General features: G+C 38.2%; 5 protein-coding genes and 2 long non-coding RNA genes across 8 annotated transcripts; 1 reads left to right on the top strand and 6 right to left on the bottom strand.

Moving 5' to 3' along the window:
* Window positions 1-3,953: 3,953 nt before the first annotated feature.
* LOC137745243 (uncharacterized) lies at window positions 3,954-13,728 on the top strand. The gene is made up of 15 exons (XM_068485160.1): window positions 3,954-4,370; window positions 4,946-5,176; window positions 5,643-5,957; window positions 6,925-7,032; window positions 7,120-7,309; window positions 8,114-8,376; window positions 8,951-9,080; window positions 9,739-9,815; window positions 10,699-10,947; window positions 11,028-11,104; window positions 11,426-11,517; window positions 11,951-12,033; window positions 12,480-12,548; window positions 12,852-12,977; window positions 13,333-13,728. Exons 1-15 carry the CDS (start codon window positions 4,236-4,238, stop codon window positions 13,381-13,383), a joined length of 2,196 nt encoding a protein of 731 aa, XP_068341261.1. The 5' UTR covers window positions 3,954-4,235; the 3' UTR covers window positions 13,384-13,728.
* A 30,290-nt stretch (window positions 13,729-44,018) lies between these two features.
* LOC137746285 (uncharacterized) lies at window positions 44,019-44,749 on the bottom strand. Its single transcript, XR_011069798.1, has 2 exons — window positions 44,497-44,749; window positions 44,019-44,322 (listed from the first exon to the last, which is right to left on the bottom strand). It is a non-coding gene; the product is annotated as an uncharacterized lncRNA (long non-coding RNA).
* Window positions 44,750-48,068: 3,319 nt separating this feature from the next.
* LOC137745319 (protein HASTY 1-like) lies at window positions 48,069-56,109 on the bottom strand. The gene is made up of 22 exons (XM_068485261.1): window positions 55,757-56,109; window positions 55,337-55,438; window positions 54,482-54,625; window positions 54,316-54,396; window positions 54,165-54,234; window positions 53,952-54,022; window positions 53,713-53,876; window positions 53,533-53,604; window positions 53,174-53,414; window positions 53,001-53,063; window positions 52,637-52,900; window positions 52,155-52,268; window positions 51,918-52,044; window positions 51,664-51,833; window positions 51,483-51,584; window positions 50,836-50,939; window positions 50,460-50,754; window positions 50,058-50,302; window positions 49,451-49,954; window positions 49,014-49,308; window positions 48,717-48,900; window positions 48,069-48,483 (listed from the first exon to the last, which is right to left on the bottom strand). Exons 1-22 carry the CDS (start codon window positions 55,868-55,870, stop codon window positions 48,404-48,406), a joined length of 3,606 nt encoding a protein of 1,201 aa, XP_068341362.1. The 5' UTR covers window positions 55,871-56,109; the 3' UTR covers window positions 48,069-48,403.
* Window positions 56,110-74,306: 18,197 nt separating this feature from the next.
* Window positions 74,307-76,638, bottom strand: LOC137744625 (uncharacterized). The gene is made up of 2 exons (XR_011069609.1): window positions 76,467-76,638; window positions 74,307-74,599 (listed from the first exon to the last, which is right to left on the bottom strand). It is a non-coding gene; the product is annotated as an uncharacterized lncRNA (long non-coding RNA).
* A 6,208-nt stretch (window positions 76,639-82,846) lies between these two features.
* Window positions 82,847-87,832, bottom strand: LOC137744795 (probable serine/threonine-protein kinase At1g54610). Of its 2 annotated transcripts, XM_068484594.1 has the most exons (8): window positions 87,680-87,832; window positions 86,813-87,248; window positions 86,164-86,448; window positions 85,734-86,051; window positions 85,180-85,407; window positions 84,617-84,717; window positions 83,921-84,038; window positions 82,847-83,565 (listed from the first exon to the last, which is right to left on the bottom strand). In XM_068484594.1, exons 2-8 carry the CDS (start codon window positions 87,182-87,184, stop codon window positions 83,227-83,229), a joined length of 1,761 nt encoding a protein of 586 aa, XP_068340695.1. In that variant the 5' UTR covers window positions 87,185-87,248; window positions 87,680-87,832; the 3' UTR covers window positions 82,847-83,226. The 2 variants fall into 2 exon arrangements, with proteins under 2 accessions (XP_068340695.1, XP_068340694.1); XM_068484593.1 differs by lacking the exon at window positions 87,680-87,832 and having other exon boundaries at window positions 86,813-87,594.
* A 742-nt stretch (window positions 87,833-88,574) lies between these two features.
* On the bottom strand, window positions 88,575-92,375 carry LOC137744894 (probable nucleolar protein 5-2). The gene is made up of 9 exons (XM_068484707.1): window positions 92,298-92,375; window positions 91,874-91,974; window positions 91,652-91,693; window positions 91,260-91,439; window positions 90,981-91,145; window positions 90,204-90,404; window positions 89,444-89,941; window positions 89,238-89,372; window positions 88,575-89,157 (listed from the first exon to the last, which is right to left on the bottom strand). Exons 2-9 carry the CDS (start codon window positions 91,949-91,951, stop codon window positions 88,798-88,800), a joined length of 1,659 nt encoding a protein of 552 aa, XP_068340808.1. The 5' UTR covers window positions 91,952-91,974; window positions 92,298-92,375; the 3' UTR covers window positions 88,575-88,797.
* A 1,206-nt stretch (window positions 92,376-93,581) lies between these two features.
* LOC137745743 (double-stranded RNA-binding protein 3-like) lies at window positions 93,582-97,615 on the bottom strand. Its single transcript, XM_068485746.1, has 4 exons — window positions 97,369-97,615; window positions 96,161-96,408; window positions 95,227-95,446; window positions 93,582-95,020 (listed from the first exon to the last, which is right to left on the bottom strand). Exons 2-4 carry the CDS (start codon window positions 96,404-96,406, stop codon window positions 93,837-93,839), a joined length of 1,650 nt encoding a protein of 549 aa, XP_068341847.1. The 5' UTR covers window positions 96,407-96,408; window positions 97,369-97,615; the 3' UTR covers window positions 93,582-93,836.
* Between the last annotated feature and the right edge of the window lie 7,850 nt (window positions 97,616-105,465).

The raw sequence follows: 105,465 nt of genomic DNA, 5'->3' as shown, positions 1-105,465 counted from the left end.
CAATATATACTTATCCAGTCGACCATAAAATGTAAAAAAGAAAAAGAATATGTTTAGACTCGTCTAAAATTTGATGCAACTTTAATTTGAGATCATAATATATCGTCTCTTATATAAAAAAAAAATTATATATATATATATGCATATCATAGTATTTTTAAACACTTATTAACTATAACTTTCTATTTATTCTGAGAAAAAATATATATTTGTTAATCATCCTGCTTTAATGGACAAATGACAAGGACTAAGAACCAGTTTATCTTCTGAAATCAAATTAATGGATAATAATGAAATGTTTTTATGTAAATTATAAAATGCAAATGTTAAATTAAATTATTATTATATTTTTCCTCACCTTAACCATCATATTCGCAAGTCACGAACAAGAAGACAGCAAAGCAATTGTCTGAAAAGTCTCACGAGCAGCCTGAGGTGACTTCCCCATCGTATTATAATGCGAATAAAGAAGCATTGAATCTCCAAGGAAAGTTCAATTAAAAATAAAAAGTTGTTAATTAACAAGTTAATTTGGATGGGAAACATTTAGTAAAATGAATTGACATTTACTAGCCAACGACTTGAAGGAAACAAAATTATGAAAGACGGGAAAACTAAAATTTTATAATTAGGCTAAATTTTTTTCGTGATTTTTGTGTTGATACCCTACTTTTAAATAGACCCTTATGGTGAAAAAGTTATTAATTGTAATCATATGGTGAAATTTGTTAACAATCATAGTCCAAATTGGATTTTTCCTCATTCTTCTTCATTTGTAGCTGTAAAATTGGTATTTTTGTTTTTATTGATTCCATCAACCAATCATAAAGCACCAATGGACATAATTTTTTTTAATTTCTTTAACTTTTAGAGCTACAATGAAAGAATAAATAAACAATAAAATTACAAAATTCATATTATCAGACTTTCTCATTTCAAGAGAGCCAAGAGTCCAAATTCAAGATTTAAAAAATCACAAAGTACATCGCTGCATTTAGGTTAGAATATAAGTTATTACACAAACATTGAATATAGTTTCATTTTAAGAAGAATAGTGGTGGACGGGATGGCTAGGGTTATGTGAGAGAGAGGGGGAAGGTGGTGGGTGGTCATTGTGGCTATGGTTGACAAGGGTAGGGATTGGGGAGGGATTTCTTCTATTTTTTTTTCCTTCTATTTTTGTTGAGTATAAAAAAGTGGAATTACCAAAAAGAAAAGAAAAGAAAAATAATGGAATGACCTTTTTACCCCTAAAAGTGGATGGTATTTTGACAGAAATTTCAATTTGGACTACGATTGATAACGAACTTCACCACAGAATTAAGATTAACATTTTTTTCACCACAAGGATTGATTTAAAAGTAGCGTCTTACCACAGGGATCAAGAAAAAAAATTAGTCTTTATAATTAAGTGCTAATAAGAAAGGATTGCGATTCTTCCTTCTTTAAAGTCACATTTTTTCGATTTTCTCTTATTTGAACGATCACGATTAAGTCACATCAATATTTGATATTGACGTCTTATATAGAGAGAAAAAAAGGACAACAAGAGGAAAAGGAATGGAGGTGAGAGTTTGTAGGGAAGAGAATTTGACTCCAATAAAAAAGGGGTGAATCTCAATTTACTACCCTCAAGTTTCGTGGTTTTCAACATATGGTACATGAAGTTTTTTTTGTCCGAGAGTCATACCTAAAGTGTTAATTTTGGGACAATCTCATATATCTGTTAGTCTGGATGTTACTTCTCTAGTTAACTGATGACGTGGCGTCCATATGAACAATTATTGGACGCCACATGTCAATAAGGGTCCCACGTGGATATTAAAAATTAAAAATAAAATATTGAACACCACATGTCAATAAGGATCCCATGTGGATATTAAAAATTAAAAATAAAATATTGGACACCACATGTCAATAAGGGTCCCAACCTCTGCACCTTTGACGACTCTCCTTCGTCCCTTCTTCCCCTCCCTTTAACTCGGCCATCGATTCCCTCAACTCGCCCAAGTTCCCCTTCTCAGACTCCATACCCACCGGTTCTTTCGCCATCGAATTGGAACTTCCGTTGCACGAATCCTCCACCGCTGAATTACTCGACTGCTCGGCCGACCCGATCTGCCCACCGGCTGGTTCAACTGGTTTATTCGGGTTTGAATCATTACCCGTACCGGCATATCAGGTTCCAGGTTCCTCAGGTTTCCAATCTGTCGTGTTCGACTCATCAAACAACTAGCCGTCGTGCACCAAGAAATCGCAAGAGATATCTTTTTTCTTTGGCAAGATGTCATCCGATTTAATATATTCCTCTCCGGTTCCAATTTTTCAACAAATTTTGGGTGGGGGTGCTCTCAGAGAGAAGGGAGGGAGAAGGGAAGGTCGGGGGTTTGAGGAAGAAGACAGCTTTTTTATTATTATTATTATATTTTTTGTTTTTGTAATTTTGTAATTTTTTTTAATGTTTAATTTTTAATATCCACGTGGGACCCTTATTGACATGTGGCTCTCAATTATTGTCTATGTGGGCGAGACGTCATCAGTTAAGGGGAGAAGTAACAGCCAGACTAACAGATGTATGAGAATGTTCCAAAATTAATACTATGAGTATGACTCTGGAACAAAAAAAAACTTAATGTACCAAATGTTGAAAATCACGAAATTTAAGGATAGTAAACTGAGATTTACCTTAATGTTTCGATTTTTTTTCTTAATTTTAGTGGTGTTTTAGACGGACCATCTTCATGGAATAAGTAAATATTGAGTTTACATCTCGTTGATCATGATTCATGCATATGCAAGGTCGTCTTTTTTGGGGTCTGCCTTTTCTGAGGCATGCATTTTTCTTGTTCATACTTTTACGCCCAATCAACAGTAAAAATATTCACTACAAAAATGTTATAATATTACAAGTGTTATGCATCCTCCTTTGGGGGAAAAAAATCATCATCCCCAAACATAAATAAGTAAACTTGAACATGATTGATTGTCATCTTAATCGAACTTGAAACATTTTGGATTAACTACTTAACTTACTTTGTAAAGCCATGTTTTGGGATGAGTTCTTGTGCCTCATACAAGCACGCGACCATAGACAAAATTATTGTGTGGAACTATAATACTAGGGCTGAGTTTGGTCCTTGCGAGTGTGGTCACATAGGCGGACCTTAGAATTTCTCTATGTTTTGTGCTTACTCTTTCAATGTCTATCCAATTTTCTAATTAGTGTTGTAAACATTATTACTTATGTGACTATCTATTTGGACCATTGTATAATATATCATTATTATGATTAGTTAAGTTTTTTAATGATGTAAAGTAGAAGAAAAACTTGGAGTAGCATCCAGGTAACCTTAACATTGTATCAAGGACTCTAATAGGATACATTAGCACACCTACTATATCAAAATTCTCATAAATTATCAAAACTCTCTTTTATTATATGGTTTACTTTTGTAAAATTTATTTTCGTTTGAGCTAAGAGTTTCATATTTTGCTCAACCATTGAACTTCATGATTCTATCCATTGTTTTTCGTTGCTCACACATATTGTCTTTATGTTAAAACCTTACTCGACGTTTAAGTTTGCTTCTTATATTATAGATGACCTAAGAGTGGTTGGTCTAGCGATTAGGTCCTTGATTTTTCTCCCAAGTGGTTTGAGATTCGACTCTCTCCCATGGTACCCACCTAACAAATGCTAGAGTTTTATCTCTCTCCCAAATGTTGTGGGGTCAGGCGAGGGGCTTAGTGTATAGTCGGGTCAAAGACTCGAATACACTAGTTTCAAAATAAATAAATAAATATTGAAGATGACATTATACCTCAATACTGAGCAATTATGCATGTACATATTAGTGCCGATTCAATCTTCACCGACTCCCTTTCCTTTAATGTTTAACAAAGTAACGCTATCGCTCACTCTACAACGACTAAAAAGGTTTTGCTTTTTATATCATGTGAGCCCGTGAATGGTTCTCTCAATAACGAGCTGATCCTGTTAACCAAAGCCCAATTGGACAATTTATTTCCGTATACAATTTCGACCACGTGGCCACTCTTTATTGGCCAGGCAGTCTCACGGCGAACGCCGTTACCGCAGAGGAAATGACTCCCAGAACTACGCTCGGAGTATTGCTTCTCTCTGGTGGCACTGTGGGTTTTTGATTAGGGTTTTTCTAAATTGACAGCGCCAATTCTCCGTTCTTCGATTAATTCATCGGAAGTAGACGACGACAATGGGCGCACTGAAAAAAGGTGCACCTGGGGTTTCAGAGGACCCTGAGGAACTGGCACGTGTCCCCTTGCAGGCCATCCTCTTAGCTGATAGTTTCACCACCAAATTCCGACCCATCACTCTCGAGCGCCCCAAAGTATGGATCTTTATTTCTCAGTATATCTTTATGCATGCATTATATATATATATATATATATGTATGTATGTATGTATCATATTTTATGTATGTATATACCTAAATATATGTATGTGTGTATAGTAATATATACATAAATGTATATATGTAAATGATTCAAATAATTTATAATGCAGTTTTAGTGGAATGGAAACAAGGGCTTTCGGAAAATTTGCGAAATTTCGATCATTTTTTTGGTTGGGTTTCTATGATAGTTTCGAAAATTAGCAAGTAAACAGATGTTAGTGTTGCTAATTGGGTTAATACGATAGATAATTGATTTAATTGAGATTAGTGGATGTTGATGACTAAATTTCTACTACTAGGCTACTGGATTAAAACTTTTAACATGTTTTCGACTGCTCTTGTTAAAAGCTAACACTTGATGGTGAAGCTGGAAAACGAAGAAGGGTTTAAGATTTTTTGTTTTTTCCTTGGATTTTTGGTGTAGTGATGAACTTATAGGTAGTGCCATTGATATGCATGACAAAAAACTATGAATTTTATTTATTTATTTATTTTTTTTCCTGATGAAGGTGCTGTTGCCATTGGTAAATGTCCCGATGATCAATTACACGCTAGCATGGCTTGAGTCCGCTGGTGTTGAGGAGGTTTTTGTTTTTTGTTGTGCTCATTCGAAGCAAGTGATCGATTATTTGGAGAGTTCAGAGTGGTTTGCTCAACCAAACTTCACAGTCACGACGATTGAATCACATAATTCTGTTAGTGCTGGAGATGCTCTGCGCTTGATATATGAGCGCAATGTGGTATGCTCATATCTGAACCTTCTTGTGTTTTGTTTTCTCTTTGTTTCCAAGCATACTCAGAATCAGGCAGGTCTATATTTTCTATTTTGACGTAAGATCAATATTGGCATGACGTTGTGCGTTTGAAAAGCAGACTAGATCGATGGCATATGACATGATTGAAGACCCTGCCTCTATACTCAGGACATTTTGTTTCATCTCAAATAGAAAAATTTCCCCCTAATCCAAATGACATTATCGCATCTGGTCACTAATTCTTAATATGGTTAACTTGTACTAGAGTTACTCTACTTTCTCCGAATTTTTTAGATAATGCAATGGAATCTGAGATTTTGTAGGGTGTTAGTTTCCTGTTTTGCTGCTACTTCTGTAATAGTGAGGTTAATTTAAACATTTTCTGAAACTTTACAGTTGCTACATTTTTCATGCACCATAATTTTTATTATTTTCCCTCTTTCCTCTACAGATACATGGAGATTTTGTTCTAATTAGTGGGGACACTCTGAGCAACATGTCGCTTACTCAGGTACTTCAAGAACATAAAGAGAGAAGAAAAAAAGATAGTAATGCTGTGATGACAATAGTTATAAAACGGTCAAAGCCTTCTCAGATCACTCATCAATCTCGACTGGGCAATGATGAGCTGTTTATGGCAACAGATCCTAATACAAAGCAGCTTTTATATTATGAGGACAAGGAAGACCATACAAAAGGATCCATCTATCTCGACAAGTTGTTGATAGCTGATAACCCTTCAATTACTTTACATAATGACAAACAGGTAACATCTCAATCGTGCCCTTAAAGGTCTGTGGTTGCTTATTAATCTCTGTAGAAAGTCCACTAGATCTTTTGTAGTGAGCCTCAGTAAGTCTTCATTGTTTGTTTTAGTGTCATCTGGTGGGGTCTTTTATTGTAATGTGCTTGTGGATGTTCAACTACTCCTTGAGGTCTACATTTGTACTTACCCAGTAAAAGAGATATTCAGACGAAAAAGGTGACATCCGACATGGACTTTGTGAGAATATCAAAACAAAGGAGATTTGAAAAAACTCCTAATTCAGAAATTTAAAACCTTTAATTTGCGGAATCTCTTTGCTAATTTTGTTCCAAGTATCACCATGTGAAATGAAAGCAAAGTAGCCTTACTTATGATTCAGGCTAAATCTCTTATTATAAGAGTTGGTATGGATTGACCCTGATTGCTTCTGTAACTAACAAAACTGAATGATGAAGCATCCCTTTAGGTTTATTTGATTCATCAGTTCACCTATATTAAGATATTATGTTTAGCATAACGCCAATTGGAAGGTGTAGTGGTTTTAGTTTTTGCCTCACATGTTTACACTACTTTTGGAATACCAATTGTAACTTGAAGTTAAGGTGTCCTTCCTGTTATGTAGAAGTTTAGAACTTATCGGTGATAAATTTTTGAATTCTCTGGGGGTATAAAGGGGTTTAGGCCATGTGTCTCATATTATTAAAAGGCTGTTTTATCTTCTTGGGGCAATGTGGTTTATAGTCTCTCTGTGTGTGGCAAGCGCATGAACCCTAAGAAAGAATTGGATCAATATTATGAAATAAATTGTGATCAAGATGCTTCAGTTTCTTCTGTGTAGATAATATTCTTTCTTGCACAATTACTATTCACATTTTTATTGCGTTTTCCCCTGAATTAATTGTATGGTGTGTTCTATTCTAAGTTTCTAACAACTGTTCTACCAACTTGTTATTGATAAAATCTGCAGGATTGCTATATTGATATATGCTCTCCTGAAGTCCTTAGCCTTTTCACGGACAATTTTGATTATCAACATCTACGTCGTCATTTTGTGAAGGGATTGCTTGTTGATGATGTATGTCTCGTACTGGAGATCTTTTTGTTTGTTCTGTGTTTATAATTAACCTTGCAATTCTTCTAAGGGAACCATCTATCCGTTCAGATTATGGGTTACAAAATATTCACACATGAAATTCACTCGAGTTATGCGGCTAGGATTGACAACTTCCGAAGCTATGATACAGTTAGTAAGGACATAATTCAGAGATGGACATACCCATTGGTGCCAGATGTAAAGTATTTTGGGAATTCTTTGATAAAACTGGAAAGACAGGGAATGTATCGAGCATCAGGTAATGTTCAGTATATTGACATGTGAGTCATGACATAAATTGCATATACTTTACGTATGTCTTTATTTTAGTTTTTTTTTTTTTCTGCGGAGGGGGTTGCTATTAACAGTGAACGTCTTAATGCATGTTCTTTCTGATGTTGTATGATTAGTCCCCCGTCCCTTTCAAAAAAAAAAATATGATATCTGTCACATCTGATCTAACCTACACTCTTAAACATGGTTTAGTTTTCAGTAATTGTTCTCTATTATATTTGGCTGTCTTAATAAAATCATTATTTATTTTTTTTGGGTAGTTAAAAATTTGTTGCGCCAGTTCTTCTAATTTGCATCTATAATGACCATAAATGTTCTCTGTCATCCTCTCCTACCTTTACAATCTGCCCTTCCCTAGTGAAAGTAAGATTTGACTACCAAGTATTAGGTATAATAAAACCATTAAGAGGCATTACAAAGATATCCAATGCTATTAATAAGTTGACTTTATTTCCTAATCCTTGCCTAATTAAACAAATATGTGTCTTTTAATCATGAGCGGTGAACTTTGAAAAAAAAAAAAAAAAAAAAAATTCCTTGCTCAACTGCTGTAATAACATGACCTTTACATACTAAAGTTGCATACTCTTTCCCGTTTGACCAATAATTAGTAGCATTGCTATAAATTTTTATATATCGCAGGTGATCTGTTCTATAAACGTAGTAATAGCATTGTTGCTTCTGCAATGATTGTCTTCTAATTGTGAACTTAACTGGTTAGCTATTTTTATCTCATTATGTGTGATTTGATAAATTAGCTACTCTTCAGACATAGGGCAATCGCGCTCTGCACAGATTGGGCCTTTTACAGTCATTGGGAGTGGCACCAAGATTGGGAACAACACCAAAATTTCAAATTCTGTTATTGGGGAAGGGTGCTCTATTGGATCAAGTGTGTCAATAGAAGGCTCCTATGTATGGGATAATGCCACTATTGAAGATGGCTGCAAGCTGAGGCATGCTATTGTATGTGATGGAGTGATCATGAAGTCTGGAGCAGTTTTGGAACCTGGTGTAGTTTTGTCTTTCAAGGTACGAGCCATTAATCATGTTATAGCACTATTTTGAACTGCCAAATGTGTCCATTATAATGCTCCAAAAAAAAAAAAAAACCTGAAAAAAATTGTACAAAACAATTACTAAGCAGTTTACTGGCCCACATATATAACCAGAATCTTTTTACAATGTTATAAATTCATTTGGACATGTATACTAGTACTGATAAGATCTTTAAAATATGTTGAAGTTAAAATTAAGTTCTGAAATCAAAAGATTTATAACTTATGTACCCTTGATATTAAAATTGTGCCTTGTTATCTTTTGCAAACTCCATGTTTAAATCACATTTTCAGTTTGCAGTGTATTTTGCCTTTCATTCTGAGAATACCTGCATTTCTCTCGTTTACTGTTATTTTGATGTCATGCTCGATATTTTCTTAGAAGGGAATGTGAACCTTTACCTGCTAAATTTAGTTTTTCTTTGCGAATTGATCTTTCCTCCTTTTTTTTTCTTTCTAAATTTGTATGAGCCAGATACATATGTTTTGCTTGTGGTTTTCTGATGTCTTTTCGATCTTAATGTGCTTCTACACTGTTTACCCTTCAGGTTGTTATAGGACAAAAAATTAATGTCCCTTCATACTCAAAGGTATCTCTACTTCAGCAGCCAACTAAGCTAGATAGTGACGACGAGCTGGAGTATGCTGACAATAGCAGCGGGATTGCAGAAAAGTCATGTAATTCTTTCAAATTTTGCCCCTAAGCTTCATGTTTGGTCCTGTTGAGTTCTGTTAAGTGCAAAAGAATGGCCTTAGCCATGTGTGACTTGTAAGGCATCTGCTTCTTATTAGTCATATTGCTGCTCTTTAGATACTACATATAATTAGGCAGTAAATTTGTTGGAGTAGGATGGTTTCTATGAGGTGAACATGGAAATTTCTGTCACATGTACCAATCTAATGAAAAGAAATTGTAACAGAATGATTTACTGGATTCTTTGTTCTATTTTGTGGATGACCATGGTTATTGATTTCCATAACTTACTAAGAAACGTCTCCTAAGTTTCTGGGTCATGTCATCCAGAATGCAGAACTGTAAATGAATTGCTATTTGCTTTTATGGAAATTGTGTTTCAAATTAAGGAACTTGAGGTGGGGGCATAAGCTTTATAACATCTTTGGTGGGAAAATTACTATAATGTATTTATACTTGTTAGTTGTCTATTTGATGAACTTTGTATTGATTTTCAGCTTTGTTTGTCTGGATTTAGTAGTGGATATTGCATAATTTGTTTGGGACAGCCGTTCAGTACTTTTAACCTCATTTAATTCCTTTTGTTTAAACTAGTTATTAATAGTAAGAGATGTTTTAACCTTATTGTGTGGTTACCTGCAGCTATCACACCTGTGGATAAAGTAAATGAGGAAAGAACGAACCAACGAATGGAGGCTAACTGTTGGCCCACATCTGAGGTTAGCTCAATACTATGGAGCTTGATTCTGTGTTGTCCGTAGGGTGTCAAGTAAACTTTGAAGTATTTTTTCAGTCACATATTTTATTAATTTTTGTTCCAGCAACATCAGACAATCTATTAAAGATATCTTGTACTTTCTGTACCAGTAAATGCATAAATTGTACCACAAGTGCAGTCAAACTTTGGTGAAGAGCTAAGCTCGTTAGGGGATACTTAGGTTTTGAAGATTTAAGACAAATAATTAAAAGAAAAAAATGGGCTTAGATTTGGCATTAATATTATGGGTGTTTGATTATTATACTTTCACTCAGACATGGCATCGGATGACACAATCCCTTGAAATCTAGACCGAAATACGACTACATGTGTGGATCCATGTGTACAAATTAGTTACGAACTTACGATTTAGCTTGCTCACAGCATGGTCCCTCCAATTTATAGGTAAATGTTTTTGTTTTTTTTTTTTGGGGGGGGGGGGGGGGGGAAGGGTGTACATTTTTTCTCCTCATCAGTGTTTGAATGACCCTGAGAGATGGATGCCCTCAAGGGTGAGTATAGTTTGAATTCAAACACTAACAGGGGGGGGAGTCTTGAAAATGATCGTTGACTTGAAAGAACATTTGAAAGTAAATTAATGACCACTGTTTGTTTTGACTTTGAACAAAACCCATTCCATTTTTTGCTACATAAAGAAACTTGTACATTTCTCTATATAGTGGTCATGTTTTTGCAATGATGAGCTACAACATTGTTTTAGTTCCTTATTTCCCTCTTGTAAATAATGAGAATATTGCGTCTCACTTGCAATTTTTCATATATTGTTGACTGTACTGTTGCATATATCTTGACATTCTCTGATACCAGTTGCTATTGTTGATCAGCTTGGTACTGGTGGGGCTGGTTATGTTTGGTCAATTTGTGAAGGAGGCCACGATGAGGAGTGGAGGCATTCAGTTGCTCCCATTCCTGCTGACAAACTTTTGGAGGCAATACATGCTGCAGATGATGATTTGGAACATGTTCAAGATGGCAGCTCCCTCCCACCTTCAGGAGAGTTAAAGCCTGATTCTAATGATTCTGAAGGCGACGATGTAGTGTCTATAGAGGATTCTGCCGACTTTGAGAGAGAGGTGAACAATGTCAATTAGAATGCTGATGGTAAATGCATGTATACAAAGTCGATCCTCAACAGTTTCAGCATTATCTGCAGGTTGAAGCAACCTTTCTAAGAGCTGTGCATGAAAACATACAAGTAGACCATGTCATATTAGAAGTGAATTCACTGAGGTACTTCTTCGGTTTTCCCTTACAACTCTATCAATTACTCTTTTCCTTGTTATTCCATCTTTTATTTTAACTTTTCTGAAGGTATGCAAAATGGTCATTCTCTGTTAATATTTCAAGTTGTAGGCACAAACATGTATCTGATGAAATGGTGCTAATGTATATTGAATTTTTTAATTAAACCACACATGATTACTTGCTTTTGTTTAATTTCTTCAATTCTTGCACAATCTTATATCCATATTTTGTATACTTTTTATCAAGATAATGCTTTAGTATGTAGACTTTTATGATTGATGCTTGCCACTTTTTTGTCCGTTGCAGGTTGTCATACAACAAGGTAGCTGCAGACTGTGCTGGAGCTTTATTTTATTCAATGATGAAATTGGCATTAGAAACTCCACATGGTTCACCAGGTAAATTTTCCTCAGCTTGCTATTCTCATCCCAATTTTTATATAATTTTCATTTAAAGCAATTTTTTTATGATTGGAAACTTGCGTTAATAACCTTTGAGAAATATGCTTCTATTCCCTTGTTTAACAATCGGCTTTCTCTTGGAATAGTAAAAAGTAATAATTCATTGAGGTGCCAAAGAAAAGAGGGTGGTTTGGGTTTTGGAAGGTTTTTCTCTATTATACAAGTTAAGATCACATTTGGGGGAAGATGTGCATGCACGAATTAGTCAAAGGTTTCATAAGTCTGTTTTACAGCATCCATATCTTACTTTTACAATTACACTGTAATTTTTGCTCCGCTGCAGTGTGGGAGCTACTTTCGTATTGCTAATGTTGTTTGTCTTGCTTCTTGACATATGGTCTCAACTAATCTTGTTCAATTCCTTTCTTAGGTGATTTGGTTCAAGCTACTGTTAACATATTTACAAAATGGAAAAAAGTGCTGAAGTCTTACCTAGCAGAAATAGACGAGGAGGTTTGTACTTGAATCCTTTTCTTTCATTCTTGTATTCACTTCTTCAATCATTAAACTCTACAATGGAGTTACGTGTGAAATGTCCTCTCCCTTATAAACTTCTGCAGATGTGATGATTTGATTTTTATATCTGCATTATTCATTTACTTTCGCATGACGGTATAGTGTGTGTGTTCCCTTTGCAGTCATATTAACCTTTGTTTCCATTTGACTTGAACCCCGAGTATGTCGAATATCATATTCTATTTAATGCATCTTAAGTCCAATCAGTAAATATTATGTTCATTTTTCGCGTTAACATGCTGAACACTGTGATCCCTTAGTTTTGACAGTTGCTAATGCGATGCTGATTATTCCAGTAGAAACTGTGATCTAATTTTATCTTCACAGAATTGCGATACTTATTTTGGTTAGTGTTTTGTCCCGAGTATTTTTTCAATTTCCAGATTGAAGTGATACTTAGATTTGAAGAAATGTGCGAGTCCTTTAAGGAATTCTCTCCTGTGTTTGACAAGGTACGTCTTCCTACATAGTTTATGATCATATGAATGACTTGATACAACAATTCTACTTTCATATTAAGTATGTCAAAGATCATAGAAATGGTGGATGTTTCTGCCGAGTGCTTTTGCCAGGCTGGCTTTCTTAAACAATGAAAACCTACGGATAAAGCCATAGCAGAAACAATTTTGAATAAACGCGTTACAAAAGTTTAATGAGTCTTTTGTTGTAACGTAGCCCTTTTTATTATCCTTAATTTCGTTTGCAATTTTGATGAGTTTAATTTATCTTCTGACCGTTATAATTTTCTTTTACAGATTTTGCATCAACTGTACGAACTAGAAATTATACGAGAAGAAGCCATTATGAGGTGGGATGCCGAAAAGAAAAATGCTGAGGAAGCCGATAGAGTTTATGTCAAGCAATCAGCAGCCTTTATTCAAGTAAGTACTATTATTTGATTTCAGTTCTATTACCTTACGCGATGATTAATGATCATTATGTAATATAATGCACGCATGCTGCCATTGCACGAGTGCAATTATCTGTTCTTGCCATTTCTCAAATTCAGCTGAAATACATCGAAATTTGACATAGAAGTCGGTTGTGACCATATGCATTCGACATAAGAGAACATTTCACAATTCGGGTTAATTTATTGACCGAAATAGACAAAGTTGATTTCTGGCAACCAAAAATTGATGGCATGGACTTAAATAGTGTATCTTTTCTAGTTAAATTTCGTATGATGTTCGCGTTGCTTCACAGCAGTTACGTCTTGCGTGTCTTATGTCTCAGTGGTTGAGAGAAGCCGAAGAAGAAGACGAAGATGAAGAAGATGAAGAATAGGAAGCAGTTGATACGTAGAACCAATTTCGCAGCGGATGCTTTCAACGAAGCGGGGTATAATGTTGAACAAGTGTTCTGTGATAATGTTGTATGGATTGGTAGAAAGGGAGAGGCTTTGTCCATAGGCCGGGAAATGGGTTTTACAAACTATCATGCACTTCACATGTGTGTAATTTTTTATAGAAAAATCAATAGTAACATTTTGTGTATTTTTAGTATTGTCCGAAGATATTTCTGAGGCAATGAGAAATGTCAAATGATTCTTCATCAACCAACAGGATCCTCTCCGGATTCTTTTTGTGAGGATCCTATGGATTCGTAAATTGTGTCTGTTTTTTGTACATTGTGCGGTCAGTTTTTGTCAGATACTATTTGTATTTAATTTTAAATAAAAATATTTAAAATGATTTCTGATCGCATGATGTACGATAAATGGATATGATTCACGAATTCCCAAGATCCTCACAAAGAGGATCCGGCGAGGATCTGGATTCCTTCATTAATAGTGTTTAAGGTAAATTTATGTTATTTTTATATATACTTTAATCCACTCTCTAATACGAAATTTTTAAGTGTTCTGGGAACACAACTCGGGACAACACATAGCACAAAATAATTAGCTGGATACTTGAAAAAAAAAAAAGAAAGTTTTCAACCAATTGTTTTGTGACACTTGGTGTATCGGACTATGTTAGTGGTACATTGGAAAAGTTTCTCCTCCAAGACCATCTCCAACCCTTGAGTTAAAATTTAAAATTTTTAACTCAGAAACAATTTTTTTGCTCAAACCTTCTGATTAAATTTTTGGCCCGACATTAAAAAATAAATTTAGAGAGTTTTAATGAAAAGCCCACGGTATTGTTCACTTTAACGAAAAACCATAATTTTACACTAAAAAGTCAATCGTGGTACTATTCACTTTACCCTTTATTTTGTGCTTACCATTAAAACTCAAAGTTTTCAAGCCATTTTCATTAGTTTTCCTATAAATTTAAGCTAATATTTGTCTTTAAAGTAACTATTTAAAAAAAAATTTATTTAAACTATCATAATTTAATTTTATGAACATTTTAGCCTAAAAATATTTAGATTCTGATAAATATTAAAAAAAGTCATTAAATCGATAGATTTTTTTTTAATTATTTTAACCATTGGATTTAATTTTGGACTATTAGATTTTTTTATTTTTTATTGTTTTTTAACCATTACATTTGATCGTACTAGATCTCAACTGTTGGATTCCAATGATTGAAGATGTCTAATACAAACCTCTGTCATAAATACAAACATCAGCAGATAAAAAAAAGTACCGAGGATGATAATTCAGATTTCCATAAACAATACAAATTTCCATAAACGGATCCGACAATACGAAGTTACAAGAACAATATTTAAGGCGTCAACCTTTGACAAAAAAAAAAAAAGCGTTAACCAGTTAGTAAGTTAAAAACGACGCTAACCACCTATATGGTCCTGCTTTACAATATCATCTCAAAAGATCATTTATTTTTAGATTATCTTCAGACTAATATCACCTCAAAAGATTAACCAAACATATTGGATCTGTTTTCATCGTTTGATTGTTATCGTGAAAATTTTCGTTGTCTGTAGGAAATGTTGCGTTCGTGTATTTGTTTTAGTATGGTTAGACGGTTGAAATGATGCAGCAGCAGCATAAGAGCAATTATGTCTGCCCAAAAGTGTAAGAAACATGAAGGAAATTTGCAAACAAATTAAAATAAACACACAATGTGGCTACATATCAAAGAAAGAATACTGAGGTGCAAGTTGCAACAGACATAGCAGTTGCAACATGCCAACATATATATTCAAACTAAACAGAAACAGTTACAGACAGGTTACAAGCACATCATGACCCAGAAGCCTTGAACATCATGAACTGATGATGTTCACCATCGACCACCACCGCCACCGCCAGGCCCACCACCGCCGCCGCCAGGCCCACCACCACCGCCGCCGCCACGTCCACCACCACCGCCGCCCCCAGGTCCACCGCCACCCCATCCACCGCCGCCACCAGGTCCGCCCCCAGGTCCACCGCCGCCCCATCCACCACCGCCACCAGGTCCACCGCCGCCACCAGGTCCTCCGCGGAACATTGGCCCACAGCAGTTCTCAAGCAGGCAGCAGCAGCACAGGAAATAAGCACTGCAGTAGTAGTACACACCAAGATGATATAAGTTAGAAAAAATTGAAAACAATGATATAAGCAGCTAGCTGATGAAGCTACATTTTGGATAATTTCACGGATATACTTATATTATCCTGACTAGTTAGACATGAGTTTACTCGTAAATAAACAATTTCTGAGTTTTGCTAAACTCACCAAGATGATATAAGGTTGCCTAGACCGCCACATAGGAAACCAAAGCAATCAAGGCACGGTGGACCTCCTCCCGGTCCTCCTCCTCCCGGCCCTCCTGGTGGCATGTCTCTCTGATGATGATGATGATCTGATCAATCTCTCTCACTCTCTCTTGATCAAAAAAAGCCCTAAGGATATTTCTGCAGCTTCCTTTCTTAATGAACTTGCAATGCAGCTATTGAAGTTTGTGCCCTATATATACATGAAACTCTTGTAGAGAGAGAGCGAGAGAGAGCACGCTTAATGGCTAAGTATACATGCATGAAACTCATGTCGGCTGTATAGTTTCATGTCGGCTAATTAAGTTAACACTTATAGAGAGAGAAAACGAGCGACCTTAATGGCCGCGAGAGAGAGAGAGAGAGAGCGAGCTTAATGGCCAAGTATTGTATTCAATATCCTTGATATTTCTCCATCTTTTTACTGGTAGGTTGTTAGATTGAAAAAGCAATGGGATCTTTGTTGTTTCATCTACTTCTCGGGCAAGTAACAAACCAAATGTTCATGCATAAACCTAACGTTCAAACCTCCCCTTTTGTCCCCAACAACATAAAAATAAGGGTAATGTTAGGGAGACTAAAATTTTAAATTAAATTTTGTAAACCAAATAATTTGGACGCTAATGATTGGATGATTACTCAAGTGTTGATTAACGTGTTTATTTTCTATTGGTAACACGTCATTTGATTTGTAAATTTAGTTTAAAATTTGATCACCCTAACATTATTCTAAAAATAAATGTAAATGGAAAAGGGTTTACCGATAGCAAAAAGTTCATAATATATATGTATTGACTTTTTAACTTTTTTAACACAGACGTCCTACGCGTGGACCGACCATTTTTTATATATATTGTTGCAGTTTTGAAAAAAAAAAAAAAAAAAAAAAAAAAAAAAAAAAAACACTAGATTAAGCTAGTTCCTAAGTTTTTTTAGTCGGTGTTATGATATGCACACCATCATCGATATAGCGTGACACGTACCTACACGATTTAAACTTAATAATTAGTACTAATCTCTAGCACTAGCCACTAGAGTTATGTAAATAGCGTATGTATTATATTTCACTGTTTGAGGTGGGATTGAATATAGTATGCACAACTAGAATTGAAGGGTCATATATCAAATGATATGATTCTCATTCAAATTGCAGTATTTTTAGGTTGAGATCAAACAACAGAGATTTTTCAGTATGCATTGATGTATAATATACATAGATTTTTTTTATCATTAACTCTTGAATTGTTGATCATTGATCGCACATCCAACGCTTTATTCATTCGTTGTGTGTCATACATGAGATCATAGTATAATTTTCGTAAGAGCGAAATGAATTAAAGCAACTTTATCACAATGAACAAGGACGGCCGACGTGCATGGTGCAATCTCAGGGTTTAGGGTTAGGGTTAGGGTTAGAACCCCAAACTAACGGACGCGTGCCACCTTTTTATAAGAGTCGGTGGCACGACAGTGTGTTAAGGGTACAACGGTACCAAATGACTTGAAACAAGAAGAAAGAGATGGAAGATGAAATAAGAATTAGAAAAGAACTATAAGATATTAATGCAGATCCATTCTGTAGCTTTTACCCAATTATACGAACATTTTGCTTCAATTTTAAAGAAATGTACTGTATTGAACACTTAGTATTACGGTATAGTGATATTTACTTTCATTTGTGAGTGAGAGGTTTAAAGTTTGACTCTCGTCAAATACTAATTTGAATCAAATTATTGTTAGCCCATTGTGAGGCTAAGCCCAATGACACGAAAATATAACTCACATTTTTCAATTAATTTTCTTAACTTTTAAAAATCCATCATATAACCTCTCTTCTTCATTTTCTTCATAGCGTAACCTTTTAAAATTTTCATGCGCGGCATGGGACGGAACTCCGTTACAGCTATGTTTCGAGCACAACTATTTCTTTTTTTAATTGAAATTTCATTTTTTCCAACTTAAATATTAAGTAAAGAAAATTAACTCTATGGCTTAATATATACAAGGGGTAAAATTGCTTCCAAATAGTTTATAATAACTTTTTTAATGCTTATGGAAAAAATTTTGCGAGAACACAAAAATCGCACTTTTCACAAAAAATTGTAGACCAACACTGGTTTTTAATCATAAACCTTATTTTTGTGACATTTTCTGTTGATACAAGTTTCTCTGTGACAAGTGATTGGTAGGGGTTTCAAGGGAGAAACATTTCAGTGTGTCGAAAACATGACCCGATATACCAATTGTTATAATATAATTAGTTAAAAATTTCAACCAATTATTTTATTTCATTTGGTGTACTGAACAGTGTTTTGGACACACAAAATCTCTCGTTACAAAGAGGAGAGGCAGGAAACAACATTGATGACAAGCACATGAAAGTTCTTGTTTGAGCTCCAACCTAGGCAAAGTTAAGTGGCAACTGCCGTGTGTGGTTTTAAATTTCAAACTGCCAAACATCGATATTTTTCCTCTTTCGGTTTTCTGATTAGTGCTGTACGAAGAAATTTCAGTTTTGAAACCCTAAACGTTGGAGAACAATTTAGAAACAATAAAATAATAAAAATACAGAATCGAAATACTTATACTTTATTATTTAAAAATACCTGCAATACAGAATGCAATTACACAATAATTACAAAAAATTAAAATAATACCAACTTGAATGAATTGAAGGTAAATGCTAGCAAAAAAACTATGTCCTTTGAACAGTATTTTTGTCCCACTCTTTTGTTTGTGGTTCTAAAGCGTCTGCTCGACTAGGATACAACTACCTAATTCTACAACCTACACTGGATTATAGAACTCTAGCGAATTGTTTTGTGTGTTTACTCTCTGGAAATTTTGTACGGAAGATAAGGAGGAAGAAAATATGATTTTTGATAGACCTGAGGACTCCAGTTATATATGCTCTTTCATATCTCTTTAAACACCTTTTAGATGTATCTGAAGCTATACAACTCTTATTAATCAAAACGTTTTTAATTAATTTAATTAAAAACTTAATTTGAAATTAAAACTAATTGATCAAATTAATTTTAATTCTTTGCCCCCAACCTCAATCCTCATTCCAAATAATCCAACACCTAATCACTAATAAAAAGGACTTGACCTATATAAAGGCCTTGACAAATTGTTGTTTCCTGATGTGGGACAATGGGAGCTCAAAACTCCATCACTAATTTCCATGGCAATACAATACGATATAATAGTCTCATGGAACACTTCTAAACGATCAATCTTCGATTCAAGGTAGCTTCCGGGAGTGAACCACCCGTACAAAAGTTTCCGAAGACCTCTGGCCGAAAAAAGGAAACAGCTTTTGTACCTCGTCGTATTCCCTAAAAAAACATGTTTTCCTTCGAGTTGATTAATTTCTGTACAACTGATCACACATGCATCACAATATGGCCGCCAGTCCAACAGTCTCTCCATCATCCGCTCTGGTTTCTGTGGTGTTGGCTGTTCTGCGAGGCCTCGCTGAAATTATGATTGCAGCAGGTTAGTAAAAATATACCCAGTTGACTGACTAGCTATTGCATAATTATACAGTTTTTTTTTTTTTACACGAAAATATATCTTCAAATAGGAAAGGAAAAGATAAACTCGAACCTTAACCTAAATGTGAAATGCAGATTAAGAAGGATGCATAAAAGCTGGGAAAAGAGACAGAATGCATGAGATGATTGTGAAGTCAGTTAAGTGGGCTTACTTGATACATTTGTTATGATATTTACGCTTTTCTGAACAGCAAGCGCTTTTAACTAGTTACCAGTAGCTAATACGAGCAAGGTTTTCATATGTTGCTTTTGTTATCTGGGATGTCTTCGTCAAAGCTTCTTCAAAAGCAAGCAAATCATGCTGTTTGATAAAGGGCAGCGAGAGCAGAATCCAGGCAACCCAATAAGCACGTCAATCAAGTTTCTTACGATAATCAATAATTAGAGTATAACCACTACCATCATAACCCAAAATATTAGGTACCGTAACTAACCTGCCTAGTAGGGATGGGCAAAATACCCATGAGTTTGGGTAACTGCAGTTACCCGCCCATTTAAAGTTCAGGATTACGGTTATGGGTAACCGTTTAGACGAACAAACGGTTATGGATATAACCGTTTATCCGTGAAATTTAAATAGGCGGTTATGAGGCGGTTATAACGGATATCCATCGGTTATGAGTATTATCCGTGGTTATAACGAGTATCCATTTACCTATTTAATTTAATATATGTAAAATTTAAAAAACTAATCTTTAGTTTTGTTTTTTTACTTTTGTAACGAAAGACATCTTTGTTTATATATTGTAATTTTCAATATATATCGGTTATAACCGGTTACAACGGGTACTATATCTGCCACATACTATTTTCCATTGCCGCGGTATGTGCTTACCAGTGACTTCAATTCATCTATGTTTATATATTTTGTATTGAGATCATAGAGCCTTCCCGGCATGTATCCAGACAGGAAAGTGTTTGGGCCCGAAATATTATTGCTGGGCCGAGCAGCAGGATGTGCTCGGCCCAAGGAGATGATAAATACTATGGGCCGAATAATAAGGCCCGGGCCAGCTGGCAGGGTCGGCCAAATCCCATCAGAAGTAATCCGGATAAATAGAAAGGTCGAGGAAATCCTGGTACAATTAGGATTCTCGACCATCAAGGAATGAAGTCCCGAAAAGAAGGAAAATTCAGAATCCCAGTAGGAGTAGGTTTGTTCGAGGAAGAAGCGAAATGGGACAAGGACTCCCAATCCAAATCGGAGTCAGTTTCAAGGAATGGGGCACTATAAATACAAGAAATCATGCAAACAGAAAAGGACCTTCACAATCAGCATACAATTGCCCTGCGCAAAACCTCTCAAACACCTTGAGATTTTTCCTTTTCTTTTCCTGCCGACACACCTTCAGTTTGGATAAACAGCACTGTGGAAGCGCCCGGCGAGCACCTTCAGTTTGGATAAACAGCACTGCGTCGAGGTCGACCGATTATCTATCCAAGTCTCGGTCGAGAAAGGTTTTCGAACCTTTGTTGGCAGAGGTCACCTTGCTAAGCTTTCTCGGCATAGTTAGGTGTTACGAATCGCATTGCTCGGCGTACAGGACGCCGAGTGGTTTTATGATTGGATACTCGCAAGTAGGTTTCAGGGTTCGGCATTCCGACGGCCGAACTACGTTTACCATCAAGACATACATCACGTTCGAGTACCTGTGCCCATACACCTTGGTCTCGATTCGACGTGCTTATACTCTCACGAATATAATCACGGTGACCGAATCGGGCTCCGACGATTATTGAACTCCGCAGAATTAGCAGCCTTGTCTTCAGGCTGTAGAACTCAGGGACCGAGAGCGTTCCTTCCTCGGTCGCAATCGCAAGATAAAGAAGTCAACGACGCGCTCAAAGCGACATCAACAAATTTTACTCCTCGGCCGAGCTCGGCCGACGAGTTGGCACGCCCCGCATTCAACCGAAGGACGTAGTTAGCTTACTAGTTACTCGGCCTGCGCGCCACGTAGGTTTTGTAATTTTTAGGGTCAACATTTTGGCACGCCCAGTGGGACCATTTGTGCTAAACCTTCGGAGTTCATGACCATTGAGACACGGTCTACGAAGCAGAAAACAACCATGGGAAAGTCAACGACTGACTTACCAGTGCAAGGCCTTGGGCAGGATTTGCACTCTACAAAAAATCCGATCATAATTGCGCCGCCCGAGGCCACAAGTGTAACACGCCGAGAGAATGAGGTCTGTTTCGGCGGGCAACTTCACAACCCCGCAATCCCGAATCAAACAGCTGGAATGTTCATGGAAGGGATTGTGGAAGATTGTGATGACGATGGCGGGGAAGGTTCCGATCCACCAACTAGGACTTTCCTTCGAAGACGACTGGATGAACAATATCGTCAGGTCGAGCAGTCGATTGGTCAGAAGATGAATGATTTGCTAGACGCAATACGTAGTAACAGCGATACACAGACCAGAATGCTTGAACTACTAGTCAGTAAAGCTTTCGAAGATGGACAGGTCGGCCAACCGCGGCAGCTCCCGACAAATGTGCCCATACCAGCCGAGAGAAGGTCCGCTCGGCCGCAACCAGTCCCCTTAGAGAGAAGAGGACCAGGAAATAGATCCGAGGGACCAAGCCAGGGAGATGAAGACGCTTCCATAAACGTGACAGAAATCCAGAGAATGATTGATTCGGCCCTAAAGAAAGGGCCGAAGTTTCCAAAATTCATTCACCCATACCCGGCTTATGTGGAAAGGTTTGAATACCCACGAGGATTTAAGATCCCCGATTTCAGCCTCTTCGCCGGGGAATCATCTTTATCCTCACTAGAACATGTGGCTCGGTTCACAGCGCAGTGTGGGGACGTCAATAGTGATTTCTACAAACTACGGCTGTTTAACTTTTCACTGACAGGCTCAGCTTTCGCCTGGTACATTAATCTTCCACCCAACTCCGTGAAGAGTTGGGAAGAGTTGATCGAAAAGTTCCATGAACAATTCTATCGGCCAGGGATGGAGATGTCCGTATCATCCTTGGCCAGGATGGCTCAAGCATCTGATGAATCTCCAATGGAATACCTAACAAGGTTTAAATCGGCCAGGAATTGGTGCCGAGTGCCACTCCCCGAAGTGGAATTCGTCAGGATCGCCCTCAACGGATTGGACGTGGAGTACAAAAAGAAGTTTCTGGGGGCAAATATTCGAGATATGTACGAACTTGCTCAACACGTCGAACAATATGAGTATCTGCTCCGAGAAGAAAAGATATCAAAGTCACCATCCCGGGGGACGTTGTATAAGAACCCCACGGTGAGCTATGCATCGGCCGAAAGTGAAGACCCTCAGTATGCTAGTGTGGATGCGGCCGAGATCATAATAGACAAACCCTATGTTTGCAAGGCTTTGGCGCAAGTAAATACCAAAGACGCCAAAACCCGTTTGACCGCCGAGGAAACGGGTAAGTCATCAAAAGTATACACTTTTGATATCACCAAAGCTGACGCAATTTTCGATCAGTTATTGGCAGCAAAAATCATCAAGCTTCGGCCGGGGCATACTATCCCTAAGGCCGATGAATTAAAAGGAAAGATATACTGCAAGTATCATAATTCTAATAAGCACGCAACCAATAATTGTGTTGTGTTCCGGGACACAATTCAAAGCTGGATCGAAAAAGGAAAGTTGAAATTTCCGGAAAAAATGGCGGTCGACGTTAATCCTTTCCCTTCGACAACGATTGGTATGGTGGATGCCCACCTTCCCAAGAACAAAGGGAAGGCCGAATATGTCTCGGTGCAGCATATCCGTAAACGGAATGGTCAAACAAGACTAAAGCTCGACATATTTTCAAATGCACCACCAACGGAACAATCGGTGCGACCCGCCGATGAGCCGATGACGGGGTCAAATTCTGACAAAACTTGTGGATCGAAGGTTTTATGTGACCATTGTAAAACACCAGTTGAACCTGGGAAGAAATCTTCAACACCACCAACGACCCCTACGGCGTCGTCAAAGGGATTAGGTCCACGACGTCAAGTGTTCGACCGACTCGGCCCACAAGTACAGCCGAAAGACCAGACCTCGGTCAGGCGGCGTCCTGATTTCGACGCACCTTTCTATAATGAGGATTATTACTCGCGCAATGCCAACAGTTCAGGATTACCAGCCGATCGCAAAACTTTCAAACCACCAAGGACATCGGATCAACGCTGGTACAGTTACAACTCTCCAACTGGCTTGTATACGGCGCTATCTAAATCTCAAAAACGTCGCCGCCAACGGATAGATTGCATGGCTCGGCGACAAGAAGCGCAAGCTAGCCCGGCCAACCAATGGCAACCAAAAAAGGCCGTGGAAGATATTGGCGAACGGCCAACCCCGACTATCATGACCGAGTTAGTCGAAGGGAAGAAAGTAGCGGATGCTGATTTCGAAACCACTATTGAGGAGGCTGAGAAACGTATTAAGATCCTTCTCCGGCCTGGGGAAACGAGAGCTCGTCTAGAGTACTTTACACAAGAGGCCGAAAGGAAACTTTCTCCGTTACCAACGCGCGAGCCGTTTATCAAAATACGGCGCAACTTACACCCTCCATTCCTCGGTGCATCCATGGAATACATGCGAGAATTTCATAAGAAATACTCCGCAAATGATTTGTACGGACTCCCCAAGGCATGTCAGGAAGCCCTCGACTTAGCGCTAACTTGTCCTGATGCCGAGCAGATTATCCAGAAAACTTCTGATCCAGCCATTAAAGCTAGGTTCCAACATATACGGGAGGCTCGGGTCCTTGGTTTTGAGGTCGATCCTTATACAGATATCGACGCCGCCGAATTACCCTTTTCGCTCGAAGACCTTCAGCATTTACGCTATCATTTCGAAGTCTTCTCAGCTGTATCGCTCTTCGGCCTCACGACCGACGAGGAAAAACGGATAGCACGGTTGGATACCTATCTAGACACGAGGAACGCCCGTATTGCATATGAAGAACGAGCCCGTGCAACAAAGGACCAACGTAAATCTTCGGCAGTCCACATCGTCGAAGGAAATGGCTCACCCACACTCGATTTGGTTCCCACGTCTCGGATACCGGCTCTTACCGAGGAACTCAAAAGTCTGATCGAGGATTTTCCGACGACTGCTACAGAGGATAGTTCTCCGGAAGACGACGACCATGACCCAATGGGCCCCTCGGTCCTCGAACATATGGAGATTAGTATGGTACACGTTCTACCCGCTGAATTCCAACCGAGTACCCACCAGTCGAGTTTCTTGGACGGGGACGTAGTTACCGAGGAAGCCACACAAGTAGACTTTGTCGCAAACGACGACGACCGAGAAAACCAAAGCGGAGATAACCTTAAGGCAGCTTTGGCCGAGCTATTTCCCCGCTCCTCCTCGGTTAATCTCCAACACCTGAAGCCGTTGTACGTCACGGCTCACATCGAAGGATTTCCCATTTCTAAAGTATTTGTCGACTGTGGAGCCACGGTCAACATTATGCCAATATCCGTCATGAAGGCTTTACGCCGTTCTGATAATGAACTCATTCCGTCAGGGATCACTATGAGCAGCTTTGTTGGTGACAAATCTCATACCAAAGGGGTGCTCCCGCTGGAAGTTAGCATTGCCGGTCGTCAACACATGACGACATTCTTTGTCATTGATTCCAAGACGGATTATAACGCATTACTTGGCCGCGACTGGATCCACCAAACCAGTTGCATTCCTTCATCATTATACCAAGTCCTCATCTTTTGGGATGGCAAATCGGTCGTAGTTCACCCGGCCGATAACCAACCATTTGAAACCAACATGATTCAGGCTCGCTATTATGATGATCACGTCGGCTACATCACCCTCCAAGGCCTTAACGAGGATGGACGGCCGACGAGAATTTCAGTACAAAAAGTGATTGAGGTCGGCGCCGAGACTGTCCAACAGGATTCGGCGAGACTTGGCTTGGCGAACTTGGTTATCCATGCCGATGATTGAGCACACCACACAAGAACGGCGTCAGGCCGCGGTTTCATCTACAATGGAACGTTTGCTGGCCCATTGGTACGCCATTACCAAGCAACCACATTCTGGCGTCAATTTAATCGAATTTCTGGCCGAATCAGATAACGGCCCCGTTCTATCTTTCGATAAAGTTCAGGCTGCGCCGGCCGAACTCGAAGACCATCGACCTCAAGTCAAGGACCCGTTAGAGGAAGTGAACGTCGGCACGGCCGAGGATCCTCGAACATTGTTTATTAGTGCGTTACTCCCATCGTCCATGAAGGTCGAACTCCGTAAATTACTCCACGAATTTAAAGATTGCTTTGCGTGGAGTTATCATGAAATGCCAGGCCTCGACCGAAACCTTGTGGAGCATGAACTACGCATCAAGGAGGGGTGTAAGCCTTTTCGACAGCCTCCTCGCCGATTTTCAAACGAAGTACAACTCGGCATTAAGGAAGAATTAGTTCGGCTTCTAAAAGCCGGGTTTATTAGGACCGCTCGGTATGTCGAATGGTTGGCCAATATCGTCCCCGTATTAAAGAAAAACGGTGCCCTTCGCATTTGCATCGATTTCCGTAATCTAAATCTGGCTACTCCTAAGGATGAATATACGATGCCGATCTCAGATTTATTAATTGATGCCGCGGCTAATCATGAACTGCTCTCTTTTATGGACGGTCATGCGGGTTATAACCAGATTTTCATCGCCGAAGCTGACGTCCACAAGACGGCTTTCCGTTGCCCGGGGGCACTTGGTACTTACGAATGGGTAGTCATGCCTTTCGGCCTCAAGAATGCTGGCGCCACATACCAAAGAGCCATGAATATGATCTTCCACGACTTAATCGGTACAATCGTCGAAGTTTATATCGATGATGTGGTCGTAAAATCCAAACGTCGTCAAACACACCTGGACGACCTGAGGCAAGCGTTCCTTCGCATGCGCAAAAACAACCTCAAGATGAACCCGGCCAAGTGTGCTTTCGGTGTTTCGGCCGGTAATTTCTTAGGATTTTTGGTGCACCATCGCGGCATCGAGGTCGACGAAAATAAAGCCCGCGCCATCATTAGCGCACCACCGCCGACGACAAAGAAGCAGCTCCAGTCGTTACTCGGGCAGATAAATTTCCTCCGTCGCTTCATCGCCAATTCGGCGGGTAAGATGAAGGCATTCTCTACGCTCTTAAAACTTAAGGATACCGACAAATTTGAATGGCGCGAAGAGCATCAAATGGCATTTACGCAAATCAAGGTGGCCCTTTCAACCCCACCCGTGCTCGTTCCACCATGTCGCAACAAACCCCTTAAATTATACATTTCGGCAGCTACTGAATCCATTGGTTGTCTCCTCGCTCAAGACAACAATGGAGGGCGTGAACAAGCGATCTTTTATCTTAGCCGAAATCTGAATGAACCAGAGCTCAATTACTCCCCTGTCGAAAAACTGTGCTTAGCTTTGTTTTTTGCTGCATCCAAGCTTCGGCATTACATGCTCCCATCAGTAACGCAGGTCATCGCCCAAACAGACGTAATTCGATACATGCTCACTCGGCCTATTGTCAAAGGCCGAATCGGGAAATGGACGCTCGCGTTATCCGAGTTCAGCCTTCAGTATGTACCCCAAAAAGCCGTCAAGGGGCAAGCTCTCGCCGATTTCTTGGCCCAACACCCTTCCCCTTATGGTTCTGAGGGAGACAACGTCGATATCGGTTTAATCACCACGCGCGATGGTCATTGGACTATGCATTTTGATGGTTCCAGCACTTCGACCTCGGCGGGTGTGGGCATTGCAATTCAATCGCCTGACCACTGCCGATGGTATTTTTCTCTCAAGTTAGATTTCAGCTGCACCAATAATCAGGCCGAATATGAAGCCCTCATTATCGGCCTCCACGTTTTACACGATCTACGGGCCTCCCGCGTTCTCGTCCTCGGTGATTCCGAACTTGTAATTAACCAGATAAACGGCCTGTTTCGTTGCATGAGTTGTACTTTAGCGCCCTATCACATGGTTGCCACCTACCTGGCCGAGTCGTTCGAACGGATCACATTTGAACACATTTCACGCATCCACAACACAGACGCCGACGAACTCGCCCAGATCGCCTCCGGAGCACAACTCATGGGGGGCAAGCTAGGCCGAATTGCAGTAACAAGTCTGCGCTCGTACCCAGCCTTGATCAATCGGCAAACTCTCCAGCGCGCACACGTAATACGCACAAGGGTAATGTCTCTCCCATCCCTACTAGAACGAGGAGATCCCGTGGAAATATGTGCCGTCGAAGTAGAACCAGATGATTGGAGAAGGACGATGTTACGATACCTCGATAACCCCAATGGGAAACATGACCGAAGAACGAAGGTCCACGCCACGAATTACGTGTCGTACCAAAATGAGTTATACCGCAAGGGCGAGGACGGGTTACTACTATTGTGCCTCGGCCCACAAGAGGCCACCCAAGTAATGGCCGAGGTACATGAAGGAATTTGTGGGGCACATCAGTCCGGACGAAAGATGCGTTGGTTGCTCCGACGACACGGTTATTTTTGGCCCAATATATTAAAAGATTGCATCGAATATGCACGGAGGTGCGTACCATGCCAAATTCATGGACCTGTACAGAGAGCCCCGACCGAATTACTACACTCGGTCACTAAACCTTGGCCATTCAGGGGTTGGGCAATGGACGTAATTGGCAAAATCACGCCATCATCAGGGGCAGCGAAACACGCGTGGATAATGGTAGCGACTGACTATTTCACTAAGTGGGTCGAGGCAAGGTCATACGCCGAATTAACTGCTAAAGAGGTATGCAACTTCGTAGAGGAGAATATTGTGACCAGATTCGGTGTGCCAGAAACGATCATAACTGATAATGGTACGATATTTACGGCCGATAGGTTTAGGGAATACGCGGCAAGTTTGAATATCCGACTGGAGCAATCTACGTCGTATTACCCACAGGCAAACGGGCAGGCCGAGGCAAGCAATAAAGTGTTGATCGGCATCCTTGAAAAAATGGTAAAAGAGAAACCGGGGTTGTGGCATTTGAAGTTAAATGAAGCATTATGGGCATACCGAACTTCACCCCGGTCGGCCACTGGAACCACTCCCTACGCATTGACTTATGGACACGACGCTATGTTACCAGTCGAATTGAGTATAAGCTCGTTGCGAGTAATTGAGCAGAATGATTTGTGCAGTATTGAATATAGTCAAGCGATGCGACAAGAGTTAGAAGACTTGGAAGAAAGTCGAATCGACGCGGGTAACTTGTTGATAGCACAAAAGAAAATTGCCGAGCGAGCATATAATCAGCGTGTAAGACAAAAAACGTTCGGCGAGGGAGAACTGGTTTGGCAAACTGTGTTGCCTGTTGGAATTAAAGACCCCAGATTTGGCAAGTGGTCGCCAAATTGGGAAGGGCCATTCATCGTTCACAAAGTCCTCGGCAAGGGGGCATATCATCTAAGAGATCGGACGGGTTCAGTTCACAAATTGCCGATTAATGGAAAGTTTTTAAAGAAGTACTATCCAATTACATGGGAAATGCAAGAATAAGACCATTGTATTGAGAGCAAGGCGACCATTGTATAGCAAAACGACCATTGTATTGATAACAAAAAATCATTACAAGTACAAATACAATGGTGAACTCCTAAGGGGTCGAGGGGAGGTAAGTCTCAAGGGCAGCTTTCAGCTCCAGCCACTTCGCCTCGCTCAAAATTATCTCAGCCTGCCGCGTCTTCTTGTTGCACTGCAGTTGCTGGATACGCCGTGCGCCGGCAGCGAAGGCCGTCAGCCGAGCCTTGTTAGCCTCAAAATCCTTCTCAAGCTCGGAAGCAGCAGCCGACCTTTGACGTTGAAGGTCAGAAATCTGACGCTGGAGGTCAGAGATTTGGAGATCAAACTCAGTCAGCTTTGCTTTCTTTGCCTTGAAAGCCTCCATCTCTACTCGGCCAGCCTCATGCGCAACCTTGGCCACCTTCAAATCGTCCTCGGCCTGTAGGGCACACTCAAAGATAAGAAAGTGTTGCCGAGTCCGCTCCAGGAGGTCGGTTAGGAAAGAGATGCCCTCCGGGCTCAGGTGACCACCGCTGGCGAGGTCATTAAGACACTCCCCAACAGAATCAAGGCCCTTGCACCGGAGAGCTTGGGAAGCAGTCAGAGATAGGACTTCGTGCAGCTTCACGAAGACTTCGGCGGGCGTGGCTCCTGCCGATTTGGCCGGAGCTGCGGAGGAGCCGACCTCACTGGTCGTGCTTTGAAGCAGAGCGTCAAGTTCCACTTCCCACGATGGTTGTGCACATAAAAGGAAAACTGTGAGGGAAAGTAAGACGTGATATAGTGCATAAAGAAAAAGGGGATTGTTTTAGACCTGCTGAGAGGAGACTTCGGCCATGCCCTTTGGGTCATTGCTCGAACCCAGGGAGCTTAATGGCCGAGCCCAGTGCCTTAGACCGCTACGCAATTCACGCGGCCGATGGAGGTTATCCACATTTGATGGCCACGACGGCGGCCAGGAAATATAGATAACGCCCCTCGGCGCGTAAAATTGCCGGTGAAATGAATGTTCAGGCACCTGACATTTAATATCTTTTCAAAAACATGTGTCACAAAAAACTCAAAACACAAAAGAAACAATACTTACAAAGGTCGAAGAGACTTCCTGTGGAGGAATGGGAGGGTCTTCGTCCTGCGGGTGGATCGGTGACTCAGCCGTGGCCTCAGGATCGACCATGGGTCTCTTGCCACGTTCCGCCGCAGTAGGACGTGGTCGAGCGGTCACCTCGACTACAGGAGGAGGATGGACGGGAGGAGAGTTGACTGGTCGACGACGGCGTTGCAGCGGGACTTCGTCACTCTCGCTCTCGACATCCTGAACAAAAAGAGAGAACAGTTAGCATTACGATCAAAAACCTAAGGAAGCAAGTGAAAGCAGAATTATACCTCCAAAACGACCGTTGGAGACAAGGGTGCTTCAGGTGCCACGACCGGCTCCGAAGCTGGAGCGGGTGCGGCGTTTGGGTCCGCCGGGGAAACGGCTGGAGGATTCGAGGTTGGGGAGGCCGCGGCAGCTGGCACAGATGGAGAGCCGGCGGGAGCGGGCGTCCCAGTAGTGTCACTGGGAACGACATGAATTTCCCGGTCGCCCTTCTTCGCCAATTTCTTGACACGTTTAGAAGGGCGAGGGGTCTCCTCCGCAGGCTCGGCCTCTCGGTGGGGGCGCTTGGAAGGCACCGTTCGCTCGGTGACAAGGGTTGTTTTCTTGGGCACCAGCTTCTTCGCCTTTGCCACCGCAGCGACTACTTCGACCGCCTTCGACCCACGACCCCCTGGAGCAAAGTAATTAATAACAGGGACGAGAAATAAAACAAAAGGAGGAAAGAAGCGGAAATACTACCTTGGGCCGACTCCTTAGGGTGAGTCGAGGATGCTGATCTGGGCCGATCGCCGAAGATTTTCTTCACCAGATCTTCGGCCGGGGCGCCGAAGAAGTCTCCGGTATATTCCTCCCACCAGTCCCCGAAGGTGTCGGTTCCCAAAGATTCAGGAACCGTCGGCCGAAGCCGAAATTTCCTGCACTTCTCCTGGAACTCCTGGTCCGACGTCTTGCATTCCCTTTCAGAGGAACCAGTAAGACGTCCCCGACTTAGGAGCGACCGAGAGGCGAGCAGGGGGACTGGACAGCCTTGAAGATAGCCGAGCTGCCGGGCGAGAAAATGAGGGTGATAAACCTCCCAGCTGGCTCGGCGAGCATCGCATTCAAGAGGAAGGTCGCGAGCCAAGACAAACGACCCCCAGCGCTGGCGGATGCCCGCATCCTCAGACTCGGCCCATGCTGCCGTAGGGAGCCTAAGCGAGGATGGGTACTCCTGGCGCCGGCACACCAGGAACTCGTCATCCGAGAGGACGTCGAGGCTGAGGAAGTGTTTGAAAACCTCGGCTGCTCGGTGAGGTGGCGCTGGTCGAGAGGCCAGTTGAAGGCCGAGGGCGGCCGTTCGCTGGAAGGCAGGAACCTCCGGTCGAAGGGTGGAGAAGTAGACCTGCAACCAGAGTTGGAACACCCAGAGGGGCCGTTCTGGTGCGGGTCAATCTTGCCAATGGTCGCCTCGGCCAGGCAGCGGTAGAGGTTGGCGAGTATGGCTGGACTGAGCGCCAGCGAGCGACCATTAGCCAGTGCCTGGGCCATCGGCATATTCTCCACCAGGCATTTATTTGACCTGGTACAACAGATGAATTTGTTGTACCAGTAGAAGAGGAAGGCCTCGTGCTCTCCCTTCCTAAGACCTTCTTCGCCTCGGCCGGCGAAGTGAAGAATGAGAGTGTTGTAGTTGAAGAAGTTCTTGTGCAGCTTCTGAACTTCTTCCCTTGAGGGCTCCCGGTCGTCCCGGCTTAGCGTCTCGACGGCCCTTTCGTCGAATAGTGCCTTCAGGTCGAGAGGAGAAGGGTATCCGGAAAGGGCGGCGTCAATAGGAAGGCCGGTCGGGGAAGTCCCAAGGATGGCCGAGACGTCAAGGATTGTGGGGCCGAGTGGGCCGAAAGGCAGGACCATGGTGTTGGTGGCTGAACACCATAGACTCAGGGCTGCCATAAGCAGCTCCTTATCCATGGCGACCTCCATGGTCGACAGGATGATGGCATCATAGATACCTAAAGCCTTCCATTCCTTGGAGAAGAATGTGCTCATCCGGTCGACCCAGGCAGCCCAAGCCGCGGTGGTCGAGGGCCAGGCTCCCTAAGGCCGCGCCAGAGTCCACTTTGACCAGTCGAACCCCTGCAGCAGGGGTTTCAAGCACTGCTCCTTGAGCAGGTTAGTGACAGACGACGACACTGCGTCTCTGAAGAGGGGACCCAGAATTTGGTGGGTCGTGGCCATGTCTTCGTCAAATTGTAGCGTCTTGACGGCGCTCCGATCGATGAAATCCTTGCACTTGTTGATCTCATCAGAAAGTTTTGAAATGAAGGAGGCCATTTGTGGAGAAAAGATGTTTCTGGAAAAAGAAGGTATTACAGAAGGCAGAACTGGAAGGTTTGGAACGAACAAGGATGAGGAATTTGAGATTTTAGAATTTCTGAAAGCGTAAAAGGCAAATGGCAGAAATATGGGTATTTATAGGCCTTTCAGGATGAATATCAAACGTCCGGGATTCAAAAAGCACTGGTTCAAATTGGGGGGAAATTTAACCGGGAAAGGCTCAATCATTTCGGATATTTTGGGAACCTGCGAAGAGGGGATCGAGGAGTCGAAAATCCAGGACGCACGATTGCGTGCGACGACAGTTTTAAGGCATTAATGAGGATGAGACGTTCCAGTTAGCGCACGGTTTCGAGGTCCACGATTGAAAGTTTTAAGAGCGACGGAGAATCGACACGTGGCCACGCTTTGGGGGCAGCGAGGAAAGTGCAATCATGCCTCATAAATGCGCAGGAATAACGGTCATTAAGTAAAGTTCAAAAAAGCAATAAACGTTTTCGCTTCTTCAAGGTCGAGGCCCGACCAAGAGCTAACAGTCGGCGACCTCAGAAGCGAGGGGGCAATGTTTGGGCCCGAAATATTATTGCTGGGCCGAGCAGCAGGATGTGCTCGGCCCAAGGAGATGATAAATACTATGGGCCGAATAATAAGGCCCGGGCCAGCTGGCAGGGTCGGCCAAATCCCATCAGAAGTAATCCGGATAAATAGAAAGGTCGAGGAAATCCTGGTACAATTAGGATTCTCGACCATCAAGGAATGAAGTCCCGAAAAGAAGGAAAATTCAGAATCCCAGTAGGAGTAGGTTTGTTCGAGGAAGAAGCGAAATGGGACAAGGACTCCCAATCCAAATCGGAGTCAGTTTCAAGGAATGGGGCACTATAAATACAAGAAATCATGCAAACAGAAAAGGACCTTCACAATCAGCATACAATTGCCCTGCGCAAAACCTCTCAAACACCTTGAGATTTTTCCTTTTCTTTTCCTGCCGACACACCTTCAGTTTGGATAAACAGCACTGTGGAAGCGCCCGGCGAGCACCTTCAGTTTGGATAAACAGCACTGCGTCGAGGTCGACCGATTATCTATCCAAGTCTCGGTCGAGAAAGGTTTTCGAACCTTTGTTGGCAGAGGTCACCTTGCTAAGCTTTCTCGGCATAGTTAGGTGTTACGAATCGCATTGCTCGGCGTACAGGACGCCGAGTGGTTTTATGATTGGATACTCGCAAGTAGGTTTCAGGGTTCGGCATTCCGACGGCCGAACTACGTTTACCATCAAGACATACATCACGTTCGAGTACCTGTGCCCATACACCTTGGTCTCGATTCGACGTGCTTATACTCTCACGAATATAATCACGGTGACCGAATCGGGCTCCGACGATTATTGAACTCCGCAGAATTAGCAGCCTTGTCTTCAGGCTGTAGAACTCAGAGACCGAGAGTGTTCCTTCCTCGGTCGCAATCGCAAGATAAAGAAGTCAACGACGCGCTCAAAGCGACATCAACAAATTTTACTCCTCGGCCGAGCTCGGCCGACGAGTTGGCACGCCCCGCATTCAACCGAAGGACGTAGTTAGCTTACTAGTTACTCGGCCTGCGCGCCACGTAGGTTTTGTAATTTTTAGGGTCAACAGAAAGATATGAGGTGAAGCCTCAGTACAGGAATTGTCATATAACACAAAAACTTAAAACAAAATCTAGTCTGGACTAATGACAAGGTTTGAAAGAGAGTTTAGAACAGATACATACCATCATCTGAAATAGCATGAGAGGGTGGAGAAAGCCTAGCATTTGTGATTCCAGAACTAGCTAGGTCTTGTACAGACTGCTTTAAATTGATATACTGGTAAGCACATACCGCGGTTATAACGGTTATAACGAAAATTATGACAAATTTTACTTTTGTAATTTTCAAGTTGTTAAAAAAAACATGTAGACGGGTGGAAAAAGGGGTAGACGGGTGAAAAAAGTGGTAAATAGGTAAAAAAAAGGATAAATGGGTAAATGATTATGGTTAAATGGGTAAACGATTATGGTTAAATGGGTAAACGGTTACTTTTGTAATTTTCAAGTTGTTAAAATAAACGGTTATGGTTAAATGGGTACATGGTTATGGGTATAGTTAAATTTTCTATCTTCCGATCACAAATCTGATAGATCTAGTAGAGGGAACTCAAATTTACTTGAATTTGTGATTGAAATATGTGTTTGGTATTGGAAGTAGAAGTTAAAAAGAAAAAAAATATATATATCTATAGAAACCGGCGTAAACCGTAGATCGACATAAATCGAATCGAAACCGGACCGAACAATGCAGTTTCAATAATAAATTTAAGTGGAAATGTACTGAACTGAACCATTTATATTTTTCAATTCTAATTTTGATTTGACAGTGAAACCGGACCAAACCGGACCGTGACCACCGTACCTCCATCAATTCACATCTAGATATTTTACCATTTAAACAATAAAAAAAATGTAAAATTTAACATAAAATAATATTTTCTCTTTCTTCGTCAACCTTTCTCACTCTCTTCTTTTTCCTGATGGGCGGAAAACAAAAATACCATGAATTGAGAGGATTTGTGCCGAATGATGGACGAATTGAAAGGAATTTCTGCAGGTTGATGGACTCTTATTCCCATATTTTTCTACTATGTAGTTTTATCAGTTCTATAGTAACAAATAGGTGCTGTGTGGCCCATTCTTGAACATATTTACATTCTGGAGAAATTGCAGACTTGTAACTTGTATTACCATTCCAATATCCCAGAGTATGAATTTCCATAATTAGAATTGCCATTTTGAGACTGTTTGCCATTACTCGAGAAATGTGCACTGTTGTTGCCATCCATTTTTCCATTTCTGTTGCCAAAATTGCCATTACCAGAATACTGTCTTGAATTTGTATTCCCATTATTGAACCTCCTATTGTTACCAAAGAAATTTCCTCTTTGTTGATAAAACCTATTTCCATTGTCAACATATCCATTTCCTCCCTGTAAACCAAATTGATCTCCATTATAATCTTGCTGGCTTCTCTGAGTATTAGAACTTTTTTCTTGTTCATATTCCCCTTGAAATCTCTGAGAACTAGATCATTCTCCTTGTACCACCATTGTAGACATGGATGTACTTAGTGAATGCATTCTTGATTCAATACTTATTTCAGCCCCAATCAGTTGTGCTCGAAAATCTATCAAAGACATAGTTGTTTCTCTAGCAAGAATCGCTTTCTTGATCATCTCAAAATTAAAAGGTAGTCTTGATAGCATAACGATCATGTAGTCATTATCAAATACCTTTTCACCAGCAGAAATTAGTTAATCCCTTATAACCTTCAATTTTAACATAAACTTCTTAACATATTCTCCACTCTTTTGTAAAGAATAAAACTCAATCTTCAATTGATTAATTTGAACCACAAACATAGATGCAAACCTTTCCTGCAGGCATGTCCGTGCTTCTTGGGAAGTCTTACACCCAATGGCATACTCCATGGCATCATCAGACGGAGTTGCAATCAATAAACTAAGCAATGCCAAATCCTTCTTTACACAATTCTTATATGCTGTTGTGACCTCTTTTGTAACACCAGTTTCTGTATTGATTACAAACCTTACAAACCTTGGAGGATGAGGTGATTCCCCTGTAAAGTAATCAAACAGATCATATTCCCTTAGCACCGATTGGAATTGATAACTCCACTTAACAAAATTGTCATCTTGGAGTTTCACCGTAAGCATACCCAATAATCCTTCAATCTTCACCGACTGAGATATTGTTGAACACCAAGAAAGTGTTTTACAAACCAAGCACAAGAAATTCCCAGAAAATTCCTTCAAACAAACTTTTGAATAACACTACACTTCGGCTTCGGCTTCGGCCTTATGAAATGCAGAAAAACCCAGAAAAACTATAGAAAACTTTTGAATGTTCCTTGCAACTTCGGCTTCAGCCTTTGAAGTGCAGAAAATCAACAAATCTTCAATCTTTGATACAGAAAGAATGGCTTTGGCTTTATATTCTTTCAGTCTTTAACACTTTCAATCTTTACTACTCATACTTTCAATCTTTACTACTCACATAAGGCATAGGCCTTTAATTCATCAAGGAAATATATGCGAAACTCAGAAATCTTCTCACTTAGACATTTAATCGAACATCTGATAGACTTAAAAACTAGAAAACAAGAACTAATGAATCTGAGAAAATCTGCAACCTTGAATTTCGAAAAACACTAAAATCTTGAACGCATGAGATGAATGCTGTTGTGCCTTGGCTGATTATCTTCACCAACATACAAACCCACAGTTGAATAGTTTAAAATACAAGAAATAAAGACACCGAGAAATTTACGAGGTTCGGCAAAAACCTGCCTACATCCTTGGAGAGATATTGCTCTTCACTATGAGAAAAACAGTACAAGTTACACATGAGTTAAATCGACATAACCCAATCCCATATCCCTTGTACACCCTCTCACAGAATTTTCCCAAGAGCCTCACTCTACCCCAAGAGTTCTTTCACAAGAGATTTTTCACTCTAGCTCTCTAGATTTTTTCTCACCCTTGCCCCCTTGTTTAGCCAAATGCTCTTACCATCTCTTTTTATGCTTTTCTTCATCCTAGCCAAATAATTATGGCTTTGAAAAAGCCACAAAACAAGGAGCAAATTAAGCCACAAAATAAGCCACAAAACAAGCCACAAAACAAGGAGCAAATTAAGCCACAAAATAAGCCACAAAACAAGCCACAAAACAAGGAAACATAATCCTCATCATGATGTTCCCTCATCAATTTTGTTTTGTTTCCTAGCCTAATTTGGCCACTATCCAACAATCTCCACCTTGGCCAAATTGTACCAAAGTCCATTGGCCTTACGTACCAGCATGCACACTCTGAATCAACCTTGTTGGTCCTGTTCCGATTCAGTCACTGCCAATGCATGTGCAGCTGCTGCAAGCAAAAAAAAAAATTTAGCTTCAGACAGGATCTCGACACATCCTCGTCTCCTCCAGCAGGTTTTCCTCCTCTTCATTGTCTGCAACTTGGAAACTTGTCAGTGCACCCATTTCCAGCAACACCCGTCGAGCCAGACAAACATTCCTCACACTTCTCATTCTTCAGGACCATCTCATCACCTGTGAATTCCATAGCTCCACCTGCTGCAAAACCCCTGCAACACTTGAGACTATACATCACCAGGAGATGTGTTGCTTCGAGTACCTAGAGGGCATACTCGAAGTCTTCCGCCACAAAATTTCTGCTACCTGGACCAAGATCATCCTTTCTTTTTCTCAAAGGACAATTTATCCTTTTATGCCCGAATTCTTTGCAGTCATAGCATTGTGGTACCTTGCCTTTGGAGCTTGATTTGAACCTGCTGTCTCTCTCAAATCCTCCTCCCAATTTTCTTCCATGATTCCAACCTTGAACAGCTAAAGCAGTCTCGTGCCCACCATCAACAATGGTCTTCCTCTTTTGTGTATCATAAGACACCAAAGAAGCCTGCACCTGCTCCAAACTTACTGTATCTTTTCCATGCAATAAGGTTGTCACAAGATTCTCATATGAATCTGGAAGTGAGGTAAGAAGTAAGAGGGCTTTATCTTCTTCCTCAACCTTAACATCAACTTTCCTCAATTGATCCAAGTATCCGTTGAACACATTCATGTGGTCCATGAGATTCCCGCCTTCATCCATCTTCAGCTTGTACAGCTTCCTCTTCAGATGTAACTTGTTGGTCAAACTCTTAGCAATATAGAGTTTTTCCAACTTCTCCCACAGTGCAGGCGCAGAATCTTCATCCATAACATTGTTGATAATGTTATCAGCTATGCAGTGTCGAATCGTGCTAACACAACGCGACTCCAGCTCCTCCCACTGGTCATCTGTCATTTCTTTAGGCTTCCCATCTTTTCCCTTCAAAGCTCTAACCAAGCCTTGTTGAGTCAAGACATCCTTTACTCTCATCTGCCAGAGAGTAAAACTGCCCTTCCTATTAAACTTCTCAACTGAAAACGACATGTTTGTAGTCATCATGGTGAATAATAAATCTGAACCTTCAATGAACCAAAGCTTCCAACAAAGCTCTGATACCAATTGTTGTGCCTTGGCTGATTATCTTCACCAACATACAAACCCACAGTTGAATAGTTTAAAATACAAGAAATAAAGACACCGAGAAATTTACGAGGTTCGGCAAAAACCTGCCTACGTCCTTGGAGAGATATTGCTCTTCACTATGAGAAAAACAGTACAAGTTACACATGAGTTAAATCGACATAACCCAATCCCATATCCCTTGTACACCCTCTCACAGAATTTTCCCAAGAGCCTCACTCTACCCCAAGAGTTCTTTCACAAGAGATTTTTCACTCTAGCTCTCTAGATTTTTTCTCACCCTTGCCCCCTTGTTTAGCCAAATGCTCTCACCATCTCTTTTTATGCTTTTCTTCATCCTAGCCAAATAATTATGGCTTTGAAAAAGCCACAAAACAAGGAGCAAATTAAGCCACAAAATAAGCCACAAAACAAGCCACAAAACAAGGAGCAAATTAAGCCACAAAATAAGCCACAAAACAAGCCACAAAACAAGGAAACATAATCCTCATCATGATGTTCCCTCATCAATTTTGTTTTGTTTCCTAGCCTAATTTGGCCACTATCCAACAAATGCATCCCGAAATCCTTCCATGAAGCACAACGGAAAGCAGTCCTAGGATCAAACCTGGGCAAGTGATACCCTCATAACATAACTAAAGAAATCACAAATGAAGAAATCACTGGAAGCAATAAAGGCTCGAAAGCTTAGAGAGAGAAAGAGAAATGAGAGTTTGTTATTTTCTGAAATGATTTTCCACACTTCTTACATTGTTATCTCACCATATATATAGCTTGAGAATACTAACAGATTATCCTAAACATTCTAGCTACCTTAACAGAGCAGTTATAACAGTAATAACCACAGCTGCCATGTCATCGATCTTTAACTAAAAATCTGCCATGTCATCTGTGAGCTGCCAAATCATCACGTCATCTGCTATAGTCAACATGGGTTGTGCTGCGAGGCCTCGCTGGAATTATAAATGCAGCAGGTTAGTAAAAATATACCCAGTTGACTAGCTATTGCATAATTACCCTGTTTTTTTTTTTTTTTTTTTTTTTTTTTTTTTTTTTTTTTTTTTTTTTGGCACGAAAATTTATCTTCAAATAGGAAAGGAACAGATCAACTCGAACCTCCACCTAATTATGAACTGCACAAAAGAAGAATGCATAAAACTGGGGAAAGAAACAGAATGCATGAGATGATTGCGAAGTCAGTTAAGTGGGCTTACTTGGTACATTTGTTAATTATGACATTACGCTTTTCTGAACAGCAAGCGCTTTTAACTTGTTACCAGTAGCTAATACGAGCAAGCTTTTCATATATATGTTGCTTTTGTTCTTTGGGACTAGATGTCTTCGTCAAAGCTTCTTCAAAAGCAAGCAAATCATGCTGTTTGATACAAGGCAGCGAGAGCAGAATCTGGGCAACCCAACAAGCAAGTCAATCAAGTTTCTTACGACAATCAATAATTAGATTATAATCACTACCATCATAACAAAATAGTAGATAGCACAAGGTACCGTAAGTAACCTGCTTAGGAGTTGGATCTCTATCGCAAAGATGTATGTAAATTCACTTAAGGCGAACATTAGGCTCTTACGGGTTGCATGATTTTTCAAAGTGTTTTCACATAACTTAATGAGTTTTGCATATGAGGATTGTTATTGGCACTCTAAAAATCTTATTCTACACTCCAAACTTTCTATATTTGGAAAGAAAAATACACTTGTGAGGAGTGTAGAATGAGATTTTTGGAATGCCAATAACACTTTCCTTGAATATTTATATTTGATTTAAACATCACAGATGGATGTATATATGTTTAGATATACGTTTTAACACTAGAAAGGTCACTAGTTAGGCGAAGAAAAATAAACACTCCTTCAACTGAGACGTGGAAATTCACGTGTAGGCAAGTCCATTAGAATCTTGCTAGCTAGCATCTCCATTCCATTCCTCTCACAATCATATTCATGGAAAGATATGCTGACATTTACATGCATATACAGACGTAATTGTCCATGAATGTGTGAAAGACTGCATTCATGGACGGATATGCTGACATTACATATTTGTTTTGGCTGTTTGTAATTCAAGCAAGATTAGAGTCTTTCATACTAGTACGTGGCATATACTGAATGCGTGAAAGTTATGTATACGTAGAAGAAGCTCCAGATAAAGCCAAAACAAATAAATGAAAGATAACTTTCCAAATGCTTTATCATACAGCTCACATGGGACATAAACGGAATCTTAGGACGTCTCGTTTACGCCTTCCTTCGTATTTGATGGACATGTGTCCACTACTTATCCCAGAAACTAAGACCGTTAACTTTCATAGGGACCATAGAACTTAGGATGCAATTCATGATAGGCATGTGTGGCTAATGATTGAAGCTGACGAGGAATCAACCTTAAGTGTACCAAATCTCCCACTGCAGACTTCCATTCACTTTCATTTAAGAAAAATTAATAAAAAATATTTGAAAACTTTGAGTTTTAATGATAAGGACAAAATAAATGATAAAGTAAATAGTACTAGGATTGATTTTTTAGTGTAAAAATATGATTTTTCGTTAAAGTGAACAATACCGTGGACTTTTCGTTAAAACTCCTTTTAATTTATGATAGGCATTCGGCCTTCGTAGGGTATACCGAACCGAACCGAGCTGAAACATATTATATAATAATATAATATATATATATATATATATATATATGGGATATGATCAAGGAACAAAGATTTTGACAAACACTTTTACACTCCTTTGTAGCCCTTGGATCCTATAACATTCAACGATCTAGATTAAGAATGATGTGGAGATTGTTAAACATTAAATGACTTGGATGATTTTGTGGATTATAATTAAATTAGGAAAACACAAATTTAAATTAAATAGAATTATCTAATAAAATAAAATATAAAAAAATAATCAAAATTTGAACTGGTAAAGAAAGAATGTAAAACCCACCGTGAAGAACACCCAAGAAAGGTAAGGAGATAGATCGATGTTCTCGCGCCTCACTACCTGTGATACTTTAATTCGATTGATATGAAATTTTAATGCACACTACAACAAATCAAGCTATCAGTCTCTTGAATCTTCTCATAACAAAACCCTACATTGTAAATCCTCAATCTTGACTCCTGGATTTCACTTTTTTTTTTTAAATATGGTGCAAATGAATGGTTGATGATTTTGTGGCTATAGAAATCTCAAACATGCTTGACTCGATACGGTTTTGCTATGGAGGTGGCAAAGTGATTGAATTGCTAGCCTAGGATTATGATGCTTAATTCAAAACAAATTATTGTCAAAGCAAAACTCTTTCTGCCTAGTATCAAGTTTTTGTTTTTCTGTAATTAGGGTTTTTTGTTTGAAGGAAAGAAAGACTTTTTTATCAAGATGTTGTAGACCTCTTCAGCAGAGATGGAAATGGAATTTTATGTTTTTTTTTTTTTTTTAATAATTTTATACCCTGGATATTTCAAAGTTTGATTATTTCTTTTTCAAATTTCGTATTATTTGATATTCTTTTTATTTAAATTAGTGTTTTCCTTATTAGTTATATTCTACATAATCATCCAAGTCATTTATTTTTAAAAGCCTCCAAATCACTCTTAATCAAGACCTTGGATCTTATAAGATGTAAAGGCTATAAAGGAGTGTAAAAATATTTGTCAAAATATTTGTCTCTTGATCCTATCCCTATATATATGTGTATATATATGTGTGTGTTTTAAAAATCGACTTAGACGCTCGGTCGCGAGTTTGCGTGGCGATTTTGGGCAAAACGTCTATAAAATTGGGGATGATTTAGGCGGCACAAGGCGACGCTAGGTGGTGCTAGGGGGAATGATAGAGGCAAAACCTATAAACTCTGCAAACCAAGAAACCCAGAAACTGAGAAGCTGTAAGCTCTCAGACTTGAAACCCAGAAGCTCTGTGCATCCTACAAACCCAAAAGCTTTGTGCAAACCCAAAAGCTTCGTACACCCATTCATTGACCGCCATATCAAAAGAGAGACCCAACAATTTATGAAGCAGAAACAGAGAGTCCCAACAATTTATGAAGCCAAAACAGAGAGACCCAGATAAAAAGATTCAAAACCCAACAATCAAAAGCTCGGATAACGATTGTTTCCAACTCAATTTTACAAATTTATAAAGAAGAAAAAGGGAATTTTATGAATTTTCCTGAGAAAATACTGTTTTTTCTCAAAACCCAGATCTCATAATTTCACAATTACCATTTAAGAGGATTGAGTTACCTATTGCTCAGGAAGGCCTTCCTACACTGGAAGTGCTCTTATGCTTTGCATGCAATCTATGTGTCTTTTTACTCATGAAATTTCCACCGTGAGAAGAATCCCCTAGGGGATAGCTAATTTATCCCCTTCCCCCTTTAAAACCCTTTCAGCCACTAATAAAAAATTATAAAAAAATTTAATTTAAAATACAAAAAATTATATAAAAAAAAAATTAACAATACAAAAATACTTAAAAATATATAATTTATTTTTAATAAATATCTAACCATTTTCTTTCACTTTACACCACATTTCAATACTTTCAACCAATCTTTTATTATTATTCAAAATTAAAAATAAAAATAATTTTCATTATTTTATAAAAAGTAATATTATTTTAATACGAATTGCCTAGGCTATCTGATTTAAAGATGGAGATGCACTTAGTAGTTATTGGTCATTAAAGGCACTTATTTTTCACTTGGGAGGATTGAATTGCCTATTGCCCGGGAGCTTTTTAGGGGTAGAAGTGCTCTAAACTCAATAGGGTCTCTACACTTTATTTACATTTTTACAAATTCTCAGTACAATACAAGTATATGGTTTTTTGAAGTGTAAATAGACACTTGTTTATAAAATATTTTATAAATTTACTTAAATCCGTCTAGTCTCCTGGACTGTTGAATTGGTTGAAATTTAATCTCGACCATCAAATCTAAGTCAATGACCTCTCTCTGTTCTGTCATTTTGAACTCCGCCTCCTACCCCAATCCCTCTCCTTTCGACGAAAGCCCTCATCTCTCTCGACGCCACCTAGCTTCCTACTCAGCGGCAGATCTAGAATTGTAAGATTGGATGGTCCCACTATAAAAGTTCCAAAAAATATTAGACAAAAAATAACATTGAAAGATTAAATCATAAATCACAACCTTTTATTCAGAATCTTTGTACAAACAACATTATAAATTACTAAATGTCCACGACGTGCTTTCATACTCGATAACGTGTCTATGACAGATTTATGGTCAACTGGAGCACATATATCCAAAACATGACTGAAACCATTCAAAACTGAAATTGAAAGATTTGATTTGTGGAAACTGGAGAAGAGACTAGTCTTGTGCTGGTGGGCGGCCTTGGGTTGGCTGGGGTGGGGTTTGGGATTAGCCAATTAGGAGTTAGGAATGGAATTGGACGTGGGCAATTATCTCTGCCCCAAAAAAGCAAGTACAATTATCTGTGCCCAGTAGTACGTACAAGGGAAATTATCTCTGCCCAGAAGTGTACGTAAGAAACATGGAGATTTGAAAACTGATTAAATTACACACAAAATTTGAGTAGATATCAAAGGGCAAACACTGATAAGCCAGTTGCAACACTGCGTTTGCAACATACTAACACATCTCGCTTGTTTATTAGTTATATTACATTTAAGATTTGCGAACTGATTAAATTACACACGAACTTTTGGTAGATATCAAAGGACAGACACTGATAAGCCAGTTGCAACACTGCGTTTGCAACATGCTAACACATCTCGCTTGTTTATTAGTTATATTACATTTGATCACACTCAAACAGAAAACATTACAGACACGATATTGTGATCAACAAGCCTGGAACATCACGATTGTTCAATAACCGGCATTAGCAGGTCCCTGATTAGCTCCCAGAGCAGCTCCCAAACAAGCCACTGCAACTCAAAACATTAGTACTGCAGTAGCAACACCAAGATGATAATAACGTAGAAAAAACTTTAAAACAATAATAATATAAGCACGCAGACATAAAACCACTCTTATCCTAATTTTGCGTCTGAACATAATTTTACTCGTAAATAAGCAATTTTTGAATTTTGCCAACTCACCAACATGTTAGCAGTGCTTGAGAGCATGTTATCACTGCATTACAGAGGTCACATAAGCAACAACAGCACGACCGTCCTCGTCCCGGCGGTCCCCCTGTTTGTGCCATTCCTTTCTAATGATGTGATCTCTCTCTCTCTTGATCAAAAAAGCACTGTGGTGGATATATATTCTACAGCTTCCTTTGCTGAAATGCTTTTGAGATTGTATCAGCTATATATAGCGGAGCCAACCGGTCCTGACCTAAGGTTTCAACATCAGGTCCCTAAGGTTTATTGAGTTTTCACAAAACCCCCTCATGTTTAGATATTACAATAACATCATTTGAGATTTTAATTCACTTAAGCTAAAGAACACAACTTACAGCCTTTCTGAGCTGGTGCGTGTGCTTAACTATGGTCACGGGCAGGCTGAAATTCTCCATAGTCTTTCCGGATCTCGAAAAGAGTGAATATCCATGACTTACCACTAGTTGTCTCTTAAAATAAAATAAAAAACTGCTTTGTTGTAAGTAGTTGTGTGTGTGTGTTTTTTTTTTTTTTTTTTTTTTTGTCCATTTTCTTTACATGCAACAACACAGTGCACAACGAATATACTTGGATTGGAGAAAAAACCAAGGATTTCTGAACTGCAGGAGTGAACGACATAGACGTCGAGAATTGCCATTTTCGTTCCGTTTAGGGTTTCAGAGAGTGAGGGAGGTCTTCATCGCAACAAATTTGTTTCCATCACCAAAGCCTCGAATTTGCAGAGCTAAATTTAGAAAGAAAAAAAAAAGCTATCAATTCAAATTCATCACCAAAAATCATAGATCCTAAAACTTCCACCGTGGAGAAAAGTATTAACAATTGCGAAAAGGAAAAGAAAAGAAATTTGAAAAGGAAAAAAAAGTAACAAAAATGAAGAACAACAATTGAAAAGCAAAAATTACAATCGAAAAAACCATCTGATTTTGAATATTACAATGACAAAGCAATTCGTAGGATGATGAGTCAGTCGAACTTACAACGAAATGAGGAGTGTGCAATCTCCTTATGTTTGGGCTAGAGGGACGTCCAAATCCCACAGATGCGCTTTGTATCGACCGGTCCATCGGAGCCTGAGCAACACAAATGCATCAAGAAATCGGAAAAACTCGGCATCTTGGCAGCTGTTCTTTATGGTTTCATACAACCAAAGTCAGACGGTTGGCTAAAATTATTCAGCAAAGCAGCAACAAAGTCAGATGGACTAATCCTGGCACTGCATCTGCTACTTGTTCCCTTGGCTTCTAAACTGGAAAATCCCCAAATGGGCAATCCACTCGACAAGGAGGATCAAAGTGTATAAACAAAAAAATCCTCACCTTTTTATATTCACCTTTTTATAAACAAAAAAATTCATTATCATTGGTCCTCAACTCATCAAAACGTACAGTTATGATCCCTCAACTAAAAATTCATTATCATTGGTCCCTCAACTTTAACTCAACTAGAGAAATGGTCCCTCAACTTAAATTCAATTGGAGAAATGGTCCCTTAATTTTAACCCAATTGTAGCAATGGTCTTTTCAACTTAACTCATTTTGACAAAATTCTGACCGTTGGCGAAAATGACTATTAACTACACGTTTTGATGAGTTGAGGAACACCAATTGTAACAATGATCATTTCAATATAACTTATTTTGACAAAATTCTAACGAAATTGATAAAAATGATTTTGATGAGTTAAGGGACCAATGATAATGAATTTTTAGTTGAAGGACCATTGTTACAAATTACTCTTAAATATAGAATTAATTATTTACTTTTAGATCATTAAGATCATTTCCAAATGAGATGTCAAATCCTAGATGAAATTCAATATAATCAAATTTGAAGGTGGGAGTGAGCTCCAACCAATATGTCAATCCTATTTGGATTGAGTTTTCATATGTCAAATTTGACATATTAGAAAAGGTGATGTCAATTTTTTATAATTATTTTATTATGCGGATCCTATTAATACACCAATTATAGATCTTGAAAAATGTACTTTAATTGATTTCTTTTTAAAATGGATCCTACAAATATCATTTATAACAAAGAAATATATCGATTGGAAAAAGAGAAAATTTGACATTGTCACATCAGCCATCAAATTAACATTTGACATTTATTTTTTGACATCTCCTTTGGAGATGCTCTAAGAGTGTAAATGTTTTCTTGATAATATAAATATTTAATATTACTTATTAGATGCATTGTATCAAAGGAAAACTAATGAAAATAACTTGAAAACTTTGAGTTTTAACTATAAAGATAAAATAAAAGGTAAAGTGAATAATATCATGATTGACTTTTAATGTAAAAATATGATTTTTCGTTAAAATGAGCAGCAACGTGAGCTTTTCGTCAAGTTTCTCTTGTATCAATTGTATTAACAAAAACAATTTGTTTACTATCATTTTTATTTAAAATTCTTTATTTAAAACCGTTCTCCGCTGAAAAATCTATTACCTGACGGGTTTTGTTACTGGAAAAACCCGTTTGGAGATTCGATTTCGGGTTAAGAGAAAATAAACGGATTTTTGGGTATTGGAATAGCACATCAAAACCCAATTCAGCCTGTTGCTATCTCTAATCCAATGGTAGACGAGGCCGAGGGAGAAAGCGACAGGGTGTGGGGAGCGAAAGGGCAGGAAATCGAGGGCAAATCTGAGCCTTTGGTTGAGGTCGGGGTCGAAGACGTGGAGGCAGGATGGGGAGGGAGGGAGGACGGTAGGGGTTGAGGAATTGGGAGTGTAGACTCTGACATATCTCGCGTTGCATTTGCGTATGAACGATTGAATTGCCATGGCGATCGAGCAATGAGAAGAGGGAAGGAAGGTGAGGTTGAGCAAGACGACAGGAAAAGAAATGTATTTTAATTTCTGCCAATTATTTTAATTTTTAATCTTTTAATATTCACGTGGGCCTAAATTAACATGTAACGCAGTCATTATCCATGTAGGCGCCAAGTCACACGTAAACGACTATTTTAACAGAAAATTTAATAGATGTATGAAAGTATCCTAAAATTATCCCTTAATAGATGTATGAAAGTATCTTAGAATTACCCCTTTAAGTACCAGACAACAATGAAAAAAAGAAAAAAAAAATTTATGTATGAACAGTTATAAGCACATCTATTTTTACTTCTCATACAACTCTTATTAATTTATGTCTATTGATCTTCAATTTATCTGATTCGACGGTTAAAAATTAAAAAGATATGTGAGAAGTAAAAATTGATATGTGAATATCACACCCAATTTTATAAACCCAAAACTTTAAATCTCTAACAACCAACATCTCCATATCGATAAAGCACAACCTAACCAAACCACCACACCCCAAGGGGCAGAGCGCCAACCAAAAAGTGGAAAAAACTAAAAGGGAGGGTTGAATTTTTTTTTTCTTTCAAGTTTCTAAACACCTTGTATTATTACACTTGGTATACCGGACCCTGTTCCGAAAACGCTAACAAATCTCTCGTTTCAAAGAGAAGAGGCGGGAAACAACATTGATGACAAGCACATGAAAGTTCTTGTTTGAGCTCCAACCTAAGCAAAGTTAAATGGCAACTGCCATGTGTGGTTTTAAATTTTAATCTGCCAAACGTCTATATTTTTCCTCTTTCGGTTTTCTGAGTAGTGCTGTACAAAGAAATTTCAGTTTTGAAACCCTAATTTCCATGGCAATATAATACAACATAATAGTCTCATGGAACACTTCTAAACGATCAATGTTCGATTCAAGGTAGCTTCCGGGAGTGGACCATCCGTACAAAAGTTTCCAAAGACCTCTTGCCGAAAAAAGGAAACAGCTTTTGTACCTCATCGTATTCCCTTAAAAAACATGTCTTCCTTCGAGTTGATTTAGTTTCTGTACAACAGATCACACATGCATTACAATATGGCCGCCAGTCCAACAGTCTCTCCATCGTCCGCTCTGGTTTCTGTGGTGCTGGCCGTGCTGCGAGGCCTCACTGAAATTATGATTGCAGCAGGTTAGTAAAAATATACCCAGTTGACTAGCTATTGAATAATTATCCTGTTTTTTTTTTTTTTTTTTACACGAAAATGTATCTTCAAATAGGAAAGGAAAAGATCAACTCGAACCTTAACCTAAACGTGAAATTCAGAATAAGAAGGATGCATAAAAGCTGGGAAAAGAGACAGAATGCATGAGATGATTGTGAAGTCAGTTAAGTGGGCTTACTTGATACATTTGTTATGACATTTACGCTTTTCTGAACAGCAAGCGCCTTTAACTTGTTACCAGTGGCTAATACGAGCAAGCTTTTCATATGTTGCTTTTGTTCTTTGGGACTAGATGTCTTCGTCAAAGCTTCTTCAAAAGCAAGCAAATCATGCTGTTTGATACAAGGGAGAGAGAGCAGAATCTGGGCAACCCAATAAGCACGTCAATCAAGTTTCTTACGATGGTCAGTAATTAGAGTATAATCACTAGCATCATAACCCAAAATATTAGATAGCACAAGGTATTGTAACTAACCTGCCTAGGAGTTGGATCTCTATCACAAAGATGTATGTATATATCACGACAGTGACCAATCAAATCAGCACTGATGAAAGCATTTGACTCAAGAGCTAAACCTTGGATAATTGCAGAAAAGAGATCCTTAGAAACAAATTGTAGGAGCTCCATACTATTTGTCGACACTGCTAAACCAATCAAAGCAGAACAAAAGGAAGAAACTTTTGTCATAGCTTCACCATCCGTCCATGTAAAAGCTTCTAAACATATCTGCAGCACTGGAAGGGCAAGACCTTTGAGCTTCAAAAGGAAACTGTAAAAGAAGAAGGAAGAACACTTTGAGACCAGAGAACTTAGGGGAAAAATATAAAATCCACACAGTTGTACAATTACTACAGTACAAATTAACAGAAAAGAACTTAAGCCTTGATAAGAACTATATCAATCAAACATACCCGACCATGGAGCTTGATGCAAATGCATCCAAATCTTTGAGCGAAGATACATCAACACGATGAACATGCCCAGAGTGCTCCAAGGAAGGAAGCCCAGCATTTAGCTGTGGCGAAGCTATAACAGAGAGGAGTGAACAAATCTCCCGAGTTAGATCCCTAAGTAGCTTTTCTTCCATTACTTCCACTTTTAAGTCCGAACCAGCAAGTATGGCATGGGCATCTGGGACCTTTGCTCTCCCTTCATGTAGAAGACTGGACCAGGAGCAACTAAGAGCTTGTTGGGAGTGTTGGAATAATGGGAGCAAGAGCTTTTCGAACCATGCCTCCCACAAATCCACAGGACAAGATTTAACCAAAGGAATCAAAACTGAATGAACAAGCAGCCGGATATGCCTGAATTCCATTGAATGTATATTCTCCACTAGAGCTAGAGCAACAGATTGACTATCCAAACATTTGTAAAATGAGTCCCCAACAGTGGTTGCCAGGCCCAATACATTGTACCTACAATTATAATAATGTTTTAGTCATTAAACGAAAGAAACCTACAAAAAGGATGCATATCAAAGAATAAGTTTCAAACCAACTCAAATATAGGAAGACATACCCACTGTCTCTGATACCTTTCAACCAATTTCGTATGTCTGATTCATTTGGCTCCACATATCCTTCCTTACTTGCACTAATATGGGATCCATTGGTAAAGGCTATGTTACCCTTTGGCAATTTAGGGTTTCCTTCACCAAGCAGACTGAATTGCTCAACATCACTCATGGTCATTGCAGCTCTAATCTCCCCAGGTAGTATTTGGTATACAGTTGGAGACCAAAGGGAATGTAAGGCACGAAATAGCTGCAGATTGACAACATGCACCAATTACTACCTTCTTGTAGCCCTAGTGAATACAAGTTTCATAAGAAAATAGTCGAGGATGTACGACATTTAGAAGAAGTATGAATCAGGATTTAGGAATTTTAACACAACTAGTTTTCAGGAGCAACATGCATACTTTTGGAAGAGGTGGCAGCATCCATGATAGATGAGAAGCCATAGGGTGCAAGGGCATAGAACTTTCTGTTGAGTTACTTTGTAGATTTGACTGGGATTTTCTGGTTCCACTTCTCTTAAGTGCCTTCTCAAAGAATGTGACAGTGTGGAAAACTGACCACATAACTGGGGTCTCGGAGCACAAGCGAACAAGACCAAGTGGTTCAGATAGATAATTATTTTGCCACTCAATTTGTGTCCATTGCTGGCTTAAAGGTTCTAGTAACCAGGCCAGAACTTCTTGTTGCTGCTGAATTCTGTACAAAGTTTACAATATTCAATAGTAGAACCATCTGATAATAAAAATACATGGTCAATCCATGCAAAAGAAGCATTACCCAGCAGCAGAAGCCATGACAAGAAACGCTTCACCTAGAAGATTGTGTTCACCACGAAGTAAAGAACCTTCTCTTTTCATATAAGCCATGGTGTCGGCTATAGCCTAAATAAAATACCACACAAAAAAGTCAATAAACAGAATGGTATTTTCAAAATCTAAAATCATGTTTCTCTTCAGTGGGCATGCACTTATTGACTAAACTTTTTTGTTTTCCCTCATAGAGAACCTTGGAATATTTACGGTTCACACCTTTAATTTGGGGAGCATTTGAAAATATCATTTCAATGTTACCGGTAATTTCTCAAATGGCATAACCCCGTAATTCACAATGACCTATTCTTCTAGGAAGCAAGACTACAAATGAATGAATGATGTGGATACGAGAGATATGCTGATCTGTCAATTCTTGCAAAGATTAGGTTGATATAGCCAACATATGCTATTCAAAATATAAGAAATTCTGTGAATGCCACACAGGCGAGAGAATGACTACATTAACTGAACATAGAACTGAGGTAATGATACTAAGTGATTAATTTAATTCTATATGTCTTTCATACTAGTGGCACATACTGAATGCGTGAAAGTTGTGTACACACAAGAAGCACCAGAAAATCATGGATGTATCAAAGAAAATAGAGTCACCTTCATGTGAGGCAGAACACTTGTGTCAGCAGTTTTGGCTATACGAATAAACGACGTACAAATCTGCAACCTTGCATACCGTGCACTACTTGTAGATGGATCCTGCCGAACAATAATATGATTTCAAAGATTCTATAAATACAATGAATAATAAAACGAAATTAAACAACTGAAAATGGACCTTAACAACAAAAGGAAGCGAGTTTAGGAGCTCAAATAATTTATTAATAACACTGCCCACTGCATCTGGAAAATACTTCAAAAATGAACCCATTGCATCCAAGTAGTGCCCAAGTACTTCCACAAGGGCTGGCTCAGTCCACTTCAAAGAAAGAAGCTGCTGAAGCAAACCTTCAAATTAAGAAACAAATCATGTTAAGAAACTCAAAATATAAAAATTCTAATGCTCATACAAAGAAATGTTTCAAAATAAACCTTCAAACATTCTGCATAGTTCAAGTTGAACTTCTGAATGACCCCCAGGAGTTTCATTTGATCCATCGAAAATAGCGCTTACAACATTTTCTAAAGCCAACTGCATGCTTTCCATCACAACTAAGTCCTGGAATTAGACAGGATGGAGATTTACAAGAACCATCAATGCAAGCAATACAGGGATGCTGGAAACTCAAAAGATAGCAAATTTAATTCTGAAAGTGCTTGTGACCAAACCTGAGCAGGCATTGGAGAAAGCAAGAGGGTTTTGATGATTGTATCAATTCTTTCAGAAACTTTAGAACCAGCTATAAGAGGCTTGTATAAAGCAACCAGCTTGATCAGTTCTAACTGCATTAAGATCATTCATCAAGGAAAGAAACTTTTGAAAAACGCAGGCCAAGGAAGGCCAGGTGAACTATTCTCAAAACTTCTAGTGTAAACTAGAAAAGAGAAGCTTCTATATGATGCAAGAGTCCAGACAGCATAAATGGTCAACATGAAAAGAAATGAGTTAGATTTCCAGGTTACTTTAATGGATCCTCTATAGTCAAGGAATGTACCCATCCATCCATGTCTATGTACATGGATTTAATTATTTAACAGAATCCTATCCCAGAGAAACTATACATGTCGTATAAAATTTTATGCTAACTGAACTGAAGAAGCATAAGCTAATAAAAAGAAACAAAAATATCTAAGTTCTATGAACTACTTACCAACTTTGAACGATACTGGCCAAAAGTCCCCTTGTCCTCAACATCATCACTCCATAATTCCAATTGCCCTAAAGAAAATGCTGTCCCGTGAATTACCTTTTCTCTCTTGAGCATGTGTTGGAAAGATACATCCACAATTGCACTACATATATCATCATTCAAAAAACTTAAGATTTTTCTCTTTTCAATATCGACTGGATCAGAACCATCTCCAGCTGAGTGAGCAACAGCCTTTGTCTTTGACATCAAGTCTCTCATTAGTGCCTAAACATGCACATAACATGTAAGACGATTAAACATGATATGTAGCGTATGACATAGTCTCGATTATTCTTACATTACAATAATAATTGGATCTTCATACCAGCCAAAAGTTCAGAGATTGAAAATGAAGAGCTAGCTTAAAATGTTGGAAAAACCCCAGCATCTGAGAGAAAAGAATAAAATAAGTCATTCTATTTCAATAACCAATCACTTGTTGACAGAACCAAATGAACAAGCAGAAAAGAGTTGCAAATACCCTGATGTTCTAGTTACCTGTTGTAAATAAAGAGGTAGCACAGCGCTACCACCAGCAATACATTGCAAGTTTGTGGAACCCAAAGACACCATACTTTCACATATATATTCCGCAAACTCAATATCGCTTTCATCAATAAGCCCAGCACTGGGGCTAGATCTGTACAAAAATTCTTTGGAGACATTCATCAATATTTGAAAGATATTACTCATTGCAGAATCAAATTCAGGAACAGAGGTATCATCAATAGGTCTCTTCCTGCATGTCACAAATCAGGATAACACAACCATTACAGAAATGTCTTAAGAAGGGGAAAAAGCATACTTAATAACTATATATTAATTGAAAAAGCAATTGAAAATACTATATTTCATACCTTTGGGAAACAAATTTGAAAAACTCACAAGCATGAAGACGAAAGTCAGGTGAAGAAAGTAAGAAACCACACCTGTACAAGCAGACAGAGAGAGAGAGAGAGAGTGAGGAGATAAGAAAGAAACAATTGCCAATGGCTTCAAATCAAAATCCACCAAAACTTCAAAGTAGGATACCATACCCATGAATTATACCAGATTTAGCAAGATCAGGCAATGGAGCCCATTCAGAGTATGCATTCACAGCATTCAAAGTAGCTGTTACTGTTGCTGCATGTTGCTTTGCAAGGTCGAATTGTTGTTTACCTGCCTCACTCAACGCAGCTCCGAAGTGCCTCTCTAGTAACTGCACAATTTAATTCATTCAGACAAATCCATTGTATGCAACTTTTTCTATTAAAATTTAAGAAGCCAGACATACAGTGTATAATAAAGGCAAAATTTCAGGTAAAGATTGGGTCAGCCCCCGCAGCAATAGCCTTCTCCGATCTCCTGCATTAACCATTAAGAATCAGGGTAAGGCCGCATGCAGCAATCTAAATCTAGAGAACAAGCATCACATGCATACGCACACACACTCCACTCAATTCACAGGCAAGAGGAAAAGAGTGCACAAGACACATTTCTGGTCAACCTTCCAAATCTTCATTGTGAACAGTAATATCTTCAGGAAGCCACCTTAGCGTCATGGAGACTAACTCGGCCTAATATTAAAGAGGAATAGGTGATTATCAAAAGCATGTTTTAAATGAAAGACAGAGTGAACAAGGAGGAAAAATATTTACTTGAATAGGACCCTTGTAGGATAATGAAACCAGAGTTGGAAACAGTTCTTGCCATAGATTTAGTCCTTCCCTTCTAACCATCTGTAACAGATTAAACAAGTGAGTGTTGCAATGGAAAACTAACCATTGATGGTATAAATAGAATCAAGAGAAATGCTGTGTAAACCTCGGCAACAAGGGCTGCTGTCTGACTTTTTAATGCCCACTCCTCACTAGGACTTGCAATATCAGACATTAAACCAACAGTGATATTTGCAAAGTTTCTACGCTCTGTAGAGCTTAGTTCTTCCCACCGCAATCGCACCAAATGCTGCGAGAAAAGATGCATATTCTTGTCACGCCATTCATGCCACATAACTTTAAATGGTTACATAATTAGATGCTAAAATTTTCAGATAGATTTAGAAGGGCCAATCATTCTATTTGACTGCTAAAAGGGCCACGGAGACAGAAAACCTATTTCGGAAATTCTTGTAACGACGCATTTACATGACTTAGGGTTTCGGCAATGTTAACAGAAGTTTGATATTTATCAGAAAATTACTTTTACATCTCTGGTTGTAAAGCTTGGACCTTTTCTTTTCTAGACAATTTCTGCCTAATGAACACTATGCCTGTACATGAACCGTGCCCTTATTCCTTTATTATGATCCCAATAAGGTGGGGATAAGAAAACTTAAGTATGCTATCAAGTTCAAAATAATTTACATTACCGGGGTAGTTGGATGTTAAAGGAAACCAATCCAACTAGACCTCTTGATCAAACCATATTATCAAATCAACCAATTACCATCTTCAACGGTCCAATTAGACCACTTAAATAGTAAAATAAATACGATACAACCTCATTACATTATTGAAGAAAATAAAAGAATAATTGACGCAGTTATGGTTTAGTTCCTAATAAACCTTGCATTTCAAATTTGACCTCCTGACAAAGGCCTTTGGATCAAACGTAAATATTAAAATAGCTAAAATCAAATAGAAATATGTATAAAGAACACTCCTTGTGATCACATACCTGTAACATTTTAAATGCATGCAACCGAATTTCGGAAGACCAATCCTTCTTCACCAGAAGAAACGCAGTGTTTGCCAAAATCCGCACATCTCCGTTTTTAATCTGCGCAAATTAAACAGAATGATTGATCAACAAGGGAAAACGAAATAGCTGCTTAAACCAAGTAACTGATTGCACAACATAGCCTTTCAACACTTCAAAATACCAATTACCAAGCTGAAACTCCACCCGAAAACAACGAAATCATCCTATAAACTCTTTCAACTTGAAACTTTAAGAATGTGATTAAATAATTTGCATTTCGTAGTTTTTCATCCACTACCCATTTCACAAAAGCAACCGAAATTACAAATTTCTTGAGAGAGAGAGACAACTAATAGTTCTAATAAAGCACAAGGTAAAGTTTTCTAGAGAGAATACCGATTCGAGGAATGCAACGGCTGCTTTGCGGGCGTCGGGAGTGGAGCTCCAGTCGAGAGCTACGGCAATGGCTTGGGCGACGTTGGTAGCCACGCTGTTGCTGCTCTCTTCCATTTGCTTTTGCCTTCTGGTTTCTGTGGTTTAAGCCCCCAAGGGTTTACCTTGGTTTCTAGAGAGAGAAAGTGAGATGATGATCGACTGTCTCTGTCTGGACGGGGAGAGAGAGAGAGAGCTATGAATTTTTTTAGTGGCGGTTTTGGAGAGTGCTCAGTGCTGTGTTATGTGGCGGTTTTGTTTTCTCTCTTTTTTTTTAATTTTTTTCCTATTTTCCCCTTCTTTTCCAAGCAATTTCATTTGGATTCACATTTCAAAGTTTTGCAGTTGTGGGTTAGATCAGTTGAAAAACCGTTTAAGTCACAGTTCTTTTATATTTGAGTTTGTATTCCATTTTCCGCAATGAATGCAGCCAGAGTAAGTTAAGTTAGACAAGTTAGGCTAATTTGTCCATCCTTTTAAATTTTTTGTAAATTAAAGAATTTAAAAATATGATTTGTTGAGAAAAGTGGGAGTGAGGCATTCCATTTTGTTTATTTATTTTTCCTTTTTTTGGTATGGGGTTTCTTAGGACGTGTCATTTAATAAAAAATGAATAAAACGTCTTTTTTGGAAAGATAATTTGCCAGATTTCATACCAAGATTGTCCATAAATTATACTTTGATTAAAAAATTATTATTTAGGGTTCAACATTCTTTGTAAATTTTTTGGACAAAGAATTTGTTCTTTCTTTATTTCTACATTTTGTCTTTCTGTGGTTGCTTTAATAAAAGGGTGATTCCAGGGATTGTAATTTATACAACCGCTTATTTTTAATATTTTTATACACTTCTTGTTAATTTTTTATATATGATAATCTTCAATTTATTTGATCTAACAATTGAGATTGTGAGAGGTGTATAAAAGATGAAAAGGATTGTGCGTAACATCACTCAATTTCAAAATTTCATCTAACCTTCTGAACCAACTCTTGAATTTGTTAGATAAAGCTTGAGTTGACGAGCGAGTGCATACATAAATAAATAACAAACACATCATTTGATGAACAAATTTTGACGAAGAAGTTTGGCGTGTATAAAATTGGAGAACAAAATAATAATCAAGATGAAGATATACATAATAAAGGCAATTTCTCTCACCAATCCACCATCCAACAAATTGAAAAATGAACAAACAAACAAAAACAAAACGATATCTCGTAAATATAGGGAACGAAAAATAAGGTAATTGGATAAAAAAAATATATTGTATTTACCCCTGCAATTCTAAAGAAACAATTACACTGCTAGAAGAAGCTGGGGCTGATAAACTCACTCCGGCACCAAATCCAAACGCCGAAACTCAGGATGGTAAAGAGGCATCCAACATTTCGTAACTAAGTTCCCAAACCTCCGGAGTTCGTAATTACGTTTGTAAGAATATGAACATGGGATTGGATATTTTGACAGTGAATGATTAAGTCCGATTGGAATAGGAAAGTCTTATGAGAAGTTGTGTGCAAAATCCTTGTTTGTGAAGGATTCTGTTATAGTATGTAAACTGATAAGGATTGGAAAATATAAGTTGTTTTCTATAAAGATTTTAATAGGGAATCCTTGTCAAGTTATGAAAAGGATGTATATGTGCTTGTATATATATGTTGTAACCTCTGCTCTCACAGATGTGCACTCGATTAAGAACTAAGCCCTATTCTTAGTTAGAGCTTTAAGCAATCTGACAGAGAGGAGAAGGATTGCAGTGCACTGAGCTTGGACAGCAGCAGCCATGGCGTTTTCCAATGGAGGTTCATCAGGTTAGTAAGATTGCAGTGTTCTACATGCAAAAGATATTGTGCTTTCTTGATTGTAATTACTGCGACTTAATCTTGATCTTGGCAACATAAATCTTACAACGTTCCCATCGTATGAACTCGCGTTCAAGCCGCACTTCTCTTTCCTCTAACACGAGCATCGTGATGTTTCTCTCTATGGTTTCCTGTATAGGATTTTGAAGTTTCTCGCCCATCGTGTCCGGTATGTTTCTTCCGTCTTGGACCACCGGCAGAAGCAGGGTCGACCAACGGACCTGACCAAGCTTATAGTGACTCTTTAAGGTAACTGAATGAGGTTCTGCTGAATCAAAAAACTAATTTTGCTATTGGAGCAATGCTTTCCTTTTTCAAGTTTTAAACCAATGTCAGTCTATAGTATAGATCACTTACAGTTAACAATTACATTACTAATGTAAGAAATGACAGACTACCAACTCAAGATATCATAACCCTTACTCAAATAACTTTCCCTCGAGCCTTGCAGTGGGGCCTTGTTTATGGAGTCTATGTTATGTTCGTACAAAAAATAAAGGATAAATTACATTTTCATACCTTAGGTTTGAGACTTATTTCAATTTTTTACATCTTCAAAACATTTCATTTTCAGATCTTAAGTACTATTTTATTTCAAAATAATACATCCGTTACATTTTCCATCCATAGATCCATTAAGTGCTGACGTGGCTGCCAAATATGTGACACGTGACAAATTTTTATTTATTTATTTTTAAACCTGAATTAAAAAAAAAAAAAAAAAAAAAAAAAAAAAGGAGAAACCCATCCCCGACCCACCCCCTTCTCCTATCCATCATCACCCACCCCAAAATCCCACCCAAGCCACCCCTCTCCCATCCCCCATCACCCTTCCCAAAAATCCCCCATCACCCACCCTCAAAAATCTCACCTGATATTAGGTGGATCTACCACAAAACCTGTCCAAAAATCATCTCAAATTCAAAATCCTCATCTTAAACTCCCCAAGATGAATCTACCACAAAACCACCCGAGATTAAGTGTGATTCGGGATCTCTGTGCAATGGAGGTGGGTCGTGGGGTGGGTGTCTCTCTCTTCCTCTTCTTGTTCTTGCAGGTGGGGAACGCGGGGGGAGGGGGTTTGGGGTTGGTTGCAGTTTTTTTGTTTTTTTCCCTCCCTCCTCCTCTTCTTCTTCTTCTTCTTGCCGGGAGGGGGGGGGGGATGAAATGGGTTGCAGAATTTTTTTTTTTTTTATTTCCTTCTTCTTGCATGTGGGAACTGGATTTGGGTTTTTTTTTCCTCCCTCTTCTTCTTCTTTTTCTTCTTCTTGCAGGTTTTTGGGTTCTTCAGGGATGTGGGCCGGGGGAAGGGATAATGGGTATTTTTTTTTTTTTTTTTTTTTTTTGAGAAAATTCAGGTTTTAAAAAAAAAATAAAAAATTATTTTTTTGCCACACATTTGGCAGCCACGTCAGTACTTAACGGATTCATGGATGAAAAATGTAAAGTATGTAATATTTTGAAATAAAATAATACTTAAGGTATGAAAGTGAAATGTTTTGAAGATGTTGTAAGGAATTGAAATAGGCCCTAAACCCAAGGTATGAAAATATAATTTACCTAAAAATAAATTTACCATTTAAGGTCTACAACTTCCAAAGACAGATGTGATAATAGCTTTCACTTCTCCCTTATATGTCATGGTCGACTCCGCAAATCTCTTTGCTATAGTTCCAAGGTTCCTTGGCTTCCCATTCACATTATTTCTGGAATCGAATACTAACTATTTCTAGAACTGGACAAAGGTACTAGCACTATTTTGTAAATTGAACAATTACTATTTCTAGAACTGAACACGGGTACCATAACTATTTCTTAAATAGTGTGCATTTTTTTGTTGTATTTCTATCAATAATGTTTATTTTATTCACTTTCAGAAATAGTGTGGATTTTTTTTTGTTCACTTTCAAAAATAATGTGGATTATTGAGTTATTTTGGTTGAATTTTAGAAATAGTGTTTAATTTTGCTGTAGTTTCAAACATAGTATGAGTTATTTTGGTTCAGTTCTAGAAATAGTGTGAGTTATTTTGCTTTAGTTTCATAAATAGTGTGGGTTATTTTACTTTAGTTTCATAAATAATGTTTATTTTGTTGTGGTTTCAGAAATAATGTTTATTTTGTTCACTTCAAAAAATAGGGAGTAATTTTGCTATAATTTCATAAATATTATAAGTTATTTTGGTTTAGTTTCAAAAATAATGTTCGTTATTTTGCTGTAGTTTCAAACATAGTGTTTATTTTGTTCATTTTCATAAATAGTATGAGTTTATTTAGTTCATTTTCAGAAATAGTGTATGTTATTTTATTGTAATTTAAAAAATAATGTTTATGTTGTTTCATTCCAGAAATAATGTGTTATTTTGGTTCAATTTTCAAAAATAGTATGGGTCATCTTGCTGTAAATTCAGAAATAGTGTGAGTTATTTTAGTTCAGTTTTAAAAATAATGTTTGTTATTTTGCTAAAGTTTCAAAAACATTGTTTATTTTGTTCCTTTCCATTAATAATGTGGGTTATTTTGCTGTAGTTCTAGAAATAATATGGGTTAGTTTGGTTCTGTTTCAGAAATAGTGTGAGTTATTTTATTGTTATTCCAAAAACAGTTTCGTTCATTTCCAAAAATAGTATGGGTTATTTTGGTTCAATTTCAAAAATAGTGTGAATTATTTTACTATAGTTCTAGCGAGAACATATCTGAAGCACTTCTTGGGGCAATAGTAGCATAAGTTGTGACAAAACCAATATATGTTTTTTCAATTCTGCTTCAGTGAAAACAATGTCTGAAGCACTTCTTGGAGCATCAGTAACACCAGTTACGATAATACTAATATCTACTTTTTTAAACTGAACACTGACTATTTCTTAAATTGAATAATGTTATTATCACTATTTTTTTAAACTGAACAAAGTTTTCCAACTTTTATGAGCTAAAATTAGCATTAGTAGATTCAAAAGTACGAAACTTTGCAAACAAATCAAATTTACATATAAATAGTTATATTTTGTTTAACATCGTCCAAAGAAATGCCAAAAAATATGCTGACCAACAGATCTAACATCAAATAATTCCACAACTTGGTAAGGAAATAGAAGTCCCTATTAGTCAAGGAAGATAGTAGTTATACAGTTTAAGATAATTTCCTTCCATCCATAGAAGAAGTACAACTAATAATACCAAAGCATTATATACCAAAAATGTATTTGATATCAAGCATGCAATTTCGTGACAAATTTCTGAAGATACCTTCGGAACATGGCTTCCTTATCTACGAAAAACTATCTTACTCTTTCGATATCCCAATTAGGAAGGAGAAAACCACAAAGATACTCATTATGTCCTCCAGTTATCTTCTCACGAAAGAATTCCTCAATGATAGTAAGCCCACCATTAAAACCTACATGTGGTACACCAAAGCGTAAGTCGAAGAAAAATGCCGTCAAGTGTCATTTGCCGTCCAAGCCCGGCAGCTCCAGCTTTCGGCGGCCAAAAACTAATGAAAAAAATTTGAAAAATTTGAGTTATAACGATAAAAACAAAATAAAGGGTAAAATAAATAGTATCATGATTGATTTTTTAGTATAAAAATGTGGTTTTTCGTTAAAGTGAACAGTACCGGGAGCTTTTCATTAAAGTTCCCTTTAACTCGATTGGAGAAATTCAATAACAAAATAAAGAAACCGTGAATTGAAATCAGGAACGAAATCAGAAATATGCACATATTTCAAATAAGAAACCGAAACGAGAAGAGGGTGTACTATTTGATAGGAGAAACTGAGCTCCAGAGGCTCGATATTGAGCCGTTTTCCCTTGCTTATCGAATTCGATGATTTAATTAATTTGTGAACCGGTGGAATTCGAATTGAAAATGTGAACCGGTGGAATTCGAATTGAAAATGAGAGAGAGAGATTGCAAAAATGGAAGAAGTGAAATTGAATTGGAAATAAAAGCAATAACAGAGAAAAGATTTTCATTGTGACAAGAACACAAGTGCTGTTGGAGAACAATTTAGAAACTATAAAAAAGCAATAACAGAGAAAAGATTTTCATTGTGACAAGAACACAAGTGTTGTTGGAGAACAATTTAGAAACTATAAAATAACAGAAATACAGAACCGAAATACTTATACTCTATTATTCAAAAATACTTGCAATACAGAATGCAATAACACAATAATTACAAAAAATTAAAATGATACTAACTTGAATGAATTGAAGGTAGAGGCTAGCGCAAACTCTATTTCCTTCGAACAATATTTCCGTCCCACTCGTGTGCTTGTGGTTCTACAACGTTTGCTCGACCAGGATACAACTATCTAATTCTACAACCCGCACTGGATTATAAAACTCTAGCGAATTGCTTTGTGTGTTTACTCTTTGGAAATTTTGTACGGAAGACAATTAGGAAGAAAAGATGATTCTCACCTGGATACTGTGATTGCAAATATATAGGTTGTTTCACACCCTTTCAAATACTTGTCCAAGCCTTCAATCCATTTCCAAATGGTCCAAGTTCTAATTACTAAGAAGAAGGAATAAACCTATATAAAGGCTAGTGAAAAAATATTGTTGACCAATGTGGGATAAGAGGGTCTCAAACTCCTACAAGTGCTACATCATTTGTTTTGATAGAAGTGGTGAAAAATTTTATTTTTTAAGTTAATAATTTTTTAGCATACATATCCTATTATTTGTATAGTGACACGTGTTGTACCATCTCGTGTACCGATCATACACTTTTTAGCACACATATCCCATTATTTGTATAGTGACATGTGCTGTATCATCCTGTGTACCGGTCACATTGAAAAATCTCTCGAAAAGATGGAAGATCGAGAAAGGGAGAGAGACATTAAACAGGGAAGGGCATGCCGTAAGGGCAAAATTGAAAATTCATTGTTTGGGCCATTTTGATTGGACTGATTTAATGTTGAGTTTTATCCTAACCATTAAATAAAGTTACTATATTATTTTTTAATTAACATTTAAAGTTTTCAAACCATTTTCATTAATTTCCTTGTAATTATCTCTGCCCAACAGTACGTATGACAATTATCTCTGCCCAAAAGTGTAAGTAAGAAACATAGAGATTTGCAAACTGATTAAATTACACACCAAATTTGAGTAGATATCAAAGGGCAAACACTGATAGGCCAATTGCAACACTGCGTTTGCAATATGCTAACATATCTCGCTGGTTTATTAAATTATATTACATTTAGTCACACTCAAACAGAAGACATTACAGACACGACATTGTGATCAACAAGCCTGGAGCATCACGATTGTTCATCAGTCGACATTATCAGGTCCCTGAGGTTCACACCCACAGCAAGGTTTTTGCACCCACAACACCCACAGCAGCTCTGAAACAAGCCCCAGCAGGTCAAAACATTAGACCTGCAATAGTAACCAGGGACGAAATTAGAGATTTATATGAGCGAGAGCATCCTCAAACAACAAAGTCACAATTAAAAATCTCAAGAATTTATTGAACAAAACACTAATATATTAATCCATAAAATTTTTCATACAACATAACATTATTCCTCGAATCGTTTTCATGTTTTGAAAGCGTTGTATAACAATATCATTACCAATACCATTAAATATCTCTTTATATAAAAATAATCATGTTATCATTCATCAATTGATGTCTAAATTAGAAAGCTAAATTCTAAATTGAAATGCCAAAAACAAATTAATGAAGTAAAATCGTATAAAATACCTTGTGGAGTAAAATTCTTGTGTTGAATTTTCTTAATTGATTACTTTAACTCCAACTGTCTACAACACTCCAAATTCAATTGAGTTTTGGTTGAATAGAAAAAGGAGGAAAAATCTGGGGAAGTTGAGGACTAGAATTGCTTTGTTGTACGTGGTGAGATGAGTTTTGTGTGGATTAACGACCTAGGGTTAGAAAAACGGGGAGACACAATTAAATTAATTGTTAATTAAATTGTCATCAGGTAGGGCATTTGAGATCCAAAATGGTAGACTAGTTTAGTTGCCTACCAATTTTTTTAATTGTAGTTTAATTATGGCTGGTTATTGAGAATTGGAACGTAACCAAACAATTTTTTAAAATGAGTAAGGGCATCCGCCCCCTAGGCCTACATTAGCTCTGTCCTTGACAGTAACACCAAGATGATAATATCTTAGAAAAAACTTTAAACAATAATAATATAAGCACACAGACATATAACTACTCTTATCCTAATTTTGATTCGGACATAATTTTACTTGTAAATAAGAGTTTGTTTGGTACTCTTCTGGAATCTAACTTTTTAAACTAAAAAAACAATTTTCAAATTTTAAGCTTTAAAAACTTGTTTGGTAGGACTGTTTTAAAAAACTGAATTCAAGACTAACTCAAAAGTATAATCTATTCTCTAAAAACACAAAAAATTAAGTTTTTAAAATTAAACTCACTCCTTTATTTTCTCTTCCTCCTCTCATTTCACTCCAAATCTCTCTCTCTCTCTCTCTCTTTTCTTCTTTCTCTCTACCCTTTCTCATTTTTTTTTATTTTTTTTTGCCTATTTCGTCTCTTCTCCAATTTGCTCACTTCATTCTCTTGGTTCTTGCTCTCTCTTCTTCCTTTCTATCTTCTCTGATACTCACTTTTTTTTCTTTCCTCCAATCATCTCTTACTTTTGATAAAAGTGGTACATCACGTGTTTTGATAGAAGTGGTAGAAAATTTTATTTTTTAAGTTATTAACTTTTTAGCACACATATCCCTTGTACAGTGATACGTGTTGTACAACCTTGTGTATCGGTCACACTAAAAAATCTCTCGAAAAGATGAAAGATCGAGAAAGGGAGAGAGACATTAAACGGGGAAGGGCATGCCGTAAGGGCAAAATTGAAAATTCATTGTTTGGCCCATTTTGATTGGACTGATTTAATGTTGCAAGAATGAAAGAAGTGAAATTGAAGCGGAAATAAAAGCAATAACAGAGAAAAGATTTTCATTGTGACAGGAACACAGGTGATACATCACGTGTTTTGAAAGAAATGGTGGGAAATTTTATTTTTTAAGTTATTAACTTTTTAGCACATATATCCATTGTATAGTGACACATGTTGTACCACCCCGTGTACCGATCACACTGAAAGATCTCTCGAAAAGACAGAAGATCGAGAAAGGGAGAGAGACATTAAACGGGGAAGGGCATGCAGTAAGGGCAAAATTGAAAATTCATTGTTTGGCCCATTTTGATTGGACTGATTTAATGTTGCAAGAATGAAAGAAGTGAAATTGAATCGGAAATAAAAGCAATAACAGAGAAAAGATTTTCATTGTGACGGGAACACAGGTGATACATCACGTGTTTTGAAAAAAATGGTGGGAAATTTTATTTTTTAAGTTATTAACTTTTTAGCACATATATCCCTTGTACAGTGACACGTGTTGTACCACCCCGTGTACCGATCACACTGAAAGATCTCTCGAAAAGATGGAAGATCGAGAAAGGGAGAGAGACATTAAACGGGGAAGGGCATGCAGTAAGGGCAAAATTGAAAATTCATTGTTTGGCCCATTTTGATTGGACTGATTTAATGTTGAGTTTTGTCGTAATCATTAAATAAAGTTATTATATAATTTTAATTAACATTCAAAATTTTCAAATTATTTTCATTAGTTTCATAATAAAGATCTTTGCCCAGCAGTACGTATGGCAATTATCTCTGCCCAAAAGTGTATGTAAGAAACATGGAGATTTGCAAACTGAATAAATTACACACCAAATTCGAGTAGATATCAAAGGGCAAACACTGATAGGCCAGCGGCAACACTGCATTTGCAACATGCTAACATATCTCGCTGGTTTATTAAATGATATTACACTCAAACAGAAAACATTACAGACACGACATTGTGATCAACAAGCCTGGAACATCACGATTGTTCAATAGCCAGCATTATCAGGTCCCTAAGGTTCGCAACCACAGCACCCACAGCAAGGTTCACACCCACAGCACCCATAGCAGCTCTGAAACAAGCCCCAGCAGGTCAAAGCATTAGACCTGCAGCAGTACACCAAGATGATAATAACTTAGAAAAAAACTTTTCAAACAATAATAATATAAGCACATGGACATAAAACCATTCTTATCCTAATTTTGCGTCGGACATAATTTTACTCGTAAATAAGAATATGTTTGATACTTTTCTTGAATCCAAATTTTTAAACTCAAAAACAATTTTCAAGTTTTAGGTATTAAAAACTTGTTTGATATAATTATTTTCAAAAATTGAATTCAAGACTAATTAAAAAATATAGTCTATTATCTAAAAACACAAAAAGTAAGGGCATATTTGGTACTCTATTTGAATCAAACTTTTTAATAAAAAAAAAACAATATTCAAGTTTTAGGCTTTAAAAACCTGTTTGGTAGGACTATTTTTAAAAACTAAACTCAAGATTAACTTAAAAATATAGTCTATTCTCTAAAAACATAAAAAATGAGTTTTTAGAGTTTTTAAACTTAAACTTACTCATTTCTTTTCTCTCCCTCCACCCTTCTCACTCCAAATCTATCTCTCTTTTATTCTTTTTCTCTCCTTTTTTTTTTTTTTTTTTTTTTTTTTACACCTTTTTCGTCTCTCTTCCAATCTGTTCTCTTTATTCTCTCAGTTCTTTCTCTCACTCCTCTTCCTCTCTCTTCTTTCTCTTTCCTTCAATTATCTCTTACTTTCTTTCCTCATTTCTCATGCAACCCCCTATTTTTAGATCTCTTTCTCTAGTTTAAGTTGTAAAATTTAACATTTTTAAATCGTAAATCAATCAAGTTTTTGAGTCTTAAAGAAAATTATTTTCAAGAAATGTTTTTAAGAAATATTTCGAGAAATGATGAAAATTTTCAAGTAGGATACCAAACAGGCCCTAAGTTTTTAAACTTAAACTCACTCATTTCTTTTCTCTACCTCATCTCATTTCACTGCAAATCTCTCTCTCTTCTTCTTTCTCTCTCCCCCTTCTTTTTTTTTTTTTTTTTTTACCTCTTTCGTCTCTCCTCCAATCTGCTCACTTCATTCTCTTGGTTATTTCTCTCACTCCTCTTCCTCTCTATCTTCTCCAATCCTCACTTCTTTTTCTTTCCTTCAATCATCTCTTACTTTCTTTCCTCCTTTATCCTCTTTCTTTCTTGACCCCTTTTTTTTGGATCTCTTTGTCCAGTTTAATTGTAAGATTTAAAATTTTTAAATCCCATACCAAACAAGTTTTTGAGTCTTAAAAAAAATTGTTTTCAAGAAACTCTTAAGACATGTTTTGAAAAATTATAAAAAAAAATTTCAAATCAGATACCAAACAAGCCCATCAATTTCTGAATTTTACCAACTCACCACCATGACATCGCTGCGCCACAGCATGATAGCGCTGCGCAACAAAGTTCACATAAGCAACAAATGCCGCCCCGCCGTTTTCCTCCTTCCGGCCGTCCCTCTGTTTTTGTCATTCCTTTCTGATGATGTGGTGGATATATATTCTACAGCTTCCTTTTCTGAAATGATGTTGAGATTGTATCAGCTATATATAGCGGAGCCAACCGGTCCTGACCCAAGGTTTCAAGATCGGGTCCCTACGGTTTATTGAGTTTTCATCTAGAATTTATTCTTCAGGACAAATTGACCCTTATAATTAACTGGAAAATGTGCTCGTGCTGTACTGCATGTGCCAAATGTATTATACAAGACATGCATGAATAATTTCCACACAAAGTAACCAAAAAGATGGTCGAAATGGAATCACATCCTCAAGAAGCATTACCCAGCAGCAGAAGCCATGACAAGAAACGCTTCACCTAGAAGAGTGTTGACCACGAATTAAAGAACCTTCTCTTTCCATATACGCCATGCAGTTTCCCTCATAGAGAACCTTGGAATATTTACAATTCGCACCTTCAATTTGGGGAGCATTTGAAATATCATTTCATTGTTACCAGTAATTTGTCAAGTGACGTAACCCCCGTAATTCACAATGACCTACATTATTCTTCTAGGAAGCAAGACCACAAACAAATGAATGATGTGGATAGGACAGATATGCCGATCTGTCAATTCTTGCAAAGGTTAGGTGCTGTTGCCAGAATAGGAAGATTCTCTTCCCTCCTAATCTCTCTCCCCTTCCCTCCCCTCCTATTTGAACAGTTACGGTTAAGCAAAATGCGAGAGGAGGGGAGGGAAAGGGATGGGAATAGGAGAGGAGAGAATCATACCTCGCCAACATATGCTATTCAAAATATAAGAGATTCTACAGCTGTAATTTCTAATAAAAATTACACTCAGTGATTTAATTTAATTTCATATGAAACAAACCTTCAAGTTAAGAAACAATTCATGTTAAGAAACTCAAAATATAAAAATTCTAAAGCTCATAAAGAAATATTTCAAAATAAACCTTCAAATATTCTGCATCGTTCAAGTTGAGCTTCAGAATGACCCCCAGCAATGTCATTTGATCCATCGAAAATAGTGCTTATAACGTTTTCTAAAGCCGACTGCATGCTTTCCATCACAACTACGTCCTGGAATTGCGCAGAGGATGGAGATTTATAAGAATCATCAATGCAAGCAATACTGGAATGCTGGAAACTCAAAAGATAGCAAATTGAACTCTGAAAAGTGCTTGTGACCCAACCTGAGCAGGTATTGGAGAAAGCAATAGGCTTTTGATGATTGTATCAATTCTCTGAGAAACTTTAGATCCAGCTAAAGCGACCAACTTGATCAGTTCTAACTATTAGGGAGAATGACAAGTAATCCAATACCGTTACTGTTAATAGTTTGTTAGGGCTAAATCTACTATTAGTAACTGTAATTAGTTAAGGTAGTTGAGGGTATTCTTGTAACTAGGCTAAGGCAACTAAGGCTATATATATTCACATCTGTGTAACTGATTTATTCATTCAATACAATTGGAAAACTTACAGAGGAAGTTTTCTGTTTCTATATGGCATCTTGCCATTCTACTTCACACCACCGACCTTTTCTTCCGCTTGTCAAATCGATAGGTTCTTGATCGATCCTTGCTTTCTTCTCCCTAATTCTTTGATTCTTTGTCTTCGATCTCACTTGAATCTTAATCTCTATAAGATATGGCTGCTCAATTTGAATCGCCACCAACTGGATCATCTTGTCCAATCATCTCCCCTTCTGTCCAAAACCCTAATTCCTCTTCTAATCCAAGTCCTCTGAATTCGTATACCTCTCTTACGATTCACAACATCGGTAGTATGGTGCCGATGAAGCTGAAAAGATCCAACTATCTACCATGGCGATCACTGTTTGCTCCAATTTTCAGGCGATACAAACTTCTTAGTATCATTGATGGCACTGCGATTTGTCCTTCACCATTCTTGCATGATTTCTCGATGAATCTTGCCTTCGAGGATTGGTATGAAAAGGATCAAAATCTCTTGATCTGGCTTAATTCTAACGTATCAGAAGAGATCATTCCGTTCACGGTTGGGGTTTCCTCTTCTCGCGAGCTCTGGGTGAAGCTTGAACATCATTTTGGTGGAGTTTCGGAGGCTCACATTCACCAATTATGATTGCGACTTCAATCAATTCAGAAAGGATCTCAGTTTATCTCTGAGTATCTTCAACAAATCAAGGAAATTGCTGATTCCTTGCAAGTTGATGGTGATTTGGTGTCCGATCGTGACCTAATTGCTGCCACACTACATGGATTGCCTTATGAATTTGAGTCCTTTATTGATTCCATCATGCTTCAGTTATCTTCTACATCCCTTGATGACCTTCATGGTCTCTTACTCACCAAAGAGTTGTCTGTGGCTCGCCGCAAGAATGTTATTTCATCCTCTGCAACTGAGCCCCTTCAAGCCTTCTCAGGGCAATCTCAGCCTCCCCTGCTTCCTACTTTATCTGCTTTTGTTGTTTAGAACCAACTTCACTCTGCTTCTCGGTTTAACTCAAATCGTGGTAAGACATCTCAAGGTAATTTCTCCTCAAATCGCAACAATTGCAATTCTCATAATAATCGTGGTACTTTAACCAACAATCATGGAAATTGAAATTATCAAGGCTCTCGCAATTATCAAGGTTCTTCTACTTTCAAAGTTCCTTGTCAAATCTGTGGTTCTACCAGTCGTGAGGCAATTGACTGCTTTGATCGTATGAATCCGGACATTTGTGGTCGAATTCCTCCTGCCAAACTTGCTACTATGTGTGTGCATCATTCAGCCAAACCCTCTCAGCCTTGGTTAATTGATTTTGGCGCCACTTCTCACATCACCAATGATGTAGCCAATATCTCTTCTCCTACTCCCTACACTGGAGAGGACAAAGTGTACATTGGAGATAGTAAAGGCTTATCTATCCATAATATTGGTTCATCATCTCTGCACACTCCTCATACTTCCTTTAAGCTGAGAAATGTTTTACATGTTCCTTTCATGAAACATAATCTCTTGTCTGCTTATCAATTTCTTAAGGATAATAAATGTTCATTGACTCTTGACCCTTATGGATCCACTGTCAAGGATCGCATTTTAGGGAAGATGCTTTTGCAAGGACCTGTTAGGGATGGTTTCTACCCTCTACAAGGTTCCACCAGTTCTCATACTTCTTTACCTTCAACTTTTCACAGCATCAAAGCACTTGCCACAGTATGGCACAAGCACTTAGGACATCCTTCCTCCTCCATCTTTAGAAGGGTCATTTCTACCAATAATCTTGCATTGCAAGGCAAGAAAACTGTTGATTTTTTCTGCTGAGATTGTGCACTTGCCAAGAACCACAAGCTTCCTTTTGGAGTGCAAAGTTCAATCGAAACGGTTGCTTTCACATTAGAGAATGCAAAGTTTTGAGTCAATATTCATAGCAGAAAATAATTTCTCCATCAAAGAGGTTGTAAGCAATAATATCAAAGCCAAGACAGCAAAGGGGCTGAACCAACGCTCCTATGCGTGTTTTCCGGCGAGGGGAGGGGCGGCCACTCCTTGCCCTCACGTAGCTTTGCCACTGAGTGCCTAAACATGCATGGAAGACGATTAAACGTGGTATGCAGCGTATGACATAGTCTCAATTATCCGTACATTACAACAATAATTGGGAATTTATCTTCATACCAGCCATTTGAAAATGAAGAGCTGGCTTAAAATGTTGGGAAAACCCCAGCATATGAGAAAAAAGAATAAAATAAGTCAGTCTATTTCAATAACTAATCGCTTGTTGACAGAACCAAATGAACAAGCAGAAAAGAGTTGCATATACCCTGATGCTCTAGTTACCTGTTGTAAATAAAGAGGTAGCACAGCGCTATCACCAGCAATACAATGCAAGTTTGTGGAACCCAAAGACACCATACTTTCACATATGTATTCCGCAAACTCAATATCGCTTTCATCAATAACCCCAGTACCGGGGCTAGATCTGTACAAAAATTCTTTGGAGACATTCATCAATATTTGGAAGATGTTGCTCATTGCAGAATCAAATTCAGGAGCATAGGTATCATCAATAGGTCTCTTCCTGCATGTCATAAATCAGGATAATACAACTGTTACGGAAATGTTTTAAGAAGGGGGAAAAACATACTTTATAACTATCTATTATATTCAAAAAGCAATTGAAAATACTATATTTCGTACCCTTGGGAAACAAGTTTGAAAAACTCACAAGCATGAGGAAGAAAATCAGGTGAAGAAAGTAAGAAACCACACCTGTGCATGCAGACAGAGAGAGACTGAGGAGTAAGAAAGAGACACTTGCCAACAGCTTCAAATCAAAATCCACAAAAACATCAAAGTAGGATACTTTACCCATGTACTATACCAGATTTAGCCAGATCGGGCAATGGAGCCCATTCAGAGTATGCATTAACAGCATTTAAAGTAGCCGTTACTGTTGCTGCATGTTGTTTTGCAAGGTCGAATTGTTGTTATCCTGCTTCACTCAACGCAGATCCGAAGTACCTCTCTAGTAACTGCACATTTTATTCGTTGGGACAAACCATTGCATACACACACACACACACACACACCCACTCCACTCAATTCACAGGCAAGAGGAAAAGAGTGCACAAGACACAATTCTGGTTAAACCTTCCAAATCTTCATTGTGAACAGTAATATCTTCAGGAAGCCACCTTAGCGTCATGGGGACTAACTCAGCCTAATATTAAAAAGGAGTAGGTGATTACCAAGACCATGTTTTAAATGAAATACAGAGTGAACAAGGAGGAAAAATATTTACTTGAATAGGACCATTGTAGGATAATGAAAGCAGAGTTGGAAACAGTTCTTGCCATAGATTTAGAGGAAAATTATTGAAAAATGCTTGAAAACTTTGAGTTTTAACAATAAGGATAAAAGGTAAAATGAATAGTACCAGAATTGACTTTGAGTCTCAGTTCTTTTATATTTTTGTTTGTATTCCATTTTCCGCAATGAATGCAACCGGAGTGAGTTAGGTTAGACAAGTCATGCCAATTTATCCATCCTCTGAAATTAAGTTCAAACCCTATTTTTGTAAATTAGAGAATTTTAAAATATGATTGGTTAAGAAAAGTTGGAGCGAGACATTTCATTTTGTTTATTTATTTTTACTTTTTGGGCTTGGGGTTTCTTAGGACGTGTCATCTAAGAAGAAAAAAATAAAACGTCTTTGTTCGAAAGATAATTAGCTAGATTTCATGCCATAATTGTCCGTAAATTATACCATTTCTCTCTTTTTCTTTCAGCCTTTTTCAATTAAAAATTTATTATTTAGGGTCAACATTCTTTTTAAATTTTTAGGGCAAAGAATTTGGGACAAGGATTGTTTGCCCTCCCACTTCAGGTGTCCTCCCGTGCCTTCTTATTTGTGTAGTTACGGTTAAGCCACGTCAACATTTTATATTACTATTCATTTTTGTCTTATTATTTCTATAAAAAAAAACAATATAAAATTTTGACATAACTTAACCGTGACCACACAAAACAGGAGGGCACGGATGAGCAGACAATCCTTGTCCAAGAATTTGTTCTTTATTTATTTCTACTTTGCCTTTCTGTGGTTGCTTTAATGGAGGGGTTATTTTGGTTCAGTTTCAGAAATAGTTTGAATTATTTTACTGTAGTTCTAGTGAGAACATATCTGAAGCACTTCTTAGGGCATTAGTAGCATAAGCTGTGACAAAACCAATATCTGTTTTCAATTCTGGTTCAGTGAAAACAATGTCTGAATCACTTCTTGGAGCATCAGTAACACCAGTTACGATAATACCAATATTTGATTTTTTTAAATTGAACTCTAACTATTTCTTAAATCGAATAATGTTATTATTGCTATTCTTTTAACTGAACAAAGTTTCCAACTTTTATGAGCTAAAACTAGCGTTAGTAGATTCAAAAGTACGAAACTCTGCAAACAAATCAAATTTACATATAAATAGTTAGATTTTGTTTAACATCGTCCAAAGAATTGCCAAATTTACATATAAATAGTTAGATTTTGTTTAACATCGTCCAAAGAATTACATATAAATAGTTAGATTTTGTTTAACATCGTCCAAAGAATTGCCAAATAATTCCACAACTTGGTAAGGAAATAGAGTTCCCTATTAGTCAAGGAAGATCGTACTTATACAGTTTAAGATAATTTCCTTCCATCCATAGAAGAAGTACAACTACTAATACCAAAGCATTATATACCAAAAATATATTTGATATCAAGCATGCAGTTTCGTGACAAATTTCTGAAGATACCTTCGGAACATGGCTTCCTTATCTACGAAAAGCTATCTTTCTCTTTCGATATCCCAATTAGGAAGGAGAATACCACAAAGATACAAGTGTCATTTGCCGTCCAAGCCCAGCAGCTCCAGCTTTCGGCTGCCGGAGTCTTCACCTTCATCATTAATTCGATTGGAGAAATTCAATAACAAAATAAAGAAACCGTGAATTGAAATCAGGAACGAAATCAGAAATATGCAAATCTTTCAAACAAGAAACCGAAACGAGAAGAGAGCGTACTATTTGATAGGAGAAACTGAGCTCTAGAGGCTCGATACTGAGCCGCTTTGCCTTGCTTATCGGATTTGATGATTTGATGATTCAATTGATTTGTGAATTGGTGGAATTCGAATTGAAAATGAAAAAGAGATTGGGTGGAGAGAGAGAGAGAGAGAGAGAGAGAGAGAGAGATTGCAAAAATGGAAGAAGTGGAATTGAATCGGAAATAAAAGCAATAACAGAGAAGATTTTTATTGTGATGGGAAGAGAAGTGGTACATCACATGTTTTGATAGAAGTGGTGAAAATTTTTATTTTTTAAGTTATTAATTTTTTAGCATACATATCCCACTATTTGTATGGTGACACGTGTTTACCGCTTTGTGTACCGATCACACTGAAAAATCTCTTGAAAGGTTGGAAGATCGAGAAAAGGAGAGACATTAAACGGAGAAAGGCATGCCGTAAGGGCAAAATTGAAAATTCATTGTTTGGGCCATTTTGATTAGACTGATTTAATGTTGAGCTTTGTTGTAACCATTAAATAAAGTTACTAAGCCTATGATTTTTAATTCACATTCAAAGTTTTCAAGTTATTTTCATTAGTTTCTTTACAAAGATGTTTGCCCAGCAATAGGTATGGCAATTATCTCTGCCCAAAAGTGTAAGTAAGAAACATGGAGATGTGCAAACTGATTAAATTACACACCGAATTTGGGTAGATATCAAAGGGAAAACACTGATAGGCCAGTTGCAACACTGCGGTTTGCAACATGCTAACATATCTCCCTGGTTTATTAAATGATATAACACTTAGTCACACTCAAACAGAAAACATTACAGACACGACATTGTGATCAACAAGCCTGGAACATCACGATTGTTCAATAACCGGCATTATCAGGTCCCTGAGCCTGAGGTTCGCACCCACAGCACTCACAACAGCTCTGAAACAAGCCCCAGCAGGTCACAACATTAGACCTGGACCAATAACACCAAGATGATAATAACTTAGAAAAAACTTTAAAACAATAATAATATAAGCACACTGTCATAAAACCACTCTTATTCTAATTTTGCGTCGGACATAATTTTACTTGTAAATAAGAGCATGTTTGGTTATCTTCTTGGATCCAACTTTTTAAACTCAAAAACAATTTTTAAGTTTTAGACCTTAAAAACTTGTTTAGTATGACTGTTTTCAAAAACTGAATTCAAGACTAACTAAAAAATATAGTCGATTATCTAAAAACACAAAAAGTAAGAGCATGTTTGGTACTCTATTTGAATTCAACTTTTTAAACTAAAAAACAATATTCAAGTTTTAGGCTTTAAAAACTTGTTTGGTATGACAATTTTTAAAAACCGAACTCGAGACTAACTTAAAAGTATAGTCTATTATCAAAAAACATAAAAAGTAAGTTTGTAAACTTAAACTCACTCCTTTCTTTTCTTTCCCTCCTCCCCTCTCACTCCAAATTTATCTCTCTTTTATTCTTTTTCTCACCTCTTTATTTTTTTATTTTTTTTGTTTTTTTGTTTTTTACCTTTTTCATCTTTCCTTCAATCGGCTTTTTTCATTCTCTCGATTCTTTCTCACTCATTTTTTTATTTTTTTCGTCTCTTCTTCAATCTGCTCCCTTCATTCTCTTAGTTCTTTCTCTCACTCCTCTTCCTCTCTCTTCTTTCTCTTTCCTTCAATTATCTCTTACTCTCTTTCCTCTTTTCTACTATTTCTCCTTCTCCTGCAATCCCCTATTTTTAGATCTCTTTATCTAGTTTAAGTCGTAAGATTTAAAATTTTTAAATCACAAACCAATCAAGTTTTTTAGTCTTAAAGAAAATTGTTTTCAAGAAATGTTCTTAAAAAATGTTTTGAGAAATGATAAAAATTTTCAAATAGGATACCAAACAAACCCTAAGTTTTTACACTTAAACTTACTCATTTATTTTCTCTACATTCTCTCCTTTGACACGTGACTCAAATTTTTTTTTTTTTTTTTGCCACGTGACACAAATTATTATAATATTTTAAATGCATAAAAAATTATTTTTTTGTCACGTGACACATGACAGGTACATCAGCATGAATGTGGCAGCCATGTTAACTCTTAACGGACTAATGGATAAAAAAATATATAATGGATGCATTATATTGAAATAAAATAGTACTTGAGGTATGCAAAATGAAATGTTTTGAAGATGTTGTATGAGGTTGCAATAGATTTCAAACCTGAGGTGGTAAAATATAATTTACCCTTAAAACAATAATAATATAAGCACACAGACATAAACCACTCTTATCCTAATTTTGCGTCAAACATAATTTTACTCATAAATAAGAGTCTGTTTGGTACTCTTCTTGAATCCAACTTTTTAAACTCAAAAACAATTTTTAAGTTTTAGGCCTTAAAAACTTGTTTGGTATGACTATTTTAAAAAATTGAATTCAAGACTAACTCAAAAATATAGTCTATTCTCTCTCTCTATCTCTCCCCCTTCTTCTTTTTTTACCTCTTTTGTCTCTCCTCCAATCCGCTCACTTCATTCTCTTTGTTCTTTCTCTCACTCCTCTTCCTCCCTATCTTCTTTGATCCACACTTCTTTTTCTTTCCTCCAATCATCTCTTACTTTCTTTCCTCTTCTCTCCTCTTTCTTTCTCGACCCCCTCCTTTTAGATCTCTTTGTCCAGTTTAAGTTGTAAAATTTAAAAAATACCAAACAAATTTTTTAGTCTTAAAGAAAATTATTTTCAAGAAAAATTCTTAAGAAATGTTTTGAAAAATTATAAAAAATTTCAAATAAGATACAAAACAAGCCTAGCGAATTTTGAATTTTGCCAACTCACCACCATGTCAGCACTGCGCCACAGCATGATAGCGCTGCGCAGCAGAGTTCACATAAGCAACAAATGCCGCCCCGCCGTTTTCCTCCTTCCGGCCGTCCCTCTGTTTTTTTCATTCCTTTCTGATGATGTGATCTCTCTATCTTAATCAAAGAAGCACTGTGGTGGATATATATTCTACAGCTTCCTTTTCTGAAATGCTGTTGAGATTGTATTAGCTATATATAGCGGAGCCAACCGGTCCTGACCCAAGGTTTCAAGATCAGGTCCCTAAGGTTTACTGAGTTTTCATCGAGAATTTATTCTTAAGGACAAATATACCCTTAGAATTAACGGGAAAATGTGCTCATGCTTCACTGCAGGTGCTAAATGTATTATACACGACGTGCATGAATAATTTCCACACAAAGTAACCAAAAAGGTGGTCGAAACGGAATCGCATGCTCAAGAAGCATTACCCAGCAGCAGAAGCCATGACAAGAAACGCTTCACCTAGAAGAGTGTTCACCACGAAGTAAAGAACCTTCTCTTTTCATATTTTGATCTGTCAATGCTTGCGAAGACTACAAGCAAATGAATGATGTGGATCTGTCAATTCTTGCAAAGGTTAGGTGCTGTCGCCAACATATGCCATTCAAAATATAAGAGATTCTACAGCTGCAATTTCTAATAAAAATTACACTCAGTGATTTAATTTAATTCCATATGACTGGTACTGCTGAATGCATGAAAGTTGTGCATACACAAGAAGCACCAGAAAATCAAGGACGTATCAAAGAAAATAGAGTCACCTTCATGTGAGGCATGAGGAACACTTGTGTCGGCAGTTTTGGCTATACGAATAAACGATGTGCAAATTTGCAACCTTGCACACCGTGCACTACTTGTAGATGGATCCTGCTGAACAATAATATGATTTCAAAGATTCTCTAAATACAATGAATAATAAAACGAAATTGAACAATTGAAATGGACCTTAACAGCAAAAGGAAGCGAGTTCAGGAGCTCAAATAATTTATTAATGACAAAAATGAACCCATTGCATCCAAGTGGTGCCCAAGTACTTCCACACGGGCTGGCTCAGTCCAAAGAAAGCAGCTGCTGAAGCAAACCTTCAAGTTAAGAAACAAGTCATGTTAAGAAACTCAAAATATAAAAATTCTCCAGCTCATATAAAGAAATGTTTCAAAATAAACCTTCAAATATTCTGCATAGTTCAAGTTGAGCTTCAGAATGACCCCCGGCAATTTCATTTGATCCATCGAAAATAGTGCTTACAACATTTTCTAAGGCTGACTGCATGCTTTCCTACGTCCTGGAATTGCACAGAGGATGGAGAGTTATAAGAATCACCAAAGCAAGCAATACTGGAATGCTTGAAACTCAAAAGATAGCAAATTGAACTCTGAAAAGTGCTTGTGACCAAACCTGAGCAGGCATTGGAGAAAGCAGGAGGCTTTTGATGATTGTATCAATTCTTTCAGAAACTTAAGATCCAGCTATAAGAGGCTTGTATAAAGCGACCAACTTGATCAGTTCTAACGGCATTAAGATCATTCATCAGGGAAAGAAACCTTTGAAAAACGCAGGCCAAGGAAGGCCAGGTGAACTATTCTCAAAACTTCTAGTGTAAACCAGAACAAAGAGAAACTTCTATAAGATGCAAGACAGCATAAATGGTCAACATGAAAAGAAATGAGATAGATTTCAAGGTTACTTTAATGGATCCTCTACTCTAAATCACAATTACTAACAAAGTCGAGGAATGTACCCATCCATCCATGTCTCTGTACATGGATTTAATTATTTAACACAATCCTACCCCAGAGAAACTATACATGTCGTACAAAATTTTATACTAACTGAACTGAAGAAGCATGAGCTAATATACAGAAACAAAAATATCCAAGTTCTAAGAACTACTTACCAACTTTGAACGATACTGGCCAAAAGTCCCCTTGTCCTCATCATCGTCACTCAATAATTCCAATTGCCCTAAAGAAAATGCTGTTCCGTGAATTACTTTTTCTCTCTTGAGCATGTGTTGGAAAGATACATCCAGAATCGCACTACATATATCATCATTCAAAAAAATTAAGATTTTTCTCTTTTCAATATCGATCGGATCAGAACCATCTCCAGCTGAGTGAGCAACAGCCTTTGGCATTGACATCAAGTCTCTCATTAGTGCCTAAACATGCATGGAAGACGATTAAACGTGGTATGCAGCGTATGACATAGTCTCAATTATCCACACATTACAACAATAATTGGGAAATTATCTTCATACCAGCCAAAAGGTGAGAGATTGAAAATGAAGAGCTGGCTTAAAATGTTGGAAAAACCCCAGCATCTGAGAAAAAAGAATAAAATGAGTCATTCTATTTCAGTAACTAATCACTTGTTGACAGAACCAAATGAACAAGCAGAAAAGAGTTGTAAATAAAGAGGCAGCACAGCGCTATCACCAGCAATACAATGCAAGTTTGTGGAACCCAAAGACACCATACTTTCACATTGATAACGCTAAGAACAAACTATGAAGAAGAAATTATGAAGAACTCAAGAAAGCATTCTAAGAGAGAGAATGCAGAGAGAGAAACTGTATTATCATTATCTCCAACTATTACATCATACATCCTTATAAATACAATGACACATAACTGACTTCTAGAGTTCCCAATACAATTGTGACACCTGGCAATGTAAAACAATCCTAATCTTTTATCCTAACATTCCCCCTCAATTTTATGCTGGGCATTGGCTAGCATAAGATTGTGACAATGAGAACTAAACAATGGAAAACAGAGACCCTTTGTAAGAATATCAGCAAACTGTTCGGATGAGTTAACAAACTGCAACATAATGGTGCCTTGCTGCACTCTTTCCCTCACAAAATGAGTCTATTTCTATGTGTTTAGCTTTAGAATGGAGAATGGGATTGGTTGCTAAAGCCATGGCTGATATATTGTCACAATGAAGTAAAGGAGTTGTTGAAGGAGATAAAGATAGATCCTGGAGTAACTGCTGAATCCACACAACTTCAGCAGTGGTAGTTGCCATTGCGCGATATTTTGCTTCAGTTGAAGAACGACTAACTGTATGCTGTTTCTTGGAACTCCAGGAAATTGGATTATCACCTAAAAACACAACAAACCCAGTGGTCGACCGTCGATCATTGGGATCCCCAGCCCAATCAGCATCAGTGTAAGCTCTTATATCCAAATTACCAGGTTGGAAACACAAACCAAGATGCAGAGAACCTTTGAGATACCGCAGTATGCGTTTGACAGCAACAACATGACTGTCAAGAGGAGAATGCATAAACTGACATACCTGATTGACAGAATATGCTATATCAGGGCGAGTGAAAGTCAAATACTGTAATGCCCCGATGATACTTCTATAAAGACCGGGATCATGGAATGGAGGACTACCATGATTTAAGAGCTTTTGATTTGGATGACAGGGAGTGGTACATGGCTTACTGTCAAACATATGTACCTTATGCAGCAAGTCCCTGATATATTTGGACTGATGAACTAACAATCCCTGAGGTTGATACTCAATTTGCAGCCCAAGAAAGTAGTGGAGGACCCCTAAGTCCTTCATATCGAACTCCCTGGTTAATTGACTGATCACAGACTGAACATGTACATCATCATCACCACTGAGTATAATATCGTCAACATATAACAACAACACAACAAGGGAAGGACCGTCACGTTTTACATATAAGGAAGGATCGGCATAAGAGGATGTGAAGCCCAAACTGAGAAGGAAACTCGAGAACCTTGCATTCCAAGCACGAGGGGCTCTGATACCATGATAACGCTAAGAACAAACTATGAAGAAGAAATTATGAAGAAGAAATTATGAAGAACTCAAGAAAGCATTCTAAGAGAGAGAATGCAGAGAGAGAAACTGTATTATCATTATCTCCAACTATTACATCATACATCCTTATAAATACAATGACACATAACTGACTTCTAGAGTTCCCAATACAATTGTGACACCTGGCAATGTAAAACAATCCTAATATTTTATCCTAACACACATATGTATTCTGCAAACTCAATATCGCTTTCATCAATAACCCCAGTACCGGGGCTAGATCTGTACAAAAATTCTTTGGAGACATTCATCAATATTTGGAAGATGTTACTCATTGCAGAATCAAATTCAGGAGCAGAGGTATCTGTTTACTCCAACATGAAATTGGGGGGTGCGGGTGTGCCACTACTAGATGCTCGCAGACAGAGAGAGACTGAGTAAGAAAGAGACACTTGCCAACAGCTTCAAATCAACATTCACAAAAACATCAAAGTAGGATACCATACCCATGAACTATACCAGATTTAGCAAGATCAGGCAATGGAGCCCATTCAGAATATGCATTAACAGCATTTAAAGTAGCTGTTACTGTTGCTGCATGTTGCTTTGCAAGGTCGAATTGTAGTTATCCTGCTTGCCTCTCTAGTAACTGCACATTTTAATTCGTTAGGACAAACCATTGTATGCAACTTCTTTTAAAATTTAATAAGCAAGACATACAGTGTATAATACAGGCAAAATATCAGGTAAACATTGGGTCAGCCCACGCAGCAATAGCCTTCTCCAATCTCCTGTACTAACAGTTAAGAATCAGGGTAAGGCCGCATGCAGCAATCTAAATCTAGAGAACAAGCATTGCATGCACGCACACACACACAGAGTCCACTCAATTCACAGGCAAGAGGAAAAGAGTGCACAAGACACAATTATGGTTAAATCTTCCAAATCTTCATTGTGAACAGTAATATCTTCAGGACACCACCTTATCGTCATGGAGACTACTCAGCCTAATATTAAAAAGGAGTAGGTGATTACCAAAACCATGTTTTAAATGAAATACAGAGAGAACATGCAAGGAGGAAAAATATTTACTTGAATAGGACCATCGTAGGATAATGAAACCAGAGTTGGAAACAGTTATTGCCATAGATTTAGAAGAAAACTAACGAATGAGGCTTGAAAACTTTGAGTTTTAACGATAAGGACAAAATAAATGGTAAAATGAACAATACCATGATTGACTTTTTAGTGTAAAAATGTGGTTTTTCGTTAAAGTAAACAGTACCGGGAACTTTTGTTAAAGTTCCCTGGATTTAGTTCTTCCCTTCTAACCATCTGTAACAGATTAAGTGAGTGTTACAATGGAAAACTAACCCTTGACAGTTTAAATAGTCAAGAGAAATGCAGTGGAAAGAAAGAACGAACCCACTGTCTGTGTCTGGAGGGCGGAGAGAGTGAGATGATGATCGAGGGTTTTCTGCAACGGAAAGAAAGAACCCACTGTCTCTGTCTGGAGGGGGGAGAGAGAGAGAGAGAGCTATGAAATTTTTTAGTGACAGTTTTAGAGAGTGCTCAGTGATGTGTTTTGTGGCGGTTTTGTTCTCTCAATTTTTTTAAGAGAAGTGTTATTGGCACTTCAAAAATCTCATTTTACCCTCCTCATAAGTATATATTTTTTTCATAATATAGAAAGTTTGGAGTGTAGAATGAGATTTTTAGAGTGTTAATAACAATTCTTTTTTTTTTTTAATTCTTTTTCTATTTTCCCCTTCTTTACTAAGTTTAGCAGTTGCGGATTAAGTCAGTTGAAAAACAATTTGAGTCTGAGTTCTTTTATATTTTTGTTTGTATTCCATTTTCCGCAATGAATGCAACCGTAGTGAGTTAGGTTAGACGAGTTATGCCAATTTGTCCATCCTCTTAAATTAAGTTCGAACCCTATTTTTATAAATTAGAGAATCTTAAAATGTGATTGGTTAAGAAAAATGGAAGCGAGACATTCCATTTTGTTTATTTATTTTTCCTTTTTGGGTTTGGGGTTTCTTAGGACGTGTCATCTAAGAAAAAAAATAAATAAAACGTCTTCGTTGGAAAGATAATTAGCCAGATTTTATACCATAATTGTCCATAAATTGTACCATTTCTCTCTTTTTCTTTCAGTCTTTGTCAATTAAAAAATTATTATTTAGGGTCAACATTCTTTTTAAATTTTTAGGGCAAAGAATTTGTTCTTTCTTTATTTCTACTTTGCCTTTATGTGGTTGCATTAATGGAGGGGTGATTTCGAGAATTGCAATTTCTTCATACGTATTTTACTTTTTACACACTTGTTAATTTCTTTATATTTGATATCATTTATTTTATTTAACGATCAAAATTAAAAGGGATAAGTGAAGAATAAAAAGAGTTGTGCATAACACCACTCAATTTCAAAATTTCATTTGACCTTCTGAATCAACTCTTGGATTGGTTAGATAAAACTCGAGTTGACAAGCGAGTGCTTACCGACATCTCATTTGATGAACAAAACTTGACGAAGAAGTTTGATGTATATAAAATTGGAGAAAAAAATAATAATCAAGATGAAGATATACATAATAGAGGCAATTTCTCTCACCAATCCACCATCCAACAAATTGAAAAATGAACAAACAAACAAAAACAAGACGATATCTCGTAAATATTGGGAAAGAAAAAGAAGGTAATTGGGATTATAAATTTTTTTTTTTTTAAAAAAATTGTATTTACCCCTGCATTTCTAATGAAACAATTACACTGTGCTAGAAGAAGCTGGGGCTGATAAACTCACTCCGGCACCAAATCCAAACTCCGAAACTCAGGATTGTAAAGAGGCATCCAACATTTCGTGATTACGTTCCCGAACCTCGGGAGTTCGTAATTACGTTCCCATCGTATGAACTCGCGTTCAAGCCACACTTCTCTTTCCTCTAACACGAGCATCGTGATGTTTCTCTCTATGGTTTCCTGTAAAGGATTTTGAAGTTTCTCGCCCATCGTGTCCAGTATGTTTCTTCCGTCTTGGACCACCGGCAGAAGCAGGGTCGACCAACGGACCTGACCAAGCTTGCAGTGACTCTTTAGGGTAACTGAATGAGGTTGTGCTGAAAGGAACGTCAGGAGGAACAAGGGAGGGATCAAAATGATGTGAAGATCCCAAAGGGTAGCCAACTGCCCCATCCTGGTGCGGTGGAGGAAACTTTTCACTTTTGCTCTTTGCATTTGCATGCGTAATTAGGCGCCTTCTCTGTTTCAGAAGAAAACTGACGTGTTAACATACTTATAAATCGAAACCTGAATCAAATAACTAATGCCAAAGTCGGCCAAATGGTCATTTCATGTGTATGCATATGGACGTCAAGTGCACTAAATCGAAACTCATTTACGTCTGCAAAACCACACAGGTTAATCTCATTCACATCTCAGCAGTAATCTTTAGATAAAGCTAGACCACTTCTTTTTCATTTATCATTTTGTAATGGATATGTAATCTACAAGCATACGCATGTGATTGGCTAGCGAAAAGAAGGATGTTTACGTAAATGGAACTGTCAAAGTTAAAGAGGACACAATAATTGATAGACGCAACTTATTAGACATACATCAATATTGGACTGAAGCTCGGCATTGGCTTCTGGAGCTGGCATACCCCTAGGACCCCGTTCCCGTGTGCGTGTTTTCTTTGGACCATCAGCCTGGGCTCTCCCAGCAGCTCGTAGTCTGCACAACCACCAATATTATGCTTGTCAGCAGACTTCACACATTAATAAAGATAGGAGCATTTATGAAATTTTCACTTATTGTGGTTGAGTATCCAAACATAGCACTATCTCACAAATATGTCATCAGGACCAGGAATATACCAAAAACAAGTCTTTTGCCAAAATAATATACCAAGACGAACAGCACTAACAAATTAGCTACGAACATTTCGAGGTAGCAGGAATGCATGTTTGCGCTCGAGTTGCAACAGAGAGAGAAAGAGTGCAGGGGAGCGAGAGAGGTCCCAGGGAAATTTTACATAGAAATAGAAAGGAAAACCAGAAAATGAATAACTTTAAACAAAAGAGGTGTCTTACTGACATATTTACAATTTTGTCCAAAGCTCTATTTAATAAACAGATAAACTAATAAAACCCTTACGGAGTATGCATATGATCGCACGACTTTATTATACTCGTATCCTCAAAGGTCAAGGGCCTAAGGCTCTAACAACATGCATGATTTATTCTAGAAAAGCAGTTCATTAACAGCAAGATATCAGAAGTTGATAGAACAAAATGTCAACGAGACCATACCTACGAGCTTCATCGTCCCGGCGTTTGGCGTCAATTTCTTTGGTTGGGGGATACTTTGGGAGGCTAGAAGGTTCACAAGCATAAGGCTCTGATAGAAAAAACTGCAAATGAGGAAAGAAAGAGCAAAACAGAGGATGTAAGCCATTTATCGAAAGGAATTATAAGAACTGCAGATATCCATCAACTAGTACACACATGATTGTCATCGATGCGGTCATGGATCCACATATAGACCCAATTAGCATAACTATAGTCTAAACACTAAGGTGATGGTTAGGGTCCACACTATGAGATATCACTTGCACACCAATTCTAGACAGGCGACAGTCTGATTAGTCTCATTAACCACTCCACACTCCAAAATCCAAAAATAAAATAAGGGGAAGGGATGCAGAAAGTAAACCATCAGTTTGTTGAATCTAAAATCCGACAAGTCTACTGTCAAGAAACCAAGATGTGTCCTGATTGATTATGTTGGTAGAGAGAAGTAGAATACATAGAAAGTAACCATACAGTATCAAGATCTTGAAATTAGAAAACAAGGTCATAGTGTAAGAACTCACCCCACTGCACAATGCAGCTGTGGCTGTCTGACGTTCTGCTGGATCGATTGCAAGAAGAGTTTCAATAAGGGGCAATGATGATGGGGGAAAATCTTTGAATGTCTCTCTTATGCATCTTCTGTAAGGCTCCCGAGGCCTAAATAGAGTTGCATTAGGCAACTTTGCCTTCCTCCAGTATTCATCCGAAGGTGAACCACATAGTTTGTATATCTTATGTAGTTGCTCCACCTACGTGAGCAGTAAAAATGTGAGATTTACAGTTGCGAGAAACCCAAAAACATCCTCAAATATGTTATCATCTCAGAATTTTAAATTAAAAAACAATGAAAAGGGGATGGAAAAGGTTGAAACTTCAAACATATACTTTAACCAACAGAAACTCAATCTTATGAAAGTAACTAGAAAGATGTGCGCATTGAACATTCCGGCGCAATAACTATTATTACCGGGCGATGTTTTCCAATTTAAAATTAACTTTTAAATGCCTTCCCGCTCATTTTAGCCTGTTACTAAGAAAGGACCTAAGGAAATCAAAATGAGAGTCAACAAGTTACCTCAGTACGACCAGGCATGATAGGCTTCCCAGCTAGTAACTCTGCTAAAATGCAACCTGCACTCCAGAGGTCCACACCCACACCATAATCAGTAGCCCCAAGAAGAAGCTCGGGAGGTCGATACCATAGAGTAACCACCCGACTAGTCATGGGATGCTTGCGGTTTGGATCAAAAAAAGAAGCCAACCCAAAGTCGGCAATTTTAAGAACTCCTCCATTGTCAATCAAAAGATTTGATCCTTTAATGTCACGGTGAAGCACACCACGGTTGTGACAGTGCTCAAGTCCAGATAGTAGTTGATGCATGTAACATTTTACCTGAACCATGAGATGCATCAAATTTCGAAACATTGGAGAATTTACTATAAACCATCTACATGTTTAAATAAGTGGTCAAAGGATTTCAAAGTTTAGCGAAATATTGGCTAACCTGAGATTCTGTGAATTTAATTTCTGGGCTTGCGGCAAGTCCAGCTAGATCATGCTCCATGTATTCAAACACCAGGTACAAACTACATGACATCCTCGACGTAACCAGACCCTCCAACTTTACAACATTGGTATGATCCAGTCTCCGCAAAATAAGAATTTCTCTAGCCATAAATCTCACACTCTCAGGTTCCAAATTGTCAAATCTAACTTTCTTTAGGGCAACAATTTTCCCCGTCAACATATCTTTAGCCTTGTACACATTACTATACGTTCCGGACCCAATCTAACATTAGGGAAAAGAAAATGAAAGGGATCAATATTATGCACAAAAAGAGTACATAAACTAAGAGTTTAACATTACGGTAAAAATATACACGAAAAAAGACGTGACCCAAAATTATGTGATAGGCATTGTTCAATTAATTGCAAACTTGTTTACGGCCACCTAATTTGTGATAGGCATTCCCAATAGGAATATTATGAAGAATGCATCTCAAATGATCTGACTTATCACATTTTCCCTTCAGTTCATAACAACGACCATAATTATGCTAAATTCGGCAAAACCATCTTTATCACATAATTTTAGGAAAGGAAGCAAGAATCACAACATCAACTTCTCCATAAAAAGAAGAATGAAAACTTACCTTATCAATTTTCTCAAACGTGTCTGCTTTCCGTGGAGTCCACCCATTGATCGCCTCCCCACACGCCTCAGTGAGCCAGGGTGGCCAGCCTGCAGCCACCTGGGCGCCACGCGATTGCTTTGGTACACTACCTGACCTCGGGTTGGGCTTCGATCGCCTTCTCTCCCCCCTCGGCGGTTTCTCACCTCCATGTCCATTTTCCTCCTTCTTACCCTCACCCCCACCAACATGAACCTCGGCGTTTTCACCATCTACCTTCTGCACCACAACATCATCTACCTTCCTAGCAGATTCTACACTCAAATCTCTCCTCTGCCCCTTTGGCTGAGAATCGACTCCCGAAGACCCTTCTCTGCTAAACACACAGCCCATTCTTGAATCTAAGCTTCATCTCAACATGGTCAATGAAAAAAGCTCTTCCTTTACAATTTAATCACTACAAAATCAACCAATTTGCCAGCACACATGGTCAAATTAAAAATTACCCACCAAAAATCTACAACATAAACACTCAACAACCACAAACAACTACCAAATATCAAATTTTTCCACTAAAACACATACGATTAACATAACCCAGTAATCGAATCACCATAAAAACAAAAGAAACCAACAAAAAGGCAGCTAAAATTCACAATTTTGGAACTAGGTTTCTTCAAGATACACTAATAACTCAAAAAATATTGATCTGGGTATTGAGAGAGCAAGTAAAAGAAAGAGATTTTCCCGAGAAAGTGACAGATTTGTCCTAAAGAAAGAAAGTGAGATTGGATAAAAGGAAGTGCTGTATATATATTTATGTGTGTGTATATGTATATATATATATAGAGAGAGAGAGAGAGAGAGAGAGAGTTAAAAAAAACTTACTGTGAATTGAGTTGAATCTGTGATTGGTAAGATTGGTTAAGGTGATGTTTTGTTTTGGAATGGAGTATGGCGTCCTTTCTGCGTGGCTCGGACAAGAGGACGAATAAAAGGAGCAGCAGCAGCAGCAGATCTCACTATTTTTCGTTCAAGTCAAAGCCGACAACTCCCTTTCTAATCTACTACCCCCCACTCTCTCTCTCCAAACAAATAAAGCAAGGAATCGATTTATATTACTAATTTTCTGGGCAAATAGATTATTATTATTTTATATTTATATGTTTTGCGTGTAGAGTTTAATATTTTTTTTTTATAAAAAAAAAAAAAAAAAAAAAAAAAAAAACTGATTAAATTGAGTACAAATTTCGAAAAAGAAAACATAAGGGGAGTCTAATTTTTTTTTTTTTTTTTAAAACATAATATCTTATCTTGTACGAATTTTGATGTTTAACTTAATTGATCAGTTATTTTACAAAGTCTTTAAAGTTAGCTCAAACGATGAGAAAATACATCGAAATTAAGTTAAAACATTGATCGTTTTCAATGTAAAAAAAAATGTTTACTTTTCTTAAGATACATTAAGTTCTTGAGATTGATTACTCTCCCAAACAATTTTGAAGGAGATTTCATTTTCATTTTTTACTTATTTTCATATAGGCAAGGTCAACATATTAATTTGCATATTACACGTATTTAGAAGACCCTTCTCAAAAACCAATGGTACATCTGGACTCTGCAAAATGCAAAGTATCCCAAGTTTTCTAAAAGGCGACGTAATTTGAGTAAATTACACTGTACCCTCAAGTCTGAAAAAAGTCGAAAAGAAAAAAGACTTCTTATGCAAATGCAAAGTGAAAAAAAAAAGTTGAGACTTCGTGTTTTACAACCAAAGAACAAATCAAAATTGCAAATTGACATTGCAACAATTCTCATTGACCAACTTCATGCAACATTTTTGTCCATAAGAAATTAGAGGTTACAGAACTGCAGAAGCAGCTTCAAATGAGCACAGATAAATAAAAACAACATACCCAGATTTTACATATAGAAAAGCTGTCACTGATTGCCTAAAAGTTGAACAAAATTTGCCGAGTCGTTCGCTACAATTTTTCCCAAACTCATCAATCCTTGCTCTTCTTCTTCTTCTTCTTCTCTTTCTTCTCGCTTGGCACCTCCGTTTCTTCTTCCTCAGCATGCTTTCTTTTCCTCTTCTTCTTCTCTCCCGCATCTTTATTTTCAACCACAGCAACTACTTCAGCATCCTCAGCCGAATGCTTCTTCTTCTTCTTCTTTTCCTTCTTTGCAGGCTCCTCAACTTCTGGTTCCACATTGGCATTTCCGTCAGGCATGTCCACGTCATCAGCCTTCTTCTTCTTTTTCTTCTTCTCTTTCTTATCTTCAGTAACGGGAACCTCGGCAGCTGGTTTCTCGGTATTAGGTGTCATTTTCCCAAGAACCGCATCTGCTGCAGGATTATATGCCTACAATGAACAAAAAAGGGTTTATAATAATCAACTGACACTGAAATAAACATCCACGAGAAAAATATAAAATATCAGACCTTGGCAGCAGTTATCAATCCTGCGGCTCCCTTCTTGCGATCCTTGTCATAGACTTCAATCTTTGGTTTGCCTTTAGCCGACCCAGCAGAGTGACCCAATTCTCTGCCTTCAAGATTCCTTAACCGTGCTTCAAGCTGCACAGATGTTTCTTTATAAGCTGGAGCGTTCAAAATGTTAAAAGGAAATAATGAGAAGCAAGAGATACCTTTTGATAATTTTCCACTCCCATTGAGTTATCTTGACTGTCTCCAAGAGCATCAACTCGAATTGCCAATGCAGCTTTACTAGCAAGTGACCGAGAAATTTTACCCTTCAGCTTTGGCGCTGCTTTACCAATCAAGGATGCATGGTAGATAAGTCCATATTTTGGTGTTGCATGCTTAGTCTTCAGTGCTCTGAAAAGGGCCTTTTCAGCTCCAAGAATCTGAACTGTGCTCCCAGGCTGCTTTGCAAGGTTCAACAAGCTACCACCATGAGAAATGAGGCGAGCACCGACGAGCTCTCCTACAAGAGCAGTCAAATTTGGTGCAATGGTGTTCATCCTATTTTTCAAATAGTCATATAGCTGAGCTCTGTACTCAGAGAGAGAAAGGACTTGGTCACAGAGTTCTTTGATATTCATCAAATCAAGCTCGCTAACTTCTGTTCCCATGGATATCATTGCCGCATCCTTCAATTCAGTTTCAACCTCCTCTGGCAATATCTGTTATATTTGGACCAAGAACAATGAGATCCATTATCAGCATCACCATTTGTTGCCTTATATCAGATATAATAAGATTACTACCGTTAAATATGTTATTATAATGAATATAATGGGTTTACTACCAAGAAATAGTATGATGATAAAATAAGGCACCCTTCAGGCATAATGAGCAGTCATCTATAGTAACTGGATCATAAAGAATATTCAATCATACATATAAGGTCCATATAATGGAAATGCATAAATCACCAAATCTTACCGCGGAGAAATCAAGCTTTGCAGCATTAGAACGGTAGCCCATCAGCTTCACTACCTTGGCATAATGGATGTTGTCCTGTACAATCTTAGCAAGCTCTGGAAAATGCCAACCATACCATTCTCGAACCCTCATTGCATATGTATTTAACTCTTTATCAAGATCATCAAGCAAACCAATGGCTTGAATCACCATTGTATCAACCTGAAACAGTAACTTATATTAGGGCTACGGTACATTGATGAACCACAATATGGAGTCCTGAAACAATAATCACAGCTAGCAAACCTATTGTACTTTCAGTCAGCTTGGAGACCAGAAACATTCATTTACAGTATAGAAAACTGACTGAACATCATTTCCGGTAACTTAACTTTCATTTTACTGAGTTCAGTATCAGTCCTTTACCAACACCAAGTAAGAAAAACCAACAAACTGATCATATGTTTTCTTGCTGATCTACAAGAAGCATGCAGAAGAGTAAAATAAACATTGCAGGCAACAAAGAGAAGCAGAACTAAATGCGTTCTCTTTTGGCCTTTTCCTTTTTTTTTCTAGTAGAAAATGAAAGCAGGTAATGGAAACACAGAGCCACATGCATTACAACGCATTGGTAGTACATATTTGAATGACCAAATAATCCTTTCCTTGCAAGGAAGGAATACATTAGACTGAAAGAACTTAAATTATGTAATATAACGGTATTACGACAAAACAATGCACCACCCAATACCGTTATTCCTTTCTGAAGAGAAAAAAAATGTAATCATAGCCACACACCTTATCAGCACTGAACTTGAGCTTGAATCGAGATAAGCTGTGAGATAAACCCAAGCTCATTGGTGCCAAATCTTGAACTTGTAGACCGGCTATGAGCTCAGTCAACTGAGCTCTTACACCTCTCATCAACTCCATCACAGCATTGTTGTGAACACAGTCTATTTTCTGCAAGAAATTAAATGCTCAACTTAAATAATATGAAGCATCAAAGCATCAGATTACTACAGACCCAAGACTACAAAAAATTCCAACTTTCATCAAAACAGAACAGGAGCATACCAGTTTTTCCTTAATGATATTTCCAAGCTTAGAATCGGAAACAGCCAGCGTCTCACCACTGCAGTGCGCTTTCAAAAATTTGCGCAGACCTTTGCTGGGTTTACTGTCAATCAGCAGGGTTGCCGCTTCCAAAGCTTCTGACGTATTCTCAAACTTGGAGAAAGCTTTCAGTTTCACAACCTAAACCACCACCATATACGGATTAAATACATAACAAACAAAATGCTCAAATCAAGCAGATAAATGAGAAAAATCATTTTAAACAAGAAGAAAATCAATCTGGAAGTAAAAAATGCACGGTGCCATATCATGTGTAACAGCAATCAACAAGGATGTGATTTCGGTATAAATTAAAATGCATATACATATTAGATAGACAGACTCATAGATACCTGTCTAGCTTTATCTGCACTTGCAAAATCCTTCCATAAGTCCTGCAATACCAATTAATATGGGAAATGCAATCAGACCCAACACTAAAAATAAATAACAGAAACACCGATGTAAACCCGAACTCAAAAATTAGATTTTTTTTTTTTTTGCGTTTTGCTTCATTCTTCTCAAAAACAAGACAGATAACACATACATAAACACACATTTACGCCCGCAATTACCTCAACTTTGGAGAGCTTCCCTTCATCCAACACTTTAAACAAGGCGAAACCCGCTGGAGTTTCGAACAGCACGAGCATTTTTCCGACTCCTCAAAACACACCTACACCGAAATATACAAAAACCAAAATCATCCGTCAGATCAATCACTTCTTATAATCTCACACCAACTCCAATAGCAGTGAAAAAGAAAAACCCACAAAAATTTCCTATCAATACACCCAAAAATGCAACAACCCCAAAATCCTTATGCAAAACCCACATCACTGATAAATTTTCAAACTTCAAAATCCATACTTTTGACAAGAACAAACCAACCACCCACCAATATCTACATGCATATATGTGTTTGTTGTGCGTGTGTAGATAGAGGGAGGAGAGAGAGAGAGAGATAGAGAGAGAGAGAGTAAAATCGTAAAGTCATACCTTTTCCTGTGTTGAGCTGCGTCGGAGAGAGGAAGCAGGGGAGGGAGGAAGCAGAGAAGTGAGGGTCTAGGGTTTAAAAGGAGACGAGTTGGGTAGAGAAAAGTTGTATATTTATACAGTGGTTTCTATCTGATGACTGACAAAGATGCGCGAGGTGTTTGCGAGAGACACCTGTCGCCGACAGGGGTACTTTGGGGTTTCCAGTATCTTTTGTGGGCATTTTTGTCCAAATATTTGAAAAGAAGTGCGGCACTTGGTCACGTGGCAAGCATACAAGGCAGGTGCAGAACTGTTTCCCGTAGTTACATAACACTTGATACATTAGGGTTTTAAGGGGTTTTAACACCGGTGCTCCTTCTTGTGGGGTTGAAATTGGATTGAAAATTTTGGGCCGGCCTTTGAAAGGAGAAATTCTAATATCTGAAGGCCGCAGAGCGTATCGCACGTTATTGTAGCATTCTGAATAACACAAAGATACATGTACATATTACATTAAATTAGTGGCTTCATACCTCGACAAAGTAATAAACTCATTCTATGTAAGTCTCTTTACTGTTTTTTTAGTTGTACTCACACATATGTTGTGCTTTCAACTAGACAAACACATGGTTTGTTCATCTAACTGGAGAATTTATCTTATGATCGAAACTTTTGGGCTACATGTTTTTTCCCTTAATACCAGAATATATTTACACTTAAGGGGTCAGAGAATAAATTGTTATCAAACTCATCATCTACGAGTTTCGAACTTATTACCTCTTACTCACAAGTGATTAGAAATATATATAAACTATAAGTGGCGCCCATGTTGGTTTTTAGTTTTAGTTTTGCATCTCATCCTATGTATCCACTTCGTTTTTCCTCTTTTTGATCTCTCACATAAACAAAAATGGTTATCAAACGGGCTATAATTCATTTGAGAAAAAGTGGGCGTGGAGCATGACTAATGTTGTCTGTTCTTCCATTTGCATTGAGTATTTGTATACTGCAGTTTCGTTGAATTAGGATGAGAACACATTACTATGATACTATCCAGACATGTAAACAAATAAACTGCAACATTCCCTTTAGATTATATCTACGATGCATGGACACGGATCCGGAAATACGTCAAATTAACAAGAAGAATTGATGTTTGACCACAAGAGAAATACAAGAATTGTTGTTTGACCACAAGAGAAATACGACACGGCACGGGAGTACGGCACCGGTGACTTGAGAGGATACCACCGTTTCCATGCATTCATGGGATTATATCAAGCTAGTTGTCTAACAACTTCTGCCAGTAAATATATCGCGTTCATATATTTGAAAAATCAGAATCAATGTCTCAACCCTGATTAAGCTCAAAGAATAGGGAATCAAACTTACACATCCAGAAATCCTAAAAAAAATACGACTCGTTTATTCTAATCTTTGCAGAAGCATCAACGGCTTCTGGGTTTCATAAACTGCTGCATTCCCCACAAGGTAAACTATTCAAATCTATTAGAACTTCTGTATTATGTATATTTGGAATATATGAAGCTTACCAAGCTCTCAACGTTCTTTTGGCATGTCGTCTCTATTAGCATCCTTCTTCATCTCGGGTAACACCCTCTCCTGGCCGGGACTTGCCATTTTTCTTGCTGGTGGAGCTGAACAAACTGGCACAACTGATCTAATTCGCACAGCCGGTGCCATGAAGCTAGGTCGCAGTCCTCCCAGTTGCATTCTTTCAGGCAATTGTGTAGCTGAAGATGAAGGGATCCCGGTTCTCATTCTTGGTGGAGCGGGATTCCTGCTTGGAAAATTTTGTGGTCTAGACCCCGGAGAAGAAGAGGGCCTTACAGTTCTGATTATTACAGGTTTTGCAGCAGATGGCGGTCTTAGAATTCTAGCACTACTTACTCTCGGAGAATTTTGGGGTCTCAAATTGGGCCTACAAGAGTCGAAACCACGAGGATTCTGTAACCTAAAGTCAACTGGCCTAAAACTTGGATCCATGATTCTAGGGTGAGCATGTCCAGATTGCCCAGTTGGGTTGTTGCATTCCAGCTGAAGGTTTCCAATTTTGCTTTCCAACTCTCCTAGGTTCTGTTTCTCAAGCTGAACTTGTTCCTGGACTCTTACTTCAGTGCCGCTGTTTCCAGGACTAAAGGGATCTGAAACTACGGAAGGAGAGTACCCGGGTGATTCTTCTGGCTTTTCTTCCTGTATCTCTCGAATAGTCACCGTGGACTTGCCCCTGATTGGCGGGTTAGGAACCAAATGGTTTGAGAAGCAAAATGATGGGCCTGAGGTAGCAATTGTAATTCTGGGTCCTGCTGAGGTCGGCTCTTGCTCTCTTGCTGGAAAGTATAGACAGTGATTTGGGCGAAGCACAGATTGCATAAATGGATATATCTGAGGAATAGATGGAGTAACTGGTGAAACAGGAAGTGCCAGCAGGTGATTTTGTTGCTGTAATAATTGCTCTTGCTGCCATAATTCGTACATTGCTATTTCAGGGGAATAATTAGAATAACCCCAGTTATGGAATTGCAAAGGATATAAGCTTGGTGGTGGCAGAGTGGATTTCTGGAAGATGGGAATGTATGTTTGCTGTCCATGTCGGCGATCATTTTGAGTATTAATAGACTCAGATGGCCGCAAACTTCCAAGAATACGACCAATAATGACTTGTTCCTGTTCTTCATTGCCTCTAGGCTCCACCGAGGAAGAAGATGAGTCACGTTGAGCCACTGCATGGACAACATACAATTTACATGTATAGGACTTGTCTTCGATGGAATACATATTTGGGAAATTTCATTGATTGAGTTGGTAAGCAGCCAAAAGAAGGAAATAAAAATGCATGCAATCTTTCAAGGGAAACCACAAAATGCTTTTTTGCTAGCGTGCATTTAGAAGAAAGAGAAAAAAAGGAAGATAACGGGAAAATGCATACATCTTTTCAGGGCTGCCCAAGCAGCCATTGCAGCATTTTTCTGAGCTTGTTTCTTTGTCCTAGCCGGTTGCCCCGTAAAGCTCATTCCTGCTAGCTCAACTGTACATGAGAACACAGGCACATGGCCTGGTCCAGATCGAACAGTTGTATAAACAGGAAGGTTCAACCCAGCTCTGTGCGCAGTCTCTTGAAGCAAGTTCTTGTAAACCCCTGTTTCATCCTGTGCAGCACAACACACAATATAATTATTCAACAACTATTTTCTGTGGCAGTTTGCATTAAGTTAGGGATGAAAAAAGGAAAATTCTGGACAGTAAAAGTAAACAATATATTAAGAAGGTATCAAAGAGTCATTCCATTTAAATATAGAGTCCATCAAGAGGAGGAAGCAAATGCTAGTTAGTTTTAACCGGTTTTCTTATTTTCCTTCCTGGTTTTCTGTAAAACTAAATTCTTAGAAACCTTAATCCATCTGTCACAAATAAACTCCCGCTAATGCAAGGTCTAAGGATGATTCAACACGCACAGCCATACCCCTCTTTCGGGAGAGGATTTTTCTGCAATTCGAATTTGTTACCATCTGGTAGCTCAAGGCAAACTGTACTGTTATGCCAAGATGCACCCTCATCAATTCTCAGGGTAGTTTCCAGGAAAAAAGAATACAGTAAAGTCTTGGAACATTTTTCCCTTAACAGTTCAATGTTATGATTTTAGTTTTGTCTCTGGCAGTGGAGGAATCTGCACTCATTGACTATTGGATCACACGTATAAACCACAACAGACATATGGTAATTAGTATTAAAAAATTAATCGTTACTCCAACAAACAAAATAGAATCACAAACATATCCACCCGAAACTAACAAATTTTGAGCACATAAAGAAACTGTTGTTACCAAAGTAAAAGAAGTAAAGCACTATAAGATGCTACTAACCAATACTCTTGCAGCCAGTGCTCTGGAAGGGCCTCTTGTTGCGAGTGTGTTCAATGCTACCTCCGCCGCAGCATGCTCGGCCTGTCTAAGAGTAGGGCAGAATGTAGGACTTTCAAAAGTATCTCCGTTGAAGTTGACAGTTACTTTGAATCGAGGAGCATGATCTGGTCCTTCCCGAATGCATGAATAAGATGGCAAATTGAAGCAACTTCTCTGTGCCAACTCCTGCAATTGGTTCTTATACATACCTGTGTATACATGTAACATTTTAGGCAACAATTATAAACGTGTTCTGATTTCAACGACTGACAGATAGAGATTTCAAATTTCAAACTATACAAAAACTGTCCACATACCAGGAAAAGCAAGCCATACCCAAAAACAAAAACATCCCAATTAAAAATACCACAGAATAATGCGGAATTCATGTCTTTCTTAAAACCATATTCCATAGCCATAGTTTGTGATTTTAACTATTTTATGCAAAGGCTTAGAGCTGTAACCTTGTGGCACAGCAAGACCATGGAAAAACGCAAATTCACGAACGAACACACACCTTTCACGCAAACTAAAGCCAAACAAGCAGTTGTTTGTGGGCATTCATAGTTAGACCAGCGTCCGGAAAAGAACTCGTCCGGTTTCTCTATAAGCTTCCTCTTTCCAAACACTATAAGAAGTCAATTCTGAATTCCACTTTCAGCTTGCATTTTGCATCTTCAAAATACAAAATGAACCAAGCAGCTAACCAGTTTCCATTTTTCATTGATCGTCAAATTAATGGAAATTCTCAATTTTTACCAAAAAATTAACTTAAAAGTATCCCAAGAAACCCTTTTTTCACAAAAATTAGGTCTTTCCCTTCTAAAGCTTTCTCAGCAGACAATTATATCCAAATCACGAAATATACATTGAGCTAAATTAGCTCAGAAATTAAAAATTCGGAACACAGAAAGGAGTATTTTTTCCATCCCTGTTTTCCAATTTTTTTCAGCAACCAAACGGAGCTAACCCAATAACGATATCCAAACCCCACATCAATCCCAAACCCAATTAATACCCAAGTAATCAGAAAATAATCACAATAACTCCAATTGAAAATCAAATGAGCTCAAAAATAAACAATAACCAGCTCGGAAAACTCGAAATATATCGAAACAAATGCGAAAATTGATCAGGGTAAGAGCCAAAAGAGGAAGAAAACCACTCACCTTCGCGGCCGAATCCAATTTTCCCAGAGTTTTCCCCGAGAAGGTGACGGAATAAAAGGGTGAGCAAGAAAGTGAGATACAATGCAATACAACACTGGCGGTATGGTAAAGTGAGGGACTTTTGTTTTGGATTTTTATTTTTTTTCTCACTACGTTATGTGATTTTCTCTCTCTACTTTCTCTCTCATCATCTGCTGACGGAAGGAGCTACAGAGGCGCTGTAGAGAGAGAGAGAGAGAGAGAGAGAGAGAGAGAGAGAGAGAGCGAACAGCGACGCTTCTACAGTTTTGAGCTCTGTCATTTTTAACGCCGGAGAAGGACGACATCCGACGCGTCGCCGTTTTGTTGGTTACGGTGTCTAGCTCTGCCTACTTGGATAAGCAATTTTTGGGTGTAACCGACATGTGTTACAGTTTCTTTCAAAATATAACGTGTATTCAAGAAGTAGTTTGATAATTATTTCATTTTCAATCAGATTTTTTATGAAAACTGAAAATTGGAATCGCATCCGGTAATTATTTTTAGTTTTTATACAAAAAATAACCATTCAAGGCCAAATTTAAAAAACGTAGTAGTAGCAGGTGGTCCTTTATCATAATGATAGAAAGGTGTTTTGCTCTTGCATGATAGCATGAGTTCAAAATCCGTCAGTGACTAATCTAACATTTAATATTTAACTACTCCACTATCATTTCGATCAACAAAAAAAAAACAAAACAAAAAAAGTAGTAGTAAACAAGATTTTAATTAAAAAAAAAAAGGGAAAATAAAAACATAAAATGAAATAGATATCAAACAGTAATATATTTAGAAGTTAGATTTTCTAGTCATATAAAGGAGAGATGTATCAATCATTTCATCTCTACTATCATAACATATAAAGAAATGTATCACGTGATGAGTGTTCTAGGTACAAAAAAATTTCATCTACTTAAGTACATTATTTTGTTAATTAGTGGTGGAAAGAAACGGCCGAACCATTCAAGCCGACCAAACCAAATCAATTAAAGCACTTTGGTTGGTTTTCATACTAAAAAACATAAAATCTTGAACCAAATCGAACCAAACTGCAATTAATTATGTTTGGTTCAATTTGACCTATTGAAAAAATAGCTCCAAACTAAACCAGATTGCTTATGCTAATTTTATTATTTATTAGTACTTTGGCATTTTCTTATCAGTAAAGTCTACAATCATATTACATAGATTGAAAAGTGTAACGTAAGGGTGAAATGTTGGGGATGCTGAAATGTCTTTATGAATCCTTCTTGTTCCCGAACGGTAGGTGTAAGGACTACATGTGTCAATGACAAAACCGTCGCTCCTGTCAATCCTCATTCTGAACAATGCATATTTTACGGCGCTTTCCGGCTAGACCAACACATTGACATGGTATCTGGCTGCAGGCACTAGCCGTACTTGTTGTCTGAACTCTTCCACTTCTTACTGCATCACTACCAAATCGAAGAAATGTATACGTTCCCTTTCGTGTAGCACATGACGGTAGGCAGTAAGAGAAGCGCATGTTGGTCTAATTAGCTTGTTGCGTTAGGACAGACCTCGGCCCTGCCCACAAACCAAAATGGCCGGCTATCAAAATTTTAGGTCCATCATTTAGACCGAAAGTTATGTTCCGGTTATCATAGCCACAACCAAATGCTACTGGGTACTTCAGACTGGTTTTAATAGAGCTTGGGAAACCGAAGATGTCAGTTTAAAACCAACCTGTGGTGCTGCCTCCGGTGAACTGTGGAGACACAATTTATTGCTACTACACATTTTCGGAACACAAAGAATGTGGCTGCAAGGTAAAAAATGGAATGTCGAGGAGGCAGTTGGTGCATCTGGCGCATTGAACCTGTGTCTCATCAGCGCCGGAATCCACCATTAAGTAAGGTTTATACTGTCTTGAGCCGATAACGTTTGTGACGCATTGTAATTTCTAAGAGCACGGGAAATGTAAGGCTGTATTCCATTAGGGGCACCCTCAGCTGACCTCATGGACATGAGATTAAGTACTCGTTTTCTTGATCTCTCCTCCCATATGCGATGCCCTTGTTCTAGAGTTATATTTTTCGGGAAGAGAACTGAATCATCGGGGCGAGCTTGATGCTGAAACAACAGGTTCCGATGGGAAAGGTGGCGGTGAAAATGTACACAAGGAAGGCTAGTAGGGCATTGTTGCAGACTTAATATTGAAGCCTTTTTTTTTTTTTTTTTTTTTTTGCTTTCTTTTGGTTTGGAAGTATGTGATTAATTAGTAGACGTACTACTACTTATGACCTTGTATATCTATTGTTCTGTTAGATTTGCAGTTAATGTATTTTACTAAGAGAGAATTCTCTTGTAATTTAATGGAAATTAGCTTTTAATTACTTTATAAGATCATAGCTTTGGAAACCAGAATCCACATATTAATGGCTAAAGTAACAAGCACACATAGTTATTCCAGGCTTTGTCGATACAAAAGCTTTTTTTTATGATCGTGTAGTCGAACATAAGCGGACAACACAGGTAGAAGAGCTAAATTAGAGCAAACAAACAGATGAAAACAACCCGAGAAAATCTATAGAGGAAGTTGAAGGAAGCATAAAGCCCTTTTGCAGCATCACATAGTTGCGTGAATGTGTTATGTTGTTCGTGGCCAAGGTGGCGCATTGAATGTGGCATTTCTTTTAACAGCATCTGTGGGATACTCGCCATGTTTTGGCACTGTCGAGTATTGAGAGTATTGAGGCATAGTAGCTGCGGCAGATGAAGACATTGCACTTTCCTTCAAGAACCGTAGGGCTGTCTCTATGTCATCTGTTGCACTGCTGAGTCTGCCCTCACGGCTTGGCGGAGTCCATGCTGGACCGCTTGGTGGTGGAGTCCATGCTGGACGGCTTGGCCTAGGCTGGTGGCCACCATTTGTCACCGTGTTTGGTCCCTTGTCACTGTAATATTTGGGGGGGTAGCCATCATGGTTGTCATTGCGAATGGTGTTTCCGTTTGGCTTGTAGGATGTTTTGTTGTTGTAGTTACTATAGTCACCATAAGTATCATTATGTGCAGCTTTCGGGGCTGGTTGATGCCTATTTGCACGCTGGTCACGGCTTGCTTCAGTCTGAACTTTGGTCAGGAAATCACCAACTTCTTGCGGATAATCATCTTCAGGGCTGGAAGGTCTATGCAGCTGTTGATGATCAGCTGAGAAGCCATAACCTTTCACGGGACTTGAAGGCTTACGTGGGTAGCGATCACCAACAGCATAAGTTTTTGGGGGGCTTGAAGGCCTACCAACAGCATAACTTTTTGCGGGGCTTGAAGGCCTACCAACAGCATAACTTTTGGGGGGGCTTGAACGCCTACCAACAGCATAGCTTTTGGGAGGGCTTGAAGGCCTACCAACAGCATAACTTTTGGGGGGGCTTGAAGGCCTACCAACAGCATAACTTTTTGGGGGGCTTGAACGCCTACCAACAGCATAGCTTTTGGGGGGGCTTGAAGGCCTACCAACAGCATAACTTTTTGGGGGGCTTGAAGGCCTCTGCGGATATTGATCACCAACAGTGTAACCATAATTTTTTGGGGGGCTTGGAGGCCTACGTGAGTATTGATCACCAATAGCGTAACCATAATTTTTTGGGGGGCTTGAAGGCCTATGCAGCTTGGGATCAGCAACAGCATAACCATACCCTTTCGCAGGGCTTGAAGGCCTATGAAGCTTGTGATCATCAGCTGCATAACCATAACCCTTCACAGGGCTAGAAGGCCTACTCCAGTCATCGGCATACCCGTATTCTTTTGCAGGTGAGAGAATACGTTCACTAATAATTGTCTCAGTTTTCATAACATAGCTCCCTTGTTGCTGGAAGGGGGCGCAACCAATGATTGTTCTTCGTGTTCCATCAGCACCAACAATGATTGTGCGGCACTCATCATCTGCATAGCTTGTCTTGTTCCATTTATTGGTGTGCGGTCCTCCTCCCGTGCCATTAGAGTAACCAGATCTATAGTTGTGATCATAACCGGCCATTATTCAGCCCAAAGTTTTAAACTATATGATTTACTTGGATCTCTAGGATTTCTTTCTCACCTGCAACATTTGAAGCTTCTTTTTGTTTATATAAAAGGTACAATTATTTTTACCTTTATATCACATATGCTTCTCTCTTTCTGATGCATTCCAAGATTCCCTTCAGGTTCTTTCATTGAGAAAACAGTTGAAAGAATCATATTCCCCCGAATCCATGGATTTCGACCTCCATCATCTTCCCTTCCATTGATTGAAATATTTTCTTCCCTTAAGACTAGGGTAACTTGAACTACAAGATGAGTTGCGGGACCATTCGGTTTCAGTAAATGCAGAAAAATCAGTAATTGTGGGAGCATAGTTTCACTGACTGCTGCACTGAAATGTGAGAAATCCAAAAAACATGCAGTTACCAAAACTTTCTGTCGAATATAAGATTGTGAACCTTTTTAGAAAGGTTGAAGAATCGTGTTCTGCTCATACAAGGGATTGAGACCTCCATTAACAAAATCTTATTCCTTCCAGCAAAATCAGTATGCCATATTCCATCGAGCACTTCTCAAATAATCTTCAATTCTGGGGTTGATTTCGTGTGAGGTTAGGAAGTGGCCCAACTACTTATAAGCATATATAAGGTCCCTCCTTTCCCAGACGTAGGATTCATACTCTCAACACAACTCTTTACGTGTGGCGAATTTTCAAGCTTAGCACATGAACAACACAAATCGGGTGACGTGGAGCACGTATGGCCGTTGACTTCACAGGCGGGACAACCTGCTCTGACCATGAAGAAAGTTTGAGAGGAGTAGCCCAACTACTTATTGAAAAATATCAATACTCAGTATAGTAAGAATGCTTGAATTAATAAACTCAAAATCAATGAATTAATGAGTGAGGCTACACTTTGAATATATAGAATTACAAGTGATCAGGTTGTTACAGAAGAAAGTTATCTCTAATTATCAATAATTCAAACATACACAAAAGTTAATCAACTGTGGAGGAGTTGTAGATAGAGTTTAACTGTGGTAATTATCTATCTGCGCAGAACACTTGTGGAGAAGAGCGGGAAGGGAAAATTCAAACTAGCTTGGCTTATCACTTATAAGCACATGCAAGGTCCGTCATTTAACCGATTTGTGATTCATACTCTCAACATACGCAAGGTTTTGTATTGACACAGACTGGTTTGGCAAGATGTCATCAGTAGAGGTGTAGTTACAAACTCATAAATTTGTTGTTGTGTACGATCTGCAATAAGGGAAATGATTTCCGCATGTCAAAAATAAACGGGTGCGTAGAAGAAGAAAAATAGTGTGCGGAAATCATTTCTAGTGCAATAAATGTATTTTTACTACGAGGAAATTCCTTTTGTTTTGCCTTCAACATCTATAATATTTTTCTCCTTCTTACAATAGAGGAAGCGAACTCGTTGCCTACCCTAATCCTAGTCCATTTCCCAATAACTCTCATTACTTGAGCTAACCCGAAGGGGAAAAAAAAAAAAGGAAACACGAATTCACGAAATTACTACAACGCTTATTTTATTACTTATTTCACAAGGCATACATTGTTGAATAAGAAGAGTATCCAAGATAACTCTAATGAGCCCAAGAAGAAGAAAAATAGAGCACACTCTCAAAGAAAGCTCACAAAACAAACTAATTAGCAAAGCTTTTCTTATTTAGCTCTAGGCTTTGTTTTTCCTTGGATGATTTACAATGCTTGAGAACTTGGGTATTTATAGCAAACCAAATGAAAGCTACACCACACACTTACTTCACCTACAACATCCACCTACTTCACCTACAACCTCCACTTACTTCACCAACCTCACACACTTACTTCACCAACCTCACACACTTACTTCACCTACAACATCCACCTACTTCACCTACAATTGACATTGATTCTCAACACTCCCCCTCAATGTCAGCTCACACACTTACTTCACCTACAACATCCACCTACTTCACCTACAATTGACATTGATTCTCAACACTCCCCCTCAATGTCAGCTCTCATTCTTTGCACTGTGCTGAGCAGACAGCGAAAATTTTCGAGCTTGCCTGTACTTAAACTTTTTGTGAACAAGTCCGCAACTTGATCATTCGTCTTGACCTGTCTCATCTCAATCTCTTCTTGTAGAACCTTTTCTCTGATAAAGTGGTAGTGCACTTCCACATGTTTAGTTCTTGCATGAAAGACTGGATTTTCCGCCAAGCGAATTGCCGATTGGTTATCACAGTATAATGGTATTGGATAATCTACTGGTTGACGTAGATCACTCATCAACTGTACCAGCCATGCATTCTCTTGAGCTGCCATTGCTGCTGCTCTATACTCTGCTTCTGTGGTTGACAAAGATACCGTTGGCTGTCTCTTGCTACACCAAGAGATAGTTCCAGAACCAAGCTTAACCACATACTCAGTTGTTGATCTCCTGGTGTCATGATCTCCCGCATAGTCAGCATCACAGTAACCAACTAACTTGCAGTCTTCACATTTCTTGTACAAAAGACCATAGTCAATTGTACTCTTCACATATCTTAGTATTCGTCGAACTGCTTCCAAGTGAGGCTTCTTTGGATTTTGCATGTACCGACTCATCAAACCAACTGCATAAGAAATGTCAGGTCGAGTCAAGGTTAAGTAGATCAGACTACCTACCAATTGTCGATACATCGTCGCATCTTCCAAATATTTTCCTTCATGTGCACTCATTTTGACATTTGGCTCCATCGGCGTAGAGATCAGCTTGCATTCGAGCATTCCGAACCTCTTCAATAAATCTTTGGAATACTTCTGTTGACAGAGAAATATTCCTTCTTGTGTGCGATCAACCTCTAGACCAAGGAAATGCTTGAGTTGACCAAGTTCCTTCATCTGGAAACGGACAGATAAATTCTCCTTCGTCTGAAGAATTTCTGCCTCATCATCACCGGTTATGATTAAGTCATCCACATACACTAGCACAATAGCTAGCTTTCCTTCATTGGCTTTGACAAACAAGCTGGAATCTGCAGGTGTTACTGAATAACCACTTTGTGTTAGAAATTCAGCAATCTTACCATACCACGCCCTGGGTGCTTGTTTCAATCCGTAGAGTGCTTTCCGCAGTTTACACACATATTCAGGATGATCTTGGTTTTGAAATCCCATTGGTTGGATCATGTAGATCTCCCGATCCAGCTGTAGACATCGAAATTTCAGTAAAACAAATGTTCACCAACGCATTAAAGTTTTGACGTGTCAAGGCATACATGGCATACGCCACGTGTTGTACAAATTGTACACATGGCGTGTGACTCAACAAAATAGGAAGAAATACCCTTGAAGGATTAAACAAGTTTTTTCTTCTCATTTTGGGCAATGACAAGGCAAGCACATTTCAATCCATTGAGGATCAAAACAAGTTTTTCTTCTCATGTTGGGCAATGACAAGGTAAGCACACTTCAATCCATTACGGATCAAAGAAAGTTTTTCTCATTTGGGCAATGACAAAGCATACACATTTCAAGTTTAAAATGGTATTAAGTGGGAAATTAGGCCATAAGTTACACCACTTCAATTTCAATATTGCATTAAGTGGGAAATTAGGCCATAAGTTAGACCACTTCAATTTCAATATTGCATTAAGTGGGAAATTAGGCCATAAGTTAGACCACTTCAATTTCAATATTGCATTAAGTGGGAAAATTAGGCAATGGTGCTTGGAAAGGAAAAAAATATTTTGTGGTGGTGATTCATTCTCAAAGCCTATAAATAGGCTTCTCCATCAAGGTATCAAGCATCAAGGAATTCACAAATACATTTCTCTACTCCCAAATTGGAAGAGAATTCCCCAAATCCTTGAAGCTTTGAAACTCCAAAGCTCTCGAGCATCCAAATTCCCAAGAATTCCGAAGGATCAAGAAAGCATTCTTCGTTCTTCGTCAAATCCTCCTTCAAGATCAAGCCCCAACGACCCTTGAAGAACTCCCACCATTATTCAAGGTCAAGCCCCGACGGCCCTTGAAGAAAGTGTTCATCATTCATCATCCGTTCATCCTAAGATCAAGCCCCAACGGCCCTTTGGATC

Source organism: Pyrus communis, chromosome 9, assembly GCF_963583255.1.
Source record: "Pyrus communis chromosome 9, drPyrComm1.1, whole genome shotgun sequence".
Classification (NCBI taxonomy): Eukaryota; Viridiplantae; Streptophyta; class Magnoliopsida; order Rosales; family Rosaceae; genus Pyrus; species Pyrus communis.
The sequence above is the reverse complement of the archived record's forward strand: the minus strand, read 5'-3'. Positions and strand labels throughout refer to the sequence as shown.

What these genes read in the sequence shown, in the direction of transcription:
- LOC137744894 (XM_068484707.1), bottom strand. Translation starts at nt 91,951, where the DNA reads ATGCTCGTGCTGTTCGAAACTCCAGCGGGTTTCGCCTTGTTTAAAGTG. An exon ending in GGAAGCTCTCCAAAGTTGAG is followed by an intron (nt 91,694 to 91,873) that starts GTAATTGCGGGC and finishes TTGGTATTGCAG; the next exon opens with GACTTATGGAAGGATTTTGC. An exon ending in CAAAGCTTGATTTCTCCGCG is followed by an intron (nt 89,942 to 90,203) that starts GTAAGATTTGGT and finishes CAAATATAACAG; the next exon opens with ATATTGCCAGAGGAGGTTGA.
- LOC137744795 (XM_068484594.1), bottom strand. Translation starts at nt 87,184, where the DNA reads ATGGGCTGTGTGTTTAGCAGAGAAGGGTCTTCGGGAGTCGATTCTCAG. An exon ending in TTAAATTCACAGAATCTCAG is followed by an intron (nt 86,052 to 86,163) that starts GTTAGCCAATAT and finishes CTCATGGTTCAG; the next exon opens with GTAAAATGTTACATGCATCA. An exon ending in TCATGCCTGGTCGTACTGAG is followed by an intron (nt 85,408 to 85,733) that starts GTAACTTGTTGA and finishes CTGCTCACGTAG; the next exon opens with GTGGAGCAACTACATAAGAT.
- LOC137745319 (XM_068485261.1), bottom strand. Translation starts at nt 55,870, where the DNA reads ATGGAAGAGAGCAGCAACAGCGTGGCTACCAACGTCGCCCAAGCCATT. An exon ending in TTTTGCCTTTATTATACACT is followed by an intron (nt 53,877 to 53,951) that starts GTATGTCTGGCT and finishes TAAATTGTGCAG; the next exon opens with TTACTAGAGAGGCACTTCGG. An exon ending in GCATCAAGCTCCATGGTCGG is followed by an intron (nt 49,309 to 49,450) that starts GTATGTTTGATT and finishes CTTCTTTTACAG; the next exon opens with TTTCCTTTTGAAGCTCAAAG.
- LOC137745743 (XM_068485746.1), bottom strand. Translation starts at nt 96,406, where the DNA reads ATGTATAAGAACCAATTGCAGGAGTTGGCACAGAGAAGTTGCTTCAAT. An exon ending in CACTGGCTGCAAGAGTATTG is followed by an intron (nt 95,447 to 96,160) that starts GTTAGTAGCATC and finishes TGTGCTGCACAG; the next exon opens with GATGAAACAGGGGTTTACAA. An exon ending in TTGGGCAGCCCTGAAAAGAT is followed by an intron (nt 95,021 to 95,226) that starts GTATGCATTTTC and finishes TTGTCCATGCAG; the next exon opens with TGGCTCAACGTGACTCATCT.
- LOC137745243 (XM_068485160.1), top strand. Translation starts at nt 4,236, where the DNA reads ATGGGCGCACTGAAAAAAGGTGCACCTGGGGTTTCAGAGGACCCTGAG. An exon ending in AGGGATTGCTTGTTGATGAT is followed by an intron (nt 7,033 to 7,119) that starts GTATGTCTCGTA and finishes CTATCCGTTCAG; the next exon opens with ATTATGGGTTACAAAATATT. An exon ending in ACTGTTGGCCCACATCTGAG is followed by an intron (nt 9,816 to 10,698) that starts GTTAGCTCAATA and finishes ATTGTTGATCAG; the next exon opens with CTTGGTACTGGTGGGGCTGG.